Consider the following 124,232-nt stretch of genomic DNA (forward strand, 5'->3'; position numbering starts at 1 on the left):
TCATCCTTAACCCAAATTGACCTCCAAACCATTAGAGGTCCCATTCCCATTAGGTCTGCAAGATGATTCAAGCCCACCTCTCTATGGCTCAGTTCATTGGCTGCCGAGGAAGGTAGACAAAGGAGTCTTTTAATGAACTGGTTCTCAGTAACTTGCAATTCCCTGTGGTTACAATAGCCCCATATGCCAGAACCATATAGAGCAATGGATACACATCTATGCCTATAGATATTTAACATGTCTGGGATACGGCGGCTACCCAACTTTGAAGCAAAGCGAAATACTCCGGAGGAGCTTTTGCCCATCCTAGCATTCACATTTAAAATCTCAGGAGCCCAAGTTCCTCTGTTATAATAAGTTACACCAAGATAACAGAATCTGTCCACAACCTCTATTCTGTGGTTATTAAAATGAAACGGCTTGGTGAGTTTCATCCGTTTCCCACAGGCCATGATGTAAGTCTTAGAATTGTTGATTTTCAGTTTTCTCCCCTTAATAAAGTCATGGAAATAGTCCATTAACTTTTGGAGCCCGTTTGGAGTACGAGTGAGTAGGACCGTATCATCGGCATATAGCAGGACCGGCACAGGATGATCACCAACCTGCGGGGAATCTGCCTGTACCCTCTTCAGTTCGGACTCCATGGAATTTATAAAAAGGGAGAAAAGCAATGGGGCCAGTACACAGCTTTGCCTTATGCCGGATTTAACCCTAATTTTCCCTCTGCATTCCCCTGCATGACCATAGCGAATCTGGGCCGATAGTTTGTTGTAGAGTCTAGCCAGGAAATATATAATTGCAGGGGGGGCGCCCATTTCCAGTAGGGTGGACCATAACAGAGAATGGTCCACGAGATCAAATGCACTCGAGAGATCAGCGAAACAGAGAAATAAGGAACCCTGTTTCGCTTTAGTGTACTTCCCGATGAGGAGGTCGAGATTAACACACTGCTCTGTTGTCCCAAGGCCTTTGCGGAAGCCATATTGAGATTCCGCTAGAATTTTATTATACTCTACCCATTCCTCTAAACGCTTCAGTATTACCCTACTCATGATCTTAAGGGAGGAATCCAAAAGGGTGATAGGGCGGTAGTTCTTAGCCTCTCCTCTATCTCCCTTCTTATAGATGGGTAAGATTATGGATTCACTCCAGTTAGGTGGTGTATTCTCACTGACTGAAGCATTGAACACCTGTGTTATAAGTGGACTCCAAAGTGTCGGGTTGGATTTATACAGGTCAACCGGGACCCCATCAGGTCCCGGTGCCTTTCCCCCTTTGCTCTGACTAATGGCAGTTTCCACTTCTTGAAGGGTAATATCGAAGGATAGCTTCTCTTCAAACATGGGAGAGGGGGAACTAGCGCAATCCTCCCTGGTCGGATCGAAGATTTCAGAAAAGTGAGCAACCCAGTTTGCTTCACTAATCTGGGCTGACAATACGGGGAAGTCTTCTTTTACCAGAAAAGGGCTGTTGACAATGTTCCAGAAGAGCTTGCTATCATGCGATATGGCTGCTTTATCAAGAGCATCCCAAGCTTGCTCCCTTAGCTCTTGTTTCCTGCGGGTTAGGTGCATTTTATATGTCTGTCTAAGGGATATAATACCCACCCTGTCCCTGGGTTGTTTAGAGAGTGCCTGCTTAAGTTCCCGGAGGGATTTGGTACACATGCTATCAAACCAGCCAACATTTTCCTTCTTAGTTAGGCCTTTGGTGATGGTAAGTGTTCTTTTTATAATTGTACCTAGCTCCACAAAATCAACTAAAATGCGCTCAGGGGATGCCTCTGGATCCAAACATTTCAGAATTGCCACAGACCCTGCTTCTAAGATTATAAGCTGCAGCCTCTCTGAGTTATCCATACACCACTTGATACGTATACCATTCTGCCTACAAGGAGTTACATCTTCAACTATTACGCGTTGAGTGTTAGCTGGAGCCCCCCAAACAGAAATCAGCATGGTAATAGCATTATGATCGCTACTTCCGAGTTCGACAACATTTGGGACCGTACAAAGTGGGACAAAATGTACAGAAACTAATAAATGATCGATAACAGAGGCCGAGTTCAATCCTACAAAGGTTGGTACGGGATTACCATCCGCATCTGTGGCCGGGGGGTGTATCATAAGGTCCATGTTTAGCATCAAAGAATTGAGGGAATCACCATAGGGGGAATGAATAAAGTGTGCCCGGTTTTCCCCATTATACCCACAAGTCCTGGTGAATGTATGAGGACAAGTACGGATGTTAAAATCCCCTCCCCAGATGATATCGTAGGGTTTATGAATGCCTTTACAGATATTCCTCACGGCTAAGCCCAACTCATCCACCACAGTGGTATTAGAAGCATCAAACAAATTGTTGTAATGATTGATCAGCATAATTATGTGGCCCCTGGTATGTTCCAGGATTAAAATTCGTGAATGGAGACCCACTGTCAGATGTAATTTCTTGCGAACAGGGAGATTTACCGAAAGTAAAATTACTAACCCCCCTTTAGCCCTGCCCATATTAGACCTTTGTGCCGGGTTGTTATAAGACACAAATCCATCGAGGATGATATCAGTGGTTACCCATGTCTCTTGTAGACATAAGACATCGAAGTCAGAAAGGGTTTCGCTCCATCCCAGGGACGACATTTGCCGACTCCAACCTGCAATATTCCAACTGGCAAATTTAAGGCCAGGGATGCAGGGGGCTAGTACACTGGTCTCGGGTACAATAGAGATAGAGGGCTTATTGGCAGCTAGGGAAACCATCGGGACAGGAAGATGGGCAGTGACAAGAGGGTTTGCTCCCTGAGGGGGTATGTGCACCAGAGTAGAAATGGAAGATGTTCCGGGTACTAAACATTGGCCCATGGCTGCAACTAGAGTATTATCAGCAGTTACGGTTCCCTGGGGAGGTGTGTACCCCGGGGCAGTGGTACGGGGCATTGCTGGTGGAGAAGTGGATAATGAACCGGTACCCGTTGTTACAACTCGATTGTTACCAATAGTGGAGGAACTGAAGCTGGGGGCAGTCAATCAACACCATCCAGCCCGTTGAGACAGTTAAATCGATTAAAATCATAGAAGGGGGTCTCAGGGGGCAGAAAAACCGGTCTTGCTTCATACCCACGAGGTCTGCCCCTCCGCTCGACCCTCGTCCAATTACCTCGGGCTTGGTCATGGTGCATATGAATAGGGGGGGGGGGGGGGGAAAGGACACTGGCAGTGTCTGAATGGTGGAATCGAGAGATCTATTAAACCCGGCACATATGTGTAGAACTGTCCTAGGGTCTCGAAAACTCACCGTAATACAATCCCCTGTTATGGACTTTCTGGTTTTACCTAGCCAAGGTACCCTTCTCACCATAATAATTTCATTATTAAAGTGGGCCGGGAGTGGTCTATTCCAATTCAGCCATTTAATGACTCTACTTTTGAGTGAAAGGAAATTCTCACATTCTCCTGCCTCAAGGGGGGGACACCAGCCATGACTACCATGAAGCGATTGGTCTCAGGGGGCAGGTCGGGTCTACGTGGTCTAGGAACAAACTTTTCGGGGGTTGGGGGAACTATATGGTCATTAGATATGGTCCCATTGGTAGCTGTCGTAGGATGACCTACTGGTAGCAGAGGTGGAATAATAGAATTGCTACTCAGTATCGGGTCTGGGTTGCCCACAGGGGGTTGCAAAGAAGGGGCAGCAGCAGGAACCACTAGAGAGGGTCCTAAGTTAGTTGGGGGAATTTGAGAATTAAGAGGGTTGGAGGGGGAGTTGGACTCAGATAGTTTAGCTAGAATAGCAGCCGAGGTTTTCTCGATATTGGATAAACGGAGTTCAATACGTTCCAATTTAGACTCTAGGGGGAATAGGAAGGTTTTAAAAAGAGCTCCCAGGGTTTCTATGGTAAAATCCGAATTAGATAGGGGATGGGATGAACTTGGTGTGGGGTTGAGGGTTTCATGTCGAAGTTTGGCAGATTTGGATTTGCCTCCCGGTTTAGAATTATAAGGTCTTTTACGTTTGGATGCGGCCCCCTCCTTCACCCCGTTTGAAATAGAATCACAAATAACAACTGGATCAGGGAGAGAGGGGGTATTAATGTCAAGAACCAAATCAATTTTAGGCAGGATTTCATTAACCAATAAGTCCAGATCAGATGACGCCATATTATTCTCCACAGATATTAAAGAAGAGTTCATCATGCCATTATAACAAGTCTCTTTATGCCTGTCCGGGGTTTTGGCACAGGCCAGGGTACCAAGGGAGGATCTTTTGTTGGTTATTAATTCCTTAGATAAGGGCTTTTCCAGAGCGACTATTTCGGTATCGATAAGGGTATTGGCTCTTACCAGAAATTTCTCCATACCTCCGGTAATAGCTGCTCCCCCTAAGGATGACTTGCTCCTAGTATCACGGCAGGACATCTCCCCACACTAGAGGAAATACAAGGGGGGGCAAAAATAAGGGGGGGAGCCCGGCCCGGTCACGAACTGTCACAAACGGGCACAAAAGGGCCCGCTCTTGGCCCGGTCTTCGCCCGGCGACGCTCCCGCGCAGCGGGGCACAGCAACCAATAAGTAGGGGCGGTAAAAGGCTGTGGGCGGGGCAACAAGGAGAGCGGACCAGATGGTAGCAGTAGGTCAGGCAGGGACTCCTGGGAGATGGAGTCCCTGCTACGCTTGCAGCCCTGTTACACGCCACCAGCAGAAGCCCGCAGTGCACAACTCCCTCACGGCGTCCAATTACCTCAGGCTCAGGGCTCGGAGCGTGATGCGGCACCCGCGGAGTGGGTGCGGCGAGGTCAGGAAAATGCAGCGGCAGTCTCTCCCCGCAAGGCACAGTCTTCAATGGCACACCCACGAGGTAAATACAGCTGACGATTTAAATTCCCTCCAGTGGGCTGTGGGCGGGGCAACAAGGAGAGCGGACCAGATGGTAGCAGTAGGTCAGGCTGGGACTCCTGGGAGATGGAGTCCCTGCTACGCTCGCAGCCCTGTTACACGCCACCAGCAGAAGCCCGCAGTTCACAACTCCCTCACGGCGTCCAATTACCTCAGGCTCAGGGCTCGGAGCGCGATGCGGCACCAGCGGAGCGGGTGCGGCGAGGTCAGGAAAATGCAGCGGCAGTCTCTCTCCGCAAGGCACAGTCTTCAATGGCTCACCCACGAGGTAAATACAGCTGACGATTTAAATTCCCTCCAGTGGGCTGTGGGCGGGGCAACAAGGAGAGCGGACCAGATGGTAGCAGTAGGTCAGGCAGGGACTCCTGGGAGATGGAGTCCCTGCTACGCTCACAGCCCTGTTACACGCCACCAGCAGAAGCCCGCAGTTAACAACTCCCTAACGGCGTCCAATTACCTCAGGCTCAGGGCTCGGAGCGCGATGCGGCACCCGCGGAGCGGGGCACAGCAACCAATAAGTAGGGGCGGTAAAAGGCTGTGGGCGGGGCAACAAGGAGAGCAGACCAGATGGTAGCAGTAGGTCAGGCAGGGACTCCTGGGAGATGGAGTCCCTGCTACGCTCGCAGCCCTGTTACACGCCACCAGCAGAAGCTCGCAGTTCACAACTCCCTCACGGCGTCCAATTACCTCAGGCACAGGGCTCGGAGCGTGATGCGGCACCCGCGGAGCGGGTGCGGCGAGGTCAGGAAAATGCAGCGGCAGTCTCTCCCCGCAAGGCACAGTCTTCAATGGCACACCCACGAGGTAAATACAGCTGACGATTTAAATTCCCTCCAGTGGGCGGTGGGCGGGGCAACAAGGAGAGCGGACCAGATGGTAGCAGTAGGTCAGGCAGGGACTCCTGGGAGATGGAGTCCCTGCTACGCTCGCAGCCCTGTTACAGGCCACCAGCAGAAGCCCGCAGTTCACAACTCCCTCACGGCGTCCAATTACCTCAGGCTCAGGGCTCGGAGCGCGATGCGGCACCCGCGGAGCGGATACGGCGAGGTCAGGAAAATGCAGCGGCAGTCTCTCCCCGCAAGGCACAGTCTTCAATAGGTCACCCACGAGGTAAACACAGCTGACGATTTAAATTCCCTCCAGTGGGCTGTGGGCGGGGCAACAAGGAGAGCGGACCAGATGGTAGCAGTAGGTCAGGCAGGGACTCCTGGGAGATGGAGTCCCTGCTACGCTCGCAGCCCTGTTACACGCCACCAGCAGAAGCCCGCAGTTCACAACTCCCTCACGGCGTCCAATTACCTCAGGCTCAGGGCTCGGAGCGTGATGCGGCACCTGCGGAGCGGGTGCCGCGAGGTCAGGAAAATGCAGCGGCAGTCTCTCCCCGCAAGGCACAGTCTTCAATGGCACACTCACGAGGTAAATACAGCTGACGATTTAAATTCCCTCCAGTGGGCTGTGGGCGGGGCAACAAGGAGAGCGGACCAGATGGTAGCAGTAGGTCAGGCAGGGACTCCTGGGAGATGGAGTCCCTGCTACGCTCGCAGCCCTGTTACACGCCACCAGCAGAAGCCTGCAGTTCACAACTCCCTCACAGCGTCCAATTACCTCAGGCTCAGGGCTCGGAGCGTGATGCGGCACCTGCGGAGCGGGTGCGGCGAGGTCAGGAAAATGCAGCGGCAGTCTCTTCCCGCAAGGCACACCCACGAGGTAAATACAGCTGACGATTTAAATTCCCTCCAGTGGGCTGTGGGCGGGGCAACAAGGAGAGCGGACCAGATGGTAGCAGTAGGTCAGGCAGGGACTCCTGGGAGATGGAGTCCCTGCTACGCTCGCAGCCCTGTTACACGCCACCATCAGAATTCCGCAGTTCACAACTCCCTCACGGCGTCCAATTACCTCAGGCTCAGGGCTCGGAGCGAGATGCGGCACCCGCGGAGCGGGTGCGGCGAGGTCAGGAAAATACAGCGGCAGTCTCTCCCCGCAAGGCACAGCCTTCAATAGCACACCCAAGTGAGCTAACTGCCAAGAATTGTGAAACAAAAGGCTGTAAAATGTCAGGTTTTTTTTCAACAACATTTAAACAGCTTATAATTGAATAGTATACGTATCTCAAAATATATCAGGAATTATGAAATAACTTTTTTAGTAATTCAGAAGTGTGATGCAAACACAGATTTAATAGGAGCAAAACATCAGAACACTTTACTTGGTGATGCGCATATGACAAATATTTGCAGAAACTTAATATCCACACAGTGTACACTATATCGTTTTAAACCACGTCAGTGGGAAATTCAGTGGCCATTTCAATGTAAAATCTGCTTACTGCAAATGACAGTGTGCTGCTAATTTATGATTGTTATGTATGTATTAAAAGTGAGTTTTTAAACATGATTTGAGAAACATTCCTGCCCCCGCACTGATGACAATACGGCTAATGAACTTAGGCAAGTCAGCATGTATGCTATGTGGCTAGATTTGTATTATATATGGAGCAAAAGTTTAGTCTATTAAATCAAACAAAAGAGTTTTCTGTACAGCAGAAATGCTGAACTCACGTATTTGAAGGTGCTCTTCATAGAGCGCAGGCTCACCTGCTCAACATACTCACCTGGGCCCATATATGTATATATACATTAAACAGGTAAACCTACACTCTGATCAATTGGGGTTTTTACCACTTGGATTTTATACTATTTATCTTACCAATCCAAATCACCGATACCTAAAGTCCTAAAGGATCAAAGGAGTTAGTGAGAAAATAATAGCAATAATAACATTTAGAATTTCATAAATAACCATAAACTCGGGAAAGGTTTAAAATCTTTATCTAAGTAAAATCTTTTAAAACTTATAAGCATGAAGAAACTCAAAATTAATTTCTTGTTCTGTTTAGACTAATGCAGAATTTTTAGAACATAAGCATTTCAAATGATTTGGAAAGAAAATGTTGTTAAGCATTTAAACAGAGGGTGGGTAAGAGAAAAAGAAAAACAGTACAATGACAAACCCACACTTAATAGTTACCTATTCGGTGTGATGACGAACCCTGGTAATTAGGCTGCGTCAAAGAATAAGGATCCCAAAGTATAAGTGCCAGCAGAAAAGAACAGGTGCAAGCCAGAATCAGGACAGGTTACGGACCAAATTTGATCAGGATAGGACCACCACAGTCTTAAGACCAGCACCGCAGTTAAAGTTCAAAACGCCAGCTTTGTAAACCCTCTCTACAGCGAACAGTCGAACCCCGATTGGGTCATCGATCTCCTCCCCAGAACCCCGATTGGGTTATCGAATCTTCTGACAGAGTGCTCCGCCAGCAACTCTGCTCCCGATCACCTTTTGAGGGCGTTGGGTCAGTGACAGGTCAGCTATTCAGACAAGTCGGACAATCTAGCTAACTAAGCCTCGCCTAGTTATACTATTTTTCAGGTCTGTGTACCACCCCAAAATGTTGCAAATGTGTAAATCCCACAATTTTATTGGACAAGAACAAGGAGTAGCCATCACACCATATTTTTCTAGAGGCAACTTGTCAATCATGTATTCATGACACCCTCTCCCATAACTTTATCAACCCATGTTCTTTTTATTCCTCTCGGTAATGAAATGTATCAAATGTTTTATTTTAATAAACAATTTTATCAATTCAGCTTCCTCTGTCAAGGCAAGAAGTTCTTTCTTCTCCGCCTTCCATGTCCGTCTTGGCCATGATTCAAGGCTACAGCTTCTGTGGCTTGAGGACATTTGTCGCACAGGCGCAGTCTTTCCAAAGATGAAATTCAGCAAAGTGTTTAGGCCCATTCAGTTGGTCATGTAAAAATAGAAAAGAACCGTTTTAGAGACACAGAATAAATGAATGCACTGTATACCATTTCTTTCTACTCTATTCCCATTATTTTATTTTAACTATTGCGTTAGATATTATGCGAAACAGACAGCTTAGCAAGGTAGCGGTGCAAGCTTTTTGCACGTTAGGACACATAACAGCCATCTTAGTTCTATTGCGCAGAAGCAGAAGTTTTTCCACCAAGCAGGTCACATGGGCATGACCGACGCATGCGCAGTACAAAATCCAGTGGTGCAGAAGCCATTTTAGTGCAAGCGGATTATAGTTAGTAAAAGCACATTGACAAGCTTCTCTTAGATATCTAATATGTCGTGTAATGCAATATTAATAAGACAAAACATGTTAGTTAGTACATTAATATTATTACGAGAGGGTGGAGTACAAGCAAGTCACTTTACGTGTAAAACCTTGCTCCGTCTCTCTCATATGTGAAAAAGAAGAAAATGCCATCTCAGTGTGTTAAAATACTTGCCTAGGAACACATAATTTGAAACCGGTTTATGGGTCAAGAGCATTATATACTTAGGTTGAGTACATTTTATAAATCTCTGAACCTGCAGGTTTAGTAACATTTTTAAGGAATGTGTAGAATTGATAATGTATGAAATTGTAAATGCTGTGTCTGTTGGGGTCATGTATGTGTCATAAGGATTAGTAATTTATAATGGTTGTGTATATTAAAACAATTATAAATATCAGATGTGTCTGGTGCTTGAGTACTTACCCAGAAGCCACAAGTTTCCATATTCTTCCACTGACAGCCGCCAGGCAACAGGTGACCTACGAAATATGAAGCTTTCATGTGCACTGCCTAGGAGCACTCCATGTACATCTGTAAAGCAGCCACTGGCATCACACACTGCATGTCAATGGAGTGCCAACGGTGTCTGTTGCGGAAGGTGTGTGCATTGTGGCTGAAGTGCCACATTGATTCAATCAATTGCACCTACCACACGTGGGAAGCAGGAATAGTGGCAGAAATCCTAGCAACCCTTTGCCTTCCTGCCAGTGTAGGAGGCATATGTTAATGGTAATGTGGCAGCTCTGAGTTCATCTATTCAGCCTGGCTGGGATTGGCTGTTGGGCTAACGACTTTCCGCTGGAGCTGCGTGGGTGGGGATGGTAGGCACTGTCACAGGTGTGTCAGAATTAAATTACACTTACTCTACCATGAGACTTGAGATTACGCCCCGGGAGCAGAAACTCTGCAGCCATAAAGATACTACTCTATTGAACGTAGTAAAGTTAGAATTTTGGTCTCATTTTACTTTCTTGAAGTGGGCCCTCCATTCATCTTGTTACATGTGATGCACTTCAAAGACAGAGGTTCAATGTCAGGCTCGGTTTTTTCGCAAATGTTGCTTATTTTTATTTATTTTTTACCAAGGGGATTGGTGTTTACTTTTCTTTCACTTACTGCTATGCGAGAGAAGTTTGTAAAGTAATTATTATGATACCATGTCAATAGGGTTCAGAGAGTACTAAAGGAAAGGCTGTAGGGTGTCATTTTTGTAACACAACACAATGTAAATACCTGTAAATGAACTTTACACATTTGGAAGTAGGGAAAGCATAAATGCCCTGCCTCTGGTTTTCACTCCATGGTCCTCAATTTCTTTGTCTCTAAATAATAGTGTGGCTCATCAGTCAGCTGCTTCAAAGCGCTGCATTCAAAATGTTACTATTATGCCAAATGGATTATTGCTGGTGTTGCTTAGTAAATGAGGAGGGAGACAAGAGAAACATACAAGGCTCCTGTTTCTATTGTGAACATAGAGTACTTTTAAACATAGTATTGTCACAATGCCACTGCACTGTAAAACTACAAAGATGCTTTAGGAAAAGGTGCTTCAAACTTTTAAGAAATATTATATAAGGCAAATTGATAACTATGTCCAGTCCTCACAGCTTCTATGAAAATCACTTCCATGTAACATGAGCTTATGATTGCAGACACAAATAATCACATTTAAAGCCCTTGCCTTATAGCACACTACAACAGTCTTAACTAAAGAGGTCTTTGGAGGTCGTATTCTCTGTGATCGTTTATTTAACTTAATTCTTTAAATGTTTATTTGTGGGAGCTGAATAGAATATGTGATGTTACAACATGATCAAAATGGTCGTGGTATGTAACATCGCAGTTTTTACAACGCAGGTAGTTACAACGACTTGTGCTGGACTTAGGAGTAGTAAGATTTACTATTTCAACACCAGTCTATGTACAGTAGGGAAGGTGTTGGAATAGTAAATCTTACTATTCCTTAGGATTTAGCACCATCCAGTGCAAGTCGATGTAACGCTTGCGTTGTAATGGCAGCATTCTAAATGCATTGCGGTGTAATCACTGCGATGTAAAGGATATTTCCCCGTGCTGTGTGTTCTGATGGTGGGTACATTGGAAGGGAGGGGAGGTGGTGGGGTTTGTTCTCTTCTTGCTAACTTCATGGTGTGTTTCAGTGTACTGAGTATAGCAATACCATGATCATTTAGTATTCTCCAAGCAGTTTTATTCAGGTAACGGCAAGCGCGTCCTACAGGTCTGTCTGAAGTCTTCACTGGCTCAGAACACTCCAAGCATCGCGCTCTGCAGAGAACCCATTCCAAGCAATAACCATTCCATATAGCAACCCATGCAATTACACATATAACGCAGTGTCTGTATATTCTTATATAGATTTAGGTGTGACAAATACTTGCCATGTTTGTACATCAGAGGCAAACATTACTGTTGCATGCGAGAGCGAGCGGGCCTTGAGTAGGACAAAGCTGGACACCCACCGTAGGGAGCCCCACATGTACCCCAGGCACTGAGCTTCCTTAATTTCCCACCAGAAGTAGGGTTTGGGGATTTGATCGCGTTTTAATATCACATATTCCACTGCACATCATCCACATCTTTGCTCGGAGTTAAAACGTACTGGTGCAGTGAGAGCTGGATGACGCAGACTGGCCTGGTTCCTCTGCAAATCCCGTGGGAAGGAGAAACGCTTCGCTTATGGCTGGATTCCACTGCAGTGTGCACGTTTGTCGCTCGCTCTGAAATGGCACAGCAGGGTCGCAGTGGTGGCTGGATGCTGCTGGTCCTCTATTGCGAGGTCTGACTCCAGTGTGCAGAGCAGGGTCGTAGTGGTCCGTCCGGTCCCTGGTAGTTAGACATTGTTGTTGCTGCTCTGACCGCTGCGTTGCAAGAAGGGAACTCAAGAGAGAGGAAAAAAAGTTTCTTTTAAAGGATTTCTCTTCCTGCCTCAACGCTCACCTGGTTGATAAAAACTGCATGACCCAGCCCACTTAAAGCTCTAAATGTGATTGTCTTCAGAGCTCCTCTGTGAGTAAATCAGCTACAGTGGGCTGAAAATCTTCAATGATTAATCCCATGACCACAGGGGGAGCCTTCCTACAGAAGGAAGACTCCCCATTATTGAAAATTCTGTTGTCTATGACTACGGAAGTGCCTTCCCAGTGTGTTCTAGCAGTTTGAGTGTTTACCATTTATTGCAGTATTATCCTTGTACCTGTGTATGGTACCCTATTGTAACTTGCACACGTCACTTTTCTCTTGTAACACCTATATGCTACCTCTCACTTTTTGTTTGCTTTAGATACTTGCACAAGTGCCACCATTGCCTACGTAGCGTTTGTTCTTGTGCTGGAGTGTCTGCCATTTATTGCAGTATTATACCTCTACTTGTACTTTGTACGCTTTTGTAACCTGCACACATATCACTTTTTCCTCCTGTAATGTACCGATTGCTACCTCATGTATTTGGGTTGCTCACTATTGTCACTTTTGATTCATGTAACTTAACGTTTGCTTTTGTAATTTGTTCACTTGTAATGTTTCTCCTCATGTATTATTACTGTTCCTATTGTGAAGCGCTCTGACACCTTCGGGTGAAGTCCGCGCTATTTAAAATCGCATAAATAAAGCTCAACAGTGCTCATTATTAGCATGAGCCACAGGAGTAGTAGAAGATTGGATTTGGTTATCACGTGATTGTACGCCGTTCCTAAGAAAATTTCCTCTAAAGCGAACTACTGAAATGGAGCACACAAATTATTTTTCGAAACAGAGATCACCGTGTTAGTAATGTGCAGTGAACACATGAATGAAAAGTTGGCAAACCAAAAATATAGCGATAGAAATGCATCGCTCATACAATGTTTAGGATTTTACTTCCTAAATACATGCAGAATATTACTACATAATTATTTATGCAATTATTTTATCTGCGAAATAATGGCTCGCTCAACTACACAGAATTTATTATTTCACAACGTATTGAAAAATAGTTTTTGCAAATCTCTTCGTTCCTTGGAAACTACGGAGCTTATTTACAACCCCCTTGCGCCGCCGCGTCACTTTTTATGTGAGAAAAAGTGACGCACCGGCGCAAGGTGTAAATAAGCCCCTAATATGTCAACGGATGCGTGTCGTTACACTTACTAGGCTTCCAATTGCAGATCTCGCTGGAGTCAATCCACGGAATTGAGGAAGTCTGGAAAAACGGAAGTGATGTCAAAGAAGGCGTGTCCGAGACCGCGGCTGAAGCAGAAGGAGTGGAGTCTACGTTACCGCAGTAATGCCTGGTGAGGAGATGCATTGCCATGGGAGCCCCTCCCCTTAACTGCCCTGTGGGGTGCACCCACTCTACCACGCTACATGCCGGTTCATAGGTACCCGAGTACCTTGCCTTTCCATACGTTTACCGAGGCTCGTAGTTGCCTCATCCTTCCAATGAGATTATATGCGATTAGTGAGAAGGCTCCCAGAATCCCCCTCCCGTAATATTAGAATGCACGCTAGTGCATAAATACGAGGGCATATATGTTCTACAACAAGTGTTTCCCCGCCCTTCCTTATAATTTAGAGGGACACCTGCCTTGCCCGTTTTTACAGTGCTAAGAGGGAAGTCTTGATGCCTTGTGTGCAGGGCCCCTGGAATTATACGATTCCAATGCTGTTTTTCCCCGGACATTTATGGGTTTGTAACATTTGCCGGGTAATCCAACATCTGCTAAATAATCTTGAGATTTTAGCTAACAATGTTGTTTGTAGCGCAAACGGATCAAAAGTTACTTAAAACATTACGATGTATGTTTGCACGCTGTGAAAGGTCCTTTAAAAACCACCTTGTCTTTTTTTCAGTTGCTTATTTCTGTATTTGGTTGTTAAACTGGTACTAATTCGGTGAAATCTTTCCCCAGACTGTATTAGCATGTATAAAAATTACAAAACAATGAAGAAATACTATCAAGAAACAAAAGAGATGCCTGATTTGCTTTTTATTGCCGCCTAGTTTAGCCTACACAGCCGCTTAATTCCATTGATGTATCTAATGTTACCCCTGCACAATCTATCATAGGGGATATTTTTTCAGGGGTATCCAAATATGATACTAGTACCTCAAATCAGCTTGGGTTTAAGATGCCACACTCATTACCCCCTAAGCATCAAATTAGAGAGTAGTTTATCTTTTCCCATTAGATAAGATGTAGAGCCAGTACATGTGGTAACAATATACTTTTCTGGAACATAAGGTGTTTTTGAGGATTTTTCATTCGTAAAACTGTATTTAACTTTTAAGAAGTTCTCTTTCATGCCACCTTATGAAATTTAAAACGTTGTGTTAAATTTCGGTTACATACAAAGTGTTGTGAATTTAAATCCATTTTTTTGATTTATAAGGTTTGTATACAGCGTGGACATTACCCAAAGGTGTTAGAGAACTTTGCAATAGAAGCATAACCTTACATATGAATAATACATTACACCAGCAATACAATTAGAGTGACAAGACGACAATAGGTACAAAGTTAAATAAAGTATCATACAAAGTCAACGATAAGCAGTACAGAGTTGACAGAGTGAAATACTTTTATTTGATCTGGTAAAATCATAAAAAGAGTGGACCATGCCACCATGATGAAAACGTCACAAAACAGGTGCAGATAAAAATTACATGAAAACATTTTTAGTTATCGTAACCCTCGTATGGAATGGAACCAAAGAGCAGCGGATTATCATAACAGCAATGTAAACATGTCCATGCTTTCTGGTGAAATTAAAATGTTGATGCCAAAGGAAAATGGAGAGGGATGCAAAGTTCAAAACTGTTATGCATAATTTTCTGTCCAGTTTCTTAAGTCACTATATTTTCATATCCTGGAACATTTATAGATAAAATCATGTTTGTGCCTAGGGCTTCTCATAGAAAGGGGCTTTGGAAGAAGGGGAGTACAGAAACCGGTCTGAAAAAGACTTAGGCCTACTGCCAAGTTCTTATTTTGGTGTTCCATTCTTTCCAAGGTTTTGTGCTGTTTCTTTCTTTTCTAGTTCTTGTGCTGCTAGGGACAAAAATTTGACGGTGTTGCAAGACAGTTGAACTGAAGAACCGCTGAGGCATTTTATGACGGCCACTCTGCAAGTCCAGATTTGAGTTTCTCTTAGGATTGGCCTTAAAAAATGACGTCCTTAGGTTATGATAAGCAGTAGTACAAGGCAAAATTTCCATCACATATCAGAAGAGTGCTGAGTTAAGGATCAAGGGATAGGTAGAGAACGAGAGAATTAGAGGACCACTAAATCGAGAGCAATCACCAGGAGGAACTGAGTGTCCAACAGAAACTGTGTGAGCGGTACCGAAAGAGTAATTAATTGAAGTATCTTACAAAGGGAAGGGCTGTCAGTTCAAACTTGAAGATCGGGAGAGATGTATTGAGATGTAAAGAGGCAAAGAGTTCCAACTTCTAGTAGGACTTCCTGAAAAGGATGGAGCCGCAGTGCATTCTTTCTTGAATGTCAGCTGTTCTAGAAGTAGTTTTTGAATGAATGAATGAATTACTACACATTTGTATAGCGCATGGTTACCCAGAGGCATCCCAGCGCTTAAGTGGTCCATTTATCTCTGATGTATTAGAGGAACAGAAATGTTTTCAACATTTTCCTAAACCTGAGGTGGTTCTCCTCCAGACGAATAGCATCAGAGAGGTTGTTTCAGAGTTTTGCAGCCTGTAACGCAAAGCGCCTACCGCCCATACGGATTCTCCTAATCCTTGGGATTACCAGTAGATTCTTATTACTGGATCTTACGGTCCTGCAGGTTTGATAGGGGCGGAACAGAGGTAAGAGGAGGTCTGGTCCTGAATTAGTCAGGGCTTTATGAACAATAGTCATGGCCTTGAATTCAATCCTTTGTTGTACAGGCAGCCAGTGGAGTTGCGGAAGCGCTGGTTTGGCAGAGGCTCTTCGTGGGATGTCCAATAACATCCGGGGTGCACAATTCTGGACAGTCTGTAAGATCTTAAGTGTCCCCTTTGGGGCCCCTAGGTAGACTGCATTGGAATAGTCCAGGCGTGATAAAATCAACGCCTGTACTAGTATCCGCCTAGCCTCAAACGGAAGTAGCCCCATGATTTTCCTAAGTGATCTGATCAGGGCATAGCAGGTCCCTGCTACCTTCCGAGCCTGTACCAGAAAATTGAGAGCTGGGTCCAGCCAAACTCCCAGACTCTTAATTTGTTCTTTTGGGAGAAGGGGCTGGCCCAGAATATCCGGCCACCATCCCACTACAGAGATGGGTGCATTATGTCCCAGCATCATGACCTCGGTTTAGCTCCATTTAATTTCAAGAAGTACTCATTCATCCACTCATAAACATTGCTGAGACAGGAGGACAGGTTGTTGTAAGTCGACTCCTGCCCGGACAGAGTGATGATGAGCTGAGTATCATCAGCATAAGTCACCAGTTGCACCCCCCAGGGTAACACCACCTCAGCCAGTGGTCTCATATACATGTTAAATCAGGTCGGGCTGAGGGATGAACCCTGGGGAACACCGCATTGTAGATGCATTGGGGGAGATACAGCATCATCCTCGAACACTGAAAAGGTCCGATCGGAGAGGAAGGACTGAAGCCACCTTAGTGCGGTCCCAGTGATACCTAGATTACTCAATCTTTGAGTCAGAATAGTATGGTTAACGGTATCAAAGACGCACTGAGGTCTAATAATAGTATGGCAACACAGTTCCCTCCATCTACAATCTTTCTTGTTTCCTCTACTACTGCATTAAGGGCAGTTTCCGTGCCCTGTTTGCACCTAAACCCAGTCTGGGTGGGATGTAGTAGATTGTTACTTTCGATGAAGGTGGATAACAGGGAGTTAACGTATTTTTCGGCAATCTTACTAATAGTAGGCAACAAAGAGATAGGGCGGTAGTTAGCCCAATCATCAGGGTTAAGATTGGTTTTCTTGAATAACGCCCTTACTCTTGCCTGTTTCCATGCGGGTGGAACTAACCCAGCTGCCAAGGAGGTATTAATCACATCCTGTATCACCGGGGCCACCGTGTCTGAGACCAAATTAAGAACGGTTGGTGGAGCTACATCGATTGGTGAGCCTGATTTCAGATTCCCCAAGCGCAATTGAACCTTCGCACAGTCGTGGGGAATGAATTCTTTGAGCAGGATCTGGTCTTGGGCAGGGGGAAGGAGTGGACCTACGGGGGTCACCTGAAATGACGAGTACATGTTTACTACCTTTGAAGCAAAAAAGTTTGCTAACTCCCTGCAGCGAGGGTAAGCCAGAAGCGGGTCGTTAGTGGGAGTAGGGGGAGTGACTAGGGACTTAAAAATTAAAAAAATTTCCCTAGAGGAACTAGCGGCGGAATTAATTTTCTCTTGATAGTAATTGGACTGGGTAACTTTAATAGCCCGTTTATAGTTGCGTAAAGCTCTACAGGCTGGTAGCGTGCTATCAGATATCTATGCCTTGGGATCTAGGTATTGTAGGGTGAAAGTGTGTAATGCAGGTCTATGAGCCACGATTGTCCCATGTTTAGACTTGCACTAGGCATTGAGATGTTATGTTATATACATTTATAGAGCACAACGATTACCCAATTGTGTCCTGGTGCTTAGCTCAAACAGTCGAATAGCAGGATAGCATGCAAACTCTAAGTGCTAAAAAGCCATGTTTTCAATGCCTTTCTAAAAGACATCAAATCAGGGGAGGCTCTGATATGGAATAGAAGTACATTCCAAGCCCTGGAGGGATAGGTAACAAAGCTTCTGCCTCCCCAGTTGACTTTTTTAAAGGGTGGTACTATCACCACCTTCTCTCCTAAGGAGCGAGGTGTTCTATTTGGAGTGTACCAACTAAAACAATGTCTGATATGGTCTGGTCCTTCTTCATGCAGAGCTTTAAAGGCAGTGCAAAGGGATTTGAATCACACCTGTTTCCTTACTGGCCCCCAATGACGCTTTATGATTTCTTTAGTTACCAATGGAGATTTAGGGATACTGGCGAACAGCCTAGCTGCTGCATTCTGCAACAGTTGCAATTTATTAAAATGTTGCTTTTGGATGTTGAGATACAAGCTGTTGCAGTAATCCAGTTTTGATCAAATAAGGGAGATTATCACTATGCGTTGACTGTCCTGAGGTAAAAGATGCATTATTTTCCTTATCATTCTGAGTTGCTAGAAAGTAGCAGAAGTAGCTGCATTTACCTGATCCTGAAGGTGAGCTTATTATCAACTATTACTCCCAGATTTTCTGCTTTCCTGCCCGGCTTTGGGAGAGTGCCTAATTCCTTCGGCCACCACCTAGGTGACCAGAAGTTAGCAGTGTTTCCCAAAAAAATGACCTTGGTTTTGCTTCAGTTAAGTTTCAAACAATTCTGCGTCATCCCCATCCTGACCGATTTCATACAATTATGAAACCTCTTACCGCTCTCTGATTCCTGGCCTGGAAGCAGAGACACCACTATTTGTGTGCCATCTGCATAAGAAGTTAGGTGAAATCCAAATAATGGCTATCAAAGGGGCCAGAGCTGAGGCATAAACATTAAAAAGACTGGGCCTGAGTGAGACCCCTGTGGGACCCCACGAGGGAGAGAAAAGGGTTTAGATGTAAACTTATCAAAGGCCACTGTTTGTATTCGGTCTGTCAGGAAGGATCGCAGTAGCCTCCAAGCCTTGCCCTTAACCCCTCCCCTAAAGCCATATTGTGTTGGATCTCAAATAAGATTTTCCTGTAGGAAACTACTGAGGTGCAAATTTATGGCCCTCTCTATTTATTTAGCCGGAAGGGAAAGCTGGGACATAGGCTGAAAATTATTAGTATTATTGGGGTCTAAATTTAGTTTTTGTGGCAATGGGAGGATCAATGCCTTCTTCCATGCTTTAGGGAAAAACCCAAATTAAAACATGGCATTGAATAAAGAGGTAAGAGTATCTGCAGTGGGTTCAGGAGCTAATTTAATCACTGATGCCGGACAAGGATCGTAAGGAGAGCCTGATCTAACGGACGAAAGTAAATCCAAGGTGTGTTCCTTAGAAAGCAGGGCAAACTCTGTCTAGACAGCTGGAGGGTCCATATTAGGGTTACCCCAAATAGATAGGGCCTCCATTTTGTCAGCTAAGGATTTGTTAAAGGAGAAGATTTGTTCTACTTTCAGTAAAAAGAAAGCAGCAATATTCTCACATAGGCTGCTGGCCATTTTAGGCAGACAGGGGGAGGCTGATCTAGATACAGTCCTAAAAAGTACTTTGGTTGAACATTTAGCCATCGTAATCTCCTTCGCAAAAAATGTTTTTTTTTTGTTTTAAGTAGAACCTTTTTATATACAGTAAGACTTTGTTTGTAGCGCTCTTTTTCTACATCTCTGTAATTCCTTCTCCAATTGTGTTCTAAGCATTTACAGATGAGTTTTTGTTCCCTGAGTTCCTCCGAGTACGATGGAGCTGTAGGCTGGAAGCGTTCAGAATTTAATCTTTTTTTGGGTGCTAGAGTTTTGCAAGCTGCCTCAACCCACTCTGTGTACCATGTGCTGGCCTCCTCTATCTCCAAGGGTAGCAGTCGAATAGTAGCGGTAAGATAATCTTCTAACTCAGATCCCTTAATTTTGTTCCAGGCCCGCAATGTGACCGGCTTTTAGAGACCTAACGTACACAATGCTGGTCTGGAAGAAACAGCTTAAATTGGATTGCTAAACGATTACTCCAGGAGAGTGCCCGTGAGCCGGTATAGGCTAACCGTGGATGGTTTGAAAAAATGCCATCCAGGGTATGGCCTGCGGCGTAAGTAGGGCCTTGTATTCGCGGTTAGTCTTGTACTACTCATAACAACAAGCAAGGTAGCAGTGTCTACATCAGTAGATGATTCCAAATGAAAGTTAATATCACCAAGTATGATGAAATTATCGTTACAGAGCCCATCCTCTAATAGGGTCACAATATTAGCCAAAAACGCATTATTTGGGCCTGGCGTTCTCTAAAGTAAAATACCCTTAAAGGAGTGATGATGCGAGAGGAGAAAGCAGAAAGACCGTGCTTCACAGGCGGAAGTAGCGACTGTTTGAAATACTGCAGGTAACGAACTATGATAGATGATCGCTAGGCCCCCCTCTAACTGGGCCTATTCAAAGTGTGACATGAGAAACCAGGTGGTGTAGCTGTAATAAAGTCTGGCCCGAAGCATCTTCCGTCCATGATTCAGTGATAAATGCCAATTTTATATTGTGTCTCTATTAACTCAGTACATTCTGTACAATGTTTAACCCCTTCCAGGCTCATGACGAGCTCAGCTCGTCATGAGGCACAGTTGAGCTGTGCTGATGACGAGCTGAGCTCGTCATGTAAAATGATAATGAAAAAAAGTCAGCACAGGAGGGGAAAACACCTAGCAGCCAAGGGGTTAACTAATGATCTAGCATGTAAACGGATACATCGAAGTGGTTTAACATGAAGCCTACCGTTACTTGGAGGTTTGTGATACATACAGGGCTTGATTGCCCGATATTCGATCTTAGGTGGATAAACCTTACAATTGTGGTAGATAAAGGATAGTTTCGGGGACTCATAGAATGTTAGGCACACACAAGTTGTGTCCTTACGTCTGATGTTAAGTGCATATCGCTCAGACCTGGAGTAGCTAATAATGGATCTAGTATCGCGCTTGAAAGGTGCAGGGTGGCTGGCGCTGAGCACGCACCAAGCAAGGATGGGCGCAGATCGGCGCATCCACTGCGCAGATGCACTTTAGCAGTCTTTAAATACCCCCCCATTCAAGGCCAATCGATTCAGGTGGGCGTGTCCCAGCGCACTGAGAGCGCTAAGCAAAAAGAATTGGGCAAATCAACATGAGCTTTTAACCCGGTTCAAGTAACCCCAGACTCAGAAGACTGACTTCCCTGTTCCCTGGGTCTTGCTGGTAAAGTAAAAGTAAACTGAAACAAAAAAGGAAGAATGAAAAACCATAAGACAAGTAAAATATTGGAAGGCAAACTGTTTCCAATATGACTCCTACGTAGTAGGACACAAAGGGTAAAGACTAAAGCTAAGTACATGTATTAAATTAAATTGATGTACCACAATTCAGGCTATTAATTCACATAGAAAAACATATGTTCAAGTGCACTAACCATAATGTATACACATGACCATAAGTCTGTATTAGTTCCACAAATAACTTAAAAAACATTTTTTTTTTCATTTACTTGAAGGCAATATATATTTTTTGAATTATAAATATTTACATAAAAAAGTATCAAATTCATATTTTGTACATTTGTTGATCTCAGTGGTTATTGATCCACATATACAATACACTTATTGGTCTGTGAAAAACAAATTCACCTATCTAGAGAACTTACAGACATACATAAACATGACAAGTACACTTACCATCACAAAACATAAACCTTTAAATAAAGAGACAATTATTAATTTGATTCACAAACAATTTGAGAGCTGGCGGTAGATGAAAACACTATGCACGTTTCGACTTGTATGTCTTCTTCAGATAGACAGTCTCAACCTTCTCTATTCATTATATCGAAAGCCATTGTTAGGAGTCCAAAGAAGGGTATTTGTAATATTTGAGGTTCAAATCCTCACATGGGGGTATGTCTGTAGTCCTTAAGCAAATTGGTGGTTATGGAACCCAAACTTCCTTCTAATAAGATTTGCAAGTCAGCAATTAATTTCTCAGAAAATTGTCAATAGTGGCATATGCCAACAATGTGGTAAACAGAATATATATGGAACGTCCTGCACAGAGACTCAAACAATTTGTGTCCAGTATAAAAATAATTTCTATCTCTATAGTGTTTTTGTTGCGCAATACTTATCTCCTTTGATCAATAGCAGGCTCTGTAATGCCGGCTATACTGCTTCCATTACGGTGTTTGCACATCTAATTCTGTTCACCAAAGATTCTTCCTGGTGCCAGGATTGATGACTTGCCAACCTTTGGGGATTTAAATTCACTTTGCCCCCAAAACCGGCAGATTACCCGTTAACGGCCCGCTCATGACTCCACAACTTAGATCTCAAAGACTGCATTAAACAAAGCATATCTATATTCTAGAGCTTTCCTGACATGTGCAGACCTACTGGCAGCCTTCCCTCAATGAGGGACGCCAAAGGGAATCCACCCCCATGTTGGGCTGTCGTTCGTTTCCCTTGTCCTGAAGAAGACCCCTCCCATGACACTTGTTCAATAACGCTCTTGTCAGGGTCGAAACGTCAACGATAATATATGGCTCAGCTTTATCAAGTCTCTTGGTTTCAAAACAATCAGCAAATGTGCTATTCACTAGAGATATTGTCTTCTTTTTTGTTCTGACCACTTTTAGCTTTATTTCCCTTGATAACCTGTACATTATTTCACCTTTTATATATGATATGCACTGCACAACTGTCACTGAGCACCCATTGTCACTATAATATATGTCACTACAATATTTCATTTAATATTGACAGCCTTATTAATATCTGTAAATATACATGAACACTCTAATTTACATAAAGTAATACTTATGCAAGCACTTACTTGCCAGTGTTTTTGTGTTCCAACAGCATTGAATATGTGTGCTGTTCTATGATTTATTTATTACTTGTAAAGCAATTGATATTTCTTAACAGAACCATTGTAGCTTCTCATGTACGTACCCAGATTTTGAAGGACACAGGGTTACCCCATTGTGGTTATACTTACTCCGAGTATTGAGGCATTGTAATTTCTTAAATTCAGCTATAACTCTGAAAATTGTACCCTTTCTTGAGGTATGGTCTTACAAATGACCTCTGTTTTGCCCCATGTGCACAGGTTAAAGTCATCTCCTTGGTTCTTGTAATGCAGTGGGTCCCAAACCTTTTCGACCTGCGGCTCCCATGACCAATTTGCCACGGCTCTCCATTACGTTACTTTTTTTGCACAGGGTGGGAGGTCGTGTTAGCTCATCTTCTGTAGTACTTCTATTTTAATCCCTGAAAATAATTGGGATGAAGGTTTGGAGAATATTGCGTGCAGTGCAAGGATATGTCTACTTTCTTTTTTCACAATATGTGTGTGCTCTTGGGTCGTGCAGTGACTGCATCTGTTTGCTGTTCATGCGTTCTCAGCCTGGAGCTGGACACATCCAGCCTGGGGCACCTGTTTGCCACGGCGCACAGTTTGGGAACCACTGCCCTAGAGCATTCACTGTAAGAATTAAGGCTTTGCATTAATGGAACATAAATACAAGTTCAAACAGAGTTAACATATGGATACAAATGTTACTGTAACAGTGTATTGCAATCCCTCAAGAAACTTAGTGTAAATGCGCCCCACCCACACAAGTACTCCTTCTTAGATGGGACACATATAATAAGTAGACGTGTGAGTTAACACTGGTGGCTACAGTTTATGTGGTTGTGATCGTGGTGCAGGGTCACACCTTTGGGCATGTTGACAAAGGACCGGCACAAGAGCTAACTGCAGCGGCTTTACCTGGGCGGCCTGACAACAGATGCATGGGCCCACCTAATCCTATGATTGAGGATTCGTCTAAAGGGTACACTAGTTCCCATCAGGTAAACGAACAGTCAGTGTATTTCTCCTCACTAAGCACCAACCCATGACCATTTTATCAGCATCTGTTATGCACGTGTCGATTTTGCGTTCTTTCACAATAGAGTTCACAAATTAGAGCAGATATATGAAAAGGATCTAATATAGCTAATATATCTAGTTCAACTATTTTTCTTAATGTAAAGATGGACATGAAAGGAGTTGGATGCAAATAATTAAATAAATTTAGAAGAAGAACAAGAAGAAACAAACAGGCATGGTATAGTATTAAAAAAAAAAAAACACAATTTAGAACTATGTTCAGCTGTGCCCTCAGGTGTCCACCTGTCCAGTATGAACCAGGATGAACAAAGGGGGATGCGGAGCGTCTCCCAGATCCAAATCCTTCGCTGGCAGATATTATGGCGGCGATTCACCCCTCTAGGGAAGATATGGTACATAGTATAGATGCTGTGGCGATTGATGTTAATCTCTTGAGATGCGATTTCCATAAAGTGTCGGCTAGAGTGTCAGTCATGGAACAAAATGTGGAGACCATGCAACAGGAGGTCCGATCTCTCAGGGACACGGTTGTGCTGCTGCAGAAAAGGGTGGTCCATCTGGTTGACCATCCTGAGGATGCAGAGGGGAGATCAAGAAGTAACAACTCACATTTTATTGGCTATCCTGAGAAGGCTGAGGGCCCATAAACTGTACTCTTCCTAAAGAACTGGATTGTAAATGAACTGGCCCCCAGGAGACTATCTAAATCTTTTAGTGTAGAAAGACCCCAAAGAGTGCTGGGTCCACAGCCTCGCCCCGTAACCCCACCAAGAGCTATCAAAGCCTGTTATTTTAACAACAGAGATAGAGACATCATCCTCCAGGCCGCCCTGTCTAAGGGACCGCAGTCGTATCAAGGACACTCCATCCCAATTTATCCTGATTATACTCAAAAGGTACAGGAACAATATCGGACCTTTCTGGAAGTGAAACTCCATCTACGAGACACCGGGCAGAAGTACAGTCTTCTCTACCCAGGCAAGTTGCGGGTGGAACATAAAGGAAAAGACTTTTTCTTCCAGTGGGCGAGGACCGCAACAGCTTGGCTAGATGAGTCAGGCCTGGGATCTGGCAGAGAGTGGGATGGACTGGGGACAGGCCCGGCTCGCTAAGAAAACCCACGAGGAGCACGGCGGCAGCCCAAGGAGAGTTCGGGTACGCTTGGGCAGAACTTTGCAAATGGAGCCGGAGGACAGATCGCAAGATATAATTCCGAACTCACTCTGCGAGCTGAGTGGAATGTACAACCTAACAGGGGTGTATCAGATAAGTGTTATTAATACCGGAATAATGCATAAACTGGGGTGGAATAACTTTTTAGTAAATTGCTACCACCGGTGGGGAGACCTATCCCCGTCCTCTAGGGACTGAGACACGTTCTGGAAGCTAGAGGCTTGTCCTTGCACCTGGCCGCTTGCTCGGTCGCTTGTACGTTAAGTTGGGAGAAGCAAAGGCACCAAGCTGAAGACATCATTGTTTTGGTCATTTTCAGTTTGTAATCTGTTCCTTGGGGGGTATGGTGCGACCTCGGCAGGCCCTGATGCGCTATGTTCGGGGGGAGATAGGACCAGATGTGTTGCCCAGGGGGATGGGGGAGTTCAGTTTGTTCAGCAAGTTGGGGCAATGTAGATGTCCTTCAGAAAGGTGTTTGGTCTGTTCAGTATATGTATAGCCGCGGTCCAATTCGCTAGTTGGAATGTAAGGGGGGTGGATGGTGGGTGGGGCAGGCCGAACAATGTAGTATGCTGGAAAGAACAAGTTAATTACCTTCGGAAACGCTTTTTCTGGTGGATACAGTATCTGCCTGTGGATTCCTCACCTTATGAATATCCCCTGCGCCATCATTCCGCAGAATTTTTTCCTAGCTCTCCATGCCGACGAGGTAGTCTGCTCCGCTTGCGACTCCGCATGACGTCACCGGAGCCATAATTGAACCTCGTCGGCATGATGACATCAGTTCCACCCATTATTTCCGAGGCAAACAGGTGGACCGAGAAAAGATTAAAAGTATACACAGTACCAAACATTTGAACCAATATACACAGGTCAAAATCACAGAGGAAAGCTAAAGAACATCAGCATTTCCTATTAATGTACTAGATAGAAAGAAGATACAATGTAAAACAAGCCAAATAAGGCATACTTTAAGGCAGAGGTATTCAAACTTTTCCAGGTTGAGCCCCCCCAGCTGAATTCCCCCAGATGTTGGCCCCCCCCCACCACCCGACCGAAACCTCGGGAATCCGGCACACCACATGATCGACTGCAACGCGCACACCACGGGCCATATACGGCAAACAATGCTCAACACAACAAGAGTGCCTAGCAAACTACAGGCCTGTGAGTGGGTGTGGCGAAACGACAGAGGCGCACCACACAGCTCAAAACACAATCCTCCAAGGCAAAGGAAGTCATCACAACCCTCCCCATCCATCAGGTACACCTTGTCATCCACCAACTCCCCCACCATTCATTCATTCCTTCCCTCCATCTGTGCCCCATCCACATCCAAACCCCTTCAGCCACTTGCAAACCCATCCACCATCCATCCCTCCATCCATCATCTCACCCATCCATCCCTCCATCCACCCCCTCACCCATCCATCATCCATCCATCCCTTCACCCAATCCATCCCCTCACCAATCCATCCACTCTTCCACCCACCCATCCAACCACTCACCCCTTCACCCAAGCTATCCTCCCACTCATCCATCCACTCCTCCATTCATTCATCCATCCACTCCTCCATTCATTCCTCCATCCACTCCTCCATTCATCCATCCACTCTTCCACCCATCCATCCACTCTTCCACCCATCCATCCACTCTTCCACCCATCCACTCACTCATCCATGCAACCAGCCACCCTCTCACCCATCCAGCCATCCCCCCACCCACTCATCCATCCACCCAGTCACTCATCCGTCCACCCACTCAACCCCCCACTCATCCATCCACCCACCCACCCATCCATCCCTCCCGCTCTCCACCCTCAACCCACTCATGCATGCACTCTCTGACCCATCCATCTCCATGCTCCTCTCCTCACCCATCTATGCACACACCTGCCCATCCACTCTGCCAATCATTCATCCATGTCCTCACTCACTCATCCATCCATCCATCCTCCCCCCCTCTCTCTCCATTCCCCCCTCACCCAGCCACCCATCCCTCCATCCACCCTTCACCCATCCACCTACTCATCCATCCACTCATCCACTCATGAATCCATCTATTGACCTCTCACCCACCCCTTCACTCCTCCATCCATCCCCCCGTCCATCCACCCTCCTCAATCACCCATCCACCCCTTCACTCATCCATCCATCCATCCATTCACCCCTTCACCCATCAATACATCAATACATCCATCCATCACCTCTCTCATCCATCCATCCACCCACCGACTCGTCCACCATCCACCCCCCATCGATCCATCCACCATTTCACTGATCCATCCATCCCTCCACCCATCATCTACCCTTCCAACCATACACACATCCATCCACTCCCATCCATCCATCCCTCCACTCATGCATCCATCCTCTCTCCCACCATCCATCCACCCCTTCACCTATCCATCCATCCCCTCACTCATCCATCCACCCCCCCACCCATACATCCACCATGTCACCCACACATCCACCATTCCACCCATCACTCCACCCATACATCCACCACTCCACCCATAAATCTATTCACCCACATGGCAACATAACGGACGTCTGGTGGCCGGCTCCACCCGACATCCCTCGCACTGCCTCTGTCTCCCTTGCTCTCCTTATGTCTCCCTCGCTATGCCTCCCTCTGTCTCCCTGCATGTCTCCCTCCCTCGCTCTCCCTGTCTGCCTGTCTCCCTCGCTCTCCCTCGCGCTGCCTCGGTCTCCCTCGCTCTCCCTCGCGCTGCCTCGGTCTCCCTCGCTCTCCCTCGCGCTGCCTCAGTCTCCCTCGCTCTCCCTCGCGCTGCCTCAGTCTCCCTCGCTCTCCCTCGCGCTGCCTCAGTCTCCCTCGCTCTCCCTCGCGCTGCCTCAGTCTCCCTCGCTCTCCCTCGCGCTGCCTCAGTCTCCCTCGCTCTCCCTCGCGCTGCCTCAGTCTCCCTCGCTCTCCCTCGCGCTGCCTCAGTCTCCCTCGCTCTCCCTCGCGCTGCCTCAGTCTCCCTCGCTCTCCCTCGCGCTGCCTCAGTCTCCCTCGCTCTCCCTCGCGCTGCCTCAGTCTCCCTCGCTCTCCCTCGCGCTGCCTCAGTCTCCCTCGCTCTCCCTCGCGCTGCCTCAGTCTCCCTCGCTCTCCCTCGCGCTGCCTCAGTCTCCCTCGCTCTCCCTCGCGCTGCCTCAGTCTCCCTCGCTCTCCCTCGCGCTGCCTCAGTCTCCCTCGCTCTCCCTCGCGCTGCCTCCCTCGCTCTGTCAGCCTCTGTCTCCCTCCCTCGCTCCCTCGCTCTCCCTCTGTCTCTCTGTCTCCCTCCCTCCCTCGCTCTCCCTCTGTCTATCTGTCTCCCTCCCTCCCTCGCTCTCCCTCTGTCTATCTGTCTCCCTCCCTCCCTCGCTCTCCCTCTGTCTATCTGTCTCCCTCCCTCGCTCTCCCTCTGTCTATCTGTCTCCCTCCCTCGCTCTCCCTCTGTCTATTTGTCTCCCTCCCTCGCTCTCCCTCTGTCTATCTGTCTCCCTCCCTCGCTCTCCCTCTGTCTATCTGTCTCTGTCTCCTTCCTCCCTCCCTTTCCCTCTTCATCTCACCATGCCTGTGTGTGCCTGGGCTGACACAGCTTCTGGGCACACACTCAGCCAGGCAGCCGCACCCGAGCACTTCACACCTCTTTAAGAGACCATTCGCATGCTAATGAGCTTTGTTCAGCTCTTAGGCCCCTGCAGCCCCACTCTGACGGAAATCGCCCGCCCTCACAGAGAGTCTCTGCATCGCGCTGCACAAAGGGAAGATCGGAGTGGAACGCGCCCCCCCCCCTGGGATGGTGCCGCGCCCCCCCAGGGGGGCGCTCCCCACAGTTTGAAGAACCCTGCTTTAAGGTATACAAAGGTGGAGAACAGGGAGGAGGTAGGATCAGTGAGGAATCCACAGGCAGATACTGTATCCACCAGAAAAAGCGTTTCTGACGGTAAGAAACTTGTTCTTCTGATGGATACATCTACCTGTGGATTCCTCACCTTATGAATAGATTCCCACAGCAGTCCCACTCACTGAGAAGGGTGTCCACCTTGCTTATAACAGAAAGTCCTGCAAGACAGAGCGCTCAAAATGGCCCTCCCACCTCATCTCGGAATCCAAGCAATAATGCTTTGCGAAAGTGTGGAGGGAGTCCCAGGTGGCTTCCTTACAAATGTCCAACACAAGAACACCTCTGGCTAAAGCAGAGGTGGAAGACTTAGCCCTAGTTGAATGAGCTCGAATACCCTCAGGTGGTTCCTTACCAGCAAGGGCGTAGCAGATCTTGATGCAAAAGATGATCCAACTGGATAGAGTGCGCTTGTGCACAGCTTTGCATTTTGAGCGTCTAACGTAGCCCACAAAGAGCTGATCGTCCAAACGTAAGTCCTATGTCCTGTCTAAATAAAATCTCACCGCTCTTTTGGGGTCCAGGCGTTGAAGTCTCTCCTCCTCCTTGGAAGGGTGAGGGGATAAAATACAGGGAGAGTTATGGACTGCCCCAAATGAAAAGGAGTAACTACCTTAGGCAGAAAAGCAGCCCTGGTCCTGAGGACCATCCTTTCAGCATGTATGGTCATAAACGGGGGTTTTGAACTAAGAGCTTGAAGCTCACTCACCCTCCTTGCTGAGGTAATGGCTACCAGAAAGACTGTTTTAAAACACAAAAGCCTCAAAGGACAGCTATGAAGGTGTTCAAAAGGGACACCCATCAAAAAAGTTGAAACAAGATTAGTATCTCATTGGGGCATAACAAAGGGAGTAGGCGGAAACCTATTGGTAAGGCCTTTGATAAATCTCGAAATGATAGGAGACTTAAAGGAAGATGGCTGATCAGGTAGACACAGAAAAGCCGATAAGGCAGACCAATAACCCTTATCGGTGGCCACAGCACAACCTGCTGAGCCAAGGAAAGAGCCAACTGAAGAACATTCGCCAAGTGGGCCTTTAAAGGGTCAATGGATCTCTCTCCACACCAATTAACGAATCTTGACCATCTGTAGGAGTAAATGGACTTGGTTGAGTGTCACCTGGCCAATAAAATAACATCCACTACGTCAGCGGGAGAGATAAAGTACTCAGGTTGCCCCGTTCAATCTCCAGGCATGATGGTGTAAGCTCTGGAGGTGGGGGTATAGAACCTGCCCCTGCAACTGCAAGAGGAGGTCTATCCTGAGAGAGAGACGGAGCGGAGGGTGCGATGAAAGGTGAAGAAGATCTGTGTACCACACCCTTCTTGGCCAATCTGGGGCGATCAAAATGACTTGGGCCCGTTCTTGGCGAATCTTCCTCAGAACCCGTGGAATCAAGGGTATTGGAGGAAACTTGTAAAGGAGTTGAGAGCTCCAACTCAACTGAAACGCATCCCCCAAAGCCCCCTGCATCGGAGACTGCAGAATGACGGACAATGCACGTTCTCGAAAGTGGCAAACTGGTCCACCCGAGGAGTCCCCCACTTCCGGAAGACGTGTCTAACTACCTCCGGATAAAGCCTCCACTCGTGGTCGGCGGAGAACTGCCGACAGACTGTCCGCACGCATGTTCAACACCCCGGCCAAATAATTCGCCATCAAGCAAATCCAATGGTCCTGGGCCCACGACCAAAGCCGCAGCGCTTCTCTGCAGAGACGGTACGACCCTAGTCCTCCCTGCTTGTCGACATACCACATTGCGGTAGTGTTGTCCGTCAGGACTTGAACCGACTGACCACGAAGGTAAATGAGAAAGGCCTTGAGCGCCAAACATATCGCCCGTAATTCTAGAATATTGATATGAGACAATCTGTCCTCTGGAGACCAAATACCCTTGATCTCCAGATCCCCCAGATGAGCACCCCACCCTAGGGTAGATTCATCTGTTATCTCTGTGGCCCCGGTGGAGGAAGATGAAAGGGCTTTCCTTGAGACGGATTTCCCACCACACTCCACCAAGACCGATCCGCTGCAGCTGGAGATCCTGTTTGACTCTGAGATCTCCGTTGTGCTGATACCACCTCCTGCGGAGACACCACTGGAGCACTCTCATGTGCCAGCGTGCATGGTTGACCAACAGAATGCAAGAGGCGAACAGACCGAGCAGGCGAAGGACCTTCCGAACTGGAACAACCGCTCCATTGTGGAATAAAGGGATAATCTCCTGAATGTCGAGAATTCTTTGTGGAGGAGGAAATGCTCGACACACAGTAGTGTCCAGTACCGCCCCTATGAACAGGTTGCACTGAGAGGGCACCAGGTGAGATTTGGGCACATTGATTGAAAAACCCAAGTCGAACAACAGTTGAGATGGTACCCGCAGATGATGAAGCACCATCTCTGGCTACTCTGCTTTGAGCAGCCAGTCGCCCAGATAGGGGAAAACAGGAATCCCTGACCTTCTGATATGAGCCGTCACCACTACCAACATCCTTGTGAAGACTCGAGGTGCAGTAGTAAGAACAAACGGGAAGACCGCAAACTGGTAGTACTGCGACCCAACCGTAAAACGGAGATACTTCCTGTGCGACTTCAGAATGGGGGTGTGAAAATACGCATCCTGTAAGTCTATCGACACCATCCAGTCCTCTTTCTGCAGCTCCAGAAGAACCTGAGCAAGGGTCAGCATTTTAAATTTCTCCTGCTTCAGGTAGAAATCCAAGATCCTGGGGTCCAGGATCAAACGTAACCTGACGTCCTTTTTGGGGATCAGAAAATAAAGGGAGTAGCATCCCTGACCCCTTTCCTGCTCTGGAACCACCTCTATGGCACCTTTTTGTAGTAATGCAAGAACCTCCTGCAGAAGAAGCATATGGTCCTCTGAACAAAAACCTTGGCAAGGAGGGTAAGATCCCGAAAGGGAATGGCGTACCCATTCTCCACAAGGTTTAAAACACAAAGGTCTGTCATAACCGATTTCCAACCTTGTAGAAAGTGAGACAGCCTGTCCCCTACAGGACCCACATCACCCAGGATGGTGGATCTAGGGCTGCTTTCCTGCGGTACCAGAGGGAGCAGAGGAGGAGGATAGATTGTGGGCAGAACTACGTTGGCGACCTCCGGCTCTTCCTCTATAAGATTTATAGAGTGGATTTTGCTGGTGCTGCTGACATTGATGGAAGTTGCGAAAGGAAGACCTTCCAAAGCCTCGATATTTCTTGTAGCCAAAACCTCTTGACTGGGTCTGCAATCCCAAGGATTTCGCCGTGACTCTGCTATCCTTAAACCTTTGTAAGGCCGAAAAATGCTTTTTCCTCAAAGAGCTTCGATCCGTCAAAGGGCAAATCAACAAGAGTGGCCTGGACTTAAGGGGAAAAACCGGAAGAACGAAGCCAAGACTGCCTTCTTGTAGCTATGAAGGAGCCCATAACTCTGGCTACTGAATCAGCTGTATCCAGACCTGATTGAATAACCTGTCTTGACTGTGCGTCTGACAGAACCTCCATAAAGTTTCCCCTCTCCTCATCCGGTAACTTTGGGGCCAATTATTTTGCAGAGTCCATCAAAGCATGTAAGCAACGACCCAACAGACAAGTGGCATTGTTCGATTTCAGTGCCATGCTAGAAGAAGAGAAAACATTTTTTAGCTGACTGTTCCATCTTCTTTGAGTCTCTGTCAGCTGGGGCCTGTGGAAAATCATCTGAAGATTGCTTGGAGCAGGATGCCCGCACCAGCAAACTCTCTGGAGATGAATGAGAAGAGAGAAAATCTGGATCCCATGGTGCAGTCCTATACCTTCTAGCCACCGCCTTAGAAACGGCAGGCTAAGAGTGGTTTACGCCAAACCTTGAGGATAAGATCCAACAAAGCTTCATTAATGGGTAACAGAGGCTCAACTGTGGAGGAAGGTGAATGCAAAACCTCTGTCAACAAATTTGGTTTATATTCAGCAGTAAGTAACTGCAAATCCAAGAGCTCCGCAGCTTTCCTTATCAAATGGAAGGGAGCTACCTCTTGAGGTGTTGAAGCCCTTGCAGAAGAGAGGTCCCACTCTGGAGAGTTATGTAAACCACTCGCCTTCTGAATTCCCTCTAATTCATCCAGAGACTCTTCCAACTCGTCGTCCTCTACTTCCTCTCTATGATAATGCTTCTCCTCTAAAAGCTTCTGAGCCTCTCTCCGTGAACGAATCCGCGGATGCGGAGTCAGTGACATTGTACGCGGCGCCGATTGCTCTGGAGCTGGCGACGAAGGAGGCACGAGATCCACACGAGGCCGAGAGGAGGGCTCACCAGACTGTGCAGAGGATTCCAACAACGGCGTTGAGACTCTTAGCGCCGGAAATTGACATGACTGCACCATCGGCACGAAGGGCGTAAAGGGTGCCTGGGCATAGTGCTGGGGCACGCCCAAGTTGAGTGCCAGCGGACCCATGGGACCAGAAGGTGCTCCGGATGGGAAAGTCGCCCATGTAAAAACACCGTACATAGCATTTAAAAAAAGCGACTGAGCCGGGAATTGTTGCTATGGATTCGAGCCAGTTTATATACGGGGGGTGTCCGGCGTCGGAACACTCGGATCCACTGCAGAATCCACCAGTTCAATCTCAGGCACAGGAGAAGATGAAACATCCTGAACCGACTCGGCGTCTGAAGCCTGTGAATCCCTCGGCGCCGGAGACTGCACCGGAGTGCCTCTAGGCGAAGGAGACTTCTCCGGAGTCGCACGAGGAGAAGGAGAGGGTGAAGGAGATACAAAGTCCTTATGGCGACGTTGAAGGGCAGGCAAAGGCTACCTCAAAATCTTACCCTTCATTGAGCGGCGCCAAGATCCATTTCTTCTTTTTTTTTTTTTCTTGTGCTTTCTCGATTTCGATGTATGCGAAATCGACAACTTCGACTTATCACTCTTATGCCCTCTGCCTTCTTTCTTCGCCATGGCCAGAAACAACTCGGCTTCCCATTCTAAGTGCTTTAGGATTCATTTCCTACAACAGAAGCAGTCCTCCACGTCGTGATCCGACAACAAGCACCATAAAAAATCTTCATGGGGGTCAGTGATGGACATGTGACCCCCCACATTCCCTACAGGGCTTAAACCCAGACTTCCTCGAAGACAACATCTCTTCTCGCAACAGTTAAAACAAAAGGAACAACAAAGTAACTCCACGAAATATGGAGAGTGCTAGAAAACCGGTACGTGTTGACGGCGTGGAAAAAAGGGAACTGATGTCAACACACAGGCTCTCTTATGGCTCCAGTGATGTCATGCGGAGTCTCGAGCAGTCCTCGTCGGTGTGGAGAGCTAGGAAAAAATTCCACGGAATGCTGGTGCAGGGTATATTCATAAGGTGAGGAATCCACAGGCAGATGTATCCAACAGATTGGTTTCTACTTCCTTGAAAATTCTCACCTGGAATGTTCGGGGGTTAGCAGCATTCGAGAAACGCAGGCTGGTATTTGCTTACCTAAAACGACGTAAAGTGTCAATAACATGCTTGCAGAAACACGTGTGGGGGGGACTCGATTCCATGTATTAGACGTAGGTGGAGTGGACAGCTGTATGCTACTTCTTATTCAGGATTTGCTAGAGATGCTCTAATATGGATGGCACCCGGTGTCCCCTTCAAACATTTGCATCACCTGATGAACCCAGAGGGGATCCTGTCTGGGACCTTGGAGGAGAGGAATATGAGTATTATAAATGTTTATGCTCCCAATGTCGACTGTCCACATTCTTTCCCTACCGTAATGATGGCAGCGACGCCGTACTTGGGGTCTGTCCATCAACTGTGTTTTTTGCAATTTTCACCCCGAGTGGGCTGGGTATGCTCAGACGTGAGTCCCAGGCTCTCCACATCACTGGAGTCAAGCTATCCAGGCTGAAGAAGGCTGATAGCTAGAAACCGGTCCTTGGATGCTTGATTCCGGTCTAGGAAAGACATGGCTTGGTAGTTCGGGCTGGACTGTTCCCATGAGGCACAGGGTCAAGGCTGATTTGCATATAGCCATTGTCTGACCTAGGGCGGTGTGGAGTGCAAAAAACGATGGATTTAGGCCCAGATCTTTGTACTGGGGTGAATGTAAGACATTGTTCTGCATTCTGCCAATCAACTGTGTTTTTTGCAATTTTCAACCCGAGTGGGCTGGGTATGCTCAGACGTGAGTCCCAGGCTCTCCACATCACTGGAGTCAAGCTATCCAGGCTGAAGAAGGCTGATAGCCAGAAACCGGTCCTTGGATGCTTGATTCCGGTCTAGGAAAGACATGGCTTGGTAGTTCGGGCTGGACTGTTCCCATGAGGCGCAGGGTCAAGGCTGATTTGCATATAGCCATTGTCTGACCTATGGGGGTGTGGAGTGCAAAAAAACGATGGATTTAGGCCCAGATCTTTGTACTGGGGTGAATGTAAGACATTGTTCTGCATTCTGTCCATCAACTGTGTTTTTTGCCGTACTTGGGGGAGGCACTGTTAATGATGGGAGATGTTAATTGTGTACTAGATGGGAATCTGTATCGTGAGCCTCCCTGACTACACACCAAACCATGCATGACTGAGACACAGACTGATATTATGCAGGGCATGCAACTCATGGATGTCTGGAGGGTGCGTAACCCTGGACAGAGAACATTCTCATGCCACACGCCAGCAACTAATATGTTTAGCCGTCTAGACTATTGTTTCATCTCACATGAGCTGACCCTGGAAGTAAAGGGGATAACATACCAAGCAAGATATATCTTAGACCATTTGCTGGTCTGCTTAGCTTTGAGGGCCACAGACCTAAACTGGCAATCCCTATGTGGCTCAGGGCGGAGGCACTGTGGGAGCCCCCCTTTGCGGCGGCGGTGTCAACTGCTCCTGCTAAATACTTTGAGCAAAACTGGAGTTCGGCCTCTAGTAGAGCATATGAGTGGGACGCCATAAAGGTGGTTCTTAGAGGGATCTGTATACACATGACATATTGGATAAGGCAGCAACTGGAAAAAGATCTAGATACCCAGGAGAGAAGGCTGGTCAAACTCGAGGGCGGAGTTGCATGTTTCCCTATAAAAAGGGGGGGAATGGTGTGATGCTCACGCTGAACTGCTGGAGGCATGGAATCACCTAGGAAAATATGACTACACTGTTTATAGGCAATACCTCCATCGTAAGAGGGACCAATCTGGGGCCATGTTAGCCAGGTTACTAAAAAGGGAATCAACCACTGTACCGATCTTGCAGCTTCAGGACAGCGACGGCAAACTGGACCAAACACAAGGAGCGATTATCGGTATACTTGCCAAACACCTGGCCATTGTCTATAGCAAGCATACTGTACCTCTGCAAGAGGCCATAAACGAGTTCTCGTCCTCAGTGGAGCTGCCCCATCTGGACCAGGAGGCTGAGGAGATATTGTGGGCCCTGTCACAAAAGAAGAGATAATGGGTGCTATTAAACGTTTGATAGCTGGAAAATCCCCGTGAAACAATGACTTCCCAGTGGAGTTTTACCAACGCTTTGCACCCATACTGGTTGACCAGCTGCTAGAGGTTTATTATGAAGCAGTACAGGCCAAAAGTTTACTGGCTTCCATGCAAGAATTATTGGGTAATAATGATCCCAAAACAAGATGGGGATCCCCAGTTTCCGAACTTATATAGGCCCATATCGCTGTTAAACGTAGACGCAATATTACTAAGTGGTATCCTGGCGAGTAGACTTATCCCTCATATGGCACATCTGATCCACCCGGATCAGGCTGGTTTCATACCACAACGTTGCACCACTTTCAATCTAAGGCGGCTGGCACATGTTTGGCACGACCCAGGCCTAGCGGAGGAGAACCATGCCTTTGCTCTCTTAGACTTAGAGCAAGCGTTCGATTCTGTGGCCTGGCCTTATGCATGGCCAGTATTACAAAAAAATTGGAGTGGGACCGATCTTTCTCAAATGGACACAACTATTATACACATCTCCTCGGGCCAGGGTCAGAGTAGGGGACAGAATATCAAAGGCTTTCCCGCTGGAATGGGGTACCAGACAGGGATGCCCCCTATCACCCCATATATTCACAATGACTATGGAGCCACTCACGGTGGCACTCAGGGATCGCCTAAGTGCATGGAGGATTAAGGTGGGCAACACCAATCATGTGGTCTCCCTATACTCAGATGATACATTAGTGTATAGCTGGCAATCAGCTAGATCGGTTCCCATCCTTGTAGAGGTCCTGAGGGACTTCGGCATCGTGTCGGGTCTCCGAACTAACCAGGAGAAGTCCAAAATTATTGCCAATCCGGAGATTAGCTACTCAACCAATCGACCTCCTTATACAGAGTCCACTCGTGCAAGATACAATGAAAGAATAAAACAAATATAACAAAAATGCCCTGAAATGGGAGTACTACAGTAAAGGGAAAAGGGAAAACTAAAAGTCAGTCCTGACTGTGAAGCTCACTTATTTTCATGCTGATGAGAACATGTGATCAGGAAATTTACCATCACTCACAAAGCATCAGAGCCGTGGGCTGATTGTCTCATGCTGAATGGTGTTGCAGACGGAACCAAAATGAGAATGATACTTTAACCGACCCGTGGCTGACAAAGCCCCTCTTTGTATAAATGTATTATAAATTTATATTACAAGAACCTGGTAGATGGGTACATCCATCAGGTCAGATCAAATTGGCACTGAGCAAACAAAAAGGGTACAGTTTCTCAAGGCACTCTGAGAGAATTGCAAATTTGGAATCTTAATACTGAAAGTGAAGGAATGTTTTAAAAGGGCTTGGGAAAGGCAGAGCTATTGAACAATCCTCTTTTCGGGAATTTCATTCATTGGATTTCATTGAGTGTGTCTCGTTGAGCTGCAGAAGGGCAGAGTGTATGTAGACTAAAGAGGTACTTGGGTTAACTATTGCGTAGCGAAAGCTGGAAAGGCAGTGCGTCCAAATGGAATAATGCACCTTACACTAATACTGTGAGTTTGGAGAGTAGTCAAGACGTTAAGCAATGTTTAATGCATTACTAGAGACAAGTGAGCGGATATAGTTCATTTCTAATTGCACTTGAGAAGTGAAGAGAAGACAGAACGCCCGGAGAAGGTACGTTTAAATTAAGAGGTTTATTTGGCCATAACCTCCGCCACAGAGTGTCTCATAGCGGCTGCCAATCTCAGAAAGGTTGCCCCTCATTGCAGCTCCTGTCATCGTTCCAATGCTAGAGATTGAATCAGAATGACGACAGGCAAGTCCCCAACAAGGTTCTGCTTCCTCTTTTCTGTTTAGATTAGTACTGCTCTTCTGGATATGTCTACTTGAAGGCTCTTTGTGCCAGAACCACGAATAACCGTATCAAGTCTTGGCATCCGATTCCCAGCTACTCGCCAGTTATTCATTATCAATCAATAGTTCAAGTCCTGCTCATAAGTCTCCAGAGTTATATATAGAGTACATCCTATGGTATCCAATACACCTTTCTTTCGACCAAGTATGCTGAGCCGCACCATTAAATTACCACATCATGGAATTGGCATCATCTCTGGCTAGCACGCATGACTATCTAAACTTCTCAGACAGGACACCAACAACCACACTTCTTCCACGCTTACGTGAAGGCTTTGTGCACTCCTTTCGATGCCAGCATGCTGAGTTGCAGTGTTATGCTTGTTGCCAACAGAACTGTATCACATCTCTGGCTCCATGCATGAAACTTATCTATTCCAGCATAGGGCAATCTACAGTGATACACCTGTCCAGCCATGTACACAGTCTTACCAACAAGAGCAGGGCAAGGAAGAGAAATCCAGAAAGGTATCCTCGCCAAAATATAACCACACTTGAGAAACTGTGAATAGTTAGAAACCAGAGACATTTATGTCTTTAATAGGAGTTAAATCGAAACAATCCTTTTACGTTTATAAGACTACACCCCAGAGAGGAAATAAAAGATTTTAAAAAGTAATAGTGCACTTATTGCTGTAAATAAGCTGAGGAACGGAGAAGCAAGGACGTACAAGCACAGTGCAAAGGAGCGCATTTCACGTTTGGAGCAATGGTTCCATGAGAAAGACAAACGGTTGGATGGTCTACATGATCCTATTGCTGTATTGAAAATGGCATCAATTATGGCACCTTAATGGGATTTGAGCACTGTTATGGGTCAGTCCAACCCTTTTTGGCCAATTTGATAACTTGCACCATTTTTATCGCAATTTAGAACGGTAGTGTCACCTGTTCAAGGTTTATTAGCATGCTGTCAAAGGGGTTCATCTTTATGGTTCTACATAGGGTGCAGTGCAATAAATGTATCAAGATAATTTAAATTTAACATGTCAGGAGATGCGTGCACAGCCTCTGACATTACCCACTTGTTCTCTTAGGTTTCTTTGCAGTACCACAGGACAAGGTAAAAGTGTTGCACAGCTTTAAGTGGCAGGTGCACTTGCAAGTGAAGAATAGCAAGTGCTAGATAAGAAAAACAGTTTTGTATTTTTCAGCATTTGACATTTATGCATCTAAAATTGCCTTAACTATCTGGTAAAACGAAATCTATTTAATTTTTAGGGGGTGTAAAAAGGTATAATTTTAAAATCACATAGAGGTACTCAGTTGTATCAACCGAGAAGTAAAAACACAATGAAATCTAAATATATCAGGCACTTCAGCAAACATGCTACTCTTGACTATCCCGATTTCAGTTCTCAGCCTTACCGCTGTTTTTAGATAGGTACTTCCGACACAATGCACAAACATTTTTTGGGATACCATTAAATACTAAATGGCTGGTTTATTGGTTCTAAAGAACATCTTTTTCAGCCCTGCCCTGATGAATTTCAATTTGGAAACTTTATAATAAAGTTCACTAATGCCATTAGCATTTTGGCAAAACAAGGAAAAAAAATGTTGCTTCATTGAAGACCAAGCGTAAAGGAAAACCAGCATTTGCAATGCAATGGGCCTCGCATTTACGCGAGTTTAAGCTATTGGCATTGTAAATGACAATGCCTATTATATTTGTTTTTTAAAACATAAATAAAAGGCATTGTCATTTACAATGCCAATAGCTTAAACTCACGTAAATGCAAGACCTATTGCATTGCAAATGCTTGCTTAAGTTTAAAACTGAGTGCAGCGCCGCTTCAAGGACACAGCTCGCTCGGTTTCTTTTTTTTTTTTTTTTTTTTGTCTTTTTCTTTTTAACTTTAACACTGAGAGCGGTGTCCTTGAAGTGGGAGCTGCGCTCCAGGTTAAAGTAAAATAAATAAATAAACCGAGTGCGGTGTCCTTGAAGCATCGCCGCACTCATTTTCAAAGTAAGAAAACAAAAACAGAGCGCGATGTCCCTGAAGCGGGCAAAGCGTTCACTATGAAAGTAAAAAAATAAGAAATAATAAGAGCCCGGTATCCCTAAAGCGGGCACCGCGCTTAGGATACAAATACAAAAATACAAAAGAAAAGCCAATCTTCATTGTCCCCATAAGTGCCCATAAACAAAATAGTGCTGACCCCCTAGATAAAGCCGACTGTGTAACGTGCCAATTAAGAGGTCCAGTCGTTATGGGCGGTAACAAATGGCGACAAGGAGGGGACTAACAAGCCGCTTAATGAATCGGAAGCCAGCATTTACCAAGGACAATTACACCAGCCAATAAAAAATATGGGAGGAGAGTGGGCGAGGCTTCCACAGCATACTCTACTACAGCATACCTCGTAGAGCGAGCAGCGCATGCGCTCTGCCGCTAGGCTCAACCGAAAAACTGCTTGTGGTGCACGATGCCAAACCTAAATTGTGTGTAAATTCCATACAAATTGATTCCTGACACATGAAAGTTGGCCCATTGAGCATTTCAATGGTATATATGACCGAACCATGACCTTCCCAACCTCTGGGGATACATGCATTCTGGCTGAGCATGCTAAAAAGCATTGTAGATTCATATTTTGTCTTTGGTGACCAAGAAATATGGGTCTGTCAACATCTATATCTTCCTTAATTCACTGCAGTTATCCCTAACCTATCTAATCCTTGTAATATCACAAGCATAATATGCAGGATATCACCCAGAATTGCTTTTGTGAAATAAATAGAGAGAGTGAGCCATTGATGCGAGAAGGTAATTCTTATCCTCTACAATGGTACTGAAACTTACCATTGGATGGAAAACGTAATAACTGAATCAGGGTTGTGGAATTCCTATAGCCCAACGCCCAGGACATATTGTGTGGGGTCTAGGGCAACAGGTTCTCATGTGTATTTTGTCCTTGGGGCAAATAGGCCCAAACCCGTACAGGACAAGCCCCTTGGCTGTCATTACACTGTACCACATTACAGCACAAACCCTTGGCTGTCATTACACAGTACCACATTATTGATCAGGGAAAGGCACAGTCTGCAGTTAAGGTAATATTTTGGTCCATATTTTAATGTTGTTCAGCTTGTATTTGTGGTTCATTAATTGAAAGCCATTATTATTATGGTGAGCGCTCTTACATAAATGTTATAAGCTTTGACTGCACTACTGACCGTGGTTCCAGTAGAAAAATGTGTACATATGTTTTCAAATTTTAGCAATATGAGGCTATGTATAATGCTCCCAGAATGCTCTCTGATTTGATGCAAATATTTGTTAAAAAAAATAAAATGTTCATAAAAAAATGAATGCAAAAGAAAAAATTGATGGACGGAGGCCTGGACAATGGAAACATTCACCCCCCAGTCACAAGGATCTAGATTTAATCCATCATTCTTTTGCTTACCACACCACCCCAGTTTGGACCCAGCCATATGCAAATCTGTCTTGACCCTTTTCCTTATGGGAACATTCCAGCCCAAACTGCCAAGCCAGGTCCTCCCTCAACTGGAAACAAGCATCCTGGGACCGGTTTCCGGGAATCACCATTCATCAGCCATGCTAGCTTGTATCCAGTGGTGTAGTGAGCACAGGACCCACGTCTGGGAATACCCTTCCCACTTAGGGTGACATATGCAAAAGAAACAATTGATGGACGGAATGCTGGACAATGCAAACATTCACCCCCAGTCACAAGAATCTGGGTTTAATCCATCATTCTTTTGCTCACGACACCAGCCCAGTTTGGACCCAACCATATGCAAATCAGTCTTGACCCTTTTCCTTATGGGAACAGTCCAGCCCAACCCTTTTCCTTATGGGAACAGTCCAGCCCAAACGGCCAAGCCAGATCCTCCCTGGACCGGGAACAAGCATCATTGGACCGGTTTCAGGGCATCACTCTTCATCAGCCAGGCTAGCTTGAATACAGTGGTGTCGTGGGCAAGGGATCCATGTATGGGCATACTGTTCCCACTTATGGTGACCTATGTAAATAAAACAATTGTTAGACAAAATATGCAAAAGAAACAATTGATAGATGGAATGCTGGTCAATGCAAACATTCATCCCCAGTCACAAGGATCTGGGTTTAATCCATCATTCTTTTGCATAAAAAAACGGACACGTCTGGCGTTGACGTGTCCATTTGTGTTTAATAAAATTCTGTCTCTCTCTGTCTAGCTGCTAGTTTCTCTGACTGACAGCATTCTGTTCTTTCACAAGGAGCATATCGACACAGTCGTTTTGTTCAGTGCCAGGAACTACTGTGGCAATGTCTGCTTTTTTAAACCAAAAACTATTTTTGGTTTTGCCAATGTTTGTTATAATGGTGAGGGTCTGGCAGCTCCCACGCCAATAAGGTTTTACAAAAACCACGCCAAAACAACTCCCACATTGACAAAACTAAAAAGGCTGACTACCCTTTTCAGACCTTCTGGCTTTTCAATGCTTGTTTATTTTTGTCTTCAGTAATCTTATTGAAACTGGTTACACTGATTTTCCATTATGAATATTTTTGGGAAATACTAGCATGCACCAACACAGGTTACTAAATAATGCTTCAAAGAAATGGTACCTGAAATTTGCCAATAGTTTAGCAAAAAGTTGTTGCATTTTATTGTGAACATTTTATTTTGAAAGCAAAGAATCATCAATCTTGACTTCAAGCTTCTGCAAATATTTGCATCTAATCAGAGAGCACTCTGGGAGCATTACACATAGCCTCATATTGCTAAACAGGAGTGCAGTCTGAGCTTACAACATTTACTCTCACCCTAATAATAAAGTCTTTGCATTAATGAACCATCAATGCAAGTTTGCACAGCTTTAACACATGGGCACAAATATTAACATAACTGCTGGCAATGCCTTTCCCTGATCCATATTGTGGTACTGCAAACTGGCAGCCAAAGGGTTTCTGCTGTAGAGGGTTGGGCTTCTTGTCCCAAGGACAAAATACACATGAAAACTTGTTGCCCTTGACCCCGAACAATATGTCCTGGGCCTCGGACTATAGGAATTTCCCATCCCTGTTGCTTAGAGGTAAACCGTATTTGTTTCAAAATGTTCTGTGAAATTTTCTGTGTAGGAACCGGTTTAGCATGTACTCCCAAGGAGCATTGCTACTGAATCTTTCTTGTTAGATTGTAGACTGCTTGTTTGAGGACTCTTATTACAGTGTGAAATTTGGAAACGCAGGAAGAGAAAGGCTAGAGTTGGTTTAGAAGTGAACAATGGTGATTTCTGTTGCTATGGCTAGGACTACTAAAGTGGGGGTCTCAAAAATGTACACTGCTTTGCGTAAACATCTATTTTATAGTTATTGAATAAGCCTAGTCCAAATATAGTAGCTTTGGAGTTCATGCATTGTGTTGCACCACCAGTGGGTCCAAGTAATGGTGGATGTGAAGTGTGGGCCCTCTCTCTGCTTGAAAGTCTTAATGCACAAGTTCTTATTGTTTTGCTTTCTTGCAGACCGAATGAGCCTTGCGATGATCCGCAGCAGGTTGGCCTTCCTTGGATTGGGATTGCTGGTCTCCTTCCTGCTGTACCTTCTGCTCCCTGCCATTCAGCAGGAGTCCTCTTCAATCTCCGGTGAACTGAGTCCCCCGAAGGACAGCATGGATGCACGTGTGGAGGCCCGTGCAGCTCCTCCGCCTCCTCCTCCTCCTCCTCCTCGGAGTAATGTCAGCCTGCTGACTGGGAAGACCGCTGGTGACTCTCCTACCTTCTACATAGAGGCGGTCCCGGTAAATGATGCAGTGGGGAAGAAGGCAAACAGGTGAGTGTGCTCTGCCATTTGCCGTCCAAGAGTCCCATGTAGCCACACAAGATAATAAGCAAGGTGTTTGGTGACGAAGGAGGGTTGAGCAAAAGTTAGTTCTTGTACAACTTCTTCCCTCTGCAGTCTGGTGGCTGGTTTCTCTCCATTCAAAAATTAGGAGCACAATCACAGCATTGGTGTGTGTGTATAAAGGTAGTGCATGTACATCCATGCACAGGAGAAGACCTTGTCAGGCATGGGAAGGATAGTCAGACACAGCAAGCATTGCACAATGAAAAAAGCAACGGAAAGCTCTTGAAAATAGAGAGGGATTAAGAGTGGGTATATTTAGAAAAATATATGGGAATTAGAGACTGCAAAAGAAAGGAGAAAGCAGAAAGGAAAAGTAATATACAAAGGAAAAACACAGCACAAGAACGGTTGAGTTTGGACATGGAAGAATGGCAAAGTAACAAGGGGGTAAAGACTGAAAGAAAGGGGAAGAGACCAGATCTGGAAAACATTGAACAGGAGTGAAAAAATAGAAAAAAAGCATTATTAGAAATGGGAATTAATGGAGAAGAGCAAGTGTGAGACGTTGGCTTGGTATATGCTGTCCACTAATTAAAGTGCACCTCTAGCGTAACAATTTGTTTTTGTTTAATAATTCCTTTGAATTCAACCTCTATTTGGCCCCTTTTCAAACTCCTCCATAATAAGCCTCAAAACAAATATATACTTGCTTTTTCAACCGATTCAGTGTTAATCGTTCCAACAGGAAGTGGATCAAAATGAACCCTGTTTTTGGACAATTTGCCGGCGGCCATCTTTGAAATTTCAAGGTTTAGTGTTTCCAGCCTCACCTGTTTCCTATCAAACATGCCTCTTTGCAATTTAAATCACCGGGCTCTGGCAAACCTCAGTTAGGTTCCGACGAGCCACGAGAAGGTACTACCTTTGGTGATCGCGCTCCTTTCACCATTGTCTATTTGAAGGCGCCCTACACCGCTCGTGTGAGCTCATGGAGCGATAACAATTAAATTCTAAAGTATGTATTACTATGGCACGTCCTTTTGAGTGCATGAATACCATAAAAAAAAAAAAAAAAAAAAAACACCATGAGATCCCAGTTTAAAAAGGACGAGAGCACAGAATTTTGCTAAACCTCTCCCATTTTAACAAAGCCTATCAAGGGAGTATGAATGAGAGTGCTCAGTTGCTGTGAACATCAATCTGTAACCTTTTGGGGCACAATAGGAGTGTACAAATACTTTATGTATGAATGTATTGTAACACAGGATGTATCTTGCTAGGAGATACATATGTTTGAAAGAGTATTGAATAAATGTGATACTGGGCACTAGAAATCACAAGGAGTGTTCTTTTGGATTTATGAGTAGAGGATACTTACCAAATGGTACCATTACCTACAACAGGATTGCACAAGAAAAATATATCACAAAAAAAGTAAAACATTCCACGATGGTGATATGAATAGAAAAGATAAATGATGAAAGCCATGATTTATCCAAAATATTCTTCTTTTCAGGTTCTTAAGATATAAAAGTGGTAACATTTCCTACTCTCATAATAGGGAACAAAGGACAGTGTTTGTGACTATCAGGCATATGTACATTTATTCTATCACCCATTGAGTGTTACAGGGATCGTTTTTTTTGGTCCTGAGGAAGAAAGCCAAAGGGATGGCTTCTGAAACATGTCGACCTTGTAGGAGGTGCCTCATTATAGTAGACCACCTACACCTCCCCATTGTTACTATTGTCAGCCAGGGAAGACAATAACGTTTTTTGTTCCAATAGCCAGAGAATTTTTAACAATCTCACATTTTCTTTTCTTTTCACGATCCTACGCACTACGCATACTCACCAATCACTGAATAAAGTGCTCCTGCGTCTACGTAAGTCGTTGCACGCCCTGTCCCGTAGAGGGGCTGGAAAACCCCAATGATGAAGCATGACACTGAATCAGGTTTCAGTGTGTGAGGGGTATTTTACAATTTTTTTAAAACATTGCTCTTCCCACAAATTGAGAGAAGGAGCTCTGATCCTTTTGCACCATTTTTCACGTATGACTAAACACTTCAATTAAAAATAGCAGCACACACATAGGTGCATGTATAATCACATAATACATGGTAAAATCTCTATGTTAGATAACACTAATTAAAGTGGGCACCTTGCACCAGTACAAAAAACACTTATGGTGATTTAAGAGGTCAAAGATAACCTTAGAAAGCTATCCAAGTGGTAGCTGTGGAGAGCAGCCTTCAGGCTTAGTCTTGAAGGAATGTTAAGCAGCTTGCTTTACCAGAATGCAAACTTATAGTATTGAGTAAATGAAAGGAGAACCACACGGTAGTTTTAAAAATATGTATTTATTGATATAACTCTCTAATACAACACAGTATATGCTACACGCCACAATACTGTAGCATAGAAACAATAGTATATAGTACTAATACACAGTGGGCTGCAGGGGTAGATCATACCAAATACTAAATTAGTGGTATAAGAACCATAACTCGAGTCAAGACAGTGTCTAGAGGATGTAGAATCGCTGCGACCGAATGCGTGCTCCGTACAATTCTATGGGGAAGATGTGGTTGAAGTTTTAAAGTTTAAGGGCCCTTCCCAGTGTACTTTGAAGAAACCCCATGGAAGTTAGGAGGTTGGAGAACCACCCCACCCGTGGATATCGTAGTATCAGAGTTACCTATGCCTGGGAAGCAGGGTGCATAGGTCTGAAGTGGCCTCAGAAACCGCTGTTGATATCTGTAGTGGACTTCGAAGAAGAGCCACTGCTGGGAAGAAGAAAAGTGTCCTTTGGAATCTAAAGGTGGATTCTTGGTGAAGAGTACATGAAACCAAAGGGAACAGAGTCTGGGTCACTGAGGAGGTACCAGGGGCGCGGTAGACGAATATCCACCGATGTTGGGGGCTTCAGGTGCGTTGAGGTTTTTTTTTTGACTCTGCAGCCATAGGGACCATGAGACGTTGAGGACGACCAGGAGTTGGATGTGAGATGTCCCACGAAGTATGTCAAGTGCTGAGGGGTCGGTGTCCGGTGGGAGCACCAATAAGCCTGGGAAACGGCAACCGATGTAGACGGTCAAGAAAGGTTACGGTTCGGACCAGCAAGATCCAGGAGACTCACCAAACACATGGGAGTCAGGGCAAATCTGGAGCAACCAGGTGAGCTAAAGAAAAGTAGTATTGACTCTCGAGAGGACCCACAGGCCAGAAGCACAGGAGTCGTGAGGGGACCGCCAGCAATTTCACAAAGCAGCAGCCCACTAAGCGCTCGGTGCGAGGAGGCCAAAGTTCTTTGTAGGAAATGGTGCCAGAGGTTGGGGCTACTTGGAGCCCTGTGCACTTGTTCAGGAAACGCCAACAAGCATATGCACTTGCAAATGAACGCGGTGTACAGGGGTACGGGTATTGCAGCCACCGCGAGAGATTCTAGCCTCAAACTTGGTGAGAGGGCAACTCCGACCTCGAGGGAGGTAGAAAACCACTTCCTGTGTTGCTGGAGCCTTCGTAGTCCATGGGAGCTCAGGAGCAGAAGACTGGTCAATCGTGATGTGGTGCCTGCTGTTGCAGAGGACTGACTCCTTCACTCCAAGGGAGATGTCTTCGGTTGCCCTTGATGCACAACAGGTCCTGCACGGAGCCTGTATGATGCAAGGACACAGACAATGCTTTGACTGAGAGGGATACGAAGTCGGGCCCAACGAAGTCCAAAGTGTCCAGACGGTCGAAGGTCAGTGGTTTCTTGATCAGAATCTTGTCCACATCGAATATAGAGTACCACAGCCAGTTAAGCCCTTTTGTACCCACCAGAGAGGATTGGACAGATTCAGGGGCCCTCCCAGGGGAGGGGCTGGACAGTTGGGAGGTTACTCATGTCTTTTGTCCAGTTTTGCGCCAGAGTGCGAGCCAACGGCTCCCAGGACTGGTTTGAACTGGACTATGCACAGGGACACCAAATATTCCCCTCATGCAGACTTTCGCTCACTGGCAAGCACACCCACCCAGGCCTAATACACTAAATCCTGTCTGGGAGGTGGTCACACCTCCCTGTGACAGGATGCCTATTGTTCCACCTTCCTCTGTTTGAGCTTGGCTCAGCAGCAGGAGGGCAGGAATATGTCTCTAGTCTGCTGCAACCATTTTGGGCTGCCCGGGACTAGAAGGCTGGTACTGGGAACACCAGGGACCTCACAAAGCTTGTTTCTGAGTGGTAGCATCATACCACAATGTTTGACACCAAACACGATAGGGTTACTTTCAGCCGTTTTAGAGTTGGTCATCACGCGGTCGCATAATGCCACTCTATAGGTCGTAAATGGCTGCAGCACTAGCACTAACAACCTGGGTAAAATGGACTGCGTAGGCCGCAGGGGTGTCCTGCTCATGCAGTGTCATCCTCTCACTTAGAACCAAGCACCTTGCCTTCAGGATTGTTAAGGCCTGCTATATGGGTGACTGATAGGTTTTAAGTGTAGTGACCCTTAGATATAGTAAGCCTATATCTTAAGTAAGTGGTGAATGCATCAACTTACACAGGCTGCAATGGCAGGCCTGTAGTTCCATTTTGCATGGCGTCTCATGGGTGGCATAATACATACTTCAGCCCATGGGAGTCCTCTGGGGTACCTATGCCCTGGGTTCTTGGACTGCAAGGGTATGCTAGTATCCAATCTGGAGTGTACCTAACTACATAACATGACAGTTTAGGGAGAAAGCAGATAGACTGGGATCCTGCTAACCAGAACCCACAGTCTGACTAGTCAAAAACAGTATCACATGAAGCAAAGAGTGGAGGTAACCATAAGAAGCAGATCCTACGTTCCTACAGCAAGATACAGTAGAACAGGCAAAGAGAGGAGAAAGGAAGGAGAGTGTGAGGAGACGACAAAAGTAAGGGAAGTGGGGGATAAAAGATTTCTAGTCACAGTAGTTGTTCATTTGTAGGGTGTATGCGTGAGAATTTGAATATGGAAGCATTCCATCAGCTGTGTGTGGTCCTAAATTTTCTGTGTAAATTAGTTGATATTCTCTGTTACTGGGATGTTTGAATCCCACTCAGAATGTGGATCGATGAAAGTAGACGGTGAGATTTAAATCATGTTATATTTTTTGTGGTCTATTATGACATAGTGTTAGCCATAAAACGGCACATGACAAAAAGGTGCCTTTGGGGAGAAGTTGAGTAGCAATGCATTCTGAATTACTTCTACGAGTATAGTCATTCATAAGAATAAATGCATGATTTTATTCATGCCATTCAAACTTTGCAATAGTCCCTTCTTTAGTACTATGGACATCTTAATGATGGAGGCACACCTATGTGCCAACTGATCATCACTCCAATAGGAGAAATGCACTACTGATCTACTAGTCACACCTTCCCTACACACAGAAGCAATGCAAGATGCATTATTGTCTCATTGGACGTCATCAGTGAGGTGTAGCTTACAATTATTACAAGCACCTTGGGCAATCCCTGTCGTTGACCCAGTTCCTGAAGGACTTCAAGACCTGGCTCTTCGACTGACCGTATACACACAAAGGGGGGCTTGAAGAGTTGTGATGGACCAGCGAGAGCACACTCCCCAGTTGAAGACTCCAATACACACAGAGTCCTTGGGTCCGACGTAACAGGGTGAGCGTCAAATACAAACTGACTCATGGAGAGGGTTTCCCTTGTAATGATGGTTTCCCTCACACACCAAAGGTGTCATGCTTCATCATGTGTGGGGGGACTCCTTTCATCATGAACCCTGGTCATGATGCGGGCTGCAACCCCCTGTCTGCGAGGGGGGAGCTCAGGAATGTTTTCAAGTATGAGGGGTATTACTAAAACCCATTGTGAGCTGATGGGGTGATGGGAAAGGTGCAGTGCTGGTAAGTGGGTGACTAAAACTAGCTACAGGGTTAGCATGATATGTTTTATTTGTGCTACCTTGTGCTAGGGTTAAAAACAAATAGCGAATAGTACGAATGCAGACATTAGATGTAGTCGTACTGAGTAGTAATCAACATGTTTCAGCCTAAGACCAAGGAAGTGTTGTGGGTTTAATCAGAATCTCTATAATAGCTACTGCTGTGTGAAAGTGAGTCAAAGAGCAAGAAAAGTAACAACGCAGCTGCATGTATGATATAAGATACTAAACCAGTGATCCAGCCAGTTCAACAGAATCAACGGTAGAACCTGTGGGTGAGACATAAACAACAAGCAGCGCAGTTAAATCAGTATAAGAATGTGCTGTACATTTGTCCCACATTTGACATTCCTAAGTACAAAAAAACAACACATAAATCATCAACATCAAGTTTTCGAGAACAATTCTATTATTTCACAAAGGATGTGTGGTATATTAAGACAAATTATGCCCTTGTAAAAGAATAGCTACGAATGGCGTTACTCACCTGCAAAAGTCAGGTAACATGAGGCATCTGTCCTAGGCAGTTCACCTAAGGCAAAGGTCTTCAAACTTTTTTGTAGGTTGAGACCCCCCTCCCCCCCCCCCCCCCCCCCCCCCCCGTTGAATTTTTTTAGGTGTTGGGCCCCAACCCACAACCTGACAGAAATTTCTGAAATCTGGTACACTACATAATCGACTGCCACATGCATATCGCGGTCCATATTCGGCAAATAATGTTTAACACAATAAGAGTGTTTAGTAAACTGCAGGTTTGTGGATGGGTGTGGTTAAATGACAGAGGCTTATTACACAGCTCAAAACACAACTTCCCAAGATAAAATGTGCGCAAATTCTTTTTACTTGGATGCTTTGTTTTACACTTGACCTAGATTAGTAATAACACCACCAACATAAATGTGTGGACCCGTTTTGATCTAAAATTGCATGAAACTAAAACATTTCTCTGCAAATAGTAATAGACTCTCTCACATCAATTACATTAAAAAGAAATTAAACAAAACAGTATTAACAAGAATCTGTTTAGGAAGTATTCCAGGCCATCAGGGCAAAAACAGAGCTGCCTCTATCAAGGGAACCCCTGAAAGGCTGGATTGCAGTGCACGTAAATATGTCCTTTTGTAATTTAGGACGAAAACCTTGATGGGGCACCACATGCCCATACTTGTGTACAGGGGTGCAACTAGACACGAACTTCGGGGGGGCTAACACTCACATCCAGGGCTGGCCCTAGCACTGTTCGCACATAGTGCAACAGTCTGTTTTGGCGCCCCTCCCGATTTCCTCCTTCTCCATGAATTTCCTCACTACCACTCGCCAACAATGCACCCCATCTCTCTATAGCACATTTCTGGCAAACATTTCATTTTTTTATAGTGCTACTCATAGTTTACCCACACTCAGTTCTTTGATCTGAATGGTACACATTCTTTGTAGCAGGCACATTAAACCTCTGCGCTGTGTGAGTGCAGGGTGATCAGAGTGAGTGCAGGGTGATCAGAGTGAGTGCAGGGTGATCAGAGTGAGTGCAGGGTGATCAGAGTGAGTGCAGGGTGAATGGTGTGAGTGCAGGGTGTGAGGGTGAATGGTGTGAGTGCATGGTGATCAGTGTGAGTGCAGGGTGTGAGGGTGAATGGTGTGAGTGCATAGTGATCAGTGTGAGTGCATTGTGATCGGTGTGAGTGCAGGGTGAATGGTGTGAGTGCAGGGTGAATGGTGTGAGTGCAGGGTGAATGGTGTGAGTGCAGGGTGAATGGTGTGAGTGCAGGGTGAATGGTGTGAGTGCAGGGTGAATGGTGTGAGTGCAGGGTGAATGGTGTGAGTGCAGGGTGAATGGTGTGAGTGCAGGGTGAATGGTGTGAGTGCAGGGTGAATGGTGTGAGTGCAGGGTGATCAGTGTGAGTGCAGGGTGATCAGTGTGAGTGCAGGGTGATCCGTGTGAGTGCAGGGTGATCCGTGTGAGTGCAGGGTGATCAGTGTGAGTGCATGGTGATCAGTGTGAGTGCATTGTGATCAGTGTGAGTGCAGGGTGAGAGGGTGAATGGTGTGAGTGCATGGTGATCACTCTGAGTGCATTGTGAGCATGAAAGTGAAGGGCAAGAATGAGGAGTGAGTTGTCTGAATGCAGGGTGCATTCCAAGAAACCTGAACTAACACAGCAGGTTATTGACTGCAGCATTGGGTTTCAGATATGTTAATCTATTGCTATTATGGCATTAACCAGGGATCAGGGTGGAGGAAATGAATGTGCTGATCTTGCAACAAACTTCCAGTTTTATGGTTAGGGTTGCCAGCTCATTGTTTATTTTTGTACCAACAGGACCATCAAAATAGTCACCTAAAGCTGCATTGTCAGTACTTCTCTGTGCATACTTTGAACAGCACATATAAATAGTAGCACTTTTAATTGTGTTTTAGGTCTGCCTGAATGGTCCATGACTGATAATAAAATGGAACAAAGACAGAAAAGTCACATTACTAATGTATACATATGTATTTATAAGTATATTTGGTGTCAAGACAAGCAATTTGCAGGCTGTTTAAAATACACATGGCTGGCTGGCTGGCATTTTTCTTTTGGTAACTTGAAGCCCTGTGGGCGTTGCAGCACCGGCCTGTGTAAATTTAAAAGAAACTTTGTCTCCTTTCTGCTAACAGCTTCCTCGGTGTTAAACTGGTAGAGCTGAAATGCTTCAGCTGCTTTGGGAGGCAGGATGTCTCCTTTGCTAAAACTGAAAGCAAGGAATAGAGGTAATTTCAGCTGCAGTGGGAGGCAAGGAGTCTCCTCTGAAATCAATCGCAAAGGCACAGGACTGTCTGTTCATTTGTTTTCGTTTTTAGCAGAGACCCTTCCTCGCACTGCAGCTGAAGCAGCCCAGCTCTACAAATTAGCCCCCTCCTGGGAAGGTTAACTGTTCGCTCTATACATGACAAAAGCGCAAGTTGTGCCTTATCTATTTCCCCTCCTGCCTCCCTCCTCCAGCTCTCAGTTACCGGAGCTTGCAAATAAACATTTGAAAGGGATGAAGACTTGCACGCCTCGGACAGTAAAAAGACTCTGAAAGGGAAGTTGCTAGTGTGGAGTTCGCACCCCCCCTGAGATGGTGTCGCGCCCCCACAGATTGAAGAACTCTGACCTAAGGTATAGACGCTCCTCCAACTTGTTATGTTAAGGTTGTGGCGTTAAAAGAAATATAGCCCAGTATTTTGTGGATTTACAAGCATAAAAAGAGAACTGGAGACCGAATCAAACTCTATTAAACGGTATGGTTGTGATAAGTTCCCAAGCATGACTTGTCGAAAAGTGAAGTCTGTGATGGAATAGGGCAATAGGTCTCAATTAATTAAACAAATGTTTGTGCTGGTAGTCCCATGCGGCCGGTACTATGTGATCCTAAGAAGGGATGGCTGTGCGGCATCCGAATAGGACAAATGGTCTCAATTGATCCAGCATATGTGTGTGATGGTAGCCCCATATCGCCTGCTACTGCGCGATGCTATGGACGAAAGGCTGTGCGGCATCCGTAAGAGGTGCTGGTTAGCTAAGCCACCACATGAGACTGATGTAGGTGGTCTCTGAGTGTTCTGGAATTGTGTAAATCCCAGTACACAATCATAAAGTCGAGTGTTAAATTTAAACTCTGAGCCCAGAGTGTCCGGCTTGTCAGGGACAAGAAATCGAAAAGGAACATGATTGAGATAGTCGCAGTTGGCGATGTAAGATTTTTTATATTTACTAAATAACGCTGCCATCTGATGGCAATCTATTAGGGGTAGATGCTGACTCGTATATTTTAATGGTACGGAGGCGTCTAAGGAGCTGTGCGTATTCAGGGTAGCTCGTTGCACCTTTTACGGATGCCGCATAGCCATCCCTCCATAGCATCGTGCAGAAGCAGGCAACATGGGGCTACCAGCACACACATATGCTGGATCAATTAAGACTATTTGTCCTATTCGGACGCCGCACTGCCATCCCTTCTTACCGTCGCGCAATAGCAGCGGCGTGGGACTACCAGCACAAATATATGTTTGATTAATTGAGACCTATTGCCCTATTCCATCACAGACTTCACTTTTCAACAAGTCATGTTTGTGTACTATTATCACAACCCTACAGTTCAATAGAGTTTGATTCGGTCTCCAGTTCTCTTTTTATGCTTGTGAATTAACCAAATATTGGGCTATACTTCTTTTAATGCCACAACCTTAACTTAACAGGTTGGAGGAGCGTGTGTACCTTAGGTGAACTGCCTAGGATAGATGCGTCATGTTACCTGACTTTTGCAGGTGAGTGAGCTACAAGGGCATAATTTCTCTAAATATACCACACATCCTTTGTGAAATAATAGAATTGTGATTATTTCTCGAACACTTGATGTTGATGATTTATATGGTGTTTTTGTAACTTTGGAATGTCAAATGTGGTACAAATGTACAGCACATTCTTATACTGATTTAACTGGGCAGCTTGTTGTTTGTCTCACCCACAGGTCCTACCGGTGAATCCGTTGAACTGGCTGGATCACTGGTTTAGTATCTTATATCATGCACGCCGACTCGTTCGTTTTTTTGTTCTTTGACTCACTTTCACACAGCAGTAGTTATTATAGAGAACCTGATGAAAGCCACAACACTTCCTAGGTCTTAGGCTGAAAGATGTTGATCAGTACGACTACATCTAATGTCTGCAGCCGTACCCTTCACTATTTATTTTTAACCCTAGCACAAGGTAGTAAGAATAAAATTTATTAGGCTAACCCCGTAGATAGTTTTAGTCACCCACTTACCAGTACTGCACGTTTCCCATCACCCCATCTGCTCACACTGGGGATTAGGAATACCTCTCATACTTGAAAACATCCCCTCGCTCCCCCCTTGCAGAGAGGGGGTTGTAGCCCGCATCATGACTAGGCTTCATGATGCGAGGAGTATCCCCATGATGAAGAATAACACATTAGGTGTGTGAGGGAAACCTTCCTTAAAAAGGAAACCCCCCCCCATAAGTCAGTCTGTTTCCTTATTTGATGTTGACCCTGTTACGTCGGACGCAAGGGCTCTGTGTGTATTTGAGTCTTCGACTTAACTTTCACCCCAGACAGATCAGCAGACCCACCCCCCTCAGCGCCTGGAGAGCCTCACGGGTGAGTAGCTGCGCTTTACAAACCCCTGATTAATTGATTGAGGAATAGCCAGGTTTTGGTGCTCAACCCCCGCAGTTGTCCATAGAAAGAGAGAATTAATGCAGGCTCGTAGGCATCCACTTATGTAGCAATGCGGCTAAGCAATATTAATTTCTTTAATCCTCCACAAGCAAACCTTGGAGGCCTAGCTCTGTACTGGCTACTACTAGAGTGTGATCAAACTCTTTTTTTACATACCATTTCTGGTAGGGTTATCTGTGAAATATCATGGAAGTGGTTATTGCCTAGGTATGAATGAAGACCTGCATTTATTCCCACTGCCTGTGACAGAGGAGCTGCCAAGCTGGAGATGATATCTTGTGTGTGAGTTGTGATTTCGCCCTCTCAGTAGTGTCCATGGAGCATCTGTAGTCAAGCAGCTCTGACATGAAGGGACACACACAGAGAGTTTAATGGGTGCTCCTGGAGATACCCTAGTGGTGACTTAGGGGGCTGGAAGGGGCAGACTGTGAATGGAGCACTAAGTCTCAGAAGGCAATACTTTCCTTCCACATCAGTTGGAGGAAGGTGGGTGCTTTTATTTTCAACCACACTTGACAAGGACACAATGTAGCTTTTGAGAAGCAATGCTACTGGGTAAAAATGGACAAAATATATGCTGAGCTTATTCTGCAGCTAAGATCTATACTACCATCTCATAAGTATTACTAGAGCGATATTTTCAGGCAGATGCAAGAGAAAAAAGAGCTGGCATGCCTGAGTTGAAAGTGGCACAGAACGAGGAGGCCTACATTAGTAAGACCAGGGAACTAGTAGTAGTACAGAAACTTTGGGTGTATGGGATACACATGCGCTCATGTATTCGGTATCACTTCATATAATTTTAGCAAAGCAGATTAGTTTGGTGCATCCAAAAAAACATAGGGAAGAGAACACCCTTCATCCCTAAACTCAATCAGAGATTGAAAGCAATTACACAACACTTTTTGGAGCACACAAAGAACAGTCAAAGTCTTAGTTCATATCAGTGGGGCTCTTGTTGTTCTTTTCTTTATTTTCACCACACTACAATCCTTTAGTGCCAACGCGTTTCGCCGTGGTAGGGTTTACCTACTGCTTCGTCAGGGCTGGAAACAATACAGATTATACACTTTTAGTCACAAACAATAGCACTGTGAGTCGGTGCCAGTAGAGCCCACAATATTGCAACCAAGTGCAAAGGAACTAATCAAATGTTTTGTGTAAGTGTCACTATGCAGCAGTCCTATGTTTGGACTTCCAAACAACATACATTATCAAGCATGAGTAAATAGTTTAAAATACAAAAACAAAACATGTGGTACTTTAACATCTAGTTCATGGTGACAAGGTGATCATTGAACTACTGAACCCTGGGTTAACCAATGTGTTTTTATGTTTATACAACCCATGTGAAAGTGGTAAGTAAATGTGCATCCAAGTTGATGCCTGTACCTCTAGTTTCTCTCTGGTATTGATTCCTGATGGGGCAGAGGAGAATCTCTTAGTGCTTACAGAACACGCGAGGCAAGGCTTCATAATTATAAACTACTTGCCAACAAATAACTCATGAGTGTATGAAAACTAGTCCTACCTCGCAGAAGTTTATTTAGTGCTGTTCGCTACGTCCACAAATTCCTCACAAGTCAGTTTCTAGTCATAGAGCATTCATATTGAGTCCAATATCCACATGACTAGTTTAGTCCAAAAATAAAGTGCACCGTGTTGTAATTACAGTTGCTTCCCATAAACGTGTACAGAATTGCCAATTAACCTAAAATTCAAGAGCATTACCAGACCACACTATGTATAAAGTCGGAAACTCCTCTTACCTCCAAGAAGGACAATGAAGTCACTAATCCCAAAACGATTCACTCGTCTCTGTGTCCAAATCGTCTATATCAAACCAGACTCTCCACAGATTTATTAAAGTCAATATCGCAGCGTTGTTTGGTAGCCTTGGTCAGCTGTTAAAGGTAACATTAAAGAAGGAATTAAGAAATGGCCTTTTATTGTAGCTAGCGTAGAGTTAGTGACGAATAAATAACGCACAACCCTCTTACCTATACCAAATCCTGTTTACCAGCCTCTCGGTCGCGTGTCAACACCCGTGTGCCTGAGTACTACCATCTCAGAAGTATTACTACAGCGATATTTTCAGGCAGATGCAAGAGAAAAAAGAGAAGGCATGCCTGGGTTGAAAATGGCACAGAAGGAGGATGCCCACATTAGTAAGGCCAGGGAACTAGTAGTAGTAGAAACTTTTTTCTAGTGATTCAGAGCCCTAGTGAAATTGGATCACTTGACATAGCAAGTAATATTTGCTGTAGCCAACAGACTACAAAGGCCACACAACCCATGGGTGAAAGCTAGGCATGTCAGAAACTAAATAGCTATTTTCAATAAGCCAGGTCTGTGAAACTCCTGGCACATTGAAGATGAGTTACGAAAACTCACTGTCCAATTAGAAATTCCAATATGGCTATACAGCTGGCACATATTGCTCTTTGAAAAGAAGTATGTACAACAGGAATTACCCATAGAACAAAGAGGACGAGGGTTTTAATTATATGTATACAGCAATCTCCACATAGGTGTCATTTAAAGTAAAGATATTGTTATTCAAACAATACATCGAAAATGTATTGTTATGCACAACAAACCAATGGACAACGATATGGCCAAGGATGATCAGAAATAAATATGTGTATTTCTTTCATATAGTCATTGGCAGAACAAATAAATACAGGAAAGTAACTACTGAGTGTGTCAGATGAAGACACGGTGGTAAAAACGTGATTCCACGTGTTAAATGAATAGACTATTTTGAATTTTGAAGAGACTTTATCATATTTGTGTATGACTTTTGGTACACGATTAACCTGCCACTTATTTGCAAAGCTCGGTTTGTGCTCGGGCCCTTAAACCCAAAACCATTGGCTCCGCTCTCCCAGCTTCGTTTGGCTCGCCCACCTCTATTGCCCTTCTCCTCCCTCCCACTCTTTTACCAAATATATCCAACCTTTTCTTTAACTGTTATTTCCCCCTCCCTTGCTACATTTCCCCTGCTCTCTGCTGTTGCCTGTTCCTTAATTTGTCAAATTGTTGTCTCTTTTCTCCCTTTGCTTCTCTTCTTTTGTTTCTTCTTAATGGCAATTGGGCCTCTCCTCTTCTCTCCTTCTCTATTGCTCCTCTCACCCACCTGTTGTGCCTGCAAGGGCAAAATCCTCAAGTTCCCTTCACTTAACCCTTGATGGACCAGATGCGCCAAGTAATGTATGTAGGAGAGTAGGGTCTGCAATCCTATGATCACCCCAGATTTTTGCTTTTTGCTTCACTGGTTTACGACTTCCCTGGCTGTGGGCCTGCTAATCAGACCCACAGCCTAGCTGTTCTCTCACTAAATTGACACATGTACCGTAGGTGCATTTACCAATTGGTACTGGGCCACCTTATCAGACCCTGTAACTCAGGGCATAGGTGTACCCAGGGCCTACCAGGTGCTGCAGCATGTATTATGCCACCCCTGGCTGGCCATCTAAATCTGACACAAATGGCTGCACGACAGCTGGGGCAAAGTGGTGTAATCACCCTTTGCTGTAGATATAGTATACCTATATCTAACCCTAAAATAGACACATGTATTCCTATCAGTCACTCCTATGGCAGGCCTTTACAATCCTGAAGGCAGAGTGCTGGGAATTATGTGAGATGGTGCTCTGGCATGAGCTGAGCCCGTTTGCAGCTTGCGGAACCAAGTCCTAATAGCTGTTCCATGATAACGCGTACCATATACTCTTAAGTGCATTATAATCCTCGCGGTTATTTGCCAACTCTGGTATCGCTTTATCAAAACATGTCGAGAAAGGTGTCATACGAATTGGAATACTAACCCCTCGCCAATTCTGGCAACGGGGTTAGCATTCCACCCTTCTAGAGGGACACGACCTGTATGTAACTGTGAACCCCGGTTAAAGTTAACTCGAGCCTCAGCATCACAAAATGGATGCTGCCACCACAGACACAAGTCTGACCCCCTGCAGCTGGGAGTCCTTCCAGCGAGGGGAGCTTGGACAAAGGCTTTCCTGTCAGGGGCGGTGCTAGCACCATCCCAGACAGGGTTTTGTGTATCCTAGGTAGGCAGAGCTGAATAGGAAGGTGACTGCAAGTGGCACCCCGGTGCTCACTGTGCATCTGCCAGTTTGAACCAGTTCCAGGGGCACACCAGCCCCTGAGCTGGGGAAAGTCCGGCATGGGAGAGGGGTGTAACCACCCCCCTTCCTGGTCCCACCCATGGGCAGGACCTAGTCCCGTACCAGCCCCTTTCTTTAGAATAAAGGTGGGAGCGGGGACCCTTCCAAATTAGATCATCTTTGAATCCTGAAACTACTTTCTACGAAAGGAACTCAAGACTTCTTCCTAAGATTTCTCCCTTGTGACTAAGGAGTAGTCACCCTGCATCTGCGGGCACCAACTAAGTAACCTGCGGTTTGCTGCACGTCCTTCCTCCGGAACCAGACCGACCAGTACGACGAGACCCGGCTTCCCTGGCACCTCTTACCTCTACCTACATCATCAGCCCAGCTGAGATTCGTGGGTGTGACGAGACCTCGAGGGACCGGCCATCTTCAGAACTGCACTACGCTTATCCAGCACGACCGCCGAGGGATCCTCGAGTGAGTGCTTTGGGGTTTGAGAAGCCCTAACCCTGAGCAGCTCCAGCACCGAATTCCAGCCTCCCAGCATCCACGAGATCTGTGTGGGGCCCTTTTGCTCTTTGCTGCTCACCGCGTTGTCCGGCCACTTGCCTGCTGGCTTGTAGCCCTCTTGACGACGAACGATGACATTTCCATCACTGGTCTGGTTGCTCCAGACTGGCCCTTGCTCCCCTCCAACAGAGGAACACCCCGGACCCTCCTGGTCCACTCCAGACGCCATTTTGAGTCCACCGCGTGGGCTTGCATTTGCCAAGAGTTGTTGCCCCAATCCTGGGTCCAGCATCGCCGACAGCAGATACCTTCGTGGGACAGCTCGCACCTCCATCCTGGTCGCCGACAACGCCTCCTGGTCCGAGAGACTGCAGAGCCCAGCGTCGCCCACTCACCTGGTCGAGGTGACTTCATCCGGTGCCATCCTGGTGCCCATCTAATCACTGGCTAGTGATTCAGAACTTGGTCCCCTCTGCTTACAGGTACCCTCTTCAGCTGATCCAGTCCTTGGATCAGCCCGGAACATCTTCACTGGTCGCCTGCCAGCAACTTCCACTTCAGGCTCCTGGTTCGTCGACGAAGAAACCCGACGACACTTGAACCCTATGCAGCCGCAGCCCCTGGGCTAGGTAAACCGAGTACCACGGTGCTCCAGCGTAGACCAACTCTCTAAGTGTCTAGATCCACTTTCGTTTTTGACCTACCTAGTCGGGTTCGCCCGAGAACACTAACTTTTGCATTTACTAGTATCCATAGACTTTGTCCCGCATCACGCGTGAGAGTTCCCACTCTGCACACGACATCCCTAGGCCTCCTGCTTCTAATCCAAGGGTTCAGCTTTGTAGGTCTAGCGTTTCTAAAGTCTTTGAGAGTAGTACTTACCTGCTAGTAATTTCGCATTCCACTTTTGTAGTATATGGTTTTCCGTGTCCCTCGGGCATTTGTGTAAATTGTGCGACTTTCAGAATTTCTTTAAGAGCTTTGTATTGTGCTTAGCGCCCTGTCCTCATAAAGAGTCCAGGGCTGTTGTGTTCTAAATAAATATCCTTTTATTTTCATAACAACTTGTGTGGTGTCCTTTCACTTGGTGTTCAAGGGGTATACGTGATGGTATAACAGCTGGCTTAACACGCCCTCTAGAGTTTAGCCTAAAGACTGCTCTTGTCCATGCTACTAGGATAGCTGGTCTATAAGGTTGACTTACAACCAATCATCAATAAGGGTCGTTTGGAATGATACACAGTGATCACTAGAATAGTGAGCACTACATATCAGGCCAACTTCTCATAATGTATTTAATTTAACTTGCCATTATAATGGGATACATGAAACTAAACGTTCCTGATTAGAACATGAAGTTATTTTGTCAGGCAGGTCTGGCTGGCTGTTTCGCATAACACAGGATTCCTTCTCAAAGATTTTGCCATGTGTTCGTGTAATGTTTTTTACAGTTCACTTAATAGGTTGCTATGCACACAAACAACCCATTTGTAATAAGCCTGGAAATACGTAAAAACAGTGGAAACTGTTGCATTTCATCAAATGTTGATGTATTGGGTTGGTGTCACCAGTGCACAGCATGATAGGATGCCACACTTTCACAGAGGCACATCTTGAGCTGAATATGGCCAATTCCAGGTCATAGCAATTTGATTTTTTAAAGATTTGTATTCAACATTACAAAATTCAGCGAGGCCACTGGAGTGAGGGACCACATGAATACCAAACCTCCCACAATGTTTGGGGGATGTTCACCCACCACACAAGCCCTCTAGTCAGCGTGTTTTTGTTTATTTTTATGAAGTTTCTGCCACTTATTTTGGTCTGTATGCGAAATTGCATATCAGTGGCTCCACAGCAGGCAGTAATGTGGCTGTGTATACCTTGTCACCGGACTTATTCCTGGGAGTCACCAGAGTACTGGACTCTCTTTACATGCAGTTCTTGTGATGTGTCAGCCAGTAGTGCTGGGCTGAAGAAAGAGCCAGTGCAAGGGATTAACTGAAAGGCGAATGCCAGAGACTTCACTCTCACAAGACTCCAGGACTACATGCAGCTCAATTGGCAGAGAGATGGAAGGGACACATAAAATGGTGTTACTCTGAAAACCTGAACCCTTGACTTCTTTAGAAACCAGAGCATGTTATCGGAGCAGTAGTATGTAGACCCGGAAAGGGTGTCCTTGGCCCAGGACATGGCACCAGTGGCAAACAATGTCAACCAAGCCTGAGGCCCAGGAGTCCTGGGACCCCTTGAAGGGGGGCTGACCGCATCCGAAGTCCTGATTCTTTCCTAAGTAATTTTTTAAGTTTTTCACATAAAAGTTTGCCAACTACACTTTATGACCAGGGGAAGCATTAGCAAGATCGTTATGTCCTTATCTTTAGAAATCTGTTATGCAGTCTTGAAAAAACATCTTTATTGGCACGCTCTTTCGTCTTCCAAGCGATTTCAGTTCCTTGAAGTTCTTCAGAACATTGTTGGAAAACTACTTTACGGGATGCCAAAATTCATGATCTGTATCATTCCAAGTACTTGTTCAGATAGATAACCGTGCTGCGTTTGGCAACGGGATACTTGGCGTTGATGACCTTGCTACTCTTGGTTTGGGGAGGAGGAAGATGCATTGCCTAACATGAATAAACGGGCGCCTTCATCCCCAGCCCTGTACAAGTTGACTATTGAGATGGATTAGTGGCCTTTGATCTTCAGCATTTAGACATTAGCCGATCATACTCTAATTTCAGTCACCCCAACTAAACAGACTGATGGTGCACCCCACTGCACCAAAAAAAACTGGATTTTGTTCTCGTTCGTTGGTGTTTCTCGGACACAACCTTTTTTGGATGGAAGTTTCCTCATCTTGAACTCCTGGATGGATTGGTGCCTGTTGACCTCCCAGGTGAACCTTGCTGTTTTCATATTTTCCTTCTCTATTTTCATGCTCCCCTCACTGTACCCTCTGCTAAAGTCAAACATTAAGTCCTGGATCATTCTCATTACTCATGTGGTAGATTCTGCTTCCGGAGCTGTCGGCATGTCCCCTGGTTACTCTTTCTTTATGTGACAACCGCATTTTGAACTGAACTTTGAATACCTCAATTAAAAAAAAACAGGCCTGCAGTCTCAAGATTACCTAGAAACTGTTCTGGTGACAAGAAGGGTGTCTAGTTGTTTTCAGGACAAAAACATGTACCTCGGATGTGTCCTGGGACCCTTGCAAAGGATCCGGTGCTCTCCTTTATGTCTCACCTAATCAGTGAGGTATTAGGCCAAGAAATGTTGGCATGCAAGGCTGCCTTTTTAAATGCCGTAGCTTGAGCTTACTGAATTTGAGCTGTCTTCCCTTGTTCCAAGAAACCTTCCTTGGTTTTCAGAGGGACAATTTAATTCAGTCAGTTGGTTTCTAAATTTTGCAAAATTTCTTGTTGGGAGTCTGCATAAAATAGGAAGAATTCTTGTCAACCTCCAATTTTATTAGATGTCAAAAGGACCCTTCACATCATGAATGTAATGTTGGGTCTTTTGTTATTTCATAGATTGTGCTAGATTTAGTCTCCCCTCGGCCTGGGTTGTGTGTACCTTCAGCACTTCCATCGCGACTTGGGGCAGATTCATGTATTCTTCACTGTTACTAAATGCATGATCTTTTTCCTTCTGAAGGCATAAAGCGTCCCTCAGAAACAGAGAAACTTTATTCGGATGAAATATACAGCCATTAAAGTTTCATAACAATCCGTTACAATTAAAATCACATAGTATTAAAACGACATATCAAATAAGATAGGAGCATAGAGAACAACCTATAGAGTGCATTACCCATATACAGAAGATGCAGTCAAGAAGTTGTGCAAGCGATTATCAAGGAATCGGGAATAAGGAGTCTTGGTGCATCGATAAAATGTTAATTCCACAATTACTATATTTGGTCTCCTCACAGTTAGACAACAGAATCCTTAATTTAAAACATTTTATAGTTTCTCTTCTATGTTAGATACTTAAGGTAAGTCCACAGCACGAACTTGAATAGTCTAAAACAATTAAAAGCCTACCCGGCCCTCCCCGAGCCAGCCAAACAATCATTTAACAAACAATCATGTAATATCATCAATTAATTCATCACACATACATATATGACGCCCCATTTTATTTAGATTTTATGTATTAAATATTTTATTGAGCATAGGCAAAAAAGGCACCTCAGCGACTTCTGTAAGGGCCGCCACCACTCTGGGGAGGCTGAGATCAGCGACCCCGCGAACACCCCACATAGGGCCCGCGGGTACAACATCTTATTAACACAGCAAGCCGCCTACAACCCAATGGGCCGGCCGCGTCTTAAGAGGTGCTACAACGGTGCAAGCTGGTCAGTGCTAGTGCATTGTAAGAAAACACGAGAAACAAAGAACTGTAAACAACCCCGCCACCCACCCCACCCCAGCCCTCCCTTCTCCTTGTCCATGTCCGGAATCCGGCGATAGGTCGTGAACCACCCTCAACAGTCAGTGGACGCCACGCGCGTGGGGCCTGTGCGCTTACGGGTATGTGTTTTGGGGTCCGGGAGAGGTGTTTCCGCCAGGCGTAGCAGACGCAGGTAGCGTGGGCAGCTCACCTCCCGAAACTCCCCGGTAAGCAAGGCGAGGAATGGCCGCCAGAGTTCCGCAAAGTCCGCCCCCCTCCCTGATGCTGCCAGCGATAGTTTCTCCATTCCCAGGATTGCCCACAGTCGGTGAAGCCACCCCAGTTGTAGCGGAGCTTGGGTCGCCCTCCAGTGTGCCACAATGTTTTGGACCGCAGCCCCAAGCGCAAGCGCGATCAGGCGCCCGCGCCAGGATTTCAGAGGATACATGAGTGCATTTGGGAGGCCTAGTAGGATGTACGCTGGGAAGCGCGGCAGTTGTGTGTCTAGATGTGCATCTATAAGATCCAGGATAGTGTCCCAATAGGGGCGCAGCGCCTTACAGCTCCACAGCAGGTGTTCCAGTGTCCCTAGTTCCCCACATCCCCTCCAGCATCTGTCACTGATTCGGGCATCCCAGTGGTGTAGTCTCTCAGGGGTGTGGTACCAGTATGTTGCTACCTTAGTCAATGTCTCGGTAAGGCCAGTGTGGTGCGCCGAGTGTCTGGCTCTATGGTACACCCCCTCCCATTCCTTCCTGGTGAGCTGCCTCCCCAAATCCCTCTCCCACCGGACTTGGCCCGCATTGTATGTGTGTGCCTGCGTGAGTAGCAGCTGCTGATAGAGGTCCGATATCAACTTCTTATCCGAGGTGCGTGTCAGCAGCCATCGTTCGTAAGGCGTGAGGTGCCGTTGGGCTCCGGGCTGGATCGAGGGATGGAGCACCCAGTGGCGCACCTGCAGGTACTGCAAGCGTTCTGATTCGGCCACGCCGTAATCCGCCTTGACCTGCTGGAATGGCAGAATGCCCTTGACATCGAACATGTGTCCTGCCGCGCGACAGGGTGTCGTCCGCCACGTCGTGAACGTGCCGGTGTCCAAGCCCGGTGTGAAGTCTGGATTCTCAAAGATGGGAGTCATGGGTGAGGGGAAGGTGGTCAGCCCCTTGGCCACGGCTACTCTATCCCACACTCGCAGGGCGGTGCTGGTGATTTCAGAGGCGTACAGGTTAGGGGGACGGTGTCGACGCGGAAGGAAGGGCACGCCTTGGAGGGTACGGCCGGCCACTGCCTGGTCCAAGAAGAGCCAGTGCTTACCGGACTCCAGCTGGAACCATTCCACAAAGGTGCGCAGCTGTGCCGCCTGGAAGTACAGTGTAAGGTCTGGCACGCCGATCCCTCCGTTCGCGGGGGGTAGGGCGGCGAGCGTATGCTTGAACCTGGGTCGCCGGCCATTCCAGATGAACCGTGACAATTCCGATTGAGTTTGTTGGAGCCAACCCGCCGGGGGGTTCAGGGGGAGCGTCTGGAACAGGTACAGAATCTGCGGCAGCAGTGTCATTTTGACTGCGGCAATTCGCCCTAACCACGACAGCGCAAGTGGTTTCCAGCGCCGGAGCTGCTCCCGGAGTTTGCGGGTGAGGGCCTCGTAATTAGCCCGCGCAGTGTCTCGGACAGTAGGAGCCAGGCGAACGCCCAGGTACGGGACGGTTGCGTCCGACCATTGGATTCGGAATTCCGATTTAATCTCGGCCACCACACCCGGGCTCAGCGAGATATTCAAAGCCTCAGATTTGGCTTCGTTGATCTTGAAGCCCGAGGCCAGGGCGAAGGTGTGTAGCTCCACAAAGAGAGCGCGCAGGGATCGCATCGGGTCAGTGAGGGACAGCAAGACGTCGTCGGCGTACAGGCTGATCTTATGCGTGTCGGCCCCAAATTTAATACCTGAAATGAGCGCATGTTGCCGCACCCTCTGGGCCATCGGCTCCATGTACAATGCGAATAGGAGCGGCGACAGCGGGCAACCTTGGCGCGTGCCTCTACCAATGTCGAACCTCGGGGAGGTATGACCGTTCACTCGTACCGCGGCGTTGGGCCGGCGGTAGCAGTTGAAGATGCGGTGGCGGAGTTTCTCTCCAAAGCCGAAGTGACGGAGGGCCTGGTCGAGGTATGGCCAGTGTACTCTGTCGAAGGCCTTCTCCACATCAATGGTGAGCAGCATGCAGCCGGGTTTAGTGCGCGATCCGGCCTCAATGAGGTGCAGCACCCGCTTGGTGTTGTCGCTGGTCTGCCGTTGGGGGATAAAGCCCGCTTGGTCGGGGTCTATCAGTCGTTGCATATATGGGGCGATGCGGCTCGCTAGTATGCCAGTGTAGAGCTTCAGGTCTACGTTCAGTAGCGATATGGGTCTGTAGGAGCCGCAGACTGCCGGATCACGACCGGGTTTGGGAATAACAGAGATAGACGCCTCCAGCAGGTCCGGATGTATGGCGCCGGGCGTGGCAAACGTGTTAAACAGGTCGCGCAAGAGGGGGGCAAGCTGCTGGCAAAAGGTCTTGTAAAATGCCGCAGTATAGCCGTCGGGTCCCGGGGATTTCCCGACCTTGAGGCGGGCAATGGCCGAGATGACCTCTTCCAGGCCTATGGGCCGCTCCAGAAAGTCCGCTTGGGCTTGGGTAAGGGTGGGGAGTTCCGCGCCCCGCAGATAGGCTGGGCCGGCGTCAGGGTCTAGGTGATCCGCGTCGTAGAGCGCCGCATAGAAATTGCCAAAAGCCGTCGCAATCGCTGCGTTTTCTGTGACCAGGTCGCCATTGGGCAACCGGAGAGAGCGCACTTGTTGCCTCTGGGCTTGCGCCCGAAGTCTACTCGCCAGTAGTCTCCCGCAGCGGTCGCCACCGGTGTAGTAGACGTGCTTGAGGCGCATCGCGGCGTATTCCGCCACATCTTGGTCCAAGGCCGCTAGCATTTTCCGCTCGGCGCATAGTTGACGCCATGCTCTGGCTGCCCCTGTGCGTTGGTGCATCTGTTCCAATTCCGCCACGCGCTGGGAGAGCTCGGCACGTTTCAGCTCCCTCTCTTTGTTGTTGGCCGTGGCGATGGAGATGATTTCCCCGCGCAGGACCGCTTTGAGGGCCGCCCACTGGGTCGCTTTGGTGGTGTCACCATTGGCGTTGTGCTCCAGAAAACGGGTAATCGCCGTCGTGAGTCGGGCCTGCGTGTCAGGCAGCTGTAAGAGACCGTCCCGCAGCCTCCAGTGCCGTTGTGGAGCTGGCATTGCTCCCACCCGAAGCGTCGCTGCCACCGGGGAGTGGTCCGAGAGCGAGGCTGGCAGTATCTCCACGCTCTCCACTTGTAGCGCCAGCTGCGAGGAGCCCAGAAAATAGTCGAGCCTCGCGTACGTCTTATGCGCAGCCGAATAATACGTGTAGGCGGTAGTTTGGGGGTGCGTGTGCCGCCAAAGGTCGATGAGGCCCAGGTCCGTCAGGTGCGCGTGACCCGCCGCCGTGAGTGCCCCTACTTGACCGGATCTCTGACCCGAGCGATCCGCCGTGTTATGAAAGACTATGTTGAGGTCCCCCCCCAGCAGCAAGTGAGTGTGTGTGGTGGCTGTAACGGTCTCTAGAGCTGTATGCAGGAATTTTTCCTGACCCTCGTTCGGGCCATAAACAGAGCCCACAAGCAAGGTGTGGCCCGCGATTTGGAAGCTATAGAGTAGGAGCCGCCCTCTAACTTCGGCCTCTTTTTGGAGGACTTTCCCCTCAAAGGACTTAGCCACTAGGATCGCCACCCCTGCAGACTTCTTCGGGGAAGAGGAAAAGAACTGCCACGGGAACGCGCGGGATTTGAGTCTATGCTGGTCGCTGCGCACAAGGTGCGTTTCCTGGAGAAGGCAGATATCCGCCCTGGAGCGCTCGAGGTAGGATAATATCGCCCTGCGTTTGTTCGGGCTGTTGAGACCCCGCACATTAAGCGTAAGCACTATGAGGTGTCGTGGCATATCTGGGATCGTACGAGAAAAGCCAAGCCTGCCCGGCGGCCGTGACTGTGGGCCCGCGGGTCGCGAAAGACACTGCGCTCGGGGCCGCGTCAGAGCATCTCTTGGCGACCAAACCCTCTGGACAAGGAGAACCCCCCCCGCCCCTCCCCCCTCTCTCCCCAAGGCCCCCCCAACCCAAACTGCCCCCCCAAGTCCCCGCTCAACCGGAGCAACTGGTCAGCCCCAACTGCCCCCCCTATCCTCAGCTCAACTGGAGCGACCCCTTTCTCCCGGGTCCCCCTCTCCCTCGGAGCAACTCCCCCCCCGCCCCTCCCCTCTTCCCTGCATCACCCCCCAACCCTCACCCCCAACTGGTAAAGAAATGAGGTCCAATATTGTCCCAGGTCCAGCCTCAAGGCCACTGGACCCGTGGTAGAGTACGTCCGTAGAATGGAAGCAGTGGCAGCAGTGCGAGCAGGTCGGTCCTCCCCTAGCTCTCCGCCGAAAGCGCTGAGTCAGATTCTCCGTCTGGGAAGGCCAACAAGCACTCTGCCTTCGCCCCCGCCGCCGGACCGGACTGATCCAACCCGGCCGAGACCTGTGGAGCTAGTGCGGTCCCCTCTCAGCGGTCAGTCACTGTGCGCTGGCGCCAGGCCCTGCGCCACGATTTCCACCGCCGCCCGCTGCCCTTCCTCTATCTCCGCTGCTGCGGGGCGCCTCGGCCTGCGTCTGCGGCGTTGCTGTTGCCAGCGTCCCGGGGTCGCCTCGTTGGGGGCCCCGTCGCCCAGCGGGCCGTCGTCGACCGGTGGCTCGTCAAGTCCCAGTACACGGCAAGCGTCCCTGAGGGAACGCGGCTGATGAAGCACATTACCTAGCCGAAACACCAAGCGGAAAGGGTGCCCCCAGCTATAGGAGATGTTGCGTTTTCTCAGTTCCGCCGTCACTGGCCGAAAGGTGCGTCGCTTCTCCAGTGTGAGTGCGGCCAGATCCTGGTATAACGTCGGCGTGTGGTCGCCAAAGGTAATCTTGTCCAGTTGGCGGGCCTTGCTCAGGATCTCCTCCTTTGTTCTGTAGTCCTGCACACACACCAGGATGTCCGCCGGGTGAGCAGCGCCGGCCCTCGGCGGTCCCGTCCGGTGGGCTCTGTCTAGTCGCAAGGGGGCATCCGCCTGTCGGCCCAGGATGTGGTTGAAGAGGCTCCGCATGAACTGAAAGAGGTCCTCCGTGTCCGGGGTTAGTTGCACTCCTCTGATCCTGATGTTATGCCGCCTGGAGCGGTTTTCCAGATCCTCGGCATGCGTTTGGAGATCTACCTGTTGGTCATGTATGCGGGCCAGCTCCTGCCTTAGGGCCTCGATTTCGGTGTCCCGCGTGTCACTTTTCGCCTCCAGGTCTGCCACCCTCTCCCCTATGGCGTCGGTATCGCGGCGGACCTCCTTGATCTCGTCCTGAAGCTCCTTCTTTAGGGCATGGATGTCTTCCCGCAAACTGGAGAACAGGGATTCCAGGAAGGACCGCGTGACCGGGCCCTCGGGGTCCGTCCCGCTGGAAGGCGACACGACCTCCACCTTCTTCTCCGCGTCGCCTCGGGAATTGGGCCCCACTTGTCCATTCCGCTTCCCCATGGTGGTGGGGGTGAAGAGGTCCTTAATGGTGCGGTCCTTCTTGGTCCTTCCGCCAGACATGGCCTCCCGGGGCCCCCAGCCGCGGCCGTTGACCACCTCCTCCGCTGGCCGCGGGCAGGCCCTTGGGTCCCGGGGAAGAACCCCCGGGCTGGGATGATCGGTGCTTCCCGAGGTCGCGGCTGCACTAGGCGGGCGTAGCGCGGTGGGGGTAGAGCTGCTGGAGCCAGGAATGGTGGGGGGCGCAAGGCCAGTCCCGGGCAGGGCTCGTTGCGGTCCAAAATGGCGCCCGCGGCCTTCAGGGCTGTGCTGCTAAGGGGGCGAGGAGGTGCGGCAGGCCCGCAGAAGCCCCGTCCAGTGATCTTAGGGGGCCTCGCACATCGCAGCGCGGGTCGGGCCTGTCGGTGCTGCCGCCGTCGGCGCTGGGTGCGCTTTCCACTGAGTCTGTCAGAGCAGGAGGCCTCGCCAGGCCCACAGCACGCGGGAGCGTCTCCACGTGTCCCTCTGGTCACAATCGTCGCTCAGGTCGACGGGCCCCCTCCGGGTGCGCAGCCCCGATGTTGCAGCAGCACATAGGGAGCTCTGTGCGGCAGGGGAAGCGCTGCAGTCGGGCACCGGCGATGAGGGAAGGACACGCGGCTAGGCCCAGCCAGGGCGCGTTGCGTCTCAGTGCAGCGCCCGCCGACAGTTTCACCGCGCCTCCGGCGCTCGCAGCGGGGGCCGCCAACCCCCACTTGCAAGGGGGTCCGCGTGAACACCTCCCTCCCCCGGCGGTTGCTGCTCCACAGAGGTAGGCTTGCCGGGCGCTGGGGGGGCCGCCCGTCCACCCCCGCTCCTCACCTCCGTTCTCGGGGCACCCGCCGGGCTCCTCCACACGTCCCCCAGCAGGTGTCGGTGCAGTCCGCGGCTCTCAGAGCCGATCAGCCAAGGCGATGAGGTGGTGCGGCAAGCCCGCAGAAGCCCCCGACCTGTGACCACGGGGGGGCCTCGCGCTCCGCAGCGCGGGTCGGGCTCGCCGCCGCTGCCGCTGCCCGGTCTAGGTGCACTCGAGGCGGCGTCCGGGCTCCGCCCACCACGGCCTCACTTTCGCCGCACTGCTCTCCTTCGGCCGCCACGAGTCGGGGCAGGGTCGGCGGGAATCACGCGCCGGGAACCGGCAATGCCGCTCCCCCGCACCTCTCCGCAGTAGTGCCGGTGTCGGGCCTGCCAGGAAAGCGCTCGGGCCGGGATGGATGCTGTAAATATGCCAGTAAACGGCGGCCGGCGGCGGGAGCTTGACAGAGCACGTCTGCTCACACCGCCATCTTGGCCACGCCCCCTATATTTAGATTTTAGAATAATAATCAGGAACTGATTTTTGTTTCAAAGTCTGTTTTATTTTCAACTTCAGGGGAAACATAGCACAGGTCTTAAAGTACACAGCGTTAAGCCTACTGCCCTATACAGGGCCCGCCGCGTTTGCAAGCGGTGCAGTTCTTACACAGAAAATGCAACACAAGGGACAAGTATTAACACAGCATGTCGCCTACAACCCCTGTGGGGCCGGCTGCGTAGTGCCTTCGATTGTGCTATCTTGAGGTGGACAGGAATGGACACAACCTCTAGGGGACCAGAAATGGAATTCACGGGCAAGAGGCCCTAAAAAGACAAACCAAGAGCAAGAGGCGTCAGAGGAAGAGTTGATAGATGAGAAAAGAAAGAGGTAGAAGTCAGAAGAGACGGAGTGGCAAGGCATGCAGGAGGAGGGAATACAGTGTGATAGCCCCTTGCAGGCCCCGTTGTCCACGCGAGCTGTCCCCGGAGGTTCACCAGCCTGTTCCGGTATATATGCGAGGGTTGCTCCTGATCCCATTAGTCAGCCAATTTTATGTCCTTTGAGAGTGTTGTCAAGTTGTCGAGCCTCCCGTGCAATCGAGAGAGAGAGGTGATATGCCCGCGTATCGTGGCCTTGAAAGCATCCTACACCACGGGAAAAGGCGTTTCTGGGATATCATAACTGGCAAAGAAAGAGTCAATGGCAGCACGTATGCTATCCACGTCAGCTGGATTCCGGAGCATACTCTGCAGCAACCACCACCGCGAGATACGGGTGTGGCAGGCGGCCGGGTCCTGCAGGAGCAGCTCAACATGCGCATGATCAGAGAGCGATATGGACAACATCGACGCCGCCAGCATGTCCCGCACCAGAGAGATACAAACAAGTAGTCGATGCGCGAGTATTAACAGTGGACATGTGAGTAATACGAATAATCCCGCACCCCCGGCGAGTGGTACTGCCACGTGTCTAGGAGACCAAGATCTGTAGTTTCCGAAGACTGGAGGACATGGCCCCTGCCCTGTCAGGAACTGATTTAAAAAATAAAATACATCAATCCTAAGAAGGAAAGATAAAATATACATAAAAAGATAGTTTAACCGTTTCCTCAGGTGAGTTAAAATGCATTGTTTTTCCATAGCCTGATTGCAGCAGTAATAAAATTGAGAACTGCAGTGCGAATATCACGCATCACTCATCCACGGCTGTGGTTACTTATTCTACTTTTCAGTGCCTTGTTCTGAATCGTCTGGATTGTAATTAAAACAGTCACATTGACTTCTCCTCCTTATGTAAACGCGATGTACCGGATTGATCCACTTCAAAGAACGTGCCAAGTTTGGTCAGGCTTTACCAAAGAGCAGCTTGTCTGAGCCTTCAGGCTTTAATTTACTGCCTCCCCTAGGGTGTTCAGTGCTTGGCAATTTTTTAATGTTTTGGGAGGGAAGAGCGGTTGCAGTCTTAGGCATTAGAAAAAGTTACTTGGCATAGTGTACTTTGTAGTAGTAATCTTGCAGTCCGCTCCTGCCCTTCTTCATTGTAATTCTTTATTCCTTGTGGTGTGTGCACCCAACCTATATCTGGCAAACAGTGTGAGTACTGAATTTGGGCTTGCAAAACCAAAGTGGCACAGAAGTATGGATGTTTCTTTCTTACCCTTCCTCCCACTCCCTACCGCCCAGCTTTCAAGTTGTTTCCTCTTTGTGTACTAATGTAATGTCCTGAGGTCGTCTACAGAACAAGCATTTGTATAACTTTAACTCAACACATTTTCTTTTGTTTCTTCTTACATTTTTATTGTAGACTTGTAGTGCGCTGGTTCAACATTAGATATTCAAGTGGTTTACAAGTAACGAGTAATTGATGACATCGTAATAACGGGACCCCAATAGCAATAATAAAATGTTACGGTCTCCTATGCCGACGATACCCAGATCCTCTTCTCTCTCTCAGCGGGCAATACCACCCAATCCTCTGCTCTTAGATCCGGCCTCTGCAACGTTGTTACCTGGATGAACGCCAACTCTCTAAAGCTCAATGGCGATAAGACTGAGATCCTGATCCTGGGTAAAAATCAAGACCTCTGGGGCCCACAACACTGTCCTCCGGAAATGGGTCCGCTTCCTCAACCCGCCTCCCACGTACGTAATCTTGGCTTCATCGTGGAGGACTCCCTCTCCATGTGACAGCAGGCCACGAAGGTTGCTGCTACCTGTTTTACTATTCTGAAATGGCTGAGAAAGATTGGGTGGATGCTCCCATCACACACCCAGTAGTCCAAGCCCTTGTCACCTCTTGGCTGGACTACGGGAATATACTGTACTTGGGCACTGGTCACACGGAAATTACAGCAAGTTCAAAACTCCACGGCTAGATTACTCTGCTGCACTCCCAAATTCTCACCCACATCCGGACTGTTGGCTGATCTCCACTGGCTTCCAGTGGAGAAACTGGTCAAGTTCAAAGCTCTAACCTACATATTCCGCATTAAGCATCTACAAGCGCCTGCTACCTGCAACTTTTAGCCTGTCTGTATGTGCCTCTTCGCAATCTCAGATCCTCCACTCAAGAAAAAGGTAGAGTCCCTAAAATCAGTCTTTCCCGCATGGGGGGGGGGGGGGCGTTCGTTCTCGTACTTGGCCCCTACCCTTTGGAATACCTTGCCACTGCCTCTCCACATGCAACCTAACCTTCTTTTATTCCGCAGATCTTTGTAAACATGGCTTTTCAGCCAATAGGCTGCTCTCCTCTCTGCTGTTCTTGTACAGCGCCGGGAACCCCTTTTTGGGTAGCTGCGCGCAGATATACAAATTCAAAAATAATAATAATGAAAGAAGGTGGTTAGAATAAGGGGAAAACCACTTAAGAGGCAGACAGCATTGTCTTCTACTGTAAACAGGCAATACATCTTTCTTGTCTGGATTTACTGCTAGGTTGGTTTGTTCATGACAGTCTTTATGTGACACCCCTATGGTTTGGTTTCTTCATGCTCCAAGTTTTGTAAGTAAATTCCGTAGAGGTGTGTTTTAAGAACTTTTCTAAATGTTAGAATGTTCGGAGCTACCCTCAAGGTCCGCTTTACAAGCGCCTCTGCAAGCATTCGCCACTCTGTTTTCTCTTGGAGTTAAATACAGTTCTTCATTGGCTTCTTCTTCTTTGAAACACATATTGCTACACCCATTGGACCAAATGTCAGAATTCTGCACACCTGCAAAAAGCAAATGAGAAACATGTTCCTGCACAATTATAATAAAGTGCCTGGAATGTTGCCATATCTTGGGTAGATAGATCACTTTATTGTTCTGAAATTAATGATGCTATATCGGAAATTAATTTCATCCTGTTGGTTCCTGAAAAGTTCTGAAATATTACCACTGGCAAATTATACAACAGGTTGGTTACTTCTCTGGAATTAGGCAGAGGAGTGAAGATAATGGCTCGCTGCATATATGTTACTCTTACCGGAATTTCGACCCCACTCTTTCTTATTGCACTGTTTTCTCGCCTCACCACTTGGAGTTTTGCATTGTTGTGAGATCTCTGTCTGCCACTAATGCTTTCCTCAAATGTCAATTTTTTTCTACATTCTCGGCCTTGTTTTGGTCGGGCTTCCTATGGCCAGTGTTATCTTCTAACAACTGATTTTTCCAAGGAGCTGTGTTTTTTTATGGGCATCATTGTTCTGTTGGCGACAGCATCTACCTAGGCTTAAAAATGAACATTTTCGTTTCATTTTTTAGGGGGGGGGCAGTGGGACCACTGTCTGCCCTTAAAATTTTTTTTTAGAGCCAGTCACAAAGGGGAAGGGGTTCTCTTGGGCCCCCTTCCCGTTTGCGAGTGTTTTACCACCCTTCATGGCATTTTGGGTCACTATTAGGAAGCGAACGCGCCTTCCTAATAGCGAGTCGCAATACTTATTTAGCGAGTCGCAAATAAATTGCAACTCGCTAAATAGGCTTTGTACATGGCCCTGTAGGTTTTTGCATGCACAAACGGTTCGAAAACCAGTTTGCGCATGCAAAAACTGGTCGTACATCTGGCCCAAGGCTCCAAACAAATGCCCTCAAATGTTTGGGTGGTGCCTGTATAGTTCACCTTGTTCTGTAGGCAGCTGGTAGCGTCTTCCCATCTGTGCATATGTCACCCTGCATCAGAGTGACTGGTGGGAAGGCTGCCACCATCACGGTTTCGCCTTTAGGACAACCCTTTGGGGCTATAACACTCCCTTGCCAATCTTGCTGCACATCTGGCAACTAGCCAGTTGAGATAGTGTTCTTGGCATGCTGTTTTCATTTCTGTATGCAATGCATGAAGAAGAAACCTTTTTGGTGCTTCCGGCCTGGCTGAAGATTCACGGGCTTGAGGGAGAGACTGAACAATCTTGTTAGAGGAAGATTTGTTTGGCCTTTAGCCAGATCACATTTTGTGTGCTTGCATTAATTCCGGTAGAGCTACTCTAGAGGATGTTTTTGGGGTAAAGGACTGTCTGCTCTGGAGTCCATAGCACGGGGCAGAAGGATTGTTTGCATTGGAACTACACCTGTTGGTTGCGCACAGGCAGCAGAAAAAGCATTGGTGGTATTCCACCATTTACTGCTTAGTGGTAGAAACAGCACTGTCTCAGTTGGACATGCTGTGGTATGTGGTGGAAATGTTGTAGTAAGTGGTGAGGAGAAAAGTTAATCTTCACAAAAGAAAATCCGTAGCTAGCTTTGTTTTTTGCCTAGGAAAGCTTTTGTTTGCTGCACTTAATGAAGAGAGACAATCATGAAGCATCATATTAGAGTTTGGCCAACTACATTTATCCCGAAGAGCATCGTCTTATTGAATAACAGCACAAAAGCTGGCAGGGCACAATAGTTTTACGTTTTCGCTCAAGCAGCAGTCAAGCCCCAGATCTTTTAGGGTGCTCAGTTTAGAAGTGCTCTGTGCACAGGAACTTGTATGTTGAGTTTTGGTTATCCTGCAATTTCTTTGGATAGGAATTCCATTCCTAGACTTTAGGACTTCAACCTAGGCATTATCTGTATAGGGGTAAGGGAGAGTAAGAGGGAAACACCATGCCAGCTGGGAAACATCACAGGAGAATCCCTCAGCACACCCAGAGAGGACGGCATTGGACTTGTCAAACTCAAGGTCGGTTGAAAGGCCCAGTACTAACAAATGGCACAATGATGATTTACCCGTGTGACCAACAAATATGGGAGTCTGAGTAGGGAATGGGAGGCAGTATTAACTCGCTGGCTACTGTAGAAGCGATGGCAACAACGAGCCTGAAGGCACCAGGAAACACAGTTAGACCCAGAAGCAACAAGTAAGCAGTTTGACAACAGGCCAGCTGCAGATATAGAACCAGACAAGTGCTGAGAGAGCGCACAAACCAATTCGGAAAAGGCAGTAAAACAACAAAGCAAAAGGGGATACTCAAGCCAGGGAAAGAACAAAATATCAAACATGAAGCACACAGTGCAGTGATTACTTGAGCGAGGGCAGGAGCCATGCAACAAATAGAAAGTTGTCATGATCCACCTTGTTAGTGTGTAGTCTTTTGTAGGAACTAAAAAGCACCCTTACCCCCCCCCCCCTCCTGTTTTTGTACCCAAATGCCTCTTGGTGGGCCTGCTGCGTAGAGCTGGTTCTCCAAAGTCTGTCATCTTTACCAGCTCTACCTAGGTTTCTGATACAGAACTGAATCATTTTCCATTAGTGCTTCCTTTCCTGAACTCCCCTTGATGAAATCCTGACACTCATCTTTTGTCTATTTTGTAGTGCAGTTAGGTTACGGGACAAAGGTTTCTCTTGCGTATAATATTGTATTTCACAGTTCATCTTTAGACAAAAGTTTGTTGTACTGCTCTTCGGACTAAGTCCTTAAAACTCCTACAAGTTTTCCTATTTGACATTAGCCCCCATTTTAGTCCTGAAGATCCTCCTGTATAAAGCAATGTATCTAATATTTTTAAAAAAGCTTCCTGGTCCATTTGTCCTTCCTCCGCTGTGCTTCCCAGCCTGTAGCTGGCCTCCTTTATCCTGTGAATCTTTCCTTCTTCTCTCCACAGATCACCCTTCTCCACCTTGGTTTCTAGTTCCTCCTGGGCTTCATGATGCCATTGCTCTTTTTCATCTCCAGCTATCTTCAGGTTCACCCACGAGACTTCGTATTTCTGCATGTCTTTCTTTCCTGATAATGGTCATCTTCATACTCCTAAAAGTAATCTTTTAGTATGATAAGTGCTGATGTTTGAGCTCATAATTCACTGTATTGTATGTATGTTTTTTCGTGTTTTCTGTCGATTTCTAATGTGGGCTGGTACATCAATTGTGCTGAAATCTTCCTTCTCCCACCCACTGCAAAATCACCCCCTTGTATGTTTTACATCCACCTCCCCAGTTAGACACTTGGTCCAAGAATGTACAGCCATTGGGGATGAAGAATTTCAGTTCCAGTCTCTTATAAATTCCACAATTATTCTTTATATAAGGCCAGAAAGTGTCACCGTCTTTGAGCATATGGTGACAAGAGGCTACCAGGTCTGTGATTTCTGAGTTTTCAGACTGTAAAATTCCTAGCCGTATCCTCATTTTAGTTCATTCATTTCAATGCCGGTGGCTTCCTGTGCTGAACGAGGAGAGCTCAACAAGGGATTTTGTGGCAGGGATTGTTAGGTGGAGCTCACACACAGACTAAAATATAGAGTTTAGATGCAGCAGAGGGCCTTTCAGGGCAGAACATTTGTTGTCATCCTGGCCATGTAAGCTCCAAAATGGCGCTTTGATTAGAGCTCTGTGCTGCTTATGGCTCATTCCTTGTTTTCCGACAGTGAGTCGGCACTGCAGGGCCCAAAGAAGATGAAGAGGCATCAGTAGGCCTTGGCCAATTGATGATGATGATGCCTACAGTTGATGAACAGTGCCACAGACTTTCTTGCCTGAAACAACTACAAGATGGTGACTTTGGGTTGAGATATCTTCTCTGCGGTAACAGAAGAATCCCAGATCTGATCCGGCAGCCACTCTGGAGCACTATAGTCCTTCACGGACCTGCGGGCAGGTCTGAGGCAGGAGTGGACTCCATTCCACCCAACACAGAGTGGGTGTGATTCCCCTCATGTGCTCCGCGCTGAGGAAATCTATCCTACCTTCAGCTGGAGGACAGGCAAGGTGGAGCCCTAGTAACTGTGCAAAACATTGGTAAGGTTTTTATGATTCCCCTTCCTAAGAACTGGACTAGCCAGCACATGATGTGGTTATGATATGGACATACAGCTGACCGTGCAGAAGATGATTTTCAAGACTACTGAGCGGAAGAACACTGGTTCTGAAAGCGATGACTTACAGTAAAAAAGGAAGAGGTTCACTTTATGAACCTCAGAGTTGCTGCTTTTTTCCAAATGTTCCCAAGTGGCGGAGTTGCGAATGGGTGAGAAAATGTCCATGTTTTCTCTGATCAAACCTGTAGCAGTGTGTTTTTCAAAAGACATTTTAGATCAGAAAGAATTGAGCGGGTCCTCCTGGATTGGCTAGAGTCCTGATTTATATGTTGCTGCTTATTGTTGAATAGTCTAATCTTAAACTGCTGAGATGCCTCACTTCAATTATCCCCTTCCGCTGTGTATAGTTCTACTGACTAACAATAATATGGCTTTAATCTTTCTCGACTAAGATGCATTGGTTTCTGCTGGCAAAATGTTTTTCTGTGTCAAATCGTATAGTCATTAAAAACTAAAAAGAAATGTTATAGAGCCACTGGGGGTTCTTTTGGGAATTTCTGATATTGCAGATGTTTCTTTTGAGTGAAGTAATCATATGTTTTGTTTAATATACAACAAGTTGTCTTTAGTGTGCAATTTTGGTATTTCAGAAAGGGGAAACTTACATTTTGCTTCTAATCTAGATTCGGATCATGTTTGTCAAAATTCAGATATTAGGTTTCAGCTTACATTATATTTATTTACCTCTAGGAATTTAATTAGTGAAAGCTTGTGCTAGTAAATACTGGTGAGGACAAACTCATTTTAGTTAAGAAAATAACACTTTACTTCTTGGTATATGTCTTGTAGCTGAGAAGTTTAGATTACATATGCTGTTCTTGTGAAAAGACCACAAAGGACAGTGCAATTGCCTTCACAAAGTGTGCTCAACAGTTTTAAAAGCCAAGTCATCTAAAAGAAAAACCCACCTTCGTGGATACATACGCGGCTTTACCTGAATAGTTGACAGACCTTTGGATATTCACCAATATTCTCAGAATGCTAAAATCTTCTGCTTGGTACACTTTATTTTCAACCGTTTCTTACAAGTAAGTCTACGATTGCATTTGTTTTCTCCTAGGAACAAATCTCATGTTGAGCAAAGGGGTTACTCTTCAGCTCATATCTCACATTGGAACTGTTTCTCTTGGACATATGATTTATATATACTGCAAGTATTTCTCCTGAACTTTTGTCACCAGCATCTTCTTTGGTGACTTGCCTTCTCGTGCATATCTTCCTTTTTGTGTGTATTGTGGACATCTATGATTAAAGTAATAATATATAGGATATTGAAGCCCCTGTTGACATTATAATGATATTACAGGTCACTGAAGAGTTCCCTGTGCCTGTAGAGGAAGGAGACCACAGGAAGTGTTCCTTTATAAGGTCATGGAACAAAGAAGGCACTTGTAATATCGTTTCAACATACGATGGAGGATATTTTATTGGTTTTAATCTAGCGACACCATCAATCTTCCCTCCAATTCTTGGTGTCTTGCTCTTTCATCAGAAAGAGCATGTTTGCACATATGACGAAAAAAAAAACCTATATACTGTAAAATTAAATGCAACAAAAAGCAATTATTTATTTGTTGCAAAAAGATACTCAAATCAGTTTCATGTAAGTCAAATTGGAAATGCTGTAGCTCACAGTGCCTAGAAAAATGCTGAGGCATTCTGCCTTTCCTGTAATGATTAATAGCCTGAAGAAAAAATGTTGCCTTAAATTTCCCCTGTCTGATGAGCACAATGACGTGTGTACACAAACGTACACTTTATGACGGTATGGTGGCCAAGCTGATATGATGATGTATGCCCGTGTATGCCTAGCCAGGCATACAGGCACATACAGCATGATGAGGCTGCCATTTTAATTATTTTTTACTTACCTCTCCAGGATGGTAGATGCCACTTGCAGGGATAGGTAAATATATATATATTTTTTTTAAACAATATTTGAAGGTGGGCAAAAGCGCTTTTGAAAAACAAAGTGGGCTAGAAGCAAATGGCCGCTAGTACTCTCTACCCAAAAAAATGAAAATGTGGATGGAAAGCAGTTGGGAAGTGTGCAAGGCAACAGTGGAGGAGCTTGAGCCGGGCGGAATATATGAAAAGCAAGAAAATTGATAGGGAAGCAAGCATTGGATGAGCTGAGGGGAGGTGGAGGAGGATTAGCCCGCACAGAGCGGGGGCACACAGCAACAAGCAAGTAAACACGTGCAGTCTTCTAGAGTGCTAAAAACGCCATTCAGTTAAAAGGATGGACAAACACAAGAAGCCATTGACTAAGAAGTAAGCAAATAAGTGTTTAAAAAGCCAATCATTAGAAAGCAGAGGGCTGGCTCTGAGTCCATTGAAGGTTTTAGTCTGGTCCACAAGAGGTCTTTTGACAGCAAACCGCATATAACTGTCTGTAAGTAAGATCTAACAAGCATTTACAATGCAATGGTTTTGCCTTTGTTAAAGTTAGAGCTATTGGCATTGCTCTTGACATTATTTTTATTTGTTTTTTTTAAACATAAATAAATGGCATTGTCATTTACAATGCCACTAGCTTTATCACTCGCAAATGACACACACAAACACACACAGAGCCCCCCCACACACACACCCACACAGAGCCCCCCCACACACAGCCACACAGAGCCCCCCCACACACACAGCCACACAGAGCCCCCCACACACACAGCCACACAGAGCCCCCCACACACACACAGCCACACACACAGCCACACAAAGCCCCCCACACAGAGCCTTCCACACACACCCACACAGCACAAGCAGGCAACAGGGGCACACGGAGGCACAAGCAGGCAACAGGGGCACACGGAGGCACAAGCAGGCAACAGGGGCACACGGAAGCACAAGCAGGCAACAGGGGCACGAAAACGGAGGCACAAGCAGGCAACAGGGGCACACGGAGGCACAAGCAGGCAACAGGGGCACACGGAGGCACAAGCAGGCAACAGGAGCACACGGAGGCACAAGCAGGCAACAGGGACACACGGAGGCACAAGCAGGCAACAGGGGCACACGGAGGCACACGCAGGCAACAGGGGCACGAAAACTGAGGCACAAGCAGGCAACAGGGGCACGAAAACTGAGGCACAAGCAGGCGACAGGGGCACGAAAATGGAGGCACAAGCAGGCAACAGGGGCACACGGAGGCACAAGCAGGCAACAGGGGCACGAAAACTGAGGCACAAGCAGGCAACAGGGGCACACGGAGGCACAAGCAGGCAACAGGGGCACACGGAGGCACAAGCAGGCAACAGGGGCACGAAAACTGAGGCACAAGCAGGCAACAGGGGCACGAAAACTGAGGCACAAGCAGGCGACAGGGGCACGAAAATGGAGGCACAAGCAGGCAACAGGGGCACACGGAGGCACACGGAGGCACAAGCAGGCAACAGGGGCACACGGAGGCACAAGCAGGCAACAGGGGCACACGGAGGCACAAGCAGGCAACAGGGTCACGAAAACAAGCACAAGCAGGCAAAAGGGTCACAAGCAGGAATTGTAATTTAGACGGGGCTGAAGTGGAGAACGGTCAGTAGGGAAGTAGTGCGGCTGGTGCAGTGGTACCAGGCCGAAAGGTGAGAGGGGCTGTCTGCACCCCAGTTTGGACAGTTTCCACTACCTAACAGGGATTGGTGGGAGGGGGGCGTACTTCTTGCTTGCTTTAGAGCTGTTACTTCGGGGACGCAGTGCACGCTCTTGCCTGCTGCCTGCTGCCACCGGGACACGACAACAGGCAGGGAGAGGACAGGCTGGGAGAGGGCAGGGAGGGGGCAGGCTGGGAGAGGGCAGGCTGGGAGAGGGCAGGGAGGGGGTCAGGCTGGGAGAGGGCAGGTTGGGAGAGGGCAGGCTGGGAAAGGTCATGGAGGGGACAGGCTGGGAGAGGGCAGGCTGGGAGAGGGCAGGCTGGGAGAGGGCAGGCTGGGAGAGGGCAGGCTGGGAGAGGGCAGGCTGGGAGAGGGCAGGCTGGGAGAGGGCAGGCTGGGAGAGGGCAGGCTGGGAGAGGGCAGGCTGCGAGAGGACAGGCTGCGAGAGGGCAGGCTGCGAGAGGGCAGGCTGCGAGTGGGCAGGCTGGGAGTGGGCAGGCTGGGAGAGGGCAGGCAAGATCCTTTCCCAATATTCCTGGGAACCTGGCAATATATGTATTGATAACTGATGGTTGCTTTTAAGTTATTCATATCAGAACTCTATGAAGTAATCACAATCAATACCAAATATTGCAATGTCGTATTATGGCACAGCATGAAATGAAGTAACTACATTAGCAGAATTCTTCATGCTAATGACTCAAAATGTTTATCGGCTTCCTTGTAAATCAAATTGCAAGCTGCATGAGGTGACAAGCAGTTTACTTAAGTATGTCCATAGTACATCAGAGTAAATCTTGAATGCATAAATGCGACAAAATATCCATGATGCGTAGTCAATAGTGGTGAAAGGTAATATGTTCTGTCTCGCTCACGTCCTGAGATAGTGTGTAAATGTACCTGCCTGTCTACTGTCTCAGCACATCTCCCCGGGCCCTTCCCTAGCTGCGACGGTGTCCTACGCACCACTTATTCATCTGTGCAGTTTTCCATGCAGAGTTGCTTTCCGTGCCTAATGAACACGATGCTGTGCGTGGAGACACATGCACTAACCCCATACATAGTTTTGGAAGGAGTGGGGGAGAAGGATACAATCCAGCACACAGCGGACCGCGGCTACACTCTGAGACCCCCAACACTGGTCCTTGCAGCTGAACCCACCACAAGACTCCGCGGAGCCGAGCCTCGAGTGACGCCATCCGTCCTCCAGAGGCAGAGCGCTCAATGGTCGAGACAGCTTCATCCCCCGGAGCGGCGGATCTTTCAAAGATCCACTGACACGTGCCCAGCTGAAGACACTTCATCTGTTACCACAATCCCCCAGGCGTCCAGAGGCGAAGAAGGGTCCGTCACGACCTGCCCCAGCCCTCCTCTCTTCGAGAAAGGCCGCAGAGTAGCACGCGGCGGATGGAGTGGGAATACCAATGGTGCTAACATGAGACTCCCTACAGCACTTACAGCTTAGCATCTTCTGCTGATGTTGGCCAAATAGTCACAATTCACTCTACTCCAACAGGACCCGTTGGACAAACCTCCCAGCACTCACATGCACCCACCTCGCAACCATCGCAGCGCGGCTCCAGCGATGACGCGGCGGCTCGAGAACCACTCCTAGCGCGGCGGCACTGAGGGGGCTCGACCGCCTCAGCCAATGGGAGGGCAGCTCCTTCGTTCTTGCTCTCCGCGGCCCCGGCGAGGTCCTCAAGTTATTCTCGGCCCCGGGCAGCGGCGGCAATCAGGGAGGCAGCGTTTGCACCGTAGTAGGAGGCGGCAGAGCGCTCGGGGTGCCACTAGTGCCTTACCAGATTCGGGGGCGTTCCCGAGAATCGGCTTTCGGCTGACGTAGCGTGACGTAGCCAAAAGCCAAAAATTCTCGGGAACGCCCCCGAATCTGGTCCGAGATTGACGGACAGAGCCTTCTCCCAATGGCTAGCCTCCATTTATGGGGCTAGCCAATGAGAGAGTGGGGACGGTCCAGTCCCCAAACACAGATATCATTAAGTTTTTCCTAGCGCATGCGTACTTCGTACGCATTGGCTAGGCAAAACCTAAAAACGAGCGCTATGTTTATGACTGGGTTATTTGCAAAACTACCAGACATGTGCAGCAATAAGCCTAATGAGCCCCTCTTCCCTCTCCAGTGTCTACACCGATGAAAGCAGAGGTGTCTCAGCTTTCATTCTTTACCAGTGATGGATTTCCACACCACTGCTGTGCAAACAGTCTACCTCTTAGGATTGGCTGAGGCCAGACAGAAGTGAGGGGAAATGGTACCAGACATTCCTTGAGACCACAACCCCTTTTGTCAAGTCATTTGGGGTTTTGATGTGCTAAAAGTCACAAGCAATTTTAAGTTGTTTGCTACTAAGAGTCAACCATAATAGGTATCTATAATACACATAAAGAGGGAAATACATCATCACTCTACTGAAAAACAAAATGAGTAATCTCATATTGTTTTTGTATTCCTACACTCTTATTTTTTATGTTTACTTACTGCAGATTTTCAGTATTTAGGGTATAGAAGTATGCGACATTAAGAATAATTTACAATTGTGGCTATCTCCACTCCTTGTCCGTATTTTATAGTTTGTTATAGTGCTTCTTTGAGGTTTAGTAGTAGTGTTAGAAAAAGATGACCCCTGTTTGTCTTCAAACACCGTCTCAAACAAATGGAGGAAGAAAATCTTGCTCCCCATACCCATATCACATTTACCTGTATAAGGGAAGGCCGAGTACAAAAACCCTTTTCAAAAAGGGATCATCCTCAGAATAATGGATCTGCTCATTGTAGGAAAAGAAAGGCAGATGTTACATGAGAGCTTTGGATGTTCTCTAATTCTTGTTAAGAGGAACTGGGCAGCCCATTGGAAGAGTAGTTTGGAGAGAGGACCAGGGTTATAGAAATGGTTCAGACTTCAGACATCCTGGATTTTTGTTGTGAAATAGATTCTGGGATTGTGTTTGCAGTTAGCCGTGAAACAGGAACAGAAAAAATCCTAACTTGGTACTCTGAATGATTCCACTCTGATGAAGGACCTGGTTTCGATCTTGGTGATCGGTTACTCTGTCACAACGGTGACGGATATCCTATCCGCCGAGTATAAATCCCATATAGTATAATTGGATTCATATTTTAACGGACGGTATATCCATCACCGTTATGATGGAGTAACCCATTGGCCAAGATCGAAATCAGGCCAGAAGTATTAGTCCGCAGCTTTTGGCTTGAATTTCTGGAACCAGATAGTTTCTTCAAGTCTAATAGTACTATCTGTTGACGAACAAGGACAAAGAAGTACAGGCATACATATATATTAAGTCTGCTTGACTTGCAGAAATTCTCTCTTGGAGTGCAGGGTGCATACGGTACTAGAGATGGAAAACTGCCCAGAAAATAGACCATTTGCAACTAGAAAATTCTACCTACTGCGGTGAAGCTTCTTCTCTATGTCTGGAGTGAAAAACACCCAGCCAAATTAGTTAAAGCTTCTATATAGGAATCTCAAAAATTATTTGTAACCAGCCATTTTGCCGTGGACCTGAAATGATGATGGAGGGATTCTTCCTAAACTTGATCCAGTGCTCCAGAGACACCTGGAGCACAAGGAAAGAAGTACAAAATATGTGTTGTAAACTTTAGGACTTGACACTTTTCTGTCCCTGGAGTATCTGGACAAAGTGCTAAGCTTACCCAAAAAGATGCAACTTTCCTGGCTACATCTTAGCAGTTAATCCTGCTTGTAGCTTCTGATTGTGAAATTCAAGACTAGGCAAGACTGTAAAAAGAGTATCAGATCTTGTGGCGCAATGTCTGGCTACAACTTCTATCCTTCCCTGCTGAATGTTCTTGATATTCAAAAAGTCTGAAAGTAAAACCTTTGACCCATACAAAACACCAACTCATGCCTGACCTTGCTCCATTGCAGTTTATCTTTAAGTAGTCCATGGGTGGATGCCTTCCATAACTTTTGACCAGGGTAAACTAGCCACCTTGCTCCGTGGTAGGTCAGAGGGTCTTTGATGAACAGGGGTTTGACTTTAGGTCATCTATGTGGGTGGCAATAGTTGGAGAGTCAGATTAATAATAAAGCCCTGTCCACCAGTGAGCCTCTACATACAACAACGCACTACTCAAATGAGATCCTCTCTATGCTACAACCCTTGACCAATAGAGAGCCTAGAAATGCAATCCTTATGGTTAAGTGCACTTCACAAGAAACAGACCACACCTTCTGCCCAAGAGACTTTAGAGAATTACAAAAGTCGTGGCAATATAACCGATTCATTAGTGCATTCAACAGATTCTACGAATACAATAAACCTTATAAAACTGTTTTGTTGTACTTAGCGGGACTCTTAAGCACAGCACTGGATATTGTGATATTTTCTCCTTTGCACTGTTCTCATTTGTGAGAGTTTTCTAACTCATGTGTTTTCTTGCAGGTTTGATATTCTGCTTCTTCATGGACAGTCGTTCACTTCCAAGACATGGCAGGATTTGGGCACACTGACCCTGCTCGCTGAGCATGGACATAGGGCGGTTGCTCTTGACTTACCAGGTAGGCTCATAAAATATTAACTTTATGCCTGAGTGCAAAGACATGTCAAAAAGGAGAACAGAGTTAAAGCCACTAATCCTTGAGTTTGCAGATCTACATCTTCGTCCCCATAGTTGCATAATCAGGCTTCCTCTAGCTCGGTTTTCCCCGATTGTCATTCGTGTGCCCCCATAGCAGCATTGTTTTGTGTCCTTCCAAGCCTGGCTTCCAAAATCACCATCATCACTCAATTTGCTCGTGTTAAAGGACCGTAGCCTTGATACGGTCAGTCATCATGTGTGTTTCTGCAGCATTAACCCAGTGTGCAAAGTGTCTGGTCCATCTTTTCATGTATGTGGCTTTTTTGAAAAATGTAGATAAGTTTGTTAGATGCGTCTTTTAAAAAAATGGGGGTTGAGGAATGTAAATGCTGTATAGGAGTGGTTTATTTCGGACTACTCCGAAAGACCAGTTTGGGCAGCAGTTGTGATGTCTCATCTGGTCCGTGGCTGCTTATGGTTGTATTTTAGCTTGTCTAGTGCCTGAACCATGTTAATATGTTCCTTTCTATTGTTAGGTTATGGGATGTCCCTGGAGTCGAAGGCGAAGGCATCAGATCAGGGCCGACTTGATTATATGCTGCGCATCATTGAGACCCTGGGTCTGAAGGACCCAATCGTGATCAGCCCTTCAATGAGTGGCCTCTTCTCTTTGCCCCTTGTCCTGCAGCATGGAGAGCACCTCAGGGGATTCATACCAATTGCCCCAGTGGGCACCAAAAGCTACAGTGCAGAGCAGTATCAAAGGGTACAGGTGAGTAATCTGTAACCCCAGAAAGAGCATAATTAAAAGAGGGAAGAAGGGGGAGTGAATTTTCTTTGAACCCCAAGAGCTAATGTAGTGTGTATTTTTGGTAGAGCTACCATTTTATTAAATTATTCATGTGTGATATTAAATTGCTGTCATCCAATGAAAAACAGAGGCCAACAAGGGCATTTAGTGGTTGAAAAGTTGGAAAAAGGTGGGGACTAGTATATGGTGGGAAATATTTTTCCAGATTCATCCTGGGAGAGAGTAGACATTCGAAGAGGTGGGAAGAACGAGTTTTAGTTAGATTAATCTAGTTTGCGACTGCTTTGCAAAGCCTTTTGCCATGTGGGCACAAGTGTGTTTCACTTCCCTTCCCCTGGAATGTCAGACTATAGGAATGTTTTGCACCTTGTGCCTCTGGAAATGTCTGAGTTACCGTTAGTTTCTATGATAGGGATGATGTTGCAAGTGGATACATTTGGATGTGGGCGGCAGAACAATGCTCATTTGCTCTTGTTTGACACTGTATCTCCACCATGTTGCTTCGCATGGCAGACGTGTGTGATGGACGGGAGTAGGGTTAAGGGAAGTGACCATGCCTAGTTACATTACGAAACAGACGACCTGACCAAGGTTCAGCACAACCATAATATAAATATAATGAGCGTAAGTCCGGTGCAGCACACTTCCCGTGCCCGTCGCCACAAGGCACAAAAAAGGTCAACAGGTTTCTTCAGATGGTGGAAGGCGCACTCATTCAAATATAGGCAAAAAGTCTTCTTTAGTCCAAAATATGTAATTCTTTATTGTAGTAATTATGCCAAACAAGTTGCACAGCCAACGCGTTTCGTTCCTGGGTGGAACTTCGTCAGGGTAATTCAAATTTAAACAAGGGTGTCCCAAAGAGGATATGAACCAGCAAAGGTAAAATTGTAGACAATCACACACATCCCGGATCCCGGTGCAAGGAAGCGTTGTTCCAAGGTATCCCACAATCAATGAGGATAAACTGTTTACCAAGTTGTTCCAACCCGAGTGGGAGGAGTTAGGTCGCACCAGTAATGCGCCCCTGGCACGAGGATAATCACAGGGCTCAAGTATGTAGATCCATGCAATAAGGATAGAAAAGCATAAATGGCACTTCAAATTCAGCAACCACTTAACACGATATACTCTCGAATTTTAACTGCAGCTCCCGGCATAATAACAAGGAGAGGACGAACTTGAAGTGCCATTTATGCTTTCCTTGCACCGGGATCCGGGATGCGTGTGATTGTCTACAATTTTACCTTTGCTGGTTTATATACTCTTTGGGACACCCTTGTTGTAATTTTAATTGCCCTGACGAAGTTCCGCCCAGGAACGAAACGCGTTGGCTGTGCAACTTGTTTGGCATAATTGCTACAATAAAGAATTAAATATTTTGGACTAAAGAAGACTTTTTGCCTATGCCTAGTTACATTATTTACTTAAATATTGTACTCCGGTGCTCTCATCTCGCCTTGCGAATCTCTGTTCACGTCTATCAGTTATCGATCCACCTGGACTTGGAAGTGCTGGTATCTCAAATTTGTCTTGGCTAATGTCCCACACCCATTTCTCATTTGATGAGTCTCAGTTTGTTGAAGCTCAGCTGTGACAAAACCTACGTTCTGATATTAGGAAGCTCTCACCCCTCTGTGGTCAGACAACTTATAGTGTGCTTTGATGGTCTAGAGCCCCTCCCTTCAAGAGCTATTCATGACCTGGGCATACGTGTTGATCAAGTGCTCACCGCTAAAGTGTGTTCGAGGCATGTGGGCTGCTGAATTCATATCTGTGCATAGATCGCCGCCTAGTGTTGGGTCCGGATGATCGCACATTGTTGTCCTGGAAGAGTCTTCGAAGTATCACGAGATAGGTGGCTCCTCCCCTGGACTACAGTGCGCATGGGCATCGCCTCCATCCCCAGATTGTTTTTTTCCGCCATTGGGTTCGGATGTGTTTCGGTTCCCTCTGTCGGAATCGATAGTTGTTTGACTTTCCTTACTTGAGACCAAAAGGTCTTTAGGACTCGCGTCGGTATTGTCCATCGTTCGGGTTTGTTATTTCATCAGCTCCGAACTCTTGCTGCCCCTCCGCGTGCTGTCGGCGCAGACGGGCCTACACGACGCTCCAGACTACTACCATGGAACGAACTCCGTTTAAGAGGTGCCCGGTGTGCACCTCAAAGTATTCACACCTCGACGTGCACCCAGTGTGCAACAAATGTCTGTCGCCGGACCATGACGAGGCCAGGTGTATGGCCTGCTCAAAGTTCCGGTGCAAGAAAACTCTCAAGCTTCATCGGGCCGCTAGACTCCAGGCCCACTTATCAGCGCCCCCGCCGGACGACATTTTCGAGGAAGACGTTGGTGACGACACCTTCCTACAAGTTTCGGACTCCAGCCCAGCGTCGGAAGATAAAAACTACGACGCGGGGGACGAGGAGTTTGATGAAGGCGTCGGAGAGGTAGGGGACGACGACGGGGCCATTGCCACCGTGGGGGATAGCTCAGAGGAGGAGCACCCTCAGACTGACTCCGGGGTCAATCCCCATGATACGGCCCAGGTCGAGGGATTGCCTTCGGGCCTTACCCAAGACCTTACTACTCGTCCCACGGCTCCGCCTACGGGCCCGGCCACGGACATTGGTGAGGCGCCACTCCCGGTAAAGAAACTGAAAGTGAAACCACCGGGGACCACGCCAACGGTATCGAAACCGAAAGTGAAAGTCTCACTGTCGGGACTTGAGGCTCCAAAAAAGCCCAAAATGGCCGCCAACATCAAAAGCCAAGCCAAGATGGCCGACCCAAAGACCCTGGTGTCGAAGCCGAAGGCAAAGACGACCGACGCGGCCGCGTCGGCGCCGAAGACGGTCGAGGTCGACAACCCGAAAAGACCCTCGAAGAAGCGTCAAGACGACCCCAAGGCTCTGGCTGCGCCGATTCCGGCCGTCAAGGGAAAGGGTGGTGACGTGTCGGCTCCGAAGACCGTGCCTTCACTCGCCGACCCGACTCCGGCCTCGGAGGAATCGCTCGAGCCGGTCCAGCCCTCACCGTCCTTAACGAAGAAGGTCACGGAGTCCCTTCAACGAATTCGGAAGGATGCAGCGGCCCCGGAACTGAAGAGTGTGGTGCCGAAGCCTGCACAGCAGACGGCCAAGGCGCAGACGCCGATCCGCTTCATGCTGCCGCCGAAGAAGACGCCGAAGGCATTCGCTCCAAAGCATGGGGACGAGGTGCCTTTGAAGCCAGTGTCGACGCCCAAAGCGTCATTGGTAGTGTCGAAGCTTCGGCTACAGCCACTCGCAGAAGAGGAGCGTCGAGAGGTTGTCATCGACGCAGACACAGGCAAACTCTCTCTCCTTAAGAGGAAAATCACCACGGAGCCGGTGTTGGAACATTTTCGTATTCCACTCAAAAAGAAGTTGGACTCTGTGGGTACTTCTGCCCCTAGGGAGCCTGCATCTCCAAAAAATGTTGAACTCTCACCAACCCATTCTAACACTGGGGAAGGTGACGGAGATGAGGAGGACGAGTACAATTATCCAGCGTACTCGGATCCGGAGGAGGTCAACGAACCTTGGTCTGCTGGAGGCGACCCGGTGGACCCTCAGTTGGGTCACGAACCGCAGCTTTTTGCAGCAAAAACTTCTCCAACAGAGGACTCTGCAGCCTTCAATGCTCTGATTGAGAGGGCTGCAGCAAACCATGATGTCGAACTCCATGCGGACCCTGTGGATGAAGATTTTCTGTTTGACACTTTCTCAGTGGCTGAAAAGTCGGTCAAAACCTTGCCTATGCTCAAGGGAGTGCTGAAGCACGCGCCAGAGGTCTTCAAGGAGCCCACTCGGGCGCGAGTCATCAATCCTCGTATTGACAAAAAATACAAGGCAGCGCCCACTGATCCAACATACATCAAGGGACACTTGCCACTGGATTCGTTGGTGGTATCCAACGCACGCAAATGGGCGAACTCGCAGACCACGGGTGATGCTCCTCCCCCAGACAAAAATCCAAGATCTTTGAAGCCTCAGGCAAACGTATTGCTGCGCAGGCAGCTAATATTTGGCGCATTTCAAACACGCAGGCCCTACTTGCACGCTACAATAGGGCGCACTATGACACCCTTGAAACACTTCTGCAACACTTACCTGATCAGTACAAAGAGGCAGCTGAAATGTTGATTCAGGAGGGGAAGCTCATCACCAATGCTTCCATTAAATGTGCATTGGATGTGGCTGATACCGCCTCCAGGGCTGTAAACACTAGCGTGTTACTGCGTAGGTATGCCTGGCTTAGAATATCAGGCTTCAAACCAGACATACAGACAACCATCTTAAATCAAACAGTTAATCCAGACCACCTGTTTGGCCCTGAAGTGGACGCAACCCTTGAGAAAATGAAGAAAGATACGGACACTGCTAAGTCTATGGGAGCCCTCCAGTCACAGCAGTTTCGGGGTGGTTCTTTTCGCCGCTCCAGTAACAGAGGCACCTCAAGGGGTCAGGCATCGCAATCCACGCAGTATTACAAGAGCAACACCCAGACTTCATACACCAACAAGGGTAGAGGCGGTTACAGGGGCAACAACGTCAAAGGCAGGGGACGTGGAAACAACAGCTCCAGGTCCTCCACCACCAACAAACAGTGACGCCTTGTCACTGCCCCCCGACCACACAACACCGGTCGGGGGGAGACTCCAGCAGTTCCTGCCCGTGTGGAAATCCATCACCACGGACAGGTGGGTCAAATCTCTTATTCAGTACGGTTACTGTCTGGAACTCACGTCCACACCACCAAACATACCTCCAAGAAGCCGTCCTATGTCCGGCGAGCACTTGCTCTTGTTGCAGCAGGAGGTCAAAGTCATGCTGCAAAAAGGAGCGATAGAGCTCGTGCCACTGCAAGAAAGGGGAACAGGAGTTTACTCTCTGTACTTTCTAATCCCCAAAAAGGACGGATCCCTCCGGCCCATCCTGGACCTCAGGCCCCTCAACCGGTACATTCTGTCGGAGCATTTCCATATGCTCACGTTGCAGCAGGTTCTCCCTCTGCTTCAGCAGGGGGACTTCCTGGCAACGCTAGATCTCAAGGATGCATACTTTCACATTCCCCTGCATCCTTCACACAGGAAGTACCTCAGGTTCACAATCCAAGACCAGCACTATCAGTTCAGGGTTCTGCCTTTCGGAGTCACCACAGCGCCAAGAGTTTTTACAAAGTGCCTGGCGACTGTGGCGGCGCACCTACGACGCCAGAACGTGAACGTCCACGTCTATCCGTATCTGGACGACTGGCTCATTCAGGCACGTTCAGAACAGCAGTGCGCAAATCACGTGTCCCGCACCATTCATCTCCTGCACGATCTGGGATTCTCACTGAATTACCCAAAATCACATCTCCAACCCGCCCATGTACGGCAGTATCTGGGCGCGACAATAGACACTCTGGCAGCCACTGCGCAGCCAAACTCAGTGAGAATCGCCAGTATCCAGACGCTGATCCAACGATTCAGACCACAGCACTCGCTTCCAGCGAGGGTGGTCATGCAGTTGATAGGCATGATGGCCTCCTGCATCGTCCCGCACGCGAGGTTACAGTGGACTCAGGCTCATGGGCAACTAACAGACCTAGTGTTGGTGAGCGGTCGGGCATACAACTCTCTGCATTGGTGGAATCCACAAAACCTTTGCAAGGGCCGACCGTTTCAAGAGCCAGTGCCACAGATTATCCTGACAACGGACGCCTCTCTCCAGGGTTGGGGAGCGCATGTACTCCACTACACAGTGCAGGGACTATGGACATCACAGCAGAAGAAGATGCACATCAATGTGTTGGAACTGATGGCAATCTTCATGGCCCTGAAGGCGTTCAAAGTACACCTGTGCAACAAGGTCGTGTTGATCCGGACGGACATCATGACGGCCATGTACTACGTTCAGAAGCAGGGAGGAACACACTCTCCGCAGCTGTCTCATCTGGCTCAGAGCATGTGGAAGTGGGCCATTCAGAGGAACATCTTCCTCATGGCGGAGCACCTCCCAGGCAAGGACAATCAGATGGCGGACCTGCTCAGCAGGCACAGCCATCAAATGCACGAGTGGGAGATACATCCATCAGTACTCCAACCGTACTTCCAAAAGTGGGGTCATCCAGAGATTGACCTGTTCGCCACAAGGGAGAACGCAAAATGCCAAAGCTTCGCCGCCAGGTTCCCACACCCGCAATCGCAGGGCAATGCGATGTGGATGAACTGGTCAGGCAGATTTGCGTACGCTTTTCCCCCAGCACCTCTGATTCCGCTGGTGGCACGCAAGCTCAGGCAACACTTGATGACTCTCATCCTGGTTGCTCCAACGTGGGCTCGCCAACCATGGTACACCACGTTTCTGGAACTTTCCGTGGTACCGCATCAAAGGCTTCACCTCACTCCCAGCCTTCTGGCGCAGAGCCATGGCGACATTCAGCACCCAGATCCGCAACAGCTCAACCTGGCGATCTGGCTCCTGAAGTCCTAGAGTTTGGCTACCTCAATCTTCCCCCCCGATTGCATGGACATCATTCGGGAGGCAAGGAAGCCCACTACTATAGCATGTTATTCGGCTAAATGGAAGCGGTTCGTCATTTATTGTGCGAACCACAACATTGACCCGCTGGATGCTTCCATTCAGAACATCATTTGTTACCTGTTCCATCTATACCAATGCAATTTAGCGTATTCTTCCATCCGCATTCACCTGTCTGCAATGGCCGCATACCTCCAGAATAAGCGGCACCTATCACTTTTCAAGGTTCCTGCTATTAAGGCTTTTCTGGAAGGGCTCAAAAGGGTCATTCCACCACGGACGCCACCAGCTCCAGAATGGAACCTCAATGTGGTTCTTACAAGGCTGATGGGTCCTCCTTTTGAGCCACTGCACTCTTGTGAGCTTCAGTTTCTAACTTGGAAGGTGGCTTTCTTGGTAGCAATTACATCGCTACGGAGGGTTAGTGAGTTGCAGGCACTCACCATCCAAGAGCCTTTTTTCCAAGTCCATGCCAACAGGGTGGTGCTCCGCACTAACCCTAAATTTTTGCCTAAGGTGGTATCTCAATTCTACTTAAACCAGACAATCGAGTTGCCAGTGTTTTTTCAAAACCCCGAGTCACTGGCGGAGCGGATGCTCCACACTCTTGACGTTAAAAGAGCCTTAATGTACTACGTTGACAGGACAAAGGATTTTCGAAAGACCAAGCAACTTTTCGTTGCATTTGCCTCACACCACAAGGGTAACGCTATTTCCAAAGCTGGTATTGCTAGGTGGATCGTGAAATGCATTCAGATCTGTTACGCTAAAGCTAAACGCACTCTCACAATTCCACCAAGAGCCCACTCCACCAGAAAGTTGGGGGCCTCTATGGCCTTCCTTGGGAACATTCCTTTGGAAGATATTTGTAGGGCAGCCACATGGTCTACCACACATACTTTTACTAAACATTACTGCGTAGACGTACACTCCAAACAGCAGGCAGCTGTTGGACAGGCTGTTCTCAAGACACTTTTTCAAACTGCTGCAGCTGGCACGGGCGGCCGCCAATGAGGGGAGCACTGCTATGTATTCTATGCACAGATATGAATTCAGCAGCCCACATGCCTCGAACTGCAAATGCTACTTACCAGTATGCATCTGTTCTTGGCATGTAGGGCTGCTGACATTCATATCGCCCGCCCTCCTCCCCGGCGCCTGTAGCAGCTGCAGTATTTCTTATACACGCGCATAGCATGGTCATCACTCACATAGTTCACTCCATCTCTGCCAATGGCTAAAAACAATCTGGGGATGGAGGCGATGCCCATGCGCACTGTAGTCCAGGGGAGGAGCCACCTATCTCGTGATACTTCGAAGACTCTTCCAGGACAACAATGTGCGATCATCCGGACCCAACACTAGGCGGCGATCTATGCACAGATATGAATGTCAGCAGCCCTACATGCCAAGAACAGATGCATACTGGTAAGTAGCATTTGCATTTTGTCCTTCTGCCACAAATCTGTCACCTGTGCTTTCATCTCTTCCTGTTTCAATTTTGGCAAATTGGTCTGTCTGGGTCTTCCCTAAATATATGCTGGCCCAACTCCAATTAATTAAATACACAGCAGCGAGGTGCGTACTGGAACACGTGCTAGGATCCAGACTCCCACCATTTGGCAGAACTACATTTGCTCTTAGCAACGAAGAGGGTAACTTTAAATGCCCCAACATTTGCTCCCGAACCACTTCCAGTTTGGACCCCCATCTTCCTGATTTTGTACTTTTATATACATTATTCGCACACTCTGACAGTGCAAGCTCAGCCCATATTTTGAGCATTTATGAGATCTGGTGCTCCTGTTGCGATGGTCACTCCTTCGCCTACATGAGTGCTTAAATGTGGAGACTTTTTCTCTCTTTCTGCGTTGTCGCTCTATCCTGAATCTTTTCCTTAAGACTTGGGACCTGATTTATGTGACTGATATCCTGTGTGCCTTATTACGAGTGCCATGGGATATAATTCACTTGTAATAAGGTGGACGGGATATCTCTCCCGTTGGCTGAGAAACCTGTCAGCCGAACTCTAAAACATATGCTTTGTTGTTTAAACATTCATTTATGTGTAAGCTTTCCTCAGCCTTTGTTTGGGACCTCATTCCACCAGGAGGAGCATGGGTAAGAAGAGGTTAGTAATGAGCTGGTGCTATTTCGAATATTTGCGAACTGCCTTGGAGTTAACTCACTTTGTGTTAAGGATGAATGTTTTATGTGAAAGATGAGTTTATTTTCTGTGTTTTTACTAGTTCCTTGTGACGGTGTGTGCATTTGCCCCTGTTTTGGATAAATATTTGTCGCTGTCTGCAGGATGCTTGTGCTTTCTGTGTGTTTTTGTTGATGAAAGATGTGTGCCTGCAAGGTATAAAGGGAGTGTGTGTTCACATACATGGGTTTCGTATGTTCACATGTGACTGCAGGAATTATAGTTGTCATTGGACATGTACAAGGGTGTGGGTTTATGTATGTATGCTCATTTAGTGGTGTATATGCAAGCACTCCGGGGATGTACAAATGTCTGTGGATATTCTATATGCGCACAGCAATGCACTGTTTGCAGGTGTGAGTCTGAAGAAATGTCTCTTCTGTGCTCGTGTGTGTGCCAGTGTGCTGTATGCATTACAGGGTGCATGACTGTAGTGGGAAGTAGACGTGTAAAGGGGATAAGTGAGGGAGCATCTCTTCCTCTGTTCTCCTATGCTAAAAACGAAAACAAAATATTTGAAATGCAAATGCCTAAAATAAATATTGTACTCCACCCCTGTCATCAACATGACTGCCCTAATCAGATGACCATCTCAGGAACAGTACAAATATGTAAAATGAAAAAAAGTGAAGGAGCCCACAATGCTAGTTGGAAGCCCAATGTCAGATGCAGATGTTGCCTGTATGCAGACTGACTAGTTTTGAGTCACAGACCATTTTTACCACCACCCTACGCGTTGTCTTTTTTTAAATTTAATTCTTGCAAGTTGTTTTACATCCCTACTTTCACCTTTTGTCACCAGTTGCCTATTTTCCATTCCTCCTTCTTTATTTCTTTTATTTTTGTGTCCCTCTTGTTCTGGGTCAAAATCTAATGGGGTAAAATAAGTACTGGTCCCCAAAAGTGATTGCCTGTGTCCGCCTCCCGTAGCCACCTGCACAAATTAAACACTGCTTGCTTGTGAAAAAATTGAACATTGCCTGAAAACATGAAAAATTGAGTTAAAAAATCAACGAAAAAGAAAACTCAATATGAAAAAGCTGGTTAAGCCTGGGAATAAAGAGCATTATTAACAGACACTTGAAACATTGCTCACAATCATCAGTCAAATGAAAGAAACAGCAAGAAAAGTTCACTTCACATGTTTAAACCATTACAAAGAGGTTACAGATACTTCACATGTGTAAGCCATATCAAAGGAGTTAAAGATGTCTCTGGATATTCTGCAAACTGAATCCCAGTTTAGAAACAAAATGGTGGTGGCAGACAGCAGCACATGATGCAGCTCAATAAATTTCACAATGACAAAGCTAAGGTTTTTGAGACTGAATATCTTTTAGATCTTAACACAGGATGATGGAAAAAAATGGATGGTTGAATAAAGACTTTCCGGCATTTTAACATGCAAAGGACTATATGGAGGGCAATGACAAGTGCCCCATGACTTATGACAATGGAGAGCAGGAGGACATCACCTAACTTCAACTATCTGTCGATCCACAAGGCTTGTGATGATTCCATGATGTTGACTGTGCCTATGAAAGTGTGTTTGTAGAAGCAGAAGGTAACTGAGCCATAACCATGGGCCAAACATACCAGAATCAGGGCTTTAAGTGGGCCGGGTCTCAAGGGGTCTGAGCACCGGCAGTTTTTTTCAGGGGGCCTCGAAACGGGTCTCTATCGGGCTCTGTTTTGAGCCCTGACACTGGCAGTCCGTTTTTTTCCCTGACTGAAATGACAGCTGTTTGCTGTCAGTGCAGTCTCGAAAAAAAGTGCCATGGCTCAAAACAAAGCCTGATAGAGAGACCCGTTTCGAGACAGCAGGCACATGGATGTGCTCTGCTCACACTGCTCACTTTTCAGTAGTAGAGAAGTTACAGCATGACGTCATGCCAGGAGAGCGTTGTGGGGGAAGGGAAATCCTTTAAGAGTAATTTTCTTTCTGGATTTCCCTTCTCTTTCTGGAACAGTAACATTGTGGTAGGGTCACCAGGGATTTATTTGGAAGCTTTGTCAATATTATATACAAGTCATAGTTGCAGCTTATTTATCTTCTGCAAGTAATAACCATTGACTAAGCCAATATCCCTTACTTAATGTAGGTATGATGTTACTTGTATCAAATATCTGGATGCAATGACAGAAACAGCAAAATGCAAGTCGTGCAGCACACTATGCTAAGCACAGATTTTTTGCGTAAGTGATTTAAAGCCACGCCCCTAATTACACTGACCACGCCCCTTTGAGAGACCCCCCTGTTTTTTCATCCCACTTAAAGCCCTGACCAGAATGCATGTGCTACAAATATGAGCAATGACCAGGCTGTTTGAGAGCATCCGCCTCACTACAGCCAGCATGCAGGAGAAAAACAGCAGAGATTGATCCGCATGTGCCTCACCAAGCACCCCTAACACAGTAATCACCAAAATTGCGGAAAAGGAAACAAAAAGCAAAGAAAGAAACGTGAATTAAAAACATCACACTTAAAATACAAGCAGTTCAAGAAGAATGTCTCCAACTGCTTCGGAAAGGAGACTGTACAAGAAGCAAAAACAATCATAACAGTGACACACAACAGCTCCCAGCACATGCAACCAGTCGATCTGGGAAGTGAAAGAGAGAACATGCGGACAATGGTGTGAGAGAAGTAATCCTGTGCTAAGTTTGTATTTAGAGGCCCTCATCCTTCAAAATGCGTAAAAGTTGTGTATATGTCACAACAAATCACTTTTATTTGAATAGGGGATACAGAACACTTAGGGCCTCATTCCAATGTCGGGACTGACTCCCCTCCGGTCTGACACCTCTATTGCAATGCGACCGCACATGGTGCGGTCGCATACTCCCATTTCTCTATTTTAGCTTGTGCTGCAACCGTAAACCGGCCATAGCACAAGCTCCCATAGATGAATGAGAGTTTCTGTTAATCCCTGCACATGGTGCAGGGTTTAACAGGGGGCACATAGGTTCCCCCTCGTCTCCCAACTGGAGGCCGCAGAGAGAAGGAAGCCCTGCTAGGTTCCCCCAAAGTCGCTTTCTAACAGGCTTTCCATGTTGGGAAACCTGGCATGGAAAGCCTGTCGGAAACCGGCATTGAAGTCCTGACGGTGGAAACATTGTCCTATAGAGATTACGTGCCGGTTCAGAATGACCGTCGGTCTCACTTTTGACTGCCATTGTATTTAGGTGGTCGGAAGTGAAACCCTAGATGTCGTTCGGAAAGCCTTTGACTGGAGGCCGGAGGCTTTCTGACCCCTTAGTCCCTGGTTACAAGTTCCAGACTTAATTCTTTTCCCAGTCCAAAACGGAGTTTACATAGGGATCAGAATGCATGTTTGCCGTGTACCAATCATCACACCTTTGACGCTATCCCCTAATAAATTCCAGCAGGTTAAACTTGATGTGATTCATCAGGGAAAAGGGCCTAGAAAAAAGGCAAAACCTGTGAATTTGGGTGTTAAATACTGAATCTGCATGTTATGCCTTCTGTCAAAGTTGAAACCTCAAAACTCCTGGTGAACTGCAATAAACCTGAATCGGAGAAGTGTAGGGTGCACAATCAAATATTTTTTAAGGCAATCTATGTCAATAATTTATTTTTGTGTTTAAATGCCCTACCCTGGTTCATTTAGGCTTTAATCATCCTTATCTCAATATCTTTCCTACATCGAGGCTGGTTCCTTTAATTTCACTACAACAAAATGTGTATTCCATTTTTTTGTTAACGTACAATACTTCCTTTAAAGATGCTATATCTGATACCGGATTTCCATTTTAAGTACAGAATGAAGTTAATTTCAATTGCCATATTTAATAACTAAGAATCTGGGAAAAATAAATATTCCCTTCGCCTCGTCTCTGCAGCATATAGCACTCAGAGTTCTTAAAATAGGAAACAAATATTTTCTTCTTATTTTCAGTAAGTTGAGCAATAGTGTAATTAGTATATAAATTGGAACCTCAAATGCATATTCTTGCTAATATCAATTTCCTTTCTCTGTCATTCGTGATCTGACAGAGACACACAGCCGTAGATTCCTTACCTTTTGAATTTCCAGACGTCAGGCTGAATCCAAAAGATTTTTCATAGCACTACCCCTGCGCGCTGTTAGGTAGCGTCGGTCGACTCTGCATGTCATCGTATGGCATAGAGTTCGTCGTGACGTCCACATTGTCTGTATAGGCGCCACCTAAGCACACTGACGTCAGTTCTTTTCTTTCCGCGCCAGCCAGCGCAGATCCGTCTGAGAGCTTACCCCCTGTCATTTTTTGACAGACCTTATTGTAAAAATGTTTCCGTTGTGTAGGATCTCAAAGAAGACATCAGGGTTTGAACCGTGTGGCTCCTGTCACCGGGCCATGTCTGTTATGGAACCTCACCTCCTGTGTCTTTGGTGCCTGGAGCGTGACCGCGATCCAAAGTCATGCCAGGCCATGGCGCCAATAGCTTTGATGGAGCGGTCCCTAAAGCTGCTTGTGGCCTGGCATCAGGCGCCTCAGAAATCTCGTTTCCGCTCCCGGTCTCAGTCGAGAGGAAGGTCCAAGCACTATTCCAGTGGATCCAAGTCTTTATCCTCCCATTCAAAATCTTCGTCCTGTCTGTCGCTCAACGAGACGGAGGAGTCTTGGCTTTCAAGGCCACGCTCCACATGAGCGGGCGCCTGGGTCGGCTCTGCGTTTCTATCCCTTTCCGGGGACCGGAGCAACCCCGCCCAGTTAAGAGTTTTATGACATTATGTGCGCCATATTTGGGTGGCCTGATTCTGCTGGTGCACGTTCATGCCTCGCAAGCTCAGAAAAAGGAGCTCCTCTGAGTTCCATGCCCTCCGCTCTGGTGCGCAGGGCTACCCTGAGATCTGCTCCCGGACTGGCACCGGTCATACCCACTCGAACTTCCCCGATGCCGCATCCGACGCCGAGGCCCTCGACGTCACCGGTGCCTACCTGCAGTGCCGCCCCATCCTGATTCCAGAAGACACGGAGCCTGGCCGGGCGTCCACCGACGCTGAGGCCACACTGACTGAGCCATTGGACTCCATTTTGTATCCTAAGTCTTAGTCTTAGGGGTTGGATTGGATGAGGATTGGGAAGGGCAGCAGGACCACTTAGAAGTCAAGCCTTATACAGAGGAAATGGACTGGTACGAGGAAGTAGGTGAGACCAGTGGCCCGGACCACATCCAAAGAGCCTAGCTTGCTTTCTCCTCCTAACCTTGCTACAGAGGAGGGGGCTTCCTTCGCTATGGTGGTGTGTAGGGTTGTGGAGGTCTTGGACCAGCATCTTCCTACAGTGGCAGTCAAGACCAACATCTTGACCAAGGTCCTGCAGCCTGGTGTGTCTACTTCAGCACCCTTGCTGCCATATAATGAGGCCTTAACCAACGTTTTTCTGGACACCTGGTCAAAGCCCAGCACAGGGACTCCTATGAATAGAACCATCGCCTGTCTCGATCGCCCTGCACTGTGCAACCCTACCTTCTTCTCTGCTTACCCGACCCCTAAGAACTTGGTGGTCCAAGCCTCTACTTCCCGTGGCGTGTTCCCTTCCGCAACTCCGGATATGGAATCCAAAAGGCAGGATAGTTTTGGCAAGAACATTTTCTCTTCCACCAGCCTAGCATTGCGGCTGATAAACGCTGCACTCCTTTTGGGACATTACTTCCATTCGTTATGGGAGACGGTTGCACAAGTGCTGCCACAAGTCCCAGAGGAGTCCCGGGCTGTCCTCTCCTAAGTGTTGTACACGGGAAGGATGCAGCAAAGTGTATCATACACTGTGGCCAAGACACAACAGACTTGCAGGGCAGAGCGATTTCCTCGATGGTGACCATTTGGCACCACGCCTGGCTGATTACGTCTGGCTTCCATGTGGATGTCCAAGCCAACCTTGTGGACATGGCCTTTGATGGCTCTCGTCTCTTTAGAGACAGGGCAGACATGGTGCTAAAGCACTTCTAGTAGTCGTGGGCTAAAGCCAAGTCCTTGGGCCTCTCATTATCATCCTGTCCTGCTTCCACATTTCGCTCCTTTCGTGGCTTCGGAAGGGGCTTCCAGCCGATCCGAGCCGGCCCTGCCCTAGACCGAGTACTACACAAGTTATGCAAACTCTGCACTGCCTTTGGCGCGGTGCGCTCCAACCCGGTGGGTCGGGCTGCCAGAAGTCAAGTAAGGCCACAAGCCCCCATCCGTCTCCTAACCTTCCTAGTCCGGCCCTCCCAGATCATGGACATCTAATTGGTGGCAGGATAAGCCATCACCTCCACTACTAGTGGACATCACCTCGAACAGGTGGGTCTTGCACATAGTCTGAAGGGGCTACTCCCTCTCCTTTGAGACTTCCCTTCCCTCCATGCCTCCAACATACGATCATCGGCCCCGCCCAATCCTCATCCAATCCAACCCCTTGCTTTGCATCGAGAGGAAGTCCGACTCTCTTGGCCAAAGGAGCTATAGAGCGCATTCCCGGGCCAGTAATAGGCTGTGGTTGCTATTCTTGCTATTTTCTGGCCCCCAAAAAGGACGTAGGCCTTCATCCTATTCTCAACCTCGCAGCCCTCCCCTACTTACTCAGAAAAGAGAAGTTCATGATGCTCCCTCTCGCGCAGGTTCTGTCTCCCTTGGACCCAGGAAATGGGATGGTAGTGTTGGGCTTGCAGGACGCCTTTTTCCATATCCCCTTCCTGCCTGCCCATCGCCGCTACCTGTGGTTTACGGTGAGCCTTGGTCTTTGGCACCAAATGCATGATTACGATGCCTCGGCTGTAAGCATCCTTATGTAAAATTGTTTTCTCTGCATGACTACAATGCTTTTAAAATCCGCCGCTTTTTAAACTACTTGTGACTCTAACTGTGCTTCTTAAATTCTTTATTACGCCTTCTTACTTGCCTTACCTGCCTGACGCTTCTTCTGCCTTGCGCCCCGGTCCATCACGGGTGTTCCCGTTTGTGTGGAGGGCGCGACAGCAAACATCTGGTGTCCCCGCTCCGATTCGTCAGAGAGGGTCAAGCGGGGCTCCACAATTAGGCACAACCCTATTTAGGTTGGATGGCCTCCTCCGTGCTCAACGGACGCGCTCAGCGGATGCGCGCCGAAGTCGCGCTAAAGTTAAGCCCATCTGCGCCCGTCCGTGCCAGGGACGCGCCAGGGGCCAGGCGGGCTACTCCCCGTTTCATCTTACCGATAGGGAGTTCTCTTTACTCTGCTAACACTCTACTCTCTCTAAAACCACGGTTCAAACTCTGTCAATACACTCTGTCTCCCGCTGAGATTCACCTTGTCTCTAGTTGCAGTTGAAATTTGGGTTACGCTAAGAATAAACATCCTAAAAGCTAGGTCATTGTCCAAAAACAATATTGCATTTAATGATTTTGTTTCGCAAAGGAAACCCTCCTGGGTCTTTATTACGGAGACCTGGGCCTCAGATTCCTCAGGCCCCGACTTAGTCGCTGCCATTCCCTCGGGCTATGCCTTGACTAGAATGGACAGAACCGGGCGTAGAGGGGGTGGTCTAGGTATACTCCACAGGTCCTCCTTCACCTGCCGGTCGGTTTTCCTTTCTACCTCTTCCAACCCTTTTGAAGCATTATATTTTTCTATAAACTCCACCTCCACAGTTTCTTTCTCAGGTATCCTGTGTTATAGGCCTCCTGGTCCGAGAACCTCCTTTACCCAGGACCTGATGAATCATTTTGAACCCTTCCTTGACAGGCCCAATTTTACTCTTAGGCAATTTTAATTTCCACTTAGAAGATGCTAGTTCTAGAGATACTACTTCATTGTTGGACTCACTAGCCGCATGTGGCCTGATTCAGCTCGTGGGCGGTTTTACCCATTCAGCAGGCCATACGCTTGATGGCATCTTTTCAAACGACATCAGGCTTAAGACAGGAATCCCGATTCCTCTGGCCTGGTCAGACCATCTGGCAGTGCCCTTCGAGCTGAATAGTTCTCATCCCTCCTCGTCCCCTTCTGACACTAAGATATGGGAGCTCAGGCGAAATTTTAAGCAGATTAGCAATGAAACTCTGGCCTCTTTTATGAACGAGCTTAGACCTTCCTCTGATAATGACATAAACTCTGCAGTAACGGATTTGACCAACTCCATTTCTAGAGCTGTAGACATTCTGGCCCCTTTTAAACAGCGCTTCTGCGCCCGCAAGAGTCCCTCCATGCCGTGGTTCTCTGATCATCTTAGAGGACTGAGACAGGGTTGCAGAAAACAAGAAAGGAAATGTCATGCCCATCCTGATCCCGCTGGAAAGTCACAACATAAACTGCTTCTCAAAGCATATAAGCTAGCAATTACGGAGGAGAAAAAGGCCTATTATGCTAATCTGACGGCATCATTAAAATCATCTAGAGATCTCTTTAAGATCGACTCCCTTTCTGTCCCTAAGACCGTGGATCCTATAGTTGAATCCCAGGAGCTCTACGATAATACTAAAATCAATTACATCTATAAATCTCTCAAACTCCTTAATACAGAACTGGATGCTAGCGCCCCTCTGCCTTCATCCTACGTGCCTGTCCCTCTGGTGGTGAAGTCGGCGTCTAGTCTTCTGGACTTCCCTCCGCTCACCTCTGATGGGATAAATCACCTCCTGGATAACACCAAGTCAGGCTCTCCCCTGGACCCATGTCCTTTAAAAACACTGAAGTCATGTAGGGAGGTTATTGTTCCCCCCCCTTCTTGAGGTGATGAACCGGGCTATTGCAGAGGGAACTTTTCCCTCCTCATGGAAATTGGCGGTTGTAAAACCACTATTGAAAAAGAATTCTCTGGACCCTGGGGTCCTTAAAAACTTCCGTCCAATTTCTTTACTGCCGCCCCCTGCTAAGATTCTGGAGGCTCATTTAAATTGCCATCTTACCACCTTCATGGAAGACTCCAACCTCCTGGATATCTCGCAACACGGCTTTCGAAGTGCTCACAGCACGGAATCTGGCCTTACTGTCGTTATTAATAACATCCGGACTAAGGTCGACATGGGCCATACCATTCTTTTCTTGTCCTTCTCGACCTCACGGCGGCCTTCAACACCCTGTCCCCCTCGTTCTTGATTTCCAGGTTGGAGGAGATAGGGGTTGGAGGCTCGGCACTTAGTCTCTTGACTTCCTTTCTCCATCAAAGGGAACAAAGAGTCAAGTTGGGCGAATTTCTGTCCCCTTCTAAGCCCGTGCAATGTGGGGTCCCACAGGGTTCAGCTTTAAGTCCCCTATTGTTTAATATTTATGTGACCCCCCCTTGCTTCGGTTGTGAGATCCTTTGGGTTTGAGGTGCTCTCATATGCTGACAACACCCAAATTTTGGTCTCTCTCACCCAGTCGGTGGCTGACTCTGCCTCGAAGTTTAGATCTTGTATGGAGGCAGTTTCCCTGTGGATGATCCGGAACTTTTTGAAACTTAATGGAGATAAAAGGGAGGTCCTGATTTTTGGGGGTGGTCAGGACATTTGGTCTAGTGACTGGTGGCCGGCTTCTCTTGGGGACTGTCCTGTCCGCTCTCATTCGGCCAGAAATCTGGGGTTCCTGATCGATACCTCCCTCTCCTTTGACCTTCAAGTCAGTAGGATGGTGTCTACCTGTTGTGGTATCATCACTATCCTCAGAAAGATTGCTGCCTACCTCTCTCCAGCTGCCCGGAAGCAAGCTACAGTGGCTCTTGTCTCTTCGAGACTGGACTATTGTAATGCGTTATATGGGGGTATGAACAAATCCTGTGTCCATCGCCTTCAAATGGTACAGAATGCCGCGGCCAGGATTGTTCTGAATCTCCCTCGGCTTGCCTCAATTTCACAGGCTCGGAAAGGCCTCCACTGGCTCCCTGTCCAGGCTAGGATATCCTTTAAGCTTCTCGGTCTTGCCCATGGGGCCTTCTATGGCTCTGGCTCTGAAGGTATTAGTTCCGTTCTTCAGCCCTATAGTCCTAATAGAGTGCTCCGCTCCTCCACTAAAAATCTTTTTCTTGTTCCGAGATTTGTAAATGCTAGATGGGGAGGCAGAGCCTTTTCTACTCTGACGCCCAGGCTCTGGAACTCCCTCCCTCCAGAACTGGCCTCCCAACCTTCGCCGGGCTGTTTCGTAAACAATTGAAAACCTGGCTCTTTCTGAAGGCGTATTCGTAGTTCCTGGATATGGAGCCGCAAGACCTCTGTGTTTTGTCTGTCTATCCTTTTTGTCATTGTTGGCGCCTTGATGCCCTTGGGCTAAGTTGCGCCTTATAAGACCCACCTCATTCATTTATTCATTCATTCATTCAGCCACAAGCACTTTCAGTTTACAGTGCTCCCCTTCGGCTTAACCAGTGATCCTACGGGTGTTCACCAAGGTGATGGAGGTGGTCGCAGCTCATCGGCGGAGATCAGGGTTTCAGTCTGCCCCTATCTCAACAACTGGTTGTTGAAGGCGAGCTTACCCCAGGCAGTCATCTCCCACCTCCAGACTACGGCAAATCACCTGCATTCTCTGGGGTTCACTATCAACCAGCCAAAGTCAATAAGGACTCCCTCTCAAACGCTCCTTTTCATCTGAGCCGTTTTGGGCGCAGTGCAGTTTCGGGCCTATCCTCCAGAGCGGAGAGTCCAGGATATCTAGGCTATGATACTGATGTTTCAGCCTCTGTCTTGACCTAAATGCCTTGGTCTTCCGAATACTACAGGTTACTACTTCTCAGATGTGAAGCCAAACACAAGGGCCCAGTATCCGTCAAGTATAGATCCTCATGGGGCCACTACTATATTTGCTTAAAGTGTACATCACTGTGACCAGCAATGCAGAAAATTCCATTACGAGAATTTTTTTTATTTTTTATGTATTACATCGAACATCCATGTGACTGTAAAAGCATCCCTTGCCATTCAACTTCTAAACATGTTTCGACATTGGCTTCTCCTGTTCAGATACGACAACATGTTTTGTCTTTGAGCCTGAAAAGTGCAGCACTGCCTTGTGTGCCTATGAAAAAGAATACTCTGCATTTCAAATGTATAATAGTCACCAAAGTAAGCAACACTTTTTTTTTTACCCCAATACTCATTCCTGCCTGTTACTACAAAAATAAATGCCTTGAAAGTTGTGGCAAAAAATCAGCACCGCCACTCTGTTTCGTGCGTCAATGATTGGCTGTAGCATTGATGTGGAAGTTGATAACAGCGGTTAAGGAATCCCCTCTGTGGAACAGACTCAGGGGGTTCATGCCTGGCGATAAAGCCCCGAGCAACTACGAGTTTTCCAATGTCTCTGGTCCCAGAATTATCAGGTCCACAAATTCCGGACCAGGAGACATTGGAATTCGACTTGCAAGTGGAGCTGTGGGCAGCTGCTGTGCCTGGGATATGCTGACCACATAAAGCAGCATAGGGGGAAAAGAACCGGCTCCGCTCAGCTTAACAAAAACCCTCACTGCCATCCAGCCAGGCCCTACATGGCTGAGAGAAAAGGCCAGCCATACTATTACCTGCTCTGAGCAGATAGTAAATGTGTGCAGAGGTTTTTGTGTGTGTTTGTACCGGGAAAAACAGGCAGAATTGGGACCAGTATGCCTGGGTCTGTGTGTACCAGGGCAGTAACTTGTAATTCCTGTATGTAGGCCAAGAGAATACAGACCAAATCAAAATACTTCATTTAAGAAATCCTTGCATTTATATCTGCGGAACGTGTTATGAAGCCTTAAGAGTGCTAGCCGCTATGTTGGTGTCCGATGCCTACAAACATGTATATTGTTTTTGGCTGGGCCACCTCTCTGGCCCTGTGATTCCTTGTCAACCATGATCCAAAAGACTGAGTATGTGGGATTAAAATAACTCTTTGCTTCCAACCAGGCAAAGAAGAATAGCTGTCCTTGGTCCCCTCAGAGCATGGCTTTTGTTAGAAGACCGCATACGTGCCATTCCTGACCAATAGATATACCTTCCTCAAAGATGGTGTATCAAAGAAGCATTAGCCTTTCCCATTTAAAGACTACCGAAGATTACCCACGTCTGCGGTCAATGAAAACACACAAACTGTGGAAATATTGTACACTCACCACACACCTGTCCAACACATACATACTCGTCCACTTCACACCGTCACATACCCACCCATCACTTAACTTCCCCTCCATGTGTGTATTCCTGACGCACTCACCAATCCAGACTTAATCCCCCCACTAGACATCAGCAAAGACTTCTCACACACACCTGACTGTTCCCACCCCTGCCCGAGTCACTCTCCCAAACACACGACATGCACGACTGCAAGGACATAACAGCCAGACACTTCCCACCAACAGACATACACTGCTACCAAACCCTGAACAGACACTTGCCCACCCAGGCACACGTCGCAAACACACAAAGACACAAAGACAGTGTATCATAGACATGCACAGCAGAGCAAACACACATTGAAGGCTGGGGAAAACATGGCAGGACTAGTGCATGCACATACAAGACTGGTCACACACATGCTGGACAAAAGGGGCACAGATAAGAGACAATAATGTGTTGTGCATCACTTTATGAAACGCAAGCAGCCGTCAGGCACAGGCTGCCTGAGCACACGCATAGTCAAAGGCAGATGCTCGCAGTCAAGGCCATGCCCTCTTATCCACTACTATCTCTGATGCGGAGGGTCTGGTTGAGCAGCCAGAGCTAGATGCTGTACCAGAGTTGCTGAGGATATGAAAATGCAGGACGCGATTGCTAAGGATCGGAAAATGGTGCACTGGTGAGCACAGATTGGGCACACTGTGCAGCAAGTTATTGAATTCAAGGGAGGACCAGTGGTGAGTGCTGGGAATCGGGGCAGTGATGAGACCTGAATCTGGGGAATAAGAGGATGAGTAAATACTGGGGTAAGTGTAAGCAGATTGTGTGTGTGTAAGCGTCTCAGAGTTTTGGGTTCTGTGTGGGAAAAGCCAAAGGGGGGGCATTGTGTGCGTGCTTGGAGACCGTGAGGAGTGCAGTGAGGATTCTTTGGATAAGTGTGCACAGTGCTTGCACCAAAAAGGCAGATGATCAGAGCGGGAGACATGAGTGTGAATATTAGGTGAAGGAAAGAGCAGGCTGTCTGCATTGGTGCTAAAGAGCAAGAAATGGGGGGCATTGAAGGGCAGGTTCTGCCTGTTTCAGGATGGTGGCAGCGCAGGTATAGTGCTTGTCAATCTTGAGGCTGCCAGCATGGTTGTGACTATGTGCTTTGACTTCTGGTATGGATGGCCTTGACTTGCTTGGTTGCTTGCAGGGGGAAATGTGAATTTTGTACTGACTCCTTTCCCTGCTGTTTGACCTGTTTTCAAAAGTACCGTTGGCATCGAAATAAAGAGGGGAAATTAACAGCCACCATCCAGCTTCAATGCTCAGAAGGGGAACATAAAGATTAAACTCTGTGCTGCTTTGTCAGCCCAATTCAACCAATGTTCGGTTACTGCTGTAAGGCTTAATGGACTCTAATCCGTGAGCTTGCGTAAAAAGTAGACTGTTCCACGTTTTGCGTCTCCAGTGCATACTGTATAATTTTCCTCCTCTCCTTCCGGTCCACAATTATTACAAATGCCACTGGGATCCTTTGACTTTTCTCTCTTGTCACAATACACACACTCAGACCGGATGTGGGCAACAGCTGTCCACCTTCTTTTAAGCTCTTTGAGTGTTGTCTGGCACGCAGGGAAGACATTCAAATAGGGTTGTGCGCCATAGTCAAGACGACCTCAACTCCTAAGCTTAGTAGAGAAACACGTTTTAATTCCATCATTGTTAAGGCAGAACAAGTAGAGAGCAGGGCGCTCTGCCACGCCCCTAGCCCAACCTCTTTCTTTATTTGTGCTCATATGTGTATCATTACACACATTCTTAAACACAGTTCTGAAGTTGTTTCTAGTTTAAGGACTAGTTTTTAGGTCGAGCTGGTGTAAGCAGTGCGAAGCACTGCGTCCAGCGAAGCATCTTCTGTTACTCACTTCCTGGGAATGTGAGACAGGGGATGGGCACGCGCAAGCCCTCGGCGTTTTCACCTCGTGGGCGTGCACGCCCAGCCCGGCGCCGTGCACATCTCCTGTCTCACATTCACAGCAAGTCAGCCTCTCGCCTCTCTCAATCGCGCACACACACAGCCACACTCACGCATGCACACACACACATACGCAGGCACACACACGCAGGTACGCACGCACACACTGAATACACACACATGCACACACCACTCCCCCCCCCCCCCCCCCCCTACCCCACCCCACTCACCGGGCTCTTTCCGCTACAGCCTCCGTCACATCACCTGGCACACGCTCTCAGCGAGAGGGCTCCATGCCTCCATCGCACGGGCTACAACACTCGGGGCTCCCTCAAATCACGGGAGCCCCGGACACTGCCGCGCGCTCCATGCCCCAGGCAAAGTTGGACGCACACATGCGCAGTGCGTAAGGACTGCGTGTGTGTTCCTGTGAGGTCGCGCGCTTTCGCTTTCACTTCGGCTAAACCCGTCTGCTGGTCCTGCCTCTAAGGAACACTCATCTCCACCCTCAGTGCTCCAAGCTTCTCAACACGACCCACAAGCTTGTTGGAAGTGTTTGTGTTTATTGTTTGGCTATTTAGCGCATGTTTTTGTGTCGTGCGTGATGATGAGCAGAAAGATTTGGTAGTGGTATAGCGCTCGCCTGCTGCTAGTCTGGTGTTTTGCTGCTGTTTGTTCTTTGCCGCAAGGTAGTCTCTTTGTAATTTAAACATTGATACATGGTTCTGGGATTCGCGGACAGGGGGCTTGTTGGGCCTGATGTTAGATGGCGTTGTATGTCACGTGTCTTCATTTACGTGTGTAGTGTGTTGTTCTATGCACACAACTGTTTGGAGGTGTAGATCTTGGGCCCAGCTGACAGCCGATGCCTGGGGCTGGGTTCATGCTCGCTGCCTGCCGGTGTGGCATACTTGCGGTATGTGCCCCAGCCTCGATGTTGTTGTGAGTTCCACAGTGATTGTGTTGGTTGGGGGCTCGTGGGTCCTAGGCAGTTGTTGGATTGCGCAGGCATCTGAGGGTACGAGGGCTTTGATTGGGTGGAGTGTAGGAGGAGGGCAGGCGTGACTCGTCGCCTTTGAGGTGGCCTTTGGCCGTGGGGTGGCTGCAGCTCACGCAGGACGGGCGTAAGGTCTTGCAAACCCGACCCCGGTGGCATGCAGGATGCGCACCAGGGGTTGCGTACCGGCAGAGAGGAGGCGGGGCAGAGTGGGAGTGTAGTCGTGAGAGTGCACAATATACCTGTCTGTATATTGTGCACGCACACACACTACAGGCACGCTGTGCGCGCTCAGCACGCACACTCTGCGTGAAACCAACACGGATGCGCACATCTCGCTCTGTGGCCTCTGCACAGGCCTCACACAGTTCTCTAAGCACCAGCTGCATCAAAAAAGAGCTCGACGACCGGACAGTGACGTCATATGGTCCAGTGCATTCCCCTCCACCACGGATCGGCTCTGATGGCTTTGCTCTGGCAGTAAGCCACTTTCTGAATGGGCTTCTGCACTGCACGCTCTCATTAAGGGGGGGGCCGTGTTCAAGTGCAGTGGTGATGGGGAAAAGTCAGATATGCTTGTGAAGGGGTCTGCGGACCGTGTCACTGCGGTGGCTGCTGATTGAAAACGAAGACCCTGGCTAGCTTTTTACTGTCACACTTTGGGTTTGCCGCTTGCCGTATGAGTGTTTTTATATGAAGGTCAACCAAAAAAATGCGACTCATCACCAGAAGCTGGTAAAGAGCCAGATTAACAGCACCTTGAGGGAAGGAGTACCGCGTGTAGCGCCTGAAAGGTCTGTCCTGGCCCGGAATAATCATTTACAAGGACCTCGTCCCCATAGACTTGTACTTGTTCTTCCTAAAACTAAACAGACATAACCTCCATCCCCAGCATGCAAGTTTAACTCAAGTGTCTGTGTCTGACTTCAAGTTTTAAAGCTACGTTCTTAGTCTCTAGGTGCTACAACTCCAAAATGAATGCGAAGTATCACAGTGTAAGAGTAAACCTTAGGATACAAGTCCAAGCCCAAACTCCTACATTCATACTTACAGGATAGGCCTCAAAAAGATGCCTAAAAACTCGAACCTAAGCACTGAATTTTAAACATAAACAGCAAGTCTAAGACTGTAAACCTAATGCTAACCTCAATGGCTGTTGATACCCAATCAGCCTAAACCTCTAAATCTGATACCTAAGGTAATCCACCTACATATTTCTAAACCTCCAGGTTAATACCAGGCTCCTAAACCTTAAACTCTTTATACTTGGTTTAACCTCATGAATTTAAGCCTATTTCCCTAAACCCATATTTAAATTCCTCAGCCCCAATCACAGCAGCTGTATCTAAATCTAAACCATTTGTCCCGACTTAAACATCTGGGCTAAGGTTACTCCCTAAACCAAAACTTGTGCGACTCAATTCCCTAAACCCATGTTTAACTCCTTATTGGTAAACCTGGAATTTATTATAAAAGTTTACTCTCATTTTGTAAATCTAACCCTTTTAATCAATTCTAGCAAATTTTAGTCTAAATGTTTTAGACTAAAACCCTAAATCCATAATATTGTCCGAATCCCAAACCAATATGTGTCCACAATCTCCACTTCTGAATGAAGGACAACCATTTCTGCTTGAATGGTGACAAACCTGAGATCATGCTTCTAGGCGGTACTAAGGAGAATCCATCCCATTTCCATTACCCTTAATCCCGGCAAAAACTCCTGTTCCAGCAAAGAAGGCAAAGAATCCAAGCATTACTTTAGACTCTGTAATGACATTTAGGCTGCAAACAGATAAAGTGCTCAAGGATGCTAGCTTTCAACTCTCCATCTCTACAAATTCTTGTAACTCCTGCAACCAACTACCAGATGGAAATGACTAGAAGTCTGTTAATAGTCGTCTTCATTATTCCATTCTTATCTACGTCGTCCAGCCCATAAAACTCATAGACATGCTGCACAAATGTGAAATGATCCGGTTGTGCATATGAGACCCACCTTGCAAGTTCTCAATTTTATTCCACTTAAATGGAGAATTCAATTCACAGTTCTCTGTGCAGTGCATACGGCCCGGTGGATCACAGGCCCTTGCAGCCGCAGAAGCTTGACCACACTATTGACCAGAGTTATATGGTCAGCAAAGTATTCATGATCTGCCATCCAAAACAAATGCTCCAGAAGCCTGGCAGGAGGGTATCTGAGCTCCATGAGCCAGGGATCCTAACCATGGCCTCTTGCAAAGGCTCCTGGAGCACGTGCTGTTCAGACAAATCTTCAGCTGAAGATGATCATCACGAGCAGGGCCGAACTGACAAAGGGCTTTCCTTAATAAACAATGCAAAGACATGTTTAAACAAGCATTTGCAATGCAATAGGTCTCGCATTTACGCAAGTTTGACCTATTTGCATTGTAAATGACAATGGCTTTTATTTATGTTTCATAAATAAAAGGCAATGTCAATTACAATAAAAATAGCTCAAACTCTCGCGAATGCGAGACCTATTGCATTGCAAATGCTTGTTGTATTGGCATTCATCCTCAGCAGCTACGGAGGCCTCTCTAAAGGTTTAGAACATGCAGAGAAATGGCCTTTAGTAGATCTAGTGGCTTGCCTTCGGTGCCGCTTCTGGCTATGCTGACTGCAGCTTTCTGGTACTTGACGTTGTTCTGGCACTACCTTGGATCAGGAGGTGCTTTTACAACATTTGCTAAGTCTGGTAATGTCTCCAGGGTTATTTCTGAAAAGGAAATAGTATTCAGCAGAAGAAAAAGTCTTAACGAAGGCAGTTTATTGGCTTCAGGATGAAGACCGTCTTCCTGAAGGACACCTTTGCATTCAACCTTGTCACAAGAAATATTTTTGTAGTAGATGGGAGATATTCCCTTTTAAAATACTTTACTTTTAGAATCAAGCCTATGTGATTGGTTTACGTCCAGTGCCTATTCGTGTTTCCTGGATATCTGTAAAAATGGGACACTCCCTTCTACCATTGTTGGCAAGACTGTTGAACATTTCTCCATAATCCTACACTGTGACGGAAGGAATGCTTGAATTAATCTCAACCATTGGTGATCGCTTGGCATGCCGTTGGTTTTTCGCCTCTTGTGCCAGTCTAGGCAGAGGCCAGCCATATGGAAATACGCCTTGCTTCAGCTACAGTAGGAACAGTACAACCTAAACTTCTAAGTCAGGTTCCCACCCTACGAGAACACACGTAGCCTCAGATGCTCCTGTACATAGGAATGTCAGGAAGTAGCAGAACTGTATTTTGAAGCAACTGCATAACCCCTAGTTTCACAGTCAGTGCGTGGAGATCAGTTTCACCCAATGCCAGAAAGTTGGGTTTCTGTTGGCCACCATAAACAATTGTCAGACTATCTTGCATTCTTCTTCAGAACCAATGGTCTTTCAACAATTGAGCTGTTGCGCGGAAATCATCCACTTTGACAATAACAATATTAAAAATGCTCAATGAAATGACTTCCTTTTGTATCTGAGTAATGCCCAGTTATCCTTCAAAAACCTGGTATAATGAAGAAAGTATACATTTGTTTGGAACATCATAGTTTGGTTTGCTGGTTTCAATCTGTCCCAGATTCCTTGCTGTTGAAGTAATTGCTTGAGATGGGGGACATGTCATCTTGCAGCTTGACAATTGTTTTTTAATTAGAATCATAAACATTTTACATCACTACTTAAGTTTAGTCATAGAATGTAAAGCATAGGCAAAGGCAAAAACATAATATATCTTTGAATTCATTTTCTTCTCTCCCTCCCCCTCTACCCCTCCTGTTCCTCAGCATACCCACTTTCCTATTATCTCCTAAATAACCCATAGATTTAAAACATAAACATTCTAGTCTCATAAACAGGACAGTTCGGAAGCAGTAAAATTATGCATTGTGCAATTAATCTGTTACCTACTCTATAGAAGCAGCTTGTGCAAATCATCCATAACCTAATAGGTGTATCCATTCAAGATATATCTATCCAATAGTCTATCTTCCTCCTTAGTACTACAGCTCGTATGCTGCCCCTCTTTCCTCCTCTAAAGTCCACCAATCCCCAATGTTGACCTCCATTTCATATGAGAACCAAAACCTCCGCAAACTTTTCCATTTAGTCATTCAGTTGCTATATCATGTTTTCGTAGGAGGCCATGTTAAACATTTCTTATATCCAGGTAACTATCTATCTCGTGTTCTCAATACCCAAGAATACAAAGCTTGGCTTGTGTAATCCATCTCTTACATTATTATAATCCCGTATTAATACTTCCTGGGCTGTTACCTTTCATTCTTTCCAGACCTTAGCTCCACTACTGTTCCAGAGAGCTACATTCCCAAGCTAAGTGCAGTATGTCACGATTGAAGTAAAACGATCTCCAACATTTACCCCTTGGACATCATCCTATAATGCTCCATCTTTTAGGGGAGACTTTGCCATCTGGGTAAGAACATGTAATACTAAAATTTTAACCATGCCTCTTAGAAATGGATCCTCTGTTAACAACAGTTCAGGTCATTCGTCTTCCTTGTAATCAACTTGGAACCGTGTTGATCAAACCACTCTTAATTGTTTGGTAACCAGACACGAAAATATTTTTTTTTGAGTTCAAATCATTTTTATTAAGCAATAACAAAAAAGATAACGGCCATGAGGCATCCGTAGGATTACAATCTTATTGGAGTGACGCCGTAATCAAGCATGGATCAGTGCATGTTATAAAATGATGTGGGCAGCAGGTATTAGTCATTTTGAATGTATTAAACAACTGTTATTGTGCCTACAACATTAGACAAACAGCGCCACCATGTGGCGGACTGTCATAAGTGCAAGAGTTGACAAACAAGTGCTGGTGCCAAATCAATCACTGTCTACTGGGTCTTTCCAAGACTGCAAAACAATTCGCCCTTTCCTAACCAATATGGCTACTCTGCCTTTACAGCGGGGACAACTAGTAAAATTTTCGCTTTCTCCAAGTAGCCCTTTTCTAGCTTATTTCCTCACTCAATCTCTCCCAAGTTTCTCTCTCTATAATTGAGAGGTGAGTCTCCTGTTTCAAGGCGATGGCTGGGCTTGTTTTGTGGTATTATGAGAGTTCTTCCTTTTATTAAAATGAGTCAATTGTTCACATCACGTGATACTGTTGTTAGGTTATGTTAGTTTTTCATGATTTAGGGCTTATCGGATTAAAAACGACATTTCAGAAGGGAAGTGTCAGAGCTTAGTTTGTAAGAGATCAAAGAAAATTCTGCTTACATGAGCTTGTTTTATGCAGTCTTATATAGAAAGTAACATGTTGGTGTAGCAAATGGGTTCTGCCCATTTAGTCCCTAGGATTATTTGCTTTCGAGTATCCACTTTTGCTGTGAGTGAATGTCTACTTGAGTCTCAAGTCATGATAAATGGGCTGAGCGCGCTAACCACCAGTGTCTGCCTTTCAAGAGAAGGGCGCTTCTGCGCAGCTAAGGTAAGGCTGTGGACTGGTTACACATGAACATATGAGCACGTGTGCGTGTTCATGTGCGGGCTGCATGTATGAGACTACCGCTGTGCGCAGCCTGGTATCTGCGCAGAGATAGCCTTTCACAGAATGGACACTGCTAGGATTGATACTGACCTGGGTTAGGCCGTCGAATGAGAGTAGCCATTCATACTGTAGGTCCATGTTTCTTACTGAGGACCTGTGATGTTTACACTGTGGGCACATTATTGACGCAAACTATCTTAAAGCACAGTTTTGCTCTATTTAGGCCTACATGGTCAGTTCCTGGGAAAGGAAAGGGGTAGGACGGAAAGCTGCAGCTTATAATTAGCTTGTCAAACTGCACCTGGTGTGGGACAGCCGAGGCCCACTGTAAACAAAGAGGGAGCCCAAGCATTTGGAGTAACACAGGAGGGGCTCACCTTTTGTAGTTTTGGAGGGGAAGAGATCAGGCAGTAGTGCCAGCGATGGGCGGAACTCCAACTCTCCAGGGAGCTCTTAGCAGAGGCAACTTGAAGTTATCATCTTAGATTGTCCCAGAATGCTGTGCGGCAGAGTTAGGTCATGGGTGGAGAGATGATGTAGTATCCTAGGATTGATTGGCCAGGAGTGCGTGGCTCCTAATACTTTCCACCCTCACTTAAAAACCCCTGCGCAAGGGAGAGACAATTGAGATGACACTGGGCTTGATAGCGAAAACAGTGAAAGGATGCTCAGCTGGAAGGAAAAGTCACTTGATGCCTTGCAACGAAGGACTGAGGACTTTGACTCCAGCTGACCACCAATACTAGGATTGATGTCTTCAGGGCCATTTATTCTGCTACCCCCCCTTATGCTCTCTGGGGACCCATTGGAGGAAAGAAGCTGCACTCCACTGCGTCCTTCAAAGTACCTGGAAGCTCTGGGGCCTGAACGGTGGGGCAAGGGGGGTGCTCTTTGGGCTGGTTGCAGAGGGGCTGCACTAGAGGCCCCCATCAGCAAGAAAAGAACTCCAGGAGACAGGCAGATGACGGATCTGGCACAGGGAGTCCAAACCTCCTGCTCCAAGCAAAACCTCATTTAGAGGCCAGGAGGCCTAAAGAGAATGATCCTGGTGGCTCGCCCCAGCTACAAGGAGCAAAGCAATCTTAAGATGCAGAAAGTAGGGTCAACAAGGACAGAGAGATTCATCTACAAATATTTGCTCTTTAAATTAAAGCAAATGGTGCAGAACACTCCACCATATTTTAAAGCATTATCTGGGGAGGGAGGGGGGCATGGCCTGGTGGATTTGATGTTGAATGTATCCCTGTTTATGGAGGGGATGTGCTTGTGGTTCTCCCCCTACTCAGTAATTGCCCCTGGGCAATTACTGAGCCCCGGGGACTGACACATTAATACCTGGGGGCCGGGGACCCACTCCTGGAACCCCAATGTGAAAGATATTTCACCCCTGCTTCCTATGCTGACGTCTGTGGGAAGCGGTACACGCACCACAGAATCCGCACCCTGCCCGCATAGAGCGGGCAGTGAGAATGAATGTGCTGGCCCCAATGCCAGCAACCAGCAGTGCTGGCCGGGCAACTCGCTCTGGCAGCTGGTAATGGGCTGCATTCACTCCCCACAACGTTGTACAGCACATGGGCACCCAGAACAGAATGCTGGGTGTCACAAAAGTTATTTCCATTTTTCTTTTTTTTTTAAAATATTTTTATTATTCATCATCAGAAAAACAAAGAGTAAACAAAAGGTATTTCCATCCACCTAAAGAACATAATTGTAATGAGAAAGATCGAGATATTTTTCCATTTTCAAAGGAAAAAGCCCTTACTGGACAATGATTTATGGAATGTTGTTGTTGTACTAGCTAATTGGCATTACTAGCCTGGGATTGGGATGTGGAATTACTTCACTATCCTAAGAGAGTCAGGTACTATAATGCAGTACTTGGTTCACAGTAAAAAGACAATTGCAGAATTATTACTTGCAAAGGACTCACACCCTCCACACTAATAACCCAATTTCTTTCTGTTGGAATTACATCTAATGAGGAAACAAATGGTATGAGATCCTGTCCCAAGTCATCCTGAAAGCTAACAACAACAAATATTAACTACCACGTTTCAAGTATCATCTCTTGGAGATGACCTTTCATTTTTTTTGTTTCTTTCTAAACTTTTCAAAACATTTTACTAGTGTCCTGTATCTTGTCAACAGACAGCAGTGTATGCAAACATGTGAATCTATAGCCAAAACATGATTTAAAAAAAATGCTTTAGCGAAGTAGGGTTTTGTTTTATCCGTGGAGCACTTCTGACATAAGATACCGTTGGTATATAAAATACAGCTTAAAATAAAGTTGTACTGTGGAATGCTGATGTAAAATTCAGTGGATGTATTCTATCTATTGTGTGGAATGACCTTGTGTGACGTATAGTAAATGTGGGGCAATCCTTAGATAAAGTGTTTGGAATGTAATAAAGAAAGCTGCAATGTATGTTCATAGCTTTTATGGCTTTCCTAATTACTGATAAATGAAATGCACTTTGCTCATCTACTGTGGATGTGTAGAGTATTGCTGCGAAAGTGAGAACTTTATACTGTATGGTAAAATGAACTTTGAATCCAAGAACTATAAGAGCATAACAATCTATTGTGCTTGTCTCCTCATTTCGCTTTCTTCTGTTTTCCCATTCATCGTACCATTTTATTTTCCTTCTACATTCAATTCTCTTTCCTTTTTCTCCTAACCCCGATACAGACACCCACTCTGATTGTATATGGTGAGCGAGACACCAACCTGGGAACTCAGTCACTGGAGAACCTTCGCCAGATCCCGAAGCACACCGTTGCTATGCTTGTTGACGCGAAGCATGCCTGCTACCTGGACCAGCCTCGCCACTTCCACCAAGCCCTGATCGGTTTCCTCAATAGCCTCAAGTGACCTTCGACTTCAGGCCACCCACCTGCAAAGCTTGTGGGTAACAAGTGGGGAGATGGACTAAAGGCTTTGGTTTAAGCCCTGGATGCCCCCAGAGCTTGAAACATAACCACCTGGCTGTGGTTAGACAAGGACACCACAATCTTGAGAGGCAGGCATCACTCTTTATTTATTAATAGCTAGGAAGTGGGTGTTTGCTGGATTGCTTGCTCCCTCGCAGGGGGCTTGGGGGCGAGCTTAGGTCTGACACTTGGAAAGTAAGGTGAATGACTTTCGAAATTGGGAGTGCGGTTGATTCAACATTATAGACAGGAGCCGAAGTGAATGGAAAGGAGCTCATTCCTTGTGTTTCTCTGTCACTCCCCTGCAGTCTGCATCATTGACTGTTATTTGCTGACATTCGCAGAATGCATTGGAGCCACTGTTCTTGATGCCCTATCCAATGTGTGCATATCCTTGCAGTCTGTGTGAATGCCGTACGCGTGGCATTTTGAATTTGAGCACACAAAACCAGAATCTGTAGGAGCAAGCAAGCCTAATACAATTTTAGTTCTGGCCTGCATGCACAGTGACAAAGTTGAGCAAAGAAAACCAGACTCTATAGGAACAAGCAAATCTAATACAATATTAATTCTGACTTGCATGCACCATAAATAGGTTGGATGTAGACATCTTCACAATGCTTGATTTCCTTTCCACAGTCTCCTTACCGCTTTGTGCTTTGTATCCCTACCTGGGCTCTGTCTCCTGTACTGGCTCCAAAGAGCTTAGTTGGAGAAGCCCGTTGACAAGTATTTCTGGTCCTACCCACTCCAGGACTTTCTTGAAAGGAAGGTGGACTTACAGATCATAACGAGTAATAAGTAAAAAAAAATATTCTCACCTCTTTTTTGCTGTCTCGTGATGCTACGAAACACAGGAGTTCTAAAAGCGTAATGCAAAATGTGTAACTTGGTTATTTAACACCATTGGCAATGCACCCAGTCATCACTTTTGTAGTTAAAGTTTTCGAACCCAATAATTCAAGTTGCAAGGCTTTGCAAAAGAGCTGCCCAAACCCGCAGTGCATGAGAATAACAATTAACCTTCCCTTTTAATTTGTTTTTGTAGAAATAACTGATCCAGAAAGGTGTTGCTACATTCATGTAGATATGGTGTCTTTGCAGAGGTTGAAAGTAGCCTTTCTTGAGCACCATCAGCCCTGATATCGTAGAACCTGAAACTTGAGTGATTTGCTCACTTAAGTAATAGGGCAACAATTTATTGGCTGAATGAAACAATCCAGGCATGGATTCCTTAGTAAACCATAAGGGACTTTGATAGTAAAAGGGCCATATTACAGCGAGGCCTCAGTTCTGGTTTTTGTTATGTTTGCTTTAATTATTGGACTAAACTGATGTTCATGTGATACAGTTGGGGCAGTGTTGGTTTGTTCCTAATGCTGTAATGGAAGACGTGTTAGAAGAAACTTTAGAGTTGGTAGGTTAGCAGGGTGATGGGTTCACCCTAGCAGAAGGTGAAATTATGAATTTTGTGCACAGTGCTTTGGGATTTAATAGAGTTGCGGTTTGTTACATTTTCTTCATTTGTTCCTTTAATAAATGTTATAACTGAACTAATCTTCAATGAGTTTTCTTGTGTTGGTCATTGCAGGAAAATGTACCCTTCTCTGTAGTCTGCCCTGTTCTTTTGGATTTATGGACCTGGATTTACTGGAACAGAAGAAGAATGTAAACGCATTTCTACGACATTATCTTTCATATGTTACATACTATGATCAATCCCGATATCCGGATAAGAATCCTCAGTGCAAATCAGACAGCAGCGCAATAGGTAAACTCCACAAATACCAGCAAACTTCAGGTTTTCTATCACATGTTGAATGAGAGGGAGTCCATGTGGATCACTTCGATTTTCAGTACCTTAATCAACATTTCTGACCAAAAAACAACTTTAAAAAGGAATTCCTTTCTGACTAAAAGTTTCTGTGGACTCTGTATGTTTTTGTTCCTACAGATCGCAGTCAATACTGCCTGCGGTTCCCCAGGCTCTTTCTTGAGTTTGTATCTCGGGTTTTGCCTCCGGTGACCCACTTCATACCTTCATTTTGCTATATTAATCAGACAATCTGCTCTGGTTCTCTAATGGCAAAAATGTCTGTACGGAAAAGGCCTAATGTCATGTAATGAAAATTTTTTATCCTGACAGTGATAAAGAATACATGTATTTCTGTCCTCAAACCATATGCTGCAGGATTGCACAAACTGCTAAATCGTCTTGGGTAAAATTGTCTGTGACAGCGAGAAATACCTGTTTTGTGCTCTCCGGGAAAGCCACTTATTGAATGAATTGCCTGTCCGTGCTTAATGACCCACTTAGAAATCATAGTTTTATGCCACCTAGAGGAATTGGTTCATAGGGATAAAAGAAGGCTGGCATTGCAATCCTCCTTAGATCTTATGTTCTGTCATTTCACCAGAATTCGAGGTGCAGCATTGTCTGACCGATCACTGAAACATCATTTGCCATTATTATCATCATCAACAAAATACTTGTCAATGAGAACATCTTTAATGGCCACTACACCTCCATTGACAAAGGCCTTTTCTTCGTCCAAGAGTGGCATCAACAAGGACTCCCTTGACACTGATCCTCTTTGTCAGCAAAGACCTGATCAATGAGGACCTCGCCAACAAATACCTCATCCCTAGGCCATCATTAATGGCCACCTTGTCAATGACTATATGCTCAGATATGTTAATGACCATCTTGTTAACAACCACTTCATCAGTAGCAAAGAATGACCGGTTCTTTAAGAAGTCTACCTCGTCAACTCTAGGACCGAGAGTGCCAGACTCATTGATGACAGCAGTAGTTTCCTCACAATGCCAACAAGGTTTACAATTTCTCAAGTATCTCTTAACAAACATCTACTAATTGAAATTCTTGCCAAGTTTGACGAAATTACAGTTTCGTGAACTCAGACTGGGCTTCTCCACACATGGCCATCTTCTAGATAATGTTGTTTGAGCAAAGCATATCTGTGTGACGGAATGATGAGTTGTAAGAGGGAGAAGAGAGGTTTTGAAGGAGAGTGTAAGGTGATCCATATTTCTAGGACCCTTACCTAGAGAGTTACTATGCATCTCTCCATCTGAGATTACACTGCAAGAACCCACAGAATTCCACTGTTCTCTTGATGAATAATTTCCGTAGGTATTTTTAGTACCAGATGAATAGCAAAAGGAGCCTGTCATACCTAGTATGCCAGTCTCTGCTTCAGCACCTACTCCTTCGCTACAGTTGTACCGACCACTGATACCAGGAGGGCCCATTGCAGTATGACAGATGGGAGGACTACATTTCACTTAAAGAACTCCCTCTACCTTCAGTTCCACAGCAACCAATCATGACTATTCTTCTGACAAGATCAAAATGTTTGATGACATTCTGTAAATAGCTATTGAAAAGTGTAACCTCCCCATGTCCACACCGGAAAATGTTTTGTCTAGGATTTTAAATAAATACGTATGAAATTCACAAGCCAATACCTACGATTCACCATTAACGGAAAACTGGTCTTCTAATGAGCGTGAAGGGAAAGATGATCTTCTAATAAGCACCAAAGTCACTACTTTTGGGGTTTTGTCAAGAATCAAAACAAAAATGCAGGCTATCCCCCAGTGTGGCATTGTGGGCAAACAAAGCCAGATTTCATGATTGTTTGAGAAGCTTAGAGGAATTTAAAGAACTTATTTGATCAATTCACATTATCACTTGTCCAAAAATGCAGTTGTTAAAATTCTCACTTGCCACGGTCTGACAAAACACCTCCCTGACAAATTACAAAAAGGGTTCAGACCAAAGCATATTGTGGAATTGGCCATCCTACATATCAAGAATGACCGCCTCAAAATATTGCTGCACAAGAATCTTGTCTTAGTATTGTCAGCTCTACACTCTTGCTAATCATCATATCAGCCAAAATGTGTATTGTCCGGTCCATCTAGAATAATTAGTCGGACCTGAGGACAAGAATTCATTTTGAAATAGTGGTCTCCTTCAAGTCCTCAACCTACATCGCGAACTGCAATGGACCACCAGGATCAGGACTCTGAGCCACTAATCGTAATGGTACATGGGGAGAACGTAGCAATACACAAATATGCTGACAAAACTCAGTTATTTCTCAAGGCCTCCAATCCTTCGAACATAGTCAATCTAAAAAATCTCCCTACAGAAATTGATTCATGTCACTCTTCTCATTGAAACTGAATTTTAAAAAGGGTAAATCTGCCCTTCTTTTTATCCCATTCATCTGCTTGTTCAAAAATGACATGAAGATTTTGCCTCCTTACAAATTGCCCTAGAAGCTAAATCCTTGGGATTCACCATAAACAAGAACCTAAATGTCAATGGCATGTCATTACGCTGATGAGAACACACGATCTGCATCTGTTAAAGAAAATTAAGAACTTCATTTCTCCAGAAGACTTCAGATCTTCTGTTCAAACACTGGTACACTCCCAATTGCACCATGGCAATGCCTTGTTACCAAAATCCATACTCTTTCCCTTAAACCCACCCTTCGTTCAACAGCACATATAGTAGCAAATCTATATATAATGTTCAAGCTATGGGGCCACGCTTTATGGCTTTAAGCAATGAGGGTACTGCAGTGTATCTAAACTTGCTGTTGTGGAAAAGCGCTTTCTTAGGTCACTAGTTAGCTTGCTCCAGAGCACTCCCTCTGTGCCTCTACAGCTGGATATTGGATTGAAGAGCGTATCTGAGAGGGCAATGATAAGACCTTTGTTTTAAATAGAGGGGCATTTGGCATACTGAAGAGGAACTAACTATGAAACATTTACAGCAAATTT

At 46.8% G+C, this 124,232-nt stretch overlaps 1 protein-coding gene and 1 long non-coding RNA gene across 2 annotated transcripts; one reads left to right on the forward strand and one right to left on the reverse strand.

Moving 5' to 3' along the window:
• Nucleotides 1-7,704: 7,704 nt before the first annotated feature.
• Nucleotides 7,705-11,918, reverse strand: LOC147692516 (uncharacterized). The gene is made up of 2 exons (XR_015300042.1): nucleotides 11,664-11,918; nucleotides 7,705-8,657 (listed from the first exon to the last, which is right to left on the reverse strand). It is a non-coding gene; the product is annotated as an uncharacterized LOC147692516 (long non-coding RNA).
• A 1,272-nt stretch (nucleotides 11,919-13,190) lies between these two features.
• On the forward strand, nucleotides 13,191-120,971 carry LOC147692517 (protein ABHD14A-like). The gene is made up of 5 exons (XM_086938730.1): nucleotides 13,191-13,332; nucleotides 43,516-43,822; nucleotides 86,256-86,371; nucleotides 86,928-87,163; nucleotides 119,173-120,971. The coding sequence occupies exons 1-5, from the start codon at nucleotides 13,326-13,328 to the stop codon at nucleotides 119,353-119,355; spliced, it is 849 nt and encodes a 282-aa protein (XP_086794856.1). The 5' UTR covers nucleotides 13,191-13,325; the 3' UTR covers nucleotides 119,356-120,971.
• Nucleotides 120,972-124,232: the final 3,261 nt, after the last annotated feature.

Source organism: Lissotriton vulgaris, chromosome 9, assembly GCF_964263255.1.
Source record: "Lissotriton vulgaris chromosome 9, aLisVul1.2, whole genome shotgun sequence".
NCBI classification, from domain to species: domain Eukaryota; kingdom Metazoa; phylum Chordata; class Amphibia; order Caudata; family Salamandridae; genus Lissotriton; species Lissotriton vulgaris.

Excerpts from the sequence above, each read along its gene's own strand:
- LOC147692517 (XM_086938730.1), top strand. Across the intron at positions 86,372-86,927 it reads GGTTGCTCTTGACTTACCAG|GTTATGGGATGTCCCTGGAG; the intron begins GTAGGCTCATAA and ends TTCTATTGTTAG. Across the intron at positions 87,164-119,172 it reads AGCAGTATCAAAGGGTACAG|ACACCCACTCTGATTGTATA; the intron begins GTGAGTAATCTG and ends ACCCCGATACAG.